Source organism: Typopeltis vanoorti, chromosome 12 (assembly GCF_054136105.1).
Source record: "Typopeltis vanoorti isolate ZY-2024b chromosome 12, IOZ_Tvanoo_1.0, whole genome shotgun sequence".
Classification (NCBI taxonomy): domain Eukaryota; kingdom Metazoa; phylum Arthropoda; class Arachnida; order Uropygi; family Thelyphonidae; genus Typopeltis; species Typopeltis vanoorti.
This window is the reverse complement of record NC_143560.1, coordinates 39,239,820-39,383,998: the sequence shown is the minus strand read 5'-3', so window position 1 is coordinate 39,383,998 and position 144,179 is coordinate 39,239,820. Positions and strand designations below refer to the sequence as shown.

The 144,179-nt window shown below is 35.6% G+C and overlaps 1 protein-coding gene across 1 annotated transcript; it reads left to right on the top strand.

The window, feature by feature from the left end:
• The first annotated feature begins 24,664 nt into the window (after positions 1 to 24,664).
• On the top strand, positions 24,665 to 127,303 carry LOC150100719 (uncharacterized). Its single transcript, XM_090401869.1, has 5 exons — positions 24,665 to 24,795; positions 75,768 to 75,829; positions 109,860 to 109,994; positions 121,035 to 121,139; positions 127,289 to 127,303. The coding sequence occupies exons 1-5, from the start codon at positions 24,681 to 24,683 to the stop codon at positions 127,301 to 127,303; spliced, it is 432 nt and encodes a 143-aa protein (XP_090257995.1). The 5' UTR covers positions 24,665 to 24,680.
• Positions 127,304 to 144,179: the final 16,876 nt, after the last annotated feature.

Genomic DNA, 144,179 nt, shown 5'->3' with positions numbered 1-144,179 from the left:
GGTATGGTCCTGGTTTTCCTGGTTTGGCCTCAGATCTCTGTTTGTGGTGCCACGAACATTGAACTCCGATAAGTATCTGAACATTCTGGAGAATGCAATGCTTCCTACTTTGTAGCGATTCTACGGAAATGACCATTGTTTCTTTCAGCAAGACAATGCGCCGTGATATAAGGTTGCTGCATGAACTGCGTAGTTAGTGGTCACGAATGTCATACACTTGACTGTCCTCCACAAAGCCCTGTTCTCTATCTTATTGATCATTTGTGGAACAAACTGGAGCGTCCAGTGAGGTCAAGCGACGTCCCCGCACAACAGTCCAGGACCTCATTAGATCCCTACAGGAAAAATGATCCAAAATCCCCATTGATCGCTATCGTACGCTTTAGGAACGTATGCCCCGTAGGATTGATATGCCCCTACATCTCTACGCCATGACTGTTTGTTCCTCACACTATGGTGTCTGTTGACTTTTTTCCAAGCAGTGTTCCAAGTTTCAGCCCCACATACGAGAGATCCCATGACCTATGAATACGACAGTGCAGTGTGCGGACAAGTGATTAGAATGAAGAAAGGAATCTCTTTATCTGTTTCTTGAAGAATGATGATTATAATAATAAAATATAACTATATAAAACTAATCTACCTGATTAGCTAATATATATAACTTCCTTCCAATAAAAGTTGTAAATCCATATTAGTACAGTGGGTGGACTAAGTTTTTTTTTTTTTTAATTCTTTTATCTTTTTATCTTTTACATAATCCAGAAACACTGCTCTAGAATCCAAACATGCAACTTTTCCAGCCACTTCAGGTTTCCGGGATTCATCAAGCTGTTCCGAATATATATATAATATAATATATATATATATATATATATATATATATATATATATGTGTGTGTGTGTGTGTGTGTGTGTGTGTGTGTGTGTGTGTGTGTGTGTGTGTGTGTGTGTGTGTGTTAAAGATGTCAAGCTATTTTAAACCTGGTTTTACTCCATTTCCCAAGTAAGCAAACAGACAAATAAGTCAAGTTTGCGCCTACACGTAATGCAAGTCTAGGCGACCCGCAAAGTAGTGCAAGTCTAGGCAACTCGTGGTAAAGGTGGAATAAGCTCTGATCACTATTCTTAATATTTACCGTTAATGCAAAGCCCATCTCCTTGAGGAGATTTATGATGCTATGCATTAAAGGCAACGGGACCACTACCCAGACCGGTTTCGACCTTTATTGAGGTCTCATCAGTGGGAGCCAGGCTTAGAAATACCAAGGTTAAGTAATACTGAGCTTATAAGTATTTTACAAAAACACGTTACCATAAGGTGCTTTGACCTTATTAAATAAAAAGCTCAGGATGAGACATAGATTTTTTTTAGATCTTTTTTTCATCCTGAGATTTTTATTTAATAAGGTCAAAGCACCTTATGGTAACTTGTTTTAGTAAAATACTTATAAGCTCTGTATTACTTAACCTTGGTATTTCTAAGCCTGGCTCCCACTGATGCGACCTCAATAAAAGTTGAAACCGGTCTGGGTAGTGGCCCCTTGCCTTTAATGCATAGCATCATACATCTCCTCAAGGAGATGTGCTTTGCATTAAGGGTAAATATCAAGAATAGTGATCAGAGCTTATTCCACCTTTACCACGAGTTACCTAAGACTTGCACTACTTTGCGGGTCACCCAGACATGCACTACTTGCAGGCGCAAACTTGACTTACTTGTCTGTTTGCTTACTATATATAATCTATTAAATTTTCTAATAGATACTTTTGGACTACCTAAATCCTATAGATCACTTCATGCTATAAACATTACAACAACTTACTATAAAGTTGGCATTTATGAAATGCACGTTCGCCAACTATCAGTGAAAAATTTGAGTAACGCTGCGATATTGTTCAATGTCGTTATTGAAGGTGATGCTTTGTAATTTGTCTTTGACTAGTATCGCGAGCCTTCAGGTAAATATGTATGTACTACACTTTTCCAATTACAACCAGATCTTTAGAGGACTCTCTTCCTACAATTCGCCTCGAATGGTGTTTGATGTTCATTCATTCTTGGAACAGCACAAGGTGACATTAAGAGACCATTCTGAAGGCCAGAGATATGTACGCTGACCTCGAATTGGTAATATGACGGTAATGTAAAAGCGACAGCATGTCTGTCCTTTGTTTTTGGCGTTATTTCGAAATCACATTTCAACGTTTTTGGACTGCAGGTATTAGAACAATCAAATGAATGATAATAAGTTTCACACCAAAAGTATAATTCGTACCGGATGTAATTAAGTGCTTCCTGCTGAAGTTAAAAAGAAGTTGTTTCGTTCATGCTGTGATGTGATGTGACAATGCGTTCGTGTGTGGTATTCTCAGTTATTCAGAAATGGGCCTCATCCTCTGAGAAACTACATTTACACTGTAGACAGTTAGCCATATTTTGAAGAAGAAAAAAAAATCGTGTTGCCAAAGCAGACGAAGTTTACATTTTCGTTTTTCTTAGGCAGAGTTTCTTTATAACAATGTATCGCAACAAGAGCGAACGCCTAAATCTGAACGAGATTTTCCATGAAATTTTATCTCTGTCGATTATCGCCGGATATCCAGGAGGTTCACTGGGATATATTCTAGTGTACTTGCAGAGTGTATACACACTACTATTTTTTAGTTAATTTTCTACTATTAGTTAACTGAAAGATATGAATTGTTGGTTACACAGCGGTACTGCTCAGTTAGAATTTTCAACAACAGATAATTTCGTTGGTTTCAGTATTCATTTCAGTAAACGATCGGTTCCTCTTGGACGTACAAAAAAGAAATGAAATGTTTACTAAATATTGTGTTGCATTATAGAATCCTTCATCTATGGCGTCTTTATCTGTCACTTTACACAGAATGCAAATGCTCCAATAACTAGTTCCTGTTAATTGTGCATGTGAGTAAATTTTTAAATCTTATGTGCAACTTTATTGTTTCTTTGAATTTTTAATTGTGTTTGGTCTAATATCGCAAGTCGATAGAACGTCTTTTCGTATTTATAATTAAACTGATCATATGGGTACGTTGTTTTTCTTTTTTTTTTTCATGGAACTATTACAGATGTTTACCTTTTATATCAAGCTAAATGAGTGACCCTTTCAACAATGTTTTAGAAATAGTTCCGCGTTCCTGTTTTTTTTTTCGTTAGTACGCTTATAATGTCGCACTGAAGGCTGATTATAAACCTGTTAGTATGACGTTCCTATTTTAAAATGGTGGGTCAAGGAGATACACGATCTGTGTTCCGAAATGAACTTTCTCTCTTATACCTGGGGGACAAAGGAACCACACGTACGAACTTGTGTATAAAGGTCTATTGCAAGTCCTCTACACGTGCTGTTGAGTTGATACTTGAGGTCAAACCTTAGCTGAAGAGTGTATTGCTCTTTTATTGTATGGCGTGGTGCACTCATACCAAATAACGGTCTTGAACTGGAGTTGTAGCCATTGGTGTCCTCCTTATCCTTCTACTTTAGAGAAGCTTTCAGTGCTCTGAATTTCTGCACACAGAAATTTTGACTCACCAAGTCATCAGGACGCCTTTGTTTTTGACTAGCCAGCCTTCATCATTCAAGGATAATTAGGCATTATTTGTTGAGAAAGTCATTTTTATCTCTCAGTTGAAAACGAAATGTTTACAATACTAACGAAGGGCTAAACTCTAGATGATGCGAAGTCCTTACAATGTTTATATTAATAAGATAACGTCCATAACCGAGTATCTACTAATCTTAGAATGAAAATTATTTTTAGCAATACCTCAGAGGATATATTGTCTCTGTTTACGATATCTGTGAAGATTAATTTAGGATTCAACATAAAATTCCTAAATCTTATCTGTATAGAGACTCAAGATTCTTCATTACATGGAGGCTCAACAGTTAATTATCGATAATCAATATGGAATCCACGATTCTCGTTCTACAGCTGACCACCTAGCTAGTCTCATCAACTTTGGACCCAGGCCATGCAAAAATTTGGAGAAACCCATGTTATCGCCCTCAATATTTCAAATATATTTGATTGTGTCTCGCACCGAGGCCTCCTGAACAAGCTGCCATCTTATGGCCTCCCTCTTCCGTTCTGTGATTGGATTGACAGCTTCCTCACTAGTCGTTCATTGCCAGTAATGGCGGATGGCTTCGTCTCATCAGATTTCTCGATCAATACTGGGGTGCCCCAGGGTTCTGTGCTCTCACACCCGGTCTTCCTCCTTTACCCTAATGACCTTCTCGCTCTGACTTGCGTGGTTTCTTCGCCCTCTAAAACGCTTGGTGTTCTTTTCTGTTATCAGCATTGTTTCCCTTACTCTCAACTCCTAACACTTTGTCTTAGATCCGTCCAACCTCGGAATATTGTTCTCAGAGTTTGGGTGGAGCATCCAAGACCTCCCAAAGAATTCTTGATTATATTCAGAAGATGGTAACCTGCTTAATAGGTGACTCTTCCTTCACAGACTCCCTTCAGTCACTTTCCCACAGGCGCTCTGTTTCGGCGCTGTACCTTTTCTATAGTTACTTTCATGGATATCTCCTCCGAATTGGCCGCTACGATTCTCCACTTTCTTCTAGTCATGTAAGAATTAGAGTTCACTTGACAACACCCATACGCTCTCCAACTCCGAACAAACCAAACTAAACTTCTCACAATCTTCCTTCATTCCATCCACCTCTATTCATTGAAATAGTCTCCCATACAGTTTTTCCCGCCGAGTCCAACCTCTGGCACTTCAGGAAATATATCAATGGGCTATATTTCTCCTTAATCACTTACTCACACATGGTAGTGTAGTGTTACATGTCCCGCGACCTTTCATGTGTGGGGGTTATCATAAAAAAATATTCTGATATATTGTTTCCGACAATATTAAAAGTCACTAAAGGTCGCACACATGCGCCCTGAAGATGATATGTTTTTGCTCCTTCTATAAACTTATATTGTGCTTTCGAAGAGTACTCTACTGCAGAAACCCGATGAAATTGTACTATTGGAGAAAAACAATGGGTTGCTAGTTTTTCTTTTGTACTTCATTATAAGATTTAATGGAATAAATATAGCCCATATAAATAATTAAACATACGTTTAATCAATCCTAGGTCGAAATATACGATTGATTAAACAGTGGAACAACATTAAAATTGCAAAAGCACACACAAAATTGCACAAAACAATAAGTGGAAAAGATTAGACTGAAAGCCTAAAGCCCTATAGGGGGCGCCCTCTATGGGTGCTGTTGGCTAGTCTTAGGTGTGTTGGGCGGGAGGCTTAAGAATTAAAGTTTCCCAAATCTTGAAGTTTAATACAACCATATTTATTAATATTAGGTTGGTTTTTTAAATCTGCCACTGATTCTAAAAAAAATGCCTTCCAAATTTGCGTTTATTGTGGTAAAGCAATTGTAGTTTTCATTTGCATTTGATTCTGTGCAAGGTATCCAAGGCATGGTCAACTAGACCTAACTGGCCATACTATGACGATAGATGTATTTCTTATGTTCTTCTAAGCGGATGATAGCAAATCTCCCAGTTTTAAACATAATATAATAAGTGGCAGGAACAAGGAACTTTGTAACCAACAGGAACAGAGAGAGGAAGTATACGATCCTTGGGAGAGCGGACGAGGGCAGCTAGCTTCAGACGAGGTTTGAATACAGTACAGAGACTGTACGTTTTTAGAGTATGGCTATTTTTTCCGAGGAGCCCCGGACATACGGAACAATGATTGCAATACTATAGTCACCATGTTGAGAGGGGGTGTTAGGAGATGGAAGGAACAGTTAATTTGTTGACTTTTTTTTTGAAACTGTAGCTATTGGACGACAAGAAAAAATCTGGCGAATAAAGGATAGTTCAGCTGTATGTTCAGCCTAAGTATAACAAAGATTAGAAGCTCTATTAACAAGGGTTTTGATAACACCATATTGTTGAGAGGTAGGATGATGGGAAAGTTTATGAATGTATCTACCTGTCTGAGTGAGTTTTCTGTCAACTGAGAAAGAAAAGGTTCCATTGGGAAGACATGTAATTAGAGTATCTAGAAAAGGCAAGCTATTATTATTTTCTTTTTCTATAGCGAACTGGATTCTGGAGTGCTGTCTGTTGAGATGGAGGAGGAAGGAGTCTAATGTGTCTGAGCCATGTGGCCAAATAGAGATCACATCGTCAATGTATCTTAGCCAGATAGAAGGTTTGAGAACAGCAGTATCAAGAGCATGTTTTTCCAAATGCTTCATATAATAATTGGCTAGATGAGGGGGGGGGGAGAGAGAGAGAGTGGGAGAGGAGACCCATGGCTGTACCCTAATTGCATTTTTTCTTCTCTCCGAGTATCTATTTTGCGGAATGAAAAAAACTCGAGTTTCCGGGAGGGGAAAATCCTACTACCCGCGTATGAGACTGACTAAACTCACTTTCAGTTGATAAAGGTTCTTCGCTTCCAGTGGCGGCTCGTGACTTGAAATCGTGGGGTTGCTGCAACTTTCGAAATATGCATACACACTGTAAGTACAGCGTATACGTGTTTGGATAAAATATCAAAATTATGGTAAAAACTAAACATGAAAAATATTGACAGTTTAGTGTAATTCAAAATTACTTAAAAAATAAAATCCATTATCATAACCCCAATAATGTTCTAAAATAAAAACTATAACAAATGTTATGTCTTCAATTGTAATGTCCAAATATTTAAAGAGACGGAATAAACACGATAAGCACTACAAACCCTCTACTACTGGCGCAAACTGCATATAAACAACAGTGGAACTGCGCGACGGATAGTGCCGCATTACGCTAATAGCTCGCATCTCACTATGACATGCATATGTTTGCGCACGTAGCAATATGACACTGTGGTAAACACAGTGCTGCTAGCGTTCTTCGCCCTCCTACAAGATGGATTTATTATTTTTTGTACAAAATAAGAGAATTGTATAGGATTGTTGATGATAAAATTAAATATTACAAGCAAATATAAATAAATTAATAAATATATTTATTAACTGTCTTCCTGCTTCTCTTATTTATCTCCCTGATACTGTATAACCAGCATTTCTAAAATTTTCCTATAAAAAGCATACTCCGAACTCATGTATCGCTCAAATCAGTCAATAAAATAAAATAAAATAAATATAATAAATAAAATAAAGTAAATATAATGCGAATTATTGATAATTTAAACGTTATTTTAATTTTTAACTTAATTCTAATAGCTAAGCTGACTTGATTATTTGGTAAATATTAGTTATTATTTATATGAAATTTTTTGAGACTTTTGAGGAATAGGATTCCCTCAAGTGAATTGCCAGCCAAAAATGAGGTAAGTCTGATAGTAAGGTGCCTTGGACTTTAAATTGGCACCAGGATTGGCATATCTTCCGTTTCTGACGTTTCGGTAATATCACCAATGCTTGGATGTTTGGAAGAGGCTATGTATGGCACGTTGCCAAATCCATTAACCGTCCTAATGCGAAACATGAACAACAACAGGAGATAAGAATCGCTGCAGTAGAAATGAAATATATGAGAATAGCAGGTTATATAAAAAGTGAAATGAAGAAAGAACAAAACCAAACACCAATAATAAAGATTGCTTTTATAATTAGATACCTACAGCTAACTACTGCACTTTCTCCTAGCAGAAATGTCTCTATCTTTAAAAAATGACGTTTTCATTTTTTGCATGTTTTTATACTACATATTTCCTTCTATCGTGTGTTTTCTTTAGGTCTAATGAACTTTCCACGGTTTTAAATGATTCTTGTCATCAGACACGTCAGTTGTTTGTGTTTTCCATTAGAAATAAAAAGGAAAAATGTGTCAGTCAGTGATTTTGACAAGGTTAAACCAAGGCTTACGTATGATTAACCCTTGGGCTCCAGAACTAAATTATCAGTCAGTTTCAATAGTGAATGTCAAGTTGTATGAGAGAAAAAAACATGCAACATCTAAGTTGTTCTTAATTTATCAATTTTTTTCTGTGTACTAGAACAACAACAACAATAATAATATTGCAAAACCTCTAACACAATAGTGCCAGAGGGAATAGCTGAACTCCTTCAGCCTTAAAAAGAACCTTAGGGTTATGAAAATGGCAGCGCTGAGAAAGAATTACATTTGAATTCTGACTTCATTTGGTTTAACTTTTCGCAGTCCAATATATAATCTCCAATAACTAAGTAACATAATTGGCAGGGAAAAATAGGTGTAATAATTATTATTAGCGAGAAAGTAGTGAAAATGCAAAGAAGGAAAAACTTGAAAGTTTGTAAAATCTTTTTGTTTGCAAAAAAATGTTCTCTGAAAATTATTATTGTAAATTTCAGATGGGAAATCCATCAATAGCAGCTCTGTTATATGCATACAGTCAGCTTGACGGAGACTTAACAAAGCGACACTAATGGGTACCTAGTTGTTTTAAGCATATCACGAAGCGAAGTCAGCAGTTGACCAATGCAAAACACTTCCAATAATGATGGAGAAATACATGTCTCTGAAAAGCATTTTGATAAAGACGTCAACATTTTCACCATTCATTATTCTTTTTTCAACAATTTTATTATATTCGGTGTATTGTTTTTATGATATAATATTAGAATTCATGTCAAAAATTTCTTTTTAAACACCATATATATTATGTTATACGTGTGTCTTGTGCGAGTTCAAATCAACTCGGTGACCACTTCATTAGGAGGTTGTTCCCGTGACAATACGAAGTAGTCAATAATTTCAAGGGAACGAATTCTTGAGACAAATATTGAAAAAAAATTCTTAGTGCCCTGAATCCAATGTAGTGTGCTGACAGAAAGACAGATAAACAAAAAAGCAAAAAATATTAGTACAAATCTATAGATCGCTCATGTGTTATAGAAACATATTTCTCTGGGAGTAAGTTCTGATGTCCGTCTACCAATGCTTAACTGTACATGTCATACCTACTGATGCCTCATAGCACAATCAGCAAACGATCTAACATTGTCCTTTGGTTCACTGAATGAGACAATCTCCGTTGATGCAAGAGCTTCCTTAGTTCAGCCGATGTCAGCAATTCGTACGAATACTGTCTTGGACACGAAGAACCTTTATAAGGACTTTCAGTTTGAAGATGAATTATCCGGTCTTATACCGTGATGGAAGAGTTTTTTTTTCATCTCTTGTAAAAGACAAACAGGCCAGAAACACATTCTCAGTGAACATACACTGTTTGGAAAGAAGTCAACGGATACTATAGTGTGATGAACAAATAGCCATGGTGCCCACCTTAATAAGATGTGGGACCGACCTCCTTTCGCTGTGATGACTGCAACGATTCTACGCGACATACTCGCCACAAGCGCACGATAGCAATCAGTGGGAAGTTTGGACCATTCTTCCTGATGATGAAGTGCTGGTCTGTTGTGGAGTAGATCGAGATCAGGTTTTCTTGTTGAAAGAGACCATGGTCGATTCAGTAGAAACGCCACAAAATAGGAAGTATTGAATTGTTCAGAATGTTCAGATTCGAACACTACGAACAGAGTCCCGAGACTAAAAGGAACTACGGTCACCGAACGTGATCGTGGGGTGCTACGAAGGATAATATATAAAACCGCAATTCGTCGGCCGGCATGTGGAATGAGGAGTTCCGGGCATCGACTGGAACACGAATACAAATAGCCATGGTGCCCACCTTAATAAGATGTGGGACCGACCTCCTTTCGCTGTGATGACTGCAACGATTCTACGCGACATACTCGCCACAAGCGCACGATAGCAATCAGTGGGAAGTTTGGACCATTCTTCCTGATGATGAAGTGCTGGTCTGTTGTGGAGTAGATCGAGATCAGGTTTTCTTGTTGAAAGAGACCATGGTCGATTCAGTAGAAACGCCACAAAATAGGAAGTATTGAATTGTTCAGAATGTTCAGATTCGAACACTACGAACAGAGTCCCGAGACTAAAAGGAACTACGGTCACCGAACGTGATCGTGGGGTGCTACGAAGGATAATATATAAAACCGCAATTCGTCGGCCGGCATGTGGAATGAGGAGTTCCGGGCATCGACTGGAACACGAATCCGCACAAAAACGCCCAGAACTGAGGTTCACAGCATGGATTTCCATGCTGTGAACCTCATTCAGTGAGTGTGGTGAGTTGTGCACTGCAGGTAGCACTTGCAGTTGACTCCCTGCACTTCCATCTCAGTATGGTATCACTGATTATTGACCTGGGAAGGCCCATTTTGTTAACAATTTGCCGAATAGATAGGCATGCAAACTGCCATCCTATCACCACGTCTCTTTCAATCTGCGTCAGTTCCCTTTTCGCAACCATTTCATCCGGACACAGTCGCACTGACCTTGGGAGCATCGTATTCCTCCAATTTAGACCGGCTACAAGCACGTGACTCGTTACATGACACGATGCACGTTGTCCATGGGGTGTCCGTTGACTTCTTTCTAATCAGCGTATATATAATACACAGGCCTTATAGCTTTAGTTGTTTCGTCTGTAATCCTAAAAAATCAACAAACAACCAAACAACTCCATTGACAACGTCCGGTATTCTACGTGATAACTCTACTGTCAAATGTGTCCATTCATGCTGCGTATTTTTTTTTTTTTTAAACAGTTTAACAGTTTATTATCATTCCCATCACGTATACAATATATTTATATTATACAATTCAAGTTGTACAATTCAATGTACAGTATTATAGAATACAATTCAAGTATTACTATCATTCTGTTGGTAATTACACTTATTTTTGGCTATTATTTTGTCAGTTAATAAATGTTTCCTTATATACACACACACACACACACACACATATATATATATATATGTGTGTGTATATATATATATATATATATATATTTCGTAGTTGCTGATTTTAATGATAAAGTAAGTTAGTTTGTGTATTTATGTGTAACCAAGGACCGTAGCCATAGTGGTTACTAGAGAAATAATTAGCTCGAAACAGTCACTGCGAGTCCAGTGAACGCATCTATGAGGGCTCACCTTACACGGATTGATTTGATGTACATGTTAATATGTTAGTCTTCTAAGCGAATGAACTAATTAGTGTATTGGTACCTTAATTGGATATGAGATGTGAGTTATATTGATCCCTTATACTATAAATTTAAAGTAATTGTCAACATTATTTAGTCCCATCAGGTAGTCTCTCAATCTTTTTCTAAATGAATAAGCTGAGGTTATAGATTTGATTTCATTTGGGAGTTTATTGTAGCTGCTTGTCGGTAGGTATTCGAAAGATTTATGAAAAATTTCTTTGTTTGCCTTGTGTGCTACCAGCATGTTCCGGCCGCATCGTAATCCATAGTCTACAATTCAGTGTTTCCCAACGTTTTTGATGTTGCGGACCCCCTGTAGCGAATGTTAATTCGCCGCGGCCCTCATAAAATCCAAAATGGAAATTTTTTATATTTTACATATCATAAAGATGAAGTAATAAATTACAATTTTACAACACTAAATGTGTCGTTTATGGCAATGCAATACTGTTATAAATGGGGATATTCGGAAGAATATGAATGTATCAATCAGGCCAGGTGTGAACAACAAATGTGAGCAACATGATAAGATAAAGTTTAATGAAAATAAACTATCCCGCGGACTCCCTTTGAATTACTCGCGGATCCCCGGGGGTCCGCGGACCACAGTTTGGGAAACAGTGATCTACATTATATACCAAGAAACTTTCTTGGTATATAATGTATAATAGACCACCATAGAGATGTAGTTTCTGTAGTGGTAGAATATTATGCATGACAAACAGATCGTTGGTTAAATATGCGAAGTCAGTAGTGGTTATGGCTCTAATTATTCTGTTTTGTATTCTTATTAATGGCAGCAGATTGTTGTAATAATCTCCACCCCAACAGGTGATGCCATATTGCAGTGAGGAATTTGCCCAGGAATAGTACAAGCATCTTAAGAATGCTGCATTTACAAATTTTTTAACATACTAGTAACTAGTAACATTACTGTCTTAACGGGTGAAGCAAAAGCTTTTCATATTCCCGGCTATCTTAACAGAGACTGTGAGTAGAAAGAGTTTATGAGCTATATTGCTCGCCCTGATTGGGCTAGGAGATTAATCCTCAGTGAGGGGGTTTAGGATGGCTTTAGGTCTTTTGTGCTTAGAATAGTCCGTTGCATCATAGTCAGCGGCCAGTTGGATCAGTCTGTTAGGATGCACAGTTGCCTTTGAAAAGAATTTGGTTGCTATAGTCCGCATGAAGGTGTAAATATAGGGGACCTCCGTGTCGCGGTGCAGTTGGACAGTTCGGATGAACCATGGAGCGCCCAGGATCATTCTAAGACACTTGTTCTGAATGCGTTGTAATTTAATGATATTTGAGTTTGAAGTATGGCTCCAGGCCGGTGAGGCATAAGTGAGTATTGGAAACCATCAGTTTGTATATGAGAAGTTTGATTCTGGTGCTCAGTTTGCTGTTTCTGTTTATTAGCGGATAGAGCTGGGCTATGGTTTTGGATGTGTTTGCACAGAGAGTCTTGATATGGGAGTTGAAAGTCAGTTTACTGTCCATTACTACACCAAGGTACTTGATCTCTGTTTTCCACTGAATTTTTGTGTTAAAGAGGAGAATATCTTCTTTGGGAAGCACTGATCTTCTAGAGAATAAGACGGCTACACTCTTCTGAGGATTCACCTGGAGACGCCATTTGGCAAAATATTGCTCTATTTGCAGTAGGTTTTCTTGCAGTTTCTTGATGGCTAAGTGAGGCTTTAATGATCTGGCCAATATCGCTGTGTCATCAGCGTAAAGAGCTTTAATTGAAGATAATGGGTTGTGTGGTATATCATGCAGGTATAAGGAGAATAGGATTGGTGCTAGTAAGGACCCTTGTGGAACTCCAGCCAAGATGTGTTTCTGTGAGGACACTACTCCACTTAGTCTCACTTGCATGCGCCTATCGCAGAGGTACGTCTTGATGAGTTGAATGATTCCGATTGGGATACCGGATGATATAAGCTTGTATAGTAAACCATAATGCCAAACCTTGTCAAATGCACTGGCTAAGTCTAGGAAAACAGCCCCAGTGCATTGGCGCCAGTTAAAACCTGTGATGATATGTTCCACCAATCTGTGTATTTGTTGTGTGGTACTATGCAACTGTCTGAAACCAAACTGCTCCTTAGGCAGGATGTTTAACCGGAGTACAGAATCTTGAAGCCTAGTAAGAATTACCTTCTCAGCTATTTTTCCGAGATTAGAGATGAGACTGATTGGTCTGTAATTCTGTGGCAGAGTGGGATCCTTTCCAGGTTTATGAATTGGAACAATGTACGCCAATTTCCAGTAGGAAGGGAAATACTTGTAGTGAAGTATGGAGTTGATTATGTTTGCCAAATGAACAATAGCTTTGCGAGGTAGAAGTTTTATAACTTTGTTGGAGATGCCGTCGGGTCCAGGAGCCTTTTTATTTTTGAATTTCTGAATAATAGCATATATTTCAGCAGGTGAGGTGGGTGTGATTTGAGTAGAATGTGTGGGAGCAGACTTGAGTGAATATCTGACGTTACGGTGTCTCTTGTAGATATGACTAATGTCAAGGTGACCGTATGCGGGTTTGCATTGATTTTCAAGATGATTCGCTATTGCCTCAGCTTTATCAGCATCGGTGTGGATGAGACCTGAATCTGTTTGCAGAGGGGGAAGAGGTTTATTTTTGTTCTTGATCTTTCGGATAAGATTCCATACAGAGTGGCTGTCAGCGGAGATGGAGGTCAGTTTTTCTTCCCAGAGTTGAGTTCTATGAGCTGCGAGTGCATCTCTCACTGCAGAATTTAACCTATTTAAGATTCGTTTATCTTGTGGCGCCCTAGTGTTATGGTATCTTTTTCTAGCCTTATTTTTTTCCCTAATCAGATTCATAGTATCTTCAGGCAGGTGGTTGGACTTGTGGGTGGTTGCAGGGGTAGTAACTGCTGTATAGGCTGCTGTAATCTGTTCTGTTAGATTTTTGACAGCTATGTCAATTTCCTCTTTTGATTTAATGATGGGAACAGGTCCAATATATTTCGGGAGCATCTTGGAGAGCCTTTCCCAAGGAATAAATGAGTGAGGGGGTGGGGATAATTTTTCAAGATTTCCTAATTTTAACCGTATTGGATTATGATCTGATGATAAATCATTGATTGTTATTAAATTGTATTGGAGTCTGATGTGCTGCAGTATGGCTATGTCCAATACATCGGCCCTACCATAGGTGTAGGGCCGATGTATTGGGTGGGATCAACAGGGCCTATTACGTGAAGGTTGTTGAAATCAGCATAGTTCTGTAGTATCTGTCCATTCTTGTTAGTGGAGTGGCTATTCCAGGTAGAATGCTTGGCATTTAAATCACCTGCCACAATGGTAGGCTCTCCAGTGTCAAATGGCGTTCAAATCAGAAGGTAGTAGTGCTTTTTGTGGTGGATGGTATGCTGCAAAAATTTTTAATTTGCCTACTGAGCTCGTGAGAATCTCGATGCCAGTGATCTCAAGATTGGAGGTAGTAAGAATGTTTATGGAGTGATGAGAGATAAAATTTTTGATGAAAATTGCCGTACCTCCACCTCTGTGGGTTGATCTGTCAGTTCTATATGACTGATATCCATAGATTTTGGGATTGTCTGATGGTCTTAGATGCGTTTCATTTATTAGTAGAAGATCTGGCCGATGTCTGTGGGCAAAATTTTGGAGTTCTAGGATCTTATTTCTTAAGCCGTTTGCATTCCAGGCTATTATCTCTAGGGCTTCTGGTTTTAATTTTTTACCGTTCATTAGTGAGCGCTGAAATGATGACTTGAGTATCTTTTAGAAATCTGTTAGTAGAACTTTGTGAAGGATTAGATCTGCTGAAATCTAATAGCATATTTGCCAGGGACGCGGTAATGATAGCTCAAATTTGGGCGTGATGTTGACTGTTCTAGGGATGTCTGTTTAGGGCGGGTTACATCCACATATGTCCTGGACTACCAGCTTAGAGTCGTTTTTTGAGGGACCTCAGTTTTCAACAGATGGGCTTCTGAGTTTTTATTCTGTACTTTAGGAGGCTGTGAAGTAGCCGCAGATGTAGGCGAGCTTATGGAAGGAGAGAATGGTCCCTCTTCAGATTTCCTGTTACGTGGATTGTACAAACATCCTCTGTAGTTGAATGTGTGAGGATCGCCACAATTGGCACATTTAGCCGGGGTAGATTTTGATTTAGAACAGGTGTTGGTTGGGTGACCAACCCCACACTTCAAACATTTAAATTCGGCCCTACACATTTTCTGGGCATGCCCAAACTTTTGACATCTATGGCATTGCCCAGTAGAAGCTCTCTTCCTTAACGGTTTTACCAAGATTTTCAATCCACAGATGGTTGTCAAGTCATATATGTGTTTATAGGTTTGACTGATCTCGATCAGCACTAATGGCATTGGAGTCTTGTCCCTCCTGGTCATCCTGCTGACCTTGATTGGTGGTAAATCACTCGAGTGCAGGTCTGTGATGATTTCATCGGTGGAGACATCCTCAGGCACGCCTCTAATCACAACCTTGAAATTTTTTTCCGAACCGAGTGAGAAAGTATGGTACTGAATTCCTCTGGAATTTAGTTCTGTTGTTAACCTACGATAGTCTGTGACAGTTTTAGGGTGAATTTTTACACCATCTGTGATATTCTTTGCATTGTTATATGAGATGAGATCTTTAGGTTGTTCATTATGCTCTTTAGAGTCATCCATTTGTTCTTCTCACGCAGGATAATCGGGGGGATCTTTTCCCTTGCGGAGGTAGGTGAGTTTGGGGCAGAGCCATCTTCTTCCATGACATCTGTAATTGGTATTTCGGAGGTCGCAGTTTTGCGCTTTTTGCTTGCGCGAACCTCCTGAAAATCACTGTGGTCAGTACGGGAATGATCTTCAGCCGTTGTGGTTTTTTCAGTAGCGTTGTCTTGGAGTAGTTCAAGAAGTTGAACGTCGTCCGTAACAACTTCTTGGATTTCATGAACTACTACCTTACCTGGCCATTTTGTGTGTAGCAGATTTCCAATATGCTTGAAAATAGCCAGGAGCTGTTTGAAGGTGAGTTCCTCGTACGGCAGGTCTGTGGTTGGACCCACGTTTTGTTCTGGAGAACAGGACATGCTTTCCATTTCTATCTACCGTATTGTGATAATAGGTAGTTTCTAAAATAATAACTGATGCAATGAAACAATGGCGATGCTGATGGCAGTAAGCCTAGCGTATCGCCGTTGCTTCGAAAAAAGGTTAACTTACCTACTGAATTAGTTTTTATGAGCCTATTCAAGAACCAAACCGGTTGACTATACCAGTAGGACTATTCACTGTCAGTAAAAATATTTGTTGAGTTCATTAAATCACATTTTATATCAAATATCAGAATCGCGAATCAAATGTATGAGCACTAGGCAAAACGCCATTTTTTCCTTCAATTTTTTAACATAATATATTCTATTAATTATGAACCTAAACTTATTTGTTAAGAAAGTGGTGTGGGAGTTCCACTTCATATTGCTATCGATATGGAGGTCCAAATACTTGACTGATTTTTTTTTTTTTTTTTTTTTGATTCAGCTACAGTTACAATTTAGAATGTCACTACATTTGCTTTCATGCCATTTTATGGTTATATCGTGGTCTTGCTTATCTGTTAACGTGAAGTACATATATCTCGTTTTATCGGTATTAATGTTAAGTCCATTATTGCTAAACCATTTACTTAGTTTTAACATATCACTATTAATCCGGGTTTTTAGATTTTCAAGGGTTGTTTTGGTGTATATTAATATCGTGTCGTCAGCGAAGGATATCATTTTGCCAAAAAGTTTGTATTTAAATAAATCATTAATATATATTAAAAATAGGATGGGTCCTAGTACAGACTCTTGCTGGACTCCGTATTTTATTATTTTTGTTGCGCTATTGAATGTGCCGTAGCTGGTATATGGTTTTCTATTATTCAGATAAGATCTGAACCAGTCATTAGTAATTCCTCTGATGCGTATTTGGACATTTTCAGTAGCAATAGGTCATGATGAACACAGGCGAACGCCTTAGATATCAAGAAACACGGCGGCTGTGTGCATTCCTTTATTTATTCCACTACAGACCGTTTTATGAAACTCCAATAGGATCGAAATCACAACTACCATAGTTTGTAAAGTGGTTGTTCATTTTGTTAAGTGCATCGGTGATGTCATTGCCATCTGGGAATTCGCGTGTTTTGTGCTTTGTGTTACATATTATCATATTAACCAACCTGCATTCTTTACTTTATCATTATTACAAGAAAGAAATTTCGATAGAAGAAAATGTTCTTTTTGCCTGCTTTATTTTTTCCTTTTAGCGAAATTTTTATAGTTGTGTCCAAACATTAAATTATAGGGATTTTTCCTATGCTTATGATAGAGCTTCTCTTTTGTCTTTATCATATTTTTTAGTTCATCTGTTATCCAGTGTGTGAACATACTTTTTTTGTAATAACTCTTTCGTGATATTGCGATTTGCTGTCGGCATGTTTAATCATTTTGATTCATATAGCTGATTTATGTATAATATGTCGGTTTGAGGCAGTTGATGATGTTTTATATAGTTCTCAAATTTATTATAATTGGTGCCTCTTTCGAATTTTTTTATGACTATCTACACAGCTCATGTCAACGCTATTAGGTAAGGATAGTTTCAACAGTATCGAATGATGATCTGTTATTTTGCTAAAGTAGATTGCAGAGGATGCCTCATAAGCCATTCTGTTTCTTATGAATATGTGATCAACGCAACTTGCTGAGTTGTTCGCTTCTCTCGTATTGCCATCGATGTAAGCAAGAAACCCATGAGTAGATAATATATTTTTATATTCTTCAGTTTTACTATTACTCTTATAAAGGTCCAAATTTATATCCCCCACTAGTATGACGTTGTCGTGTTTTAAGGTTTTTAGGACATTATTTAGCTCTGACAGAGAAAGATATCGACTGGGCTATCGTGTGCACGGTATATAGCAAATATAATATATTCATTGCTGTGTCGTAGATCATTACAGTTTCAGCGCTTTGCATTTTTGATTCCAGTCTATGAAATTTATGAATATTTTTTCTAGCGTATACAATTAATCCACCTAAACGATTATAGTCGCGACAATCATAATACGCGTCGTAATCTGCGAGAGAATAACGATCAATCTCAAGTTGTTTGATCCATATTTCATTCACAGAAAAAAAGCTCTCATCGTTCTTGGATTCAGTTGTGTGTAAATCGCACGCATCGCTGACGTTTTGCAAGCTTATAAATTGGTCACTGAATATATTTTAAATGTATTTCAAAAATTAAAAAAAAACTTCATAAGATTAGCATTTCTTATTAAATGTATACTTTTAACTCAACGAGTATGTTTTTCGATACTTGAAAAACAATACTCGTAGAGTTAAAAATTAACAGTATTGTTTCACTGCTTATAATATACTCGTACAGTTTTTGTTCGTTTTTTTTTTTATAAATATGATTGAATGTAAGCATATGAAATCATACAAATATTGATAAGTAATGAAGATATTAAATGATAGTGTTCGGTTATAAATAAACAGCCTGTTCCTTTATCTCCTTGCGATTGCCGACCTATAAAAATGCTCCTGTCTTTCTATTTTTTTTTTTTCTTGTCTTTCAAATCACAGTTATTATTATTGATTTTCTTAGTGGTATCTGGTTCCATATCCTACCCTTTTATTTATTTATTTTCTCTCTGTATTATTCACGTTACTTCTCTTGCAATCGATATCGAGTTATATTTGGTTGTCGCCATTGGCTCTGATTCCTGTGGTTGGTCAATGTTTTAAACCTAAGGAATTGTTTGGAGTAAATGGCAGTCTACATTCAGACCGTCTCGTATATATTTCGCAGTGATTTGATCGAAGTGGACCTAATTCAATAATTCTTATAAAAAGTAATTATTGAATGAATAATTAGTAATAAATTAGTTGACTTCCTCCTATTTTGACATGGCACGTTTCTAATAGAGAATTCACTTCGCATATTTGTGTGTCCAAACGTACATATTTTACTCCAAATTGCGAACGAAAAATGTTTTCAGGAAAAAAAAAAAAAGACAATATTATAAATATTCTCTATAATTATCTAGTTCAAATGAATAAAGTGAAATTTAAGTTGATTCCGAAGTATAATAATGATTTGGCGTGTTATTAATTTTTTGCTACAGCGTTACGAAGAAGCAAAGAATTTTTATTTTTTATTATTATTTATTTTATTTTTTATTCTGATACAAATCGCAAAGAAAACTAAAGACCGTGAATGACCAGAAACTGCTCTCGACTTCTTGTAAAGATGTCAGATTAGTCCACATAAATAAATGTATTTATTTATTTCGAACTGTCTAGCATGTTATCTATTTATCAATGTTTGTTTGTTTGATAGTATCATTTAACATACGAGTAAATAAGGTGTGACACAATTTGATTACTCGTATATGGAAATATGACTTCTACATTACTTCAACCTTGGTATTACTGCTGGGTCTAGCTCCCACTGATGAGACCTCAATAAAGGTCGAAACCGGTCTGGGTAGTGACCCTTTCCATAATGTATAGCATTATACATACCCATAAGGATATGTGCTTTGCATTATGGGCTACCAAGGCAATTGATGTGAAGTCATTAGCTTCTATATACAAGCTGCGCAATCGTGAAATTACTTCAGGCGCAAACTTTGCTTACACTTAGATAAAGGATTAAACCACGAATTTATGATTCATATCAGTACTTGACTGACTATGGCTTCTGTGAGCGTGCGCGGAGGAGATTAACGTTTATCTCTTGAATAAATGCAAAACATGACGGAGAATACAAATCCTTAATTCTTGCAGTACGTTTTCAATTATAAAACTATGGATACTAATTATCTGAAATATCAATGAAACCTGTTGTTTGCTTTTCTTAGAATTTATCGATGAAAACAGTATAGTTGGAATTCTATCAATTAATCATTTAGTTTTAATTCTAAAATGATGCACACACGTGTGTGTGTGTGGATTGTTCCATAGGACACATTCCTTCATGTCTTTAGGGAGAACTTTCATTTTCATGCACACTTCGCAGCGATAGAAATATTGCACAAAATTGGATGGTAGATGGCGTTGTGCGTTGATGGTAGTAGTGTCGTAATGTACTGTAGTTGGAGGATTAAGTAGGGAAGAAAGTGATTGTGTGGAGTAGAGTACCTTCCCACGATTAGTTCTTGGCGGTGTCATGCAATAGTATAAATTTTTTGATGTTTTCTTTTGCATTTAGTATAATGTACATTATGGTTTCCTTATTTTTAAACGTTATTGTTACTCGAATGTCTTCTGACGACATCGGAGATAATTTCGATACGATATATTTCTGCTGTAATGAGTGTTCCGTGTTTTCGATTTCGCAGTACTATAATTAGAAATCATAATTTGAAATCTCTATTTTTTTAGTTGGATATAATTTGCATACAGGTTGGTCCCATTAGTTAACTTACACTTGAAATTAGCTTACACTTGAAATTGAAATTAGCACTTGAAAAAAAATTCACGTTAAAATTTATAATTCTCAGTTCATCTTTATTGATATTGCTAACAAGCATAGGATTAAAGACTGCTTAATATGAAAAAAAAAAACCGTTTTGGCATATTAATAAATGCAAAAAGATGATAATTTAACCTAATGACATTTATGAGGAATATTTAATCTATAAAATACTCATATCTTCCGGAATGCTGACCATCCCGTAAAAAAATGAAGTATTAAACATCTCGCAGAATCTAGTGATATTTATAGCAAGTTGAATTTTTTTTTCATTGCATTAGATTTTTATTGAATGAATTGAACTTTGACATTTTAATATAAATAAATCTGCATCACTGGTAATTTGCCGTTATTCTACTAGTATCTCTTTAATACTCAACAACGAGAAATTTGTTTGCGGAAGAAATACTTGCACTTTAACCCCTTACGTTGTACAGTATGACCATTGGGCTTATTTAAAGATCAATATTCGACATTCCTGGTTTTCGGTCAACTGTGTCAAGTTTTACTAAGGAAAGTTCTATTCGTGCATTTCTTCGTTTTTCGGAAGGTGATCACTAGTGAACTCCCCCCCCCCAACTTCTAATGTATAAATATTAATATATTTAATATATATATATTTGAATCACAGTACTCTCTACATCTTTGACATGTCATTTAAATTAAAGAAATATTTAAATCAGCAGTTATGTCAGAGAATATGCACCCGGGAATTTGAAACTTTTAATTCTTTAAAGTGCATATATTAAATGCCATAAATTCATTTATTATAAACATATTACAAAACTTTTATACATAGTTGATGCAGATTTTTTTTAACTACTTACACTCCGGGTTATGTTGTAGACATTTAGTAAATGAAAATAAATATTCCGTTTGCTAGTTTAAATGCAATTTTTATTCTGGTTATGTCATTAATCAAAAGAATATGTGAAATCTGAAAGTTCAAAACATACTACTTTGCGTCTGTACAAATATTAATATATTTTTAAATGATGTAAATTAATACACTGTATTACATTATTCGAGGTACAATGTTTTAATTTTATGCCCATTTTTTTTTTTTTTGTATATCTCAATACTTAAACCTAAACTTTATGAATTCATTCAAAGCATTGATAATAAAAGGATTATTAAAATAATTATTTAAAAAAAAAGAAGTGTATAATAAAAAATGATTTATAAAATTGATGGAAGGCATAGAAAATATTCACAAAATAGAAGGGACCGCGGTACATCAAGTTTGGAAATCTAGTGTATGTTGTTCCTCAGCAATTTATTTCAAATTACTGCTTTTTTTTTTTTTTTCATATCGTATAGGAGGTAAGGAATTATAAACTAAATATTACTGCTGTTGCTGTCCCGAGGAAAGTTTTTTATGTGGCGTTTCCTGATCATTTTGGGTAATTAGTATTCATCAGAAGTAGTGTGTTTTCTCCTTGATAAAAATACCTTTGGTGGGTATTCCCTATTTTAGCCAGATAATTATATCGAACTGCACGATTTTTTTTTTCTTCCAGAAGTAGAATAAGATGCTTTGGGATTTTAATAATTTGCACATTAAAATATAAAAAAATTAAAAAGAAAATCAAATGCATTCAAAACATATATCAAAGTTATATGTCTATGTGGAGAGTAGGATTCCAACACAATAATAATAATAATAATAATAATAATAATAATAATAATAATAATAAATTTGTCGGCCGTGAGAGTGAGGTGTGAGGTTCAATATTTGAAGGCGAAATATTGAGGGGGAAGAAAAATATTTTTTGTTTACATATAATCCACATATTCTTAGAAAATGAAAAAAATAATAAGTAAACTTATGAAGTAACTCCTAATGTATCAGAAAATATTACGGTGCATTGCTAGTCTCTCGCATTTCCATTTTTAAATAAAAGAAATTCTTTGGGTATAAATGTTCACTTCTTTGTGACTTTCTTCTATCATTTTGAAGCATACATCAAAATAATGAAAAACAATCATATTTTGAGATTTTTGAAAAACTTTTAAAGCCACTTTCAGTGATGCTTTGTTAAAATTTACACAATAATAATAAAGGTTTTTTTTTTCACATTATCAGTGAAGCAGTAATTTATAAAAAATAAATAAATAAATAAAAAGCCTCAGAATAATTAACCAAATGATTTATAAACTATTAGGATTTTCCCAGTATCTGAGACCCTGGCTCACCAAAATGCGGGACCTTCGGGAACTCTCGCTACATTCTCGAATCTTGAGGAACTGGTTTTCCTTTAAGATTGCTCTGATGTTGCTCAACCATCGCGCGCGCGCGCACACACAAAATTCTTTAGAACTATTTCCTCGGCTCGGCTTAGCCTGAGCAACGGATAGGAAACTTCCGTTTTAATGAGCATTTAATGTGCTGGTATCGCAATAGGATGGAAGGAATAATCGGAATATGAAGCATTCTTTCTAAGTATTTTGTTTTTAAATGGAAAGAAAAAAATATATTTAAAAACGCATTCTTTTATGCACGAGCATACTTGAGACCAGTGGCGCACCCTGAGGAGGGGCCAGGAACCCTTGTCCCTCCCAAAGAAAAAGGAAAAAACATTAGAAAAATTTCCAAAAATATTTTTTTAATTAAAATTCATTTTATTTTATTTATGTTGTGTCGGGTCTTCTATTTCTATACGAGCATACTCGAGACCAGTGGCACACCCAGAGGGGGCCAAAGGGCCCTGCCCCCCCCCCCCCAAAGAATAAGAAAAAAAAAACACTAGAAAATTTTCCAAAAATCTTTTCCTAATTAAAATTCATTTTATTTTATTTATATTGTGTCGGGTCTTCTATTTCTATACGAGCATACACGAGACCAGTGGCGCACCCAGAGAGGGGGGGCCAAAGGGCGCTGGCACCCCCAAAGAAAAAGGAAAAAAAAAAAAACAATAGAAAATTTTCCAAAAATCTTTTCCTAATTAAAATTCATTTTTTTATTTATGTTGTGTCGGGTCTTCTATTTCTATACGAGCATACTCGAGACCAGTGTCGCACCCGGGGGGGGGGGCTGTCCCCCCAAAGAAAAAGGGAAAAAAACACTAGAAAAATTTCCTAAAAATCTTTTCCTAATTAAAATTCATTTTTTTATTTATGTTGTGTCGTGTCTTCTATTTCTATACTACTTATGAATTAGCGATCATTGCAGATGCTCAGTCATAGGTCGTATGCAATACGTAGTGTGTATGTATTCTCAAATCGTCTACTCAATTCCCCCCCCCCCCCCCCCCAAGATTAAATCCTGAGTGCGCCACTGCTCGGGACATGTATAAAAAAATTAGGATGTGCTGAAAAATCGATTGGAGTATATCACACAAAATACTATATATACATTCGGTTGCAGTTTATGTACGGAAGCGACTTAAAACACAAAAAAAAAAAGAACTGACTGTTGTCTGAGGCTTGCCTCAAGACAGTGTAACGAGAGATCTCGAAAGGCTGATATAAGATGTAGCTGCTCGAATGTAAATTTAATTTTTGAAATATAGGCCCTTGTATAATTTTTATATTAATGTTGAGTATTCAGAAGCACTATCCAGTTTTCTGAAAATTAGAATTGTAAACAAACACACACACACACATGATTTCTTTGTATACACCAAAAAAAAAAAAAAACTGAGAGAAGATGCAAAGAACGATTGATTGTAAACACACACACACACACAAAATGATTTATTTTTGTATACACGAAAAAAAACTGAGCGAAGATGCAAAGAACGATTGCATCTTAAAAAACAAAGCAAAAAAAAAAAACGAAGAAAGAGAAAGTATTAGGACTACTCAACTTCGTTAAAGCAGCATAAAATGGACTTTCCCGTTTCTTCGTAAACTGTAATCACGGATATTCTTGAAAAAAAAAATGAATATAGACGACTACGCTCCCGAGAGGGCGCTGCTCGGTACATTGCATTTGGAACTGGAAATGGGGAAGTATATAAAGTGCACAACAGCGCGGTCGTCTGCTATTAAAATACGTTCTACGAAGAAACGGTTTAAGCGGTCGATGATCCTTTGCTTTCACGTTTAAAAGTTATGGCAATGCTGGTTATTCTGCCGGTTTTCATCTGTTTCGCATCAGTGGGAAAAGTGCTCAGCGAACGTCCGATAACTGTTTACGATGCTCTAGCTTTAGTTTATGAACTTTGTTGTAAGTACGCATTACGTTTTTATTTTATTTTATTTTTTTTTAAAATTAGATAACCTGAATTTTTCAGATAATAGAAAACATTAAAACGGTGTCTGATAATGTTTTATTTTGTATGTTTTTAATGTACTGGAGAACTCGTTATAATTCTTGAAATGTTATTTGTATTTAAAACTTATTCAAATTTAGATTAAATGTTTGTTTTACTCATTGTGGCATTGTTTTGTGCGTCTATTGAGTGTTAGCTAATGTGACTAATTAGAGCGTAATAAAATGGATATCAAGTGGGTTTTAATTTCATGTTTTGTAACTAAGAACATTAAGTAAGAGATGGTTGCTTCCCAACCGTTTCTCAAAGTGATGGAGAAATCCATTAATGACTAGTTCTGCTTTATCCTCAAGCTCATTACTTATATTCGACAATACAAATTCTTGTGAATAATAAACCACCGCGATCTCTTCGCCTAAGTTAATTTCTAGACGAATACTGTAGAAAAATTCCAGTACTTCAAGGAATTGAAATTTTCAGAAACGTTGAGAGTTGAAACATTGACACTCTCAGAGGCGTTCGGTCGTAGTTGTCACAAACTTTTTTGCGGCAGTTTTCCTATGTTTTTTTTTTTGTACAGGAAGATGTCAGTTTTCTTTGACCGTGCTATGAAGTACAGTGGTAGTAGGAGTGCTTTATCTTTTAGCACTGAAGATGGTTTATTGGGTCCATTCTTTTATGCCCACTATTGCAATCACAGTTCTTCTGATTATTGCACTCTGCATCCTTCTCACTGTTTTGGATAGTAAAAAGGATGGCCTCTAGAGTTAACTGCACGTTAACTTCCATTTGATTCTGTTGACCAATAAGGTTTTGTGCTAGCAAAGCCTAATTTTTAAAACTTAACTTTTTCCCTTGTCTTTTTTTTTTTTTTTTTTTTTTAAGTAACCTCCTCAAGTGCATCTGGAATCATATTGACCTCCCCCCCCCTTGTGATGTCATAATGACGGTTTTTTTTTTAAAACTCTCAGCATTATGCATCAATAAAATTCACCTTGTATAAGTTCGATACCCACCGACTTTGAATATTTTTCTTGATTTGGAATTGGCTTCTCCGTTGGAACCAAGAAAATATTTTCTCTTTGTTGCCGTTCTAATGTTTGCTGCAGTCGATCATAGCATGTTCTACCCTTGTTCAACTTTCTTTAATTGATCTTCTCTTTTCCTGAACCATTGACCCTATTTTTCCATATTCGAATGTGGCATGTTTATATAAAAAATAGTGAACAAACTTTCATGGATGTCTTGTAAGAAACTAACATGCTCGATTAAAGATCACAGAATTGTCTACATAATCTTCAAAATATTTTTGTGCTCAGTTACAAAAAATACAATAACCAACACACAAGAAAATTGTTTAAATCGGAGATCCTCAATAGTGCAGTCCAAGAATGGGAACGTTCCCTTGATTAGAAAAACCGAGTTCGAATTCTATTCTGAATATTTCATCCAGGATCCTTGGTTCTGGAAGAAATAAGGAGCATGTTAGCAAAGCTTATTTTCGGCAATGGCACAGTGAGTTGACAGTCATTAGTCTGTCATTCCTTAGGTAATGGCGATGTCTTTTTTTTTTCTTTGCGTGATGCAACAAATGTCTTACGCTGTAGATGAATTGTACCTTTTCAGGAAAAAACTAAGGAATCCAAGACCATTTATTCAGTAAAGTACACTTGAAAAAGAAAAAAAAAACTGAAATAAACCCAAAGAATTAATTAAATTACCCCGCTATTCTAAATGGCTTCAAGTTGCAATTACAGCCAAAGGTCGGTGGAATTGCTTTTCATATAGTCTGGAGAAAACTTGTCTCTGACGTAAACAGACGTAAATTCTGTACAGTGAGAACCTTGCATATTTGCAGGCGTCATTCGTTTGTATTTTACTACGACATCGATAACTGCAAGGACACAAAATAACGTCCTGCGGACATAATTAAGCTTTACTGATTCCAGTCATTCAACATCTCTACCGGTTTTTAAATTGGAATAAAAATTTTAAAATGTAGCCTTTGTCTTTACGATTTCTTCAAAAGTTATCATTATGTGCATTTAACCTACTCTCCAGTATACACAACTTCTAATTAAGATTGACCGGTTATATCTGACGTCAAATAAGTGATCATTGCGTGTTGTAAAGCTACGCCCTAAAATCTCACTTAATACGTTCATTAAATGTGTAACACGTAAAAAATATTTCTCTTAACACCTATTGCACACCACTGGTTACCAACAACGATTTGGAATGGCCCAATGACTTTCTTTTCTTTCTTTCTTTTTTTTTTTTTTTTTACTGTTTATCCAGCTGACGTCTAACTTTTTTTTTTTTTTTTAAATCATGAAGTCACTGCTGTGCTCAGTATTATTAAACGACTTATTCTTTTTAATACTTTGATATAATCAACAAAAATGTTCACTGTTACTGCCTAGCGGGTGAAAGCGAACATTTATAAGTTCAGAACATATATATAAACTTATTTTGCTATTAGCAGCACCACTCCATCAAACTTAAAAGCGTAAGTTAATGGGATCTTTCCAGATCCCAAGTCAGTGTTCTTGGCATAGATTGTGTATTTTATTGAAGCTTAATTTTTTAATTAAACATTAAGAAAGTTGAGGTAGTTATCCTCAAAATTACTGGACAAAACGGTGTTTCCTTTGACTCATTTTCAGTTGCTTTCCTCATCGCTACGGTCTAGAAGTAAATACAAATAATTTGTATTTACTTGTAATAAATAATTTGTAATATATATATAGATCTATAGATATAGATTTGATTTTTTTGTTAGAAGAAAATCTCCTGTATATCTTTCAGAGAGTTGACTTTCAAATTGTGATTGGAATTACGGTCGGGTTAATGGGTCCTTTCTAACTAGCCGGTCTCCACACACACACACAAAAAAAAACCTTTCGAGGTCAAGCACCTTATCTACGTGGTGTCAGGAAGAAATTCTTGACATGTATAGCAGTGTTTATTAATAGCGAAGGTGTTGCTTTGTGGCATACTAACATCACTTCGGAGACGAGTTTCCCAGAATTCTCGGACGAGACATGATATGAAACCAAAGTATGTTCGAACAATGGAAGAATCTGCGGTTAGACGAAAATCCCTTTTGTTGAAATGAATAGTTAAGTCTAAATGCACGTTGTGGTTCTAATAACCCGACAATCATATTCTTGAGCTTTACAAAACACTAAAATTTCAGTTAGATAATGATCTTATTAAAATTGGTGAGAGTTAAGTTTTTGAAACATAACTGTTAATTATTTCAATTGTAAAACTTTTTTAAAGAAAAGCTGAATATTATGAAATGTTTATCTACGATTTGGTGATGCAGAGATCTTTTATTGGTAAGAGTAATAAAGGAAATTATCTGGAAAACCATTTCCAATATCTGTCAGTTAAGGAAATTGCAATTATTTTGTAATTCAGAATATACAGGGTGTTCGGGATAAATTTGACAGTTTCGTAAGGAAAAAGAAAATCTTCTTTGTATCTATTAAATTTAATGAATTGACAAAAAAACATTACAGGCAGAGTTAATTACAATACTATCAACAAGATTTACTCAAAATAACCACCATTAGCATCGATCACAGCTTCAATTCTGCTTCGGAACCTCGAACAAGCTGATGCTACAGTCTCCCTGGGAAGGGCCGCAAAAACTGTTTTAATTTTATCCATTAACTGGGCTTTTGTATTACTGGAAGTGCGATTGGTGTCTTTTTCAACTGCGCCCCATACAAAATAATCCATGGGGTTAAGGTCTGGGGAGTTTGGAGGCCAAACATTTGGACTGGTGAAGTCGTAGAAATTTTCAGACAACCATTTTTGACTTTTCCCAGAGGTGTGGCAAGGGGCCGAATCCTGCTGCCATACATACGGCCTACCATTGGCTACCCTTGTTATCCAGGGCTTGACTACAGTTAGCAACTCCACGAACAAAGCCCGAATTCCAATGCCAGGGTTCTTCAACACCTGTTCCTGCAGATTTGCGAGGAATTCTGCTGTACGAACGCAATCAGATCGTCTGCTAGGGATCTTTCTTCTTGCTACATCCTCGTAGTCACCATTGCAAGTCTCTAGTTCATGCCTGATTGTTTTTACTGTATTCAGGGAGCATTGGGCAGCAGTCGTAATATCCTTATTTTGATGGCGGGCACGAATCATCATGATACAAGTTATTCTCTTCCATGATTCAGGTGGGTTCCAGCTATCCATCCTTTCTGACATCTTGTATATGAATGAAGAAGGGTCCAAACTTTTAAATGAAGAGAAGTGTGTGTTAATACATGTAACTTACGGAAAAATATAATTAATTATAAATATGTCAAATTTATCCCGAACACCCTGTAAGTGAGGAATCGGCTGATATTTATTATAATTTACAATATAAAGAAGGAAGAAAAAGTATTCACAGTAACCGAATGTAGATTGCGAAAAGAAATTATGGCAAAATAATTACCTTCTTAAATATTTTTACTAATTTAGTTATTTTTTGTCTGGAAATGGAAATTCTATAACATAGATGGAATCAAAATATACACCCGGTAGGTCTAGGGGGAAGTGGTTGGTCTTTGGTAGAGCAGATAAGGGATGCCAACTTTTTATATGGTTTGTAACAGGAAGTAAGGTCATCTACCATAAAATTCGTTGGAAGAAAACAAAAATAATTAATCGCAGCAAGTTTAAATACGAAAGATTATTCATAGAATCTTCAGCAGCCTCTAAAAAACGTTCCTAACCTCAACAAATTTGGGTGCATGAAACTACCCCAAATTTGGGAGACTTTCATTATGAGAACTTCAGCCCAACTGCCAAGACTACCAAATTAGCCTGCCAGAGGGCACCATTAGGACTTTAGGAACAATATTAGTTTCTTGCTTTCTTCCTCATTTGCTTTGTGTTAGTGCCTGCGTGCACATACCATATCTTTATGTTCCTGAAGATGGCAATGTGACGTTGCCGAAATATAGAAGTTATTCATTAAAGCTACCTTTAATTAATATACTTTATATGCGTTATTAATTCCGTAAACTAATCACCAGTTATGTCTGACCAACGTATAAGCCTTGCTACTAGAACTTATGAAATAAGGACAAGACCGGATACCTAATACGATTTATATTGTTTATTTAGTATCTGGGCAAGAATGAAAATGTAGATGCTCATTTTTAAGGTTTTTTTTTTTTTTCATATACTGTCGATAATTTTTCTTGGTTTGTAGACTGCAGAGTACCCATTCCACTAGAAATTTTGTAATGCACATCGCATTGAAATATTAAGTAGCTCTTCATTACAGTCAGTATAAATCATTATATGTATAAATCTTTGTTTTTTAAAGTATTTTGTCTATTTTTATTATTTCTATTCAATATAGCCTAATAATGCATCTCCGACCCCTGAAGAACTTTCGGTTCTTAAGGAGCCGGACAATCCTATGAGTTTTCACAATGTTAGTCTGCGCTTTTCTTGCAAAGAAATGCGCCCCACATTCTGGAAAGCTTATTAAAGAAGAGGAGAATAAACACCCCCTCCTTCCCTCCTCTCTAAATAAGACAGACAGACACACACACACACACACTTGGATTCGTCATGGATAAACACTATTAAGCGGTGCAACCGACATAATAATAAAGATAAAGTTAATAAATAAAGAAATAAAGATTGCTGCAAAAGTTTATACTTTATATATCCATATTTATATCCTGCTGTTGGTCTTAAGTTTTAAAAACTGTCAGCCTGTAAAGTGAAAGTACTCGACTCGAACATTTCGCAAGCGTATACGAACACAGCGTGAAATCCCTTTACACCTAGGTGTTAAAAATTTTGCGTTATTGCAATCTCTTACGAAATAACGGTAAACTTTAGTGTTACGATCGCATCCAGCGTTCCGACCAATCCCAACTCAGAAGTTTTTCTATCACTGTCCGAAAACTATTTTGTCAGACAGTGTTTTCTTTTGACAGGAATCGGGTGCAGGTGACCTACTGCGTATGTAATTACGGAGATAGGCGTATTTGTGTGTAAACTTAGAAATTCAGGTGTTGCCAAATGACAATATCCATCCGGATCGCTGATTTTTGCATAGCTTGTGGATGATATGAATGTAACCCAACAAATTTATACAAAGTAATTAATGCATATTAATAAAAATAGTTTTGCACTTTCTCGTATTTCGATCAGCAATTAAAAAAAAAATTGATCACGGAAAAATACAATTTTCACTTCAGAATATGGAGCACTATTAATGAAAAGTGCCGCATTTTTCATTAATAGTCATGAATTGTTTAAATTCGGTAAATAATTTAAAATTAAGTTTGAAATATAACTGATTTAACATTTTATTAATCTTCTGCTGATGAAGTTTTCGGATCTCAATATGTTACTTTTTGTTTCTAATAAATTAACGAAGAAGCTAACTGGGAACTCCGATTTAATTTTGGTTTTTTTTTTTTTTTTTGTTATTCACATAGTTCATTAACATCCTAGGTTTTCTGATTATATGATTTTTATTTCCAATGATTCTTTATTATTCCATGTCTTAACATTGGCCATATCAGGCTTGCATTCCACCATCTGTAAAATGCTTTTACTCGACACTCCAGTCTCAAAGGAAAGATTTTTTTTTATTTAACGTTAATTCTTTCCACTAGTTTATTTGACATGAAATTTGCTAACTTAAGAAAATCAACAAAACGTTTTTAGTTATTTTTATGGAACAAAAAAAATTTCTAACCCAAGATAATTTGACCAACAGATTCAGCAACTTATGAAAAACAATATTCGTAAACTCGGAATTCACAATAATTTCATTTTCTGTTGTGATTCTTTTGTAGGCATAAATATTTAATGCTTGTGATATCTGAAGTCCTTATTAAATCTGACAATAGTTAATAGGCCATAAGGTGAGCGTATTACCTGTCGAGTGAGGGTTCTCCAACTGTACTGTGTGCTTTGCGGGAAGTAAAACACGAGTGGTAAGTTTTCGTTTTGTGTCACGTCTGTATGAAATTAATCCATCTTCAAATAGAAAGTCCATGTCATAATTCCTCTCGCATTAGAACGCAGGTTTTCCAACTAAAAGGTACGTCGATTTTTCTTACTCTACTAGAGGTGCTATTTAAAGAATAATGTTTGGACTAAATATTTTCCCGATAGGTGACCAATCCTATAATAGAAAACTACTATTAGTTTTTGTTCTGTCAAGTTGTAGATGTCATGCAATATTATTACGTGACATCTATACGGAATCGAAGGACTCTTCGCGCGAAGCTACTCTACACTACACAATCCATCATTTTCACTTCAGTATTAACAGGCAATATTTTTCTTCCCTAATTTACTTGTTACCAGACAAAAAAACAAAGTTCTCAATAGGAAAAAAAAAAAAAAAGAATCAGGATAATTCACTTCGTTTGAAAAATCCCAGATAAAGATTCCTCTCGTCATGACAATAATCAAATCCAGGTCTTTTCCATTCAAAGAGCGCATGTCTGTCCCGTCATTCTTTCTCCTGCGCTAAGATGTCTTTTCCTTAGGTTTTGTTTTTTTCTTTGGTTCTTCGGTTTAAGTAATAAATTTCAAATTCTAAAATTAGCCCCCCCCCAAAAAAAAGGAAAAATTACAGGACCCGTTTTCAATCATAATTTTGTCTTCATGAAAATCTTTAAAAACTCTATTTTGACCATGTTATTTTTATATACATGATGATAAGCTCCTTATTAGATTCTAGACATTATATATACGCACTGTATTCGAAAAGATAATATCAAGCTATGTAACAAACAACAAGCACACTAGAACTATCTACCGGTTCGAATATTTATATTTTAGAATACCACAATTTTAGAATTAACTCAAATAATAATATAATAACACATAAACATAGCAAACATGACAATTTGGTGCAGTTATCATCACGACAATTTCTCGAGTTCCCGAAAATGATTTTTGATTTCTGTGAGAACTTTGTTAGGTCCATAGAGCTCTTTCTGCTCACCTAAGGTTTTTTTTTGTAGATATATAAATTCGCTTTTACTATTTTTAACACTTGTCAGACGTATAGGGCCCATAGCAAACTGGAAGAAAAATCACAATGTTGCAGTTATATGAACTTTTGGCGTCAGATCTTGAGTTGACCTCTCTTTATGATAGAATATTCGTCATCATGAATAAATAAAAGTAAACACTACCAAGTACTAAAAATAACGTGAATGAAAATACAGAAATAAACTAATATTAGTAACTAAAATCAATAACAGTATTCCTAATATAGTATCTCCGATATTAATATTTATTGACATTCGATTTCTGTCTGCTGTCTATTAATATTTAAAGTTGTTATCTTTCTGTTAGTCTAATATTAGACTAAGGAAGCTTGAAGATTTTCAAAGAGACAGACGAAACATATTGAATGCATTAAAAGAACTTGAAAGAGGTCACATCTCCATGTTTATTTGAAGCACGTATCATTCCGGTATAGTTGGAGTTCAGTATCGTTAACATGAGCACGTTTTGATGTAATAATGATATAAAATAAAACTTATCAAAAATTCTGCTTCCAATTTCTAATATTGGACTTAAGAAAAATTTGTTTCTAGGTTATTCAAATAATATACAGTATTGTTGCCAAACGTTGCGCTGTCTGATGTTAATAACATTTTGCAACAGCAGGGAAAGTTATTTGTTTAAAGAAAGAAAAGTATATCTACGATTGTATACTATTCTATCCTATCCTATTCCCTCAGCCATACGACTGGTGGGGGATAGCTATATGCTACCATACTAGGGAGATGATTATGAGCAAGGTGGTTGGCTTCCTTGCCGTAATATATTTTATGACTGTAGCCGTGTGTTCACGGGTCCGGTTTGCCTGCTTGCGGTATGAAAAACCCCAGATCAACTGCCGGAAAAAACCCTGCTGTCCACGCCCGGCTAACTTGACTATGGCTGAGGAAGATCCTTCAGCTCCTCACGTTTCCGACGGGAATCGAACCTAGGACACTCCTTTCCAGGTTCCGAAGCGCATAGCCACTAGGCTAACCGCGCGGAATCTTGTTTACTATAGACCAGGGGTTGCCAAAGTTATTTGCCCGTCGACCCCTTCAAGAGTTTCTTGACTTTTTATCGACCCCCTATATTTTACTATTATGTAATTATAATAGGACAAGCAAAAAAAGACGCTTATGTGAGTTTTTAGATTGTTTATTTTATAGTTACAGTGCTTATTGTATGTATAATATAGTATGTGTGTATATATATATATATATATATATATGAAGAGTTGAGCAGCGCTGGTAGTAATACCAGCGCTGCTCAACTCTTCAACATAGAGAAGTTTAGTTCGTGAATGAATAACGAATGAATTATAATATGTATGTTGATGAATTTTAGAACATTAAAGCTCACTTGTATATCGATGCGCAAAAATGAGACTGGGATCGAATACTTGTATCAGTAAATAAGAACCACACACGTGTTGCAATCTCGCTCCCACTGCGCCGGCCGGCAGGAACCACCAACATCCGTTTATTGGTAAATACGTCATTTTGGCCTACTCGATTGGCCTCAGTAACTATTTTCATGACCTTACTCCATCTTACAGGTCCTATTCATAGACCTGTAAGATGGAGGTACTGATCCCACGATTCACTCTTAATTGCGTTGTCATTACCTCCATGTCTTTTGTCATGGAGGTAATCCAAGTTAACCGAATTAAATATTACCCATACAATGATGTCTTATATTTTTCTGTCAACCCCTGAGCCCGAATCGACCCCTAACAATGTCATATCGACCCCTTTGGCGACCACTGCTATAGACAATGTCTATATATTACGATTTTCATCTCTGCCTCATTTTTCCTCCCCTCTCATGGCAATTGTATACATGCACGAGTAAAAAACAGAACTCTAGATTTTGGCAGAAGGGTATTATGTTACTGTATGTTCATCTTCTTTCTCTCCAACAAAATACTTTTATTGAAAGCGTATCGTTAACAAAGTGGAAAGAATGGTATGTCCCTCTTTAGAGAGAGAAAAAAAAAACTTTGGTTGGAATCCCGTGAAGGACCTTTATAATAGCTTTCAACCGAAAGTGAATTAACTAGTTTCTTTTTTTTGTTTACCAGAAACAAAGCAGACAAACTAGTCGGAGAAGACACCTAATTAACAGATATAATATACTGATCTCATAGCTTTAGGGCAATCAAAAAGAAAAAAACAATAACTGATTTAAAGAGGTAATTGATCAAGAAATGTAAGCCTGGACGTATATTTTTTTTCTTTGTTTCTATTAAATTGAGAATTATTGCTACTGCTTATTAACCGAAGAGTATAGATGAAAAGTTTGCCATCACAGCACAAAAATGTGTTTCCGCTGTTGTTAGATTTCAGTTTATGAGTTGGTTAGTAGGAGCAGGCGATAGCAAAGTTTTCTGCTAAACTGATTTTTCGGTTGGCAAACCAATTAAATTAGAGCCCACGCAGTTTACAAACAACACAGGGGGTTATCCAAAAACTAAGCCTACGCAGTTAAAGATTACCTACTTTTTAAAGTTTCGCCATAGGTTTGCAGTAACAGTTTTATTCTTTCGATGGTTCAAAATCTTTTTCTCGTTATTCATCTTTTAATCATTATCATAAACCTTCATAGGATGTATTTAATCGGTTTTTTAAAATGTGGAACGTGAACAAAATTAAAAATAAACACAAATAGAAGGAAATAAACATGATGAATTTAAAATAAAAGATGTAAGTCAAGAATTTGAAGACAAAAAACCAAATATGGCAATTAAAGCCGAAAAAAAAAGGGGAAAAAAAAATAGGAGATGAGAGCAAAAAAAAAAAAAAAAATGAACATGACATTGCTTCCTAGCATTTAACAAGGAAGCGGAACCCATTTCATCGTATAATTATCTTTCGAGCTGAACGGGATAAAAAGTTTAAGAGGAATTCTGCATATTAATTTAAAAGGTCGACTGCTTAAGATTTAGGATCAGCTATTCTAATTAAGTTTGCACGGTTCACATATATATATATATATATATATACACACACGTAAACGAAACTATTTCTCACTTTCATTCCTTATACTTTGATCCCTTCAGAATATTTTTTTTGAAATCTTAATTTGATCTCTCTCTATCCCTACCTACACAATTATATTTAGAAACACTGCACCACGCTGGTTGTGCGGAGACAAATGTTAGTCCTTCACGTATAATGGTAACTTATACTTGAACTGCTAACCTGTTTAGGAACAGCATTTTCGGTTTTTATTATAGTGGTTTAAAAAGTTTCGGCCCTTCTGCATTATCGTGTTGTGACGTTTGGCGTCGGTAGTTCGGACATTTTACTTTACAGAGGAAAACTAGAACTTAGATGGGGGGGGGTAACAATCAAAGTTCCATCACTGTGTTGAATCTTCCAGTGCTATAGGTCATGTAGAAACACAGAATGTCTTAAGGAATGATTGTATTGCTAAAAACATTAAGCATTTAATACCTATGTTTGTCATCTGCTGAAGATCGAAAAATCTTATTAAGAAAGGGCAAAGACTTCATCTACATAGGTACAAATACTTTGTACGTATGTAGATGGAGGGTCCGCGTGTTACTTAGATGCGACTTCTTGTTAGTACCACTCCCAACCGACCCGTCGCCTGGTCTGCCGCTGGGGAGGGATATATTTTTGACTGTAGAGGCGTATTGTTCACGGGCCGGTTTTGCCTGCTTGCGGGATGAAAAACGCCAGATAAACTGGCGGAAAAAACCCTACTGACCGCGCCCAAGACCGGCTAACTTGGCTATGCCTGAGGAAGATCCTCAAATTCCTCACGTCTACAACGGGAATCGAACCTGGGACACTCCTTCGGCAGGCATATGGTTGCGAAGCGCAAAGCCACTAGGCTAACCGCGCTGTCACAATGGATTCTCAATGCAAAGCAAAAATATTTATTTTTTGTTCTTCTTTATCGAGTCGAAATATGACCATCCAAAATTTATAAATATAAACTGAAGTCCAAAATTAATAAATGTGTTGTTCGCAAGAGTTACTTTTAAGTTAATTTAAATTTAACTGAACTTTTAATTGATATTTACATTAAACGTAGTCGCCATTACAAAGAGAACAGGAATTTTCAAACAAACACATTAATTCAGAGAAAAAAATTAATAATTCATATCCAGTGACCTTGCATCTCACTACTAAAATTGTTTTTCTTGGAAGATAGTTTAGTAGCTGTACAATAATTTAATTTATCTTACTATTATTTTGAGTTAAGGTCGAACTTATCATTCATGCTTAAGATGCGCTCACTCAAGCGTTGTGAAATATCCGTGGGAATTCACCACCCAGTTTACTCAATAACCAGAACCTGCTTTCCTTCACGCTCCCACTTCTTGCTCTGCCGAATGTCCGCTGGACTTCACTTTTCCTTCTGCGTAACATAAAAGGGGAAAGTGGAGGAATAATTCTTTTCATTTTCTTTCTTTCCATAATCAAGGCGTTCTACTTCGTTGGTCAGTTCTTTGAACTTGAATTTCTTAAATTCCAAATATCAGTGCAGCGTGTATTGTTATACGAAGTTCGTGTTGTTACAATTTGTTTTTCGTTTTTTCATTATATCTCAATGAATAAATATCGTGCTTCTTTCAGTGTCAGTCGCTATGTTTTAAATCATGCAAACTTGCATTGATATATTTTTGAACGGTGTAAAAATCAGGTTTGAATTATGCATTAAATACTGAATCTTTCTTTCATAATAGAGATAATGCACCAATGCAGCTTCATCGAATTTATTTTGTGACATTTATTTCATAATTTAAATAAGGAAACCAAATTAATTCCAACTTCATAACATCCATTTACTTAAAATTTGAATTTCCAGGAGAGAGAGAGAAACGAACCTAAAACGTCCACGATCTTTTGAGTGTCCTTGAATTCCGTAATCATAATTCTAGGATTAAGGTGGTTAACCTTATGCCTGTAAGTTTACTTTGTATGTATATTGCGTGTGTACTCCTGGCTGGTTTGCGAGGTGAAAAAAAATTCCGGGAGAAAAAACACTACCACTAATGAGATTGGCAAATTCACCTTCGATTGAAAAACTCTGACTTCGCGTCTTTGATGGGATTCCAACCGAAGCTACGGAGGCTCTAATTTGTTCGTTGGAAAGACGTGCTAAGAGTTTTGTCTCCTAGCTTCGGCGGTAATTCAAATCAAACCAAATGCAACTTCTGTGGCTAACTATTTTGGGGGTTTTAGAAACCCTTATGTCCTAATCCTTTTTAGAAGTATGTAATTCTTTGATATGCTTCTCAGTGATGGAAAACGAGCTTCCGGTCAGAGGAAACTAAATAGCCCATCGTTCACAAATTGACTTCACTGCTTATTCAAGTATCCAATTCGCAATACTTCTCTTGATACGTTATAATCGCGTACAGTTTAATTAACACTTTGAAATTAATGTGAAAACTGAGGTATCCGGAAAGTTCATCGAATGACAATTCGTCGAAAATGCAATTCATCGAAAAAACAGTTCACCGAAAATTTTAAATCGATCTATTTAGAACAAAAACTGAACCGCGCAGAGTGAGATAGCAATGCTACTTTAATAGGGAAAAATTATAGGACAATATGGTTTCTTATAGTATTTCTTGTCCGATAACTGTTTCATGTCTGTTCATGGGACTGATTTGCCTGCTAACGGAAGGAAACGCCAAGCCATCTCCGTATTATGCCTGCTAACTTACCTTTAGCTGAACAGGACTGATAAAAATTATGCGCGTCGTAAAAGGGATTCCAACTACCCAGGTCTTTCTATCTAAACTGCTTTGTTTATACCGACGGAACTACGCAGGCTCCATTATTATTATTGTTGCTAGTAGTAACATGCGACTTCAATACAGCAATTATTATGGGATGAATTTTACTCAGATTCGCTATTTGAAACTTTTACAAGAAAATGTCGAACCGTTCCAGTTTTCAGTTCAGCTATATTCGGGACGACAAAGGAATAATGTGTCCAAATTAAGTACTGTATTACAAAATCTCTCTGACTTAGCGGAATTAGTAGAAGTTGCCAGTACTAGAAGCTGTCTTCATGGTTCAGTTTTTGTTCTAAATGGATTACTTTTATCATAACATTATCGAAAATTAAAAATTTTCGGTGAATTGTTTTTTCGACGAATTGCATTTTCTGTGAATTTTCATGTAACCGAAAACTGAAATAACACTGAGTCGGAGCGGTAGACAAGCTTCTAAATACACTTTTTTTTTTACTTCTGTATAAAAATGAACGCAAAGAAACTAATATGCAAAAACACTTTTAAACCAGAGAAATATTCGAGAACTGTCTATTGATGCAGATCCATCGTAGATAATTTGACCTTCATATAATGAAGGTCAAATAATTAATAATGGGACCTTCATATGATATTGAAATAATATTATGTAATGTGACATCACCGAATTCCAGTTATTTAACCACGGTGCCTTCTTTTAGCTGCTTACTTTTCGCAGAAATCACACCACCCTGACTTCAGTTCCGAAGTCAGGGTGGTCATCATCATACGTATCAAGGATTTAGGCCTAGTATGGCCTGTTCCGGCCTTAGAAGTCATCGTTGAATCGTTTAAGAGGACGTCCTGGTTTTCTTTTAACTAATGGCTTGTACTTTAAGGCTTGTTTTGGTAATCTTTCTGTTTTCATTCTTCGAACGTGTTCCATCCATCTATGTTTATATTTTTTAATTTTTTCAATTACTGGTTCTTGGTTTAATTCTTTCATAATGTCTTCGTTTCTTTTGTGATCAAATAGGGTATACTTTGCAGTTTTTCTCATAAACTTCATTTCTGCTGTTGTTAATCTTTGTTTGTCTTTTTGTTTTATTGTCCAGATTTCGCTTCCATACATTAAGACCGGTAGGGCTAATGTATTGTATACTTTTAGCCTGGTTTGTTTTTGAACTAGGTTTGATTTAAATATAGAGTTAATTACTCCTGTTATTTTTAAATATTTTGCAATTTTTATGTTTATCTTTTTCATTTTCATAAGTGATCATACATCCTAGGTAGTTAAATGAATTCACCTGTTCTAAGATCTTGTTATCTAATACTATTTTAGTTCTTGCTGGATCTTGTCCTTTAAAGGCCATAGTTTTTGATTTTTCCGTTGATATTATCATACCATAATCTTTGGATATCTCATTTAGATTTAAAATAGCTTTCTGTAAGTTATCTTCAGAATTTGTAATTATTATTTGGTCGTTGGCAAAGAGGAGAGTGTTTAAGTTAACTGTAGGTGAAAGTTTAATTCCTTGATGTAAATTTTTACTCCATTTTATTATTATTTCATTTAAGTAGATATTAAAAAGAGTTGCTGAGAGGGGACATCCCTGTCGGACCCCTTGGTTTATCTCTTGTATATGATAGCTCATGATTTAATCTTATTTGTATTTGATTATTTTCATATATACTTGTGACAGCTTTTAGGATATTATTTGGTATTTGTCTTTCTTTTAATATGTTAAATAATATGCTTCTTTTAACTTTGTCAAATGCTTTTTCAAAATCAATAAATGCAATATGTGTTTCTAAATTATATTCTCTTCTTTTCTCTGTTATTAATTTTAGACAGAAGGCTGGGTCTATACATGATCGTCCTTTTCTAAATCCATTTTGTACCTCTAGAATAAAGTTTTCGGAATATTTCATTAGTTTGTTATTTAAGATTCTGCTGTATATTTTGTAACATGAATTTAGTATACTGATACCTCTATAGTTTTTAGGGTCATCTCTATTACCTTTCTTAAAGATAGGAATCACAATTGCTTTTTTCCATTCTATTGGGGGGGGGATACCAGTTGAGTAAATTTTATTTAAAAATAATAAGAGTCTTCCTTTGAATCTTGTTCCTGCATATTTATATAGTTCTGAACCTAGCTTATCTTCTCCAGGTGATTTTCCGTTTCTTGTTTCTTTCAGGCTGATTTCTAATTCTTCTTCAGTTATTTCCTTTTCATTTTCGTTAATTGTTTGCCAGTTGTCTTTTTTAAAATATTTGTCTGTCCACAGTTCTGTGTAGTAATTTAGAAATTCTTCTAATTTCAATTCAGTGTTTAATTTTATGTTTTCTTTGGTATCTGCATTTAGGTGTTTCAAAATCTTATATACATTGGGTCTTATTTTATATAAATCATGTTCTAAATTAGAAACAAATTTATTCCATGATTCTCTGTCTTTTTCTGACTTCTCTTTTAGCTATGGCTCTTATTCTTTTATATTCTATTTCATCTTCTAATCTTTTACTGCTTAACCATTTGTGATAGGCTTCTTTTTTCTTTTTGATTGTATCATCCCAGATCTTCAGTTTTTTCTTTTATTGAATTTTTTGGTCTTTCCTAAGCTTTCATTTGCTGCTGCATTTAGTATCCTTTTTATATTAAGCCATTCTATTTCTATTTCTTCATTTTGTTTTATTTTATCTAGATACTGGTTAATTCTTTGTTCATATAGCCATTGTACATTTGTGTCATTCAATAGTCTAGTTTTATAAACAAATGTCTCAATTTTTCTTTCTGTTCTTGTTACTTGTAGCCATTTAGGTGGTAATCTTAATTTTATTTTAACAAGGAAGTGGTCACTGCTTATTTCATATCCTCCGTGAACTCTAACATCTGGTGAAAATTTTGATGTCTTTTCATTTAATATGAAGTAATCTAATATTGATTTCCATCCTCTTGCTGCCCAAGTATATTTATGTATGTCTTTATGTTTATAGAAGGAATTCATTATTTTTAGGTTATTATAAACTACAAAGTCAATCAATTTTTTACCATATCTGTTTAGAGTGTGTTCTCCATATATTCCTATATTATTATTAATTTTCGTGTTTCCAATTCTAGCATTTAAGTCTCCTGCTAAAATTATGTAATCATTTTTATTTATTTTATTATATATGTTTTGTAGCTGATTATAAAAATCAATATTATCCTGTTCTCTTCCTTCTTCTGGGGCATATAAACCAATTATTGTTAAATAGCCTCTATCTATTTTTATTCTAGCTTCTGTTATTCTTTCATTCCATAATTTATAATGTTTTAACTGTTTTGAAAGGGAGTTATGAATCCAAATCATGACTCCTGCTTGTGCTCTTTGGTCTCTGTCGACTCCACTGTATATCGCGTTAAAATTTTCAGTTCTCATAGTTCCTTTTAATTTCTTTTTTGTTTTAATGATTACTGCTATTTTAAAATTTCTTTCATTTAATAACTGGTCTAATTCTATTTCTTTATATGCTATTCCTCTTACATTCCAGGGCCGTATTCAATGTCACACCACCCTAACTTCAGTTCCGAAGTCAGGGTGGTGTGACATAAATACGGAAATAGATATTATCTTATTAAATCAATTATAAAAGTGTATGAAAACTTGAATAGAAAGATCTACATTTTCACTTAAGGGGGGAAAAAGTCATTTTCATCGCTTGTGAATTCTGCTGTGTGACAACTTGTAGGATGTCCGTGGGATTGCAGCCACACCCCTAATTGTGAACAGAAGGAAAGTTTCAGACATGTCAACAAACATTGCCTAAGTCTATTTATTCTCAATTATCAAGGCTAAATTTAAACAGTGTGAAAGAAAAAGTAGTTAATGACGTCATACCTTCATATTAGTAAAGAAACGCTAATCATGGTAACTAGTAGTTGGTATTTAAACTTAGCGCGTGGAGATGTTGTAATTCCCTTTCGCTTTGTTAGTGATGGAAGCACTGCAGTCTGTTTCTAATTTGGTTTTCTTCTTTGAGAACTGTGCATGACTTTACACATCTTAATGTTATTGGTATTATCAATGTTTTTTGCTAACTTTAAAAAAAAAGTGAATATATTGCATTACTCATTCTCCTCATTCGCAACGCACACATAATTATTTCATGTTGCAATTGATTAAACTGGAAAGATGAGATCATGGGAGACAGTACATTTGAGGTCATCTTATTGAGGTAGAGGACAAAATAGATAGACAGTTGCTGTTATGAGCCTTTGGGTACAAAGGAAGATGCGCGTGTAGATAGCATCAGCCGCAGATTAACTCCATAAGCACAGGACGAGTAATTATTAAGAAGTGAGGGACAAACACCGTTTGTCTCTCACTTCTTAATAATTACTCGTGTTTTATTAGTGTAATTACACTAGTGCCCACAGTTCGATTGGATAGAGGAGATTATGGGGCATTTGATTAAATGCTGCATTCAGTCCTGTTGTGCGAACTGGAGCGGATGGGGGATGGATATGGGCTGCTGGAGTGATGGGGAATAGCTATTCGTAGCCATCAGAGATTGGTATGTGATGGGATGGAATAGGATAGGGCGGATGTCTGGCAGTTTTCCACGGTGATCTCTGCTAGTGCCGCTGATTTTTTTGTTTTGTTCTGCTTTCGATTTGCTGTTTTGTGTCGCATGAAAAACTCCGCCACTTTCATGAGACCTGTTATCTTACCTTCACAGAATGAGTGAAAAACCTTTATAATGGTTCTTCGCGTGCTTGACGGGATAAGTAAATAGACATTTCAACCATACCCCTCCTGTAGGATGGCTTTGGCTGAAATTATGACCGAAGCTACTATGGCTAGAGTTTACTATGTCTATTAAACGCTTGTTCTTTCGCCCATTTGATGGAATGATAAACTCGATGTTTTGGGAAGAAAAAAAACCTCTTCTACTTACATATGAGACTAGCTAACTCGCCTGCCGTTGAAAATCCCTTAAGAAGATTCTTCACTTGTTAGATAGGATTCGAACGTAGGTCTTTCCAGCCAAAGAGTCGACACTCTCTGAGCTACGATTATCATGCAGGATCATTTGAATATTGACAGAATGGTGGTTGCCTTTTCGTCGCAAAGGACTGTAGGGTAGTGGTGCACTTAGAGCTGGGAAATCTCGCGCAGTGTTGGTGTGGCTGCGCTTCGCTGAAATGGGCTAGAAAGTTGTGGTGATGTGCTGCTGTTGGAAAGATTGTGTGCTGAAGATCATGTGTCGAGGACACACCAGTGAATGATGGATGAGATTTTCTACCTCTTGGTATGTATATATTTATATTTCTTTCTTTCTTTTTTTTGTTGATAAAATGCATATCTAAGCATAATCCTGAACACTGCATCTCGATCTGGAGGTAGGCAACTAATGTGACAAATGTCTGAGATCTCCCTGTGAGGAAGGATTGCGGGATTTTAGTTTGCACGGTTTAGTTAATGAGCAGAGGAAGAAGGTAGCATGGATTATTGGTGTTTTATTGGTTGGATACGAGAGTTTCGATGCATGATGTGAGGGAGAGAGCAGAAGTCAACCATGGAGTTTGGGTGGAGTGTGGTTGGTAAGGATTGAGTTTTGTAGTTATATGGTCATGGATGAATTGAGAGAGTTGTGATTACATTGTTACTGAATGAGTTACCGAATGAGTACATGAGATGAGTTTGGGGTGAGGTGTGGATTGTTAAGATGAAGATTGGTATGAGTCTCCTGTAAAGGGCTTCGGACTCCATGAAAGTACTCGCATAATGATCATAACAAAATTAGTTGAAAAATATTCCTGGTGGTCAAAATGTCACAAACGTTGGTTACTTTAACTAGGGCACGAATTTTAAAATACAAAAATTAATTTTGTACTTAAATACTTATACTATTTTGCCTAAGTCAAGTTAAACATGAATAATTAATAATAATGATAAATAATTTGTGAATAAATAAAATCACGAACCAGGCAGCACTGAACTACTAGGCGGTTGCAAAGTCTTTCAAGAAGTTAAGAACTAAATACATTCGCGTCTCATTTTCGTGCCTGAGGAGCAACCACTGCATGCTGATTAATGCTGCACACCCTACAGAATCAAACTGAAGATGCAGGTAATTTTCATTAATTTGCTAGAACGCAGTCAGAAAGGCAACGCTTACGCACCCTTTTTCGTGTAATCTTTGTTCTTTTGGCTTTTATAAGAGTTTATTTTAGTTGAGGATGGTTTAGTTGATTTTATACGGAGGTTGCAGGATTTTTTCCTTTCCTCAAAGCATGCACGCAAACTTTTGAGTGTTCACTATTGCTAGACATATTTGACAAAGGATCAAAATCTGACCTTGGGCTTTGAAACGGGGATATAGAAAGCCATTTACTTTAAGAGAATTAAAGATTTGAAATTTAATATGATTGGGACAAGAAGATGAAATTAAGAGAACGTAGTGTAAAGTTTGAGAATACTACCAAAAGAGTCACTACAATAAGTAGGACGTTCACAAAGAGGCAGCTGTTCATTGTACAAAGCCACGAACAGACTATATCTCTGCTATTGTGTATAAATATGGTCACCTAGCTTTCGGAGAGAGACAGAGATGAAGATAATCTACAACATTAAGGAATAACTAAAGTAATCTTACTTTAGTTTTGGGTATGAAATGTTATGAGGGAAGATGTAATAGAATTTAGGGACGAATGCATCTTCATTTTTATGCTGCCTTTCAATTTAGAAATCCAGGGCCTGGGTTTCTGTAAGTATATGATAAAACAAAGCTCTGGGAGAATATAACTTGAGTTTGGTGGGTATAAAGAGAAGCAATGGCATGGGGAGAAGACAGAGAGAGCTGATAAACACCAAGTTGTATAAGGGTATGTGGGCAAGGGAGCGAGAAGTCAGCTTTGTGTATGGAGAACAGCGAGCAATAATTGGAATGTTATTGTCAGAATCTGTGAGTTCAGACTCAGAATGATATGTTTTTGCAGACAAAAACATTTAGGATAAACCTCTGACTTACTTTACACCATGGAGAACTAGAGTGATTATGATGATAGCGACTGATAACGGACAATTGACAGACAATAGGCATCTCTTGTGTTGCCTTAGTGATCTCTTAGAATTCTCAACCTAATGTAACTCCTTTTTGAATCCTGGGTGTAAAACATCATAATTTAGTTGTTTTTTTGTTTTAAGTTGCTCGAATTGCTTCTTAAAACATCTTTTCGAATATATTTTAAATATTCAGAGATGAGTAACTTCTTAATGGTACCCAGGAAGTAAACACTCGGCACTTAAGCAATGTTCACTAAAACATTGCTTAAGTACTTTTAAAGAGCCACTTCCTCATTATTTCACCACGTGACCAGTCTTTTTGTGTTTTGATATTTTTTTACTTTCATTTATCCTAAGTCATCCTATTATCTAAGAAATTATCGGAAGAAATATAGAATTGCGTACAGTCCTTAGCGATTAAAAATTTACAAACCTCTTGCTATATATTTTTAAAAATAGAATCATATATGTTTAACGTTGAACATTGAAATTACACTTTTTTTTTTCTTTTTTTTTTAAAGTCGGGACCGATTTTAACCTTCCCCTTGTTTAATGCAGTTCGTAAAATGCGCCAACGTGTATATTCGGTTTATTCATCCATCTGTCCTTATGCCAGCTATTCTCGGATTGTGGATTGGTTGGAATTTTTGAAATTCGATATTCCGGATTCTTACAAAAATTTGTCAAGCTACCTGGATTTCTGTTTCAATAAGATAACTTCAGGGAAAAAACATTTCGAAATAGGGCCAGAATGGAATTATTGTATAGCAATAATACAGGGTGTCCCAAAATTAACGCAAGATTTAAATTTAGCGCCATTTGTGCGGTAAAGTGTTGCCAACGAGAAAAAAAAAAGACAGCGTGACAGCTGACAGTTCAGGGTTATTAAAAATGACCACACACAGCGAAGAGAGTTCGTTGAATGAATTATGGAACAACAAGTGGAGGCTTATTTTTCGAACAAAATCATCTTCAGCGATGAGGCTCATTTTCATCTTGATGGCTTCGTTAATCGACAAAATTGTCGCATTCGGGGTTCAGAAAATCCACGAGTGATTGTTGAGAAACAAATGCATCCACAACGTGTCACTGTTTGGTGCGGATTTTGGGCTGGAGGCATCATCGGTCCATTCTTCTTCGAAAATGCGGCTGGTAAGGCAATAACAGTTAATGGTGCTCGCTATCGCGACATGATAATCCAGTTTTTTGTGCCTAAATTGCAAGATATGGATGTGGACGACATGTGGTTTCAACAAGACGGTGCCACATGCCATACAGCTCGAGAAACAATTCAATTACTACATGAGTCATTTCCTGGTTGTGGAATTTCCCGTTTTGGTGATCAGAATTGGCCGTCTCCAGATCATGTGACTTAACGCCGTTGGACTTTTTTCTTTGGGGTTTTTTGAAGTCTAAGGTTTATGCCAACAAGCCCACGACCACCCACGCCTTGAAGAGGAAATTGAGCACTGTATCAACGAAATTCAGCCACATTTATGCAAAACGGTCATGGAAAATTTCGACAAAAGAGTGCGTATGTGCCAGCAGAGCCGTGGAGGCCTTTTACCCGATATGCTATTCCATGCATAACCCTATACTGTATACTTTATGAATCAATAACAAATTACTAGTTTTAATTAAAAACCTGTGTTTTCTATCAAAATTACTACTTGCGTGAATTTTGGGACACCCTGTATGTTTCGAATTTCGCTGTTATTGTAGCTACTGAATTGTTAGTAAAAACAACGTTTGATATCCAGAGTAGGATACTGGGTTTATGGCATTGCGTATTATGACATCAAGATGCTTTTTTGTTTTCCCTCTCTCCAGAACTCGGGTTTTTCATCTCACAAAACAGGATCAGAAAAACACACAGTTTACACATATAAACTGTCCTCATAGCCATAGTTGCTTCAACCGTAATTCCAAAATATCGTAATAGCAACTAAGCACTGAACTGCATATTCTCGGTTTTTGCGGGTGATGATTCAGAATGATTGCATTTCCTACCTTGAGGGAAAATCCACCCTCTCAAGAAATTTGCTAAGACCATTACTTCCAGAAGTTAAAGGAAAAGTAAAAACTGTTAGTCAGCTTTATCTTTGGAGATTGTCGCGATAGATAAAAGTTGGTTTATGTTATGTCATCTAATATCATTATTAGCGTCATCTGCGGGAAATAATAATAAACAAAAAACGGACATTCCTTAAGAAACATCTATCTGACAGTCCATCATCATTAACCGATTTCACAATCTCTTTAATTTTATTTATTTATTGTTCTATGTGTTGTTTTATATTTGAGAACTGAATCTTTGGTGTTTATCTTTCTTGTTATTTGCTGTTTCCTTTTCAATGTCAGCAAAACCTTCAAAATAAGTATTGCATATCGTATGGTGGTAGTTGAAATATTTCAATTACAAGGAATTTATTGCGTGATTTCCTTCTACGATCAAATGTTACCATACAAGATACAAATATATAGGCACTGTATGATAACATATGATCAATCATTTTAGTTATTATGGCTTTTACCACACAATTTCCTTCTGAAATTTAATTATTAATGATATTTACAGAATCATTTATGGTATGGTTATTTATCTTCAAGTTTTCCCGTTTATCTTCTAAGTAAATTGAAGATAAAAGATCGTTACAGATATTTAAGAAACATAGTTTTGTTAAGGGTGAGTGTTTTGAAGTCAGCTACGGATAAAATCAAGAAAACAGGTGGTGTTCCTTAAATTGAATTATTGCATTTAATCTTATATTCGTATTATATATATGTATATAATGTAATCAGTTGCTTAATGAGGGAACGCTTTAAAATCAATTTTGTCCGGGTGAAAAGGATCTCTGTGGAAAACAAAATTTATATAAGAAATTAGATGTTGCTAAAGACACTGTGTATTGTCCAGTTTTGCGCTTTAAAATAGATGGTTAGATGATGTGACACTATACAGGAATTTCTACAAAAGAACTCCAGTATTTGAAATGCAAAATATTTATTGAAAAAAAATAAGGATGAGTTTGCAACAAATATTGTGATCGGTGTTTTGGAGAGTAGAAAGGATTTTTAGAGAATGGAGGATGTGCACTCCAACGTTTACGTAAAATTATTTTCTCACTCGTTAGACGTCCTGGAGAAGTTTTTCAACATTGCAAATATCTTTAAATTGGTTGTACTACCGCTTGATATATTTATCACGGTGGATGATTCCGATAAATTCGCCTAATGCAAATCACCGATTCAAATTTTGTGTTCCATACAAACTGAATTTTTTTTTCTTGAAGGTGACACCTACTTAATGGAAGGAGAAGTATACGGGATGCACATACAAAATTTGAGTAGTTGGACTATCTTTGGTAATGTCTATCAACTGGTTTGTTTAGGTTGGATTAGTGGAATCTCGCATTTTCTTTAATTTCATTAAAGAAAATGAAATTAAAGAAAATGCGATTCAAAGTGTGGTACGCGAAACCCCGAGGGTACGCGAAAGGTCTTCAGGAGGTACGTGGAAATTTTCGGCTATGCATCATTAACGTATGGAATCATTATTAAAAAAAAAGAGAATTATTTTAAACGTATATATTTCTCAGTAAATCATATATTGTGTGTATGAATTCTCCTACTCAAATTGCGAGTTACTATCGCTATGGCGTTCACCACCTGGCGATAGTAACTCGCTCCCTGCGGTAAACAACACGCCCTCCCAACAGCATCACTATACTGAAGATGAACAAGAGAAACAAGAAAAACAAGTAGTTTTATTGTATCACTGAATAAGGTACAGAGACATTTGCATTCTGTGTAATATATTTCTCAACAAATAGTGCAATTAGGGACAATTGAGATAAAAACGGCACTAACTAATGAATCAGATATCCCCTACAACAGAAACTGCTCTATAGACTCAAGCAAAACCGCATGTTGCCGGTGCAACAGCATATGGTTTTATTTCACACCACCCCGTCGTGAACGTGTTAAAAGTAAGCAATATATAGTGAATGTGTTTCAGATGTTATGGAATTCGGTTGAAGAGAATTAGCATTTAAACTAAACTGTTGGCCTGCCTTTGTCTTTGGTTCGCGCGATCTTTTGTTAATACCGCACTAATCATATGCACTTCTTCATAGCTGCTCTATCTCCACTGGCCTACCACTGCAGTCTATTTTGCGCTCTGCTTTTACTTCTCATTAATCATTTGTGAAGGATTGTTCATTATGTATCTCAAGTCTTGTAAATTACTGGTAATTTTTGCTTGAAATAATGGGAAAGAAGATGAAGCTATTTAGTAGATGAATTTCACGATGAACACAAGGAAACTGTTCTCGATGCCAAAAGTAGCGATAGCGAATAGGAGCTTCTTGGTTACTCCATTTTCAGTTTTTTGGTGTAACCAAAATGGTGTAACAAAAAAGTTACACCATTTTCAGTTTTTTTCTGAAAACTTGAATTTCCGAAAATCCCCGCATATATCTCGCACCACGATTTTTAGCTTTGGGGAAAAAAGTGCGAGTTATATTCGAGTAAATACGGTAATTTTTTCAGCTTCCAAATTCTTAAGTATGGATCATTGGTTCAAGACTGGATTTATAAAACGCACAAAAGAGCAATATAGCAAGCATAAGTAGCTGTAAGCAACAAGAAAACGTTGATATTGTATCTGGATCAAATAAAATTAATAAAGGTGTATCGTCTGACATCTCTAGAGAACCAACTAGGAAGAAGATGAAAAATCTTCGTAAGTATGATATGAATTACTTGAAATGTGGATTTTCATGGACAGGTAATGAAGAGGAACATATTCCAAATTTTGTTCTATTAAATATAAATCATTTTTTTAAGGAACATATTAATTCAAATAAAATAGACATTTACAATGAAATATACTTTATTTATTTATTATTATTTTGGTAAGGGAGCTACTTGGTAATAATGAAAATTAAGAAGGGGTACGGGAATATCTGAAGTTTGAGAAACACTGCAGTAGATGATTTTCCATAATTATTACATGATGCATCTGCAATATGCGGGGAAGACAATTAGCATTGAATATTCTCAAATCACCACATCTGCAAACACGGATGTTTCTCTTTTCTGGTCATTAACCGTATGTAGGACACAAACGAACAGCACTGGAGACAAGACACTTCCTTGTCGTAGTCCATTTTAACTCTGAATTACCAAATTTAGTCTTCACACAGCTTTTAGGCTTAACAGTCATATTCTTTATTATGACTATTTCTTTTTTTATTTGCTTATCTTTTCCAAACTTTCCCAGACTTTTTTCGTTGAATCCAATCAAAGGTTTTTTTTTTCAAAATCAAGAAATGGCATAAACAGGTTTTTTCAAATTTCCGGTTTATTTCCATCATTTCTCTTACAGCAAAAAAATCAAACCAACAGTTGATTGCCCTTTTCTAAAACCGTTTGGTTTTAGTGCTCTTTTCTTAGACCTTTCTCTCTTTTATTCTTACTCATTTTCTTAGTACATAAATATGTTTAAATTAATATGTATTCCCCATTTACCTTCCTTCCATGAATGTCGTCTAGATGGATGGATCTGAAAATAAAATTCATCCATTTTCATTCTCAATAATTGTTAGAATAGGAAACGCCTTTGTTTTTAGATTCACACTCATACTTGAGTATTTCAAAGTTTGTGCTTTCACTACTTCGTTCCTTTCAACTGTGTCCTATAAACTATTTCGGTTTACAAATAGCTGTGTCCTATAAACTATTTCGCTATAAACAAACCTCTGAAGTCCCAACCTGGGGTAGGCACACTCATAAAAAGACAATTTAACTAATTTCCATTTAGCACTTGTCATACGCACGCGATCCTACTATACACATCATGCCATTTCGTAAATCACTAATCACAACTTTAAGTAGTTCGCCAAGTCTTTATGTCAAATTTCTGAATCATGCAGTGTTCTGTTTGCTTTCTCCTGTTCTACAAGTAATCCTACTAAAATTAGTAAACACCTCTCACAGCTTGATTGTCTTAATTATACAACTTCTCTACTTATCACCAAACTCTCCAATTCACAATCTCGCCTAGGTATTTATCTGTCATATCATATTTTCCAAAACAGAAATTCAAATAGTTATCAATAATCTTGAAACATGCGAACTATTTCAGTACTTAAGTAGCGTGGGTAACGACAGTTTCCTTAAGTTGGAATGACTTGGTTCGAATTCCGCTTGTCAGGGTGAATTTGCTTCACCCTGACAAGCTAAAAAAAAACTGATGTTAACATTTCCAGGAAACCGGATCAGGATTTTTCAGCGCTAAAATTAGGTTGATAAGAAGCTTAGTTGGTCATGACTCAATGGATCTAATACCCAAAAGAAGATGAAATCCTAAGAACAGCATGGATTTTTTAATTAGACTCTTTAACTAAGAAGCAGCGTATAATTTAAAACAAATGTTGAAGGTTCAGAAAAAATGTCAAAATTTAGTTCTTTGATTTAGAGAATGTGTACATTTTCAAATAACTACTTTTGCTCTTATTAATAATATAACCAGATGTACTTGGCCACGATCTCTTAAGCTTGGCTTTCGTAACCATAAATTTAGGATAAACTGGTTAGCTTATGCCTAAATATATATTTTTGTGTTTTTCTGGCCGAGTTGGTTCGTTGTAGGATAAACTCGAGTTTCGGGGAGGAAAACCCTTCTTCCATATCCGTGTGAGACCGGTTAACTTACCCTCAGTTAAACTCCTGAAGGTTTTTCGTGTCCCAAATGGAATTCGAACCTGGTCCAACCAAAGGTCTTTCATCGAAACCGACTTAACTTAATTGTATTCGCTGTTACGAAATGAATATGGAATAGCTTGGAATTCCTTACGTTTCGCCTAGGAATGATGACTTCATTATGTTCCTGGCAGAAATGATTTCCGGCCCGAAAACTTAATAGTAATGAATGGTTTCCGGGCGGAAAACGTTTACATTCCAAATTGCTGTTGTTAATCAAAGTGTTGTTTGTTAATAGGGTCCGAAATATTTTTTGCTTAATTTCAGTATTATATTGTTATAAATGCATAAGTCATGTTTACTAATAGAAGATTGAGAAAGTTTAGCTGAAAAATCTTATGCAATGGGTTATAATTGTTAATTAGAGTAAAATAAATATAGCGAACTGAAGTAATATGACGATAAAACTCAACCGGTTGACAATGACCAATTAGTCACCTTCGTCAAACACCCACAGTCATGATGAAACCACACCTCTGCAAGCTACGGTGTCAGAAAAATGACTAATGTTTTCTTAAATTGAAATTTGTCTTTAGTATCAGTATGCAGTAGACAATTTCTTTTGTAATAGCCACACGTTTTATCAGTTTCCTGAGAAATTGTCTGGAAATATTTTGGTATTTACTGCTTCGTATTGCTGGTCATTCCGAGCTGTTTATAACGGTTCTTCTGACCTTTGACACGAGTGATAAGCTGAAATGGATATGAAATGGGATTCCCGATAAAGTGCAAAGGGAAAACTCTTCCCTTCATGGTAATGAAGAGAACACGAAGTTTAGAACAATACAAATTATGAAAAGCACACCCAAGGAAATTGAAAAACTTATAGAGCACACGAGTACTATATAGGTTTCCGTATAAAATATTTTACCACTATATAATCCAGAAACTTTAGAGACCAGACGTGGCACTTTTTTTATTCTTTCACGCCACTTCAGCCCCTTCCAAAAGAAGGGTAGTGGTCTCTTTCATTTAGGTGGTTGATAAAATCTTCTACCATACTGCGACTTAATCATTTGACATCCTTTCATGTACTTCATACCCATTTTTATCACTTACTTTTTCTTTGAACTAACTTTCAAGCTGAAATTCTGGATTCGTGTGCGTGTGAGAGAGATATATAGAGAGAGTGTATTCTGTTTTGCGGGATGAAAAACCAGAGTTTAAGGTTTTTCGAAACCATTCCATGAGGTTCCAAAGATGAGTGTAGGAAACAAAAGATCTATTGCTTCTACAATAATTAAGTGTGTAACTACTATTTGCGAAATCTATATTAGTAATCGCCAATTGAACGAGACGATTGAGGAGTGAAGAAGTTGGCTGATAATGGACTTGATCATTATTGTACAAAGGGTTACTTTTGCATAATAATTGGATAGTATATAAATTTGTTTCAACTTTTTTTTTTTTTGGCAGAGAAAAAAAAAGGAATCAGCTAATTTTAATCAAGGGAAGGAATACAAGAAAATAGAGTAAATTTTGCAAATAAAACAGAAAATAAATCTTCTAACGTTAGCCTTTTCATTCGCGCTAGAAAATATTCGGTACTCTTTCATCCCTATTTTATTATTTTTTTTTTTTTGAAATCGATTGCAGTTGGCCTCCACTCTTCACCACCTCCAAGGCTGAGTGCATCCTTCGACATGTTGGATGAGAGATGATATTCTGAAACTCCCAAAGGTAGGAGGCGTATTAGTGCCCAAGTTTCTTAAAATTTTTCTGCTTTTTCATTAAAGAAAAGTCGCTGGAAACACACCAGCAATGTACGTACACATACCGGCCAGTGAATTAGAAACTTTTTATTTAATACCGTGTTGGAACTCCTTTAGCCCAAATTACAGCACTTATGTGTGGTGGCACATAGGTTCCACATGGTGTCTGATTGCATCTACATCTTCAACATACCAGGCGTTCACCAGAGTCTTCCAGCAGGCTCAGATTTGATGGAAGAGGACTTTGCTTCCGGATCTGTAAACATGTCTCATATATTCTCAGTGAACTTCAGATCTGGGCTTTGTAATGGCCAGGAAAGATGGCGGAAGTCGCTGTCATATTCGCTGAACCACTGCTGAACAATTCTTGCGTAGTGTCAGCAGCATTCCTATCCATGAAACAACCGTCACCCACTGGATAAAAACTCAGCATGGACTTGATCAGGAACAATGGTCAGTTATTCCTTGGAAGACATTCGACCGACCTTCCAGGAATATCAGGGTACCCTTTCCGTTCCAACAGAACATGCTCCACACCATCTCTTTGCCTTGTTATGTTTACAAGGCAAGCTGGGCTCATTGCTTCATGGGGTTCCTGCCAAACCCTCTGCCTACAGTCGGTATAAAACAAGGTGTACTGTGACTCGTCGGACTGCATGATATCGCCAGTCACGGTGTTCCTGACACCACTCTAGATGACCTTTCTGGTTCTTCGCAGATATCAATGGTTTCCGTTACGAGACAGTGCCAATACTATCAATTCCTTGTTATGGTTCAGCGGTCGGGAACAGCCTTCATTAAATGCTTTGGTCAGTTGCTAAACAGAAAGTTCTCTTTGTCTGTACAAGCCTTCTCAGTCGACGGCGATCTCGTTCCTGACACTGTCCTAGACCACAGTTAGAGCACTGCCTCTTAGACAAGCAAAGTGAGTTATTTTTCAACTATTAAAACAACTTGGATATCTCACCTTTAGAGAAACCAGTCATTAAATGCTTCGGTATATTGTTATTCACTGTTTTTAATGTGTTTATAACTGATGCATACCACACAAGCGTATTTTATTGTGAAAAAGGAAATGTAGTTTAAAAAAGTTATGAATAATATATATAAATGCAATCGTTTATTGTGTGATGTATGGCATCTCTCTGATGCACTAAAGTTCATACTGTATTGTGCGGCTGCTAACAATGTCTTCCTTAGATCAGTCTGTTTCGACGAAGCTCTTTTAGTTGGAAAGAGACCGGCTTCGATTCTCGTGTACGATCCGAAGAATCTTTATACTGGCTTTTCAGTTGAAAGTGATTTAGCCAGTCTCATAAAGAGATTGGAAGGATCTCCCCCCCCCCCCCCCCCCACACACACGCACACCTTCTCGAAACGTGGGTTTTTCACATCCAAAAAAAAACGAGCCAGGAGAAAACACGTAATTTACACACAAAAACATATATTTAGGCATTAGTTTAATTATGGTTATTAAAGTCAATCCAGGCATGTTGTTGGTCCATGGATTATTATTTGCAACATAGGCGACAGTGCTTTTTATATAAAATCGAAATGGAATCTCTCAGTATAGTAGCAGTAAATGATCTGAGGTAATGGAAACGATGTACGAGGTTACGCTTATAAAGGCTTAAGAAAGAACAAGGCAGTTAAGTCGTAAATAACAAATCCAGCCCATCCCAACATCTCCCAAAGGTTATCGCAGAAGTAGCCAACGCTATGAAAGTGGGGGGAATGATTGCATTTATGTCTTTCACCTGCGTGTTCTCGAACCACTGTCTGTTTCGTGCAAGGAGAAACTAGATATACTGGTAATAAAATTAAAAAAACCTTGCTGGCTGACTTGATCTTATCTAGAAAAGCTTAGAAAGTGAGTAGTCCACCATTCGTTTTTGAATAATAATTCTGTACTTGTTACATCATCTGTGCAGCTAGGCATATCTTTGCTTTCCAAATATCTTATTGTAGTATTAAGGACTAAATAAATAATTGGCTATGAAAGCAGTTAGATTGGTAATTTCTTATTACTCTTTGCAAAGAGAGCCTATTTCTCACGTGATTCTTAAATGTAGTATTCATTTTGAAATAAGGCCAATAGGAGGAACGCTATGCCTTTTTTCGTTTCTGCAGTTAATATCATTAAGACTAACTATTCTACACCTTTCTCCCTGTGGCTAACGAAATATCCAAAGGGAAAAAGGTGTGGAACACGAATCTTAGATTTTTACATCAGCGACCTGTTAAAAAATATAAAAACAAATATAGATGCTAAAATCAAGTTGCTCTTAAAAATGAGATCACAGTATAACCATTTTCTTCTCTTCTGCTTAGAGATTATAATGGTATCTTTAAGTTCCGGTGCATGGTTAGTTAACTCCAAGAAAATGGCTGTGGATATAACGACTTGGAATGTGTTGTTTGGTTTGGGAGCGCCTTATTACAATATAAAATTTCACCGACCTGTTCTACATTGTCTCGAGGGTTGTACGAACACTTCCTTCCAGCTGTTTTATGACAACAATTACGGGGTAGCAGACGCCCGTGGTATTTCACCATACGGTGCACATTTTCACACACAGAGAAATTAATTTCTAGATTTGGTAATCTAGCAATGATTATAAATTACCGTAAATTTGTTTCAAAAAAATATAAGAAACAAATCGATCAGCTCCGTAAACAATGGAAACAAATCCAACATTTTTCAAATGAAAGTAAAAATTGTTATTTAATTTAAAGAAATAGTTAATCGTCTCTCTCTCTCTCTCGAACTAGATAATTTTCGGTGTTTTGATGTTTTGTACGTTCTATAGCATAGCACAAGCATACTTTTACTGGACATCAGCAGAGACCGTATGGTCACTCCTCACCCCAGTGATGTCCGAAGTATCTCGGCTTCCTTCTGTCATTGCTCTGAAGGAGTCGTAAAGTTATACCGATCCTTTCTAGGACCCGTCCATTTGTTGGCCTTTCAGTATATGAGATCCTTAATAGTCTCTCGTAACATTATACTCAAAGCAGCTATCCATTGTTTTTATTAAATTTCTTTTGGTTCCGAGTTTCTTTCATAGGTAGTTGCTGAAAAAAATGCATCCAGAGAATCCTTAGTTTTGTTCTAATAATGTCTTTGAGGCTTTAGATAAATCTTTGAATACTGTACTAACCATTCATAATCTTCTTCTGAAGGCTTCGCATTAATAATGTATCCCAGATACCAAAATTTGCTTGTTTCAATTATCTCTCCATTAAGGTACACTTGTTTCTCAGGACTTTCCCTGTTCCTCTCATTAACTCTGTGAAGGAGTAGTTCTAGATCCTCTCTCTCTTGTTACCGAGGATTACTATACTATTGGCTTATCACAGATTGCTGATCCATCTGTCAGCTGTCCTAATTTCCATCTTCAGCGCCTACAGAACTACACATATGTCCTCAGCATAAATACCGAACAGGTAAGAAGGAAGCAGGCATCCCAAGCTCCTTTACCTACCTGAAACCATTCACTTAATCTAACACCTGTTCTTGCCATGGCTGCTTGCTTACTGTACAAATTGGCTATTATCCTGATAATATGTTTAGGAAAACCTATTACTTCCATTTTAGATTATGTTCATTACCTCCCATATAGACTCCATAAACTACTCTAAAACTTTTGAATACTCTATCCAACACATCAAAGGAAGTTTAAATTTCTGTACTTTACGATGATATGCCTAAGGCAAAGGATCTGATCTCTGCTGTCCTTGCTTTTCCTGTAACCTACTGGTTCCTTAGGCATCATATCAGCCACGACGTTTGCCTCAGTTAGAATAATCTTTCGTAGAATTTTGCTTGCAGGAGAGATTAAACTAATAGTTTTATACTTCTTGCAGTCTATATCTCCCGTCCTCTGCAACGATGTTATACTGACTTGTTCCATACTCCTGTCTTTCCTTATAATCAATCTATGAAACACTCTTATCCATCTCTCTTTTGTGGCGTTAATTATCGTTGACTGAATTCCACTTGCACCTGAGATGTTATTGTTAAATCCACGGCTGCTCTTTCAACTTCATGCCTAAATAACGGTACCACCAGTTTAAGATTCCCCTAGGTAGGGATCTCCTTCAACGTTTTCTCATCCTCTCCCTAATCTACAGTTCCTCTCAGTACTTTTCCCGCTTATTTTGATCTCTTTTTCTTCCATTATTTCTGCCCCATTCCCGTCTTGATAACATTCAATTTGGTCTTAATTTGTGCTTAAGTTTCTCGTAATAATAGTACCTCCTCATATGCAGGCTATCTCTTCACATTTCTTAAAACAATATTTATTCTTTTTCCTGTCTAATGTTTTCTGACTTCTCTGTAATCTGTTATATTTTTCAGACCATATGTCTCTTTGTTTCCTCTATCTTCCTCCACTTGATGCATATTATGAGAATATGAGTTTCTTGTACTTCTAATTGGAAGATCTTTCTTGGCTATATCCCGTCCTTAATTCCTCCCAGAGAAATCACGTATGTTTTCCTAATCCGTCTCCAAAAAACGTCAGAACAGTTTTGACGTTTTTTTTTGTGAACCCCTAGATATTATTCCAGTATCTATTCTAGTGGGATGGGACTCTCCTGGAAGGTTTCGGAGTCTCAGGTCTTATGGTTTGGTGCTATAGTCTGCTTTCTTGGACCAGTGTGTTATTAAATATGCTTATCTTTCACTGTCGCAGTGTCAGGATGTGATGTACCAGAAGCCCACGTACCTATCTATACTTGGATATCAGGAATCGATAGGTCAAGGTATCGAGTAATATCGGTGCATGCGCCACTTTTATTCAAAAAAGGATATTAAACGGAACATAGTATTTGAGAAATTTTAAGCCAGTTTTAAACCTAATTAAAAAGTAGTTTGAAAAGAGAGAAATCGATAAAAAAAAGGCGTGTTTTTCCTTCTTGGCCTCTTCCTCAGTATACTCCTCCATGTAGGTACATCGTTTAACCGATTTTGACCAATAAATGACGAAAGAGACACTTATGAACAATACGTCGTTCAATGGATTTCAGTCGAAGTTCTTTTAATATAAAGCTAAAGAATTGATGTGTAAGACATAAAATATGTCTGATCTCTTCGGGAATAGCACATTTGCTGTAAAAGCAGCTTTTGTCATAAAACAATAAAAGAACTGTTATCCAAAATTTTTGAGGAATGCTAATGGTCTGTTAGCTAAACACTTCGGATACATTAATGTTATTAAATTAAAAAAAAATTACTCTAATGACTGAGAGGGAGAGGTACGCTACTGATAATGACTTATCACAACATAACAGGTAAAATAATTAAATGTTTTAATCCAGTATTTCCCGTACATTAACTGAGACCTTCTCAAGGATAATGGTAACAAAGGCAAAATAAAATAGAATCAAACCACGAAATTTCAAACAAGTAGTCAAATATTTTGAATACTCCCTCTTAGTGAAGTCAGTGTGGCCCGCGTTTTTTTTATTTATTTATTTTTTATTTATTTTTTTAAGCAGTCTCACAGATGCTTAACAGTTTCTTACATCAAAATTCTGTAGACCATAAAGCTGATTTCTAAAATAACCTTTCACTTTTGAAGCGGACCACCATACATGAAGTAAGTCTTCTTACCGCATGTATGGTGTCGAGTGCATGGTTCTGCTTATCAACTTTGTCCACGTTTATTCGTAATTAATATAAATTGGTGTTCTCTTTAGCTTCGGATCTACCAGGATTGCCTATAAGGAAATTTACATTGGCAGTGCATTTCCTGTAATGGGTGGATAAGTAGGATTGCTAGCAGTTATTTTTTTTTTTTAGAATTTTATTTATTTTAAATTCAGTTTACATTTTTATAAAATTTTTCAAAATTATACAAAAGACATATAACCCAAGAAAGCTCATCAGCGCGTTAAGAAATGTATAATACACATAATCCAATAACTCAGTACACAATAGTGGTGAGTGATAAACATTAATAAAGAGGAAATAAAATACAGTGTTTTTCAAAATTATGTATATACACTATACGAGGGTGATCTGAAAAGTTCTCGGCCTAACTGAAAAAACGAATTTATAATTTCAAAATTATTTTTATTTTTCAACATAATCTCCCTTAATACTTTCATTGCCAAGCTGAAAATTGAAATTTCGTGTGGTGGCCAAATTTTTATTATTTTTTTATTTAGTTAGCGACGTCCACGCGATATCGCGTGATTGGCAATGAACATGTTAAGACTAATACATTTATTCCGGCGATGCTCCAGCGCCATTATCCCGTCCCCGTAGTGGTTCTCAGTAAGATCTGCAATCACCTCTTGATTTGAAGAAAAACGCTGACCAGCGAGGAAGAGTTTTAGTTTTGGGAAGAGATAGAAGTCAGAGGGAACCAAATCTGGGGAATAGGGTGGATTTTCCAAAAATTCATAGTGCAGATCCCTTAATTTTCCCATTGCCAAAACACCTTTGTGGACAGGTGCATTATCCTGATGAAAGATGATTTTTTTCTTCTTCAAACCGGTTCTTTTCTCACGAATTTTTTCGTCTAATCTGGTTAAAAGATCGGAATAATATTCACCGGTTATTGTTTTACCATTTTCAAGATAATTAATAAACAATATGCCTTTAGCATCCAAAAACACCAATGCCATGACCTTTCCTGCTGATGGAACCGACTTTATCTTCTTTGGCGCTGAACAACCGGCTTCTGTCCATTGTTTTGACTGCTGTTTGGATTCTGGTGTGTAATGGTGAATCCAAGTCTCAACCATAGTAATAAATCGACGCATGAAATCAGTTTTATCCTTGTTAAAACGCTGCAAGCACCGTTCAGAGATTTTCATGCGAGTGCGTTTTTGATCTTCTGTGAGCAAGCAGGCACCCATCTTGCGCAAAGCTTTTTCATTTGCAATTCTTCATGCGAAATATATCCTACACGTTCTTTTGAAATGCCTATAGTCTCAGCAATTTCACGCACTTTGACTCGCCGGTCATCCGATAACATATTGTGCACTTGATTAATGATTTCTGGTGTTGTTCCACTTTTTGGACGTCTTTCACGCGGATCATCAAGGCTGGTACGGTCACGTTTAAACTTTGCAGCCCATTTCATTATTTGTCGAAAACGAAGGAGAAGAATGCCCATAAACTTTTATGAACTCGAATGAATTTCTATTTTGCGTTAAACCTTCTTTTTCAAAGAATTTTATAACCGCACGATACTCAATTTTATCCATTTCAAGGATACTGACATCACGTTTGCTTCAGACAGCTGTATAAAACAAACTACTTGATAGAATGACTTTTAATTTCACATGGATGCTTATGACAGATGTACCAACATAGAAAAAAAAATATTGCCGATAGTGTTGCCATCTATGGTCGAGGGCGAGAACTTTTCAGACCACCCTCGTGGTCTGAAAAGTTCTCGTAAAAATTATGTATGAACAGTATGATTTTAATTTTCTTTATCACATTTTAAAGCTAAGAGAATTTTTTCAGAATTACATAAATTTAGTTTAAACGTTAAAGTGCCCACGAGCAGCATGAATATGTTTGCGTTTGCGACTGTAAACATCAAAGGGGGTGAGAGATTTGGAGGGAATTCAAAAGCACTTTCTCGGAGACCTATCCAGTGATCAGTAAATTCATTGTCAAGATAATCCTACAGTACTATATGATATTGTGAGGGTGCACCATCTTGTTGAATAAACACCAATGTATCTCTTGACATGTTCCTGATATTTGGTACAACATAACCTCTCAATATTTCACTATTAAATTTTCACTATTAATAGTACAATTGAATCGATAAGGTCCAGCAATTCTATGTTAAGAGATTTTCATCTGCACAGTGATCCCAGATTGACAAAATTACTTCATTGTGAAAAAAATTCTGTCCCTTGGCTTTAAAATGTGATAAAGAAAATTTAAAATGCTTGTTGTTCATGAAATATAATTTTTACCTGCGTATGCATAATTTTGAAACATTCTGCATATACACAATTTTGAACAGCCTACACATCAGTAATTTAACTGGCAGTAACTTATTTCTAAATGTATACATTTCTTTTAAACAAACTATCAATATTCTTATAGGAATTCAATCTCTGATCGCAAAGATTTTTGGGGTGAAATAAGTATAATGTTTCTGTATTTGCTTTTGGGGTTATGTATTTTCTGTCCACTTTTCTAGAGAATTCGGCTTTTGTCTGATTTGTACATTGTTCAGATTTTAAGAACAGTAGTATCCTATAGATGCAACTCTTATAGTCCTTATAAGGACTGGCTTAAAGGGGCGAAGCAATATTGCTTTTCATATTCCCCGTTGTCTGTAGAGGACAGTGTAAGGATAAGGTGTTATTGAGCTATAAAGCTCTGATCATGACAAAAGGTAACAGCAATAGCAGAGCCTCAGTTAGAACTTCATTGGCTACAGCATTGCCATCCATTACCCTCCAAGGGTACCAATTTTAGTCGCCTCGTACGACATGCATTAGCTACATTGGTGCTATTCTTATCCCGGCAACCACACGGGGATATAGATGCAACTGTCTAAGTGGAAAGATATTTAATGGAGTGTATTTGGAATTCATTATAGTGTCCCTGTTTACAGTTGGTTAATTAATTTATTCTCTAAAGAAATTAGAGGTATCACTGTGTGGTAAGTTCTGACAGTTTAGAATGCCATATTGTATAGCAGTTTGTATCAATGCGAAATATAATGTCTTAACATTATCACAGTTAAGAATCGTTTAAAAAGAAAATTCTAGATAGCGTAAATCTTACCCTGTTGCACTGAGTAAGATAATTGTAGTATTTGAGTATTTTTTTACATTTTTTTTCAGAAATTTCCCTAATGTAAGGAACTACTACTAGTTTAGCGTGGTCTCTGATCGATCCCTGTTAGTTTGCCTTAGTGTTTATTTAGGTTATTTCAGCAAATGGCCCTATCTATGCGCGCTAGTGTTTAAACTTATGTTAAACATCTGTTTAGAATGGTGGTTTGAGTTACGCAGAGAATGATAGGCGTTCAAGATATATCATCTTCCGCTTAAATCAAAAAAAAAAAAAAAAAAAGCTACCTTTGACTGCATCCAAAGGGCATAATTAAAATACGTTGTGTACCTTCTTGAAATTTCGTGTTCTTATTCAATTTTATTTTGTGCACATTTGTGATCATTATTCTTTAAAATGCCTTCGTTACTATAGGTGAAATATGTCACAGTATTATTCAACGCATCAATCGAGCCGTGGTACCTTGTTTACTGTCAAACTCTACGTTTACTTCTGAAATGAATCTCATCCAGCTAATTTTGATTGAGTTAGTGATCTATATGCTGCTCACTTATCAAAGTTCTAGACAGCTTTTTCTAGTTGACAACAGACCGAATAAGAAAACACAGAAAAGTGAACTTTTGCGTTTACGAGGATAAGAAATTTAAAATTCTTTGACCTGTGAAAGCATAAACATACAGTTACCTTTTTTATAAGAACAGAGAAGCTCAAAACTGTAGCATTAAGCATTCGCCTTGATGTCCTTGTCTGCCGTGTTGTCTGCTCCTCTCTTACAAACGAATCCAATTCTACCCAGCTTTAAACGAAGATAGCGTAGTTAATAACAGGATGGGAGTGCGAGTGTACTGGAGTATATAATTACGTAGTGCATCACTCCATTTCCTCTCTATCAACAACACAGACTGAGAAGTTTTATTATCTTCCGCTTATTCTTTTCAATTAGAAATTTAAAAAAAAAAAAAACTCAATGAGACATCTTTCGCGTTGAAGTGGTCTTGGTTTTCCTAACAAGTCAAGTGGGTGTGGATGTGTGTGTGCACACGCCTTTAAATAGGGCCAATTGTTAAGAGTAAGCTGTTTAAGAATGTAGCAGTGGATTCTAATGAATATATATAATCCATGTATGAGTTATTGCATGTAATATAGATAAATTTATATTTTTACTTTAAATTTTATCTTTTGATAAAAACCCAGTTTTTGGGATGGACGAGTTTTGAAGAGATGCGTATTTCATAATGGATTTGTCAGCTGTACATATGTATGATATCGAGTACGCGCTTGTTATAGGTTTCTACGCATGCTCTGAAAACTTCATGTCCCTGCTCATTCAATAAGACATGTCTCTTGAAACAAACAAAAAATATATATATCCAGAGAGAAATAACGTGGAAAGCAAAGTAGGACGGTGTGGTTTCTATTTTGTTCTTGTTTTCAGGTTATTTTTAAAAACTAAAATTTGGGAAAAAATTTCCAATTGGGAAAGTTTTTTTTTTCTTTTTTCCCCCCTTACTCAGATCGAACTCCCTACATCTTGTTTTATGACATTAGCTAGATTACGAATGCAAAGAGCACTTTATGATCCTCCAGCTATTCGAGCTTTCTGATTTATTAATTTTAATCTCGGTGGGTTGGCTATTTATAGATACATTAAAACTTGTCCACCGTTTCTATTTTAAGAGGGGGAAAAGGGAACGAACGGCACGTTACCTCAGGGAAATAAAGACCTGAACTACTGGAGAGAAGAAAAAAAAAAGGAAAAGTTCATGAAACACATTGCCTAAGGGGAAAGTCGTCTAAGCACGGACTGTTCTGTACCGTACGAAGGTCAACGGTATGAAGAGGAAAAAGACGAGATCCTTTTTTTTATGACAATGAAATATCAACATAAAACGACGTAACTGGTAGGACGCCACCACATCCTACATTGTGTAATATGTAATTGTTAAGTAAGGTGACCTAGAAAGCATGTTTGTGTGTGTGTGAAAGGGAGGGGCGCCGTCAGTTTCTATGTAGACAATACGTGTTTCACTGTGCTAAGTGATGTACATACACGATTGTCATTTCAGAATGCTGCTAATGCCACACTGTGTGTGTGTGTGTACACACACACACACACACTAACATACTACATAATAGATTTTTTTGCTCCTAAACAAGGAGCAAAAAAATCTATTATCTAAGAGCAAAAAAATAAAAAAAAATCAAGGAGCTAGGTTTGCACTGCCTTTAAGTACTAGAGCTAAAACGTGTGAAAAATTGTTTATCAGTTGAAAGAAATGTGAAATTCTCATCTAAACTCCAGTTGCAATTAGTCTTCGATGCACTAATTGTTTTTTAGCTTTTTTTTAAGTATTCATAGTAGTCCTTGTTACTATGGATAACTCACCTGCTGAAGATAAATCATCCGTAACTATTATTCTACGTATGCAGAACCTGTTGGAAACAAAAGCATTACGTCACCTGTTTTTACTCGTCAAAGGTATTTAATTTGTAGAGAGAAAGATAAGAGTACCGAAAGCCTTTTGAAATGTTAATGTAGTTCGAATAAAACATTTCCCTTCATTATTTGAATATGCATATTAATTTTCACATTTAATTTTCATATCTTTTACTTTTCAAACATATTGTTTCATGAAATGAAATGCTAATTTTAAACTAGACCCAGGAAGGGAAAAAGAAAAACTGACATATTTAAGAATACTAGGAAGATAATGCATTAAAAACCAGGGGGCTCGATGAAAGAGAGGCAGACAACGAAACTCTGGATCGAGATCGAAACAGGCCACCTAGCCTAGATGCCTGGAAAGAGGAGAAAGAAGAAATATTCTAGTAAGAAAGAATGACTAAGACACAGTTTCTATTTGTTGAGTACCCAAAAGTCTCAAATCTCTTAAATCGCGTTATTTCGTAATGTACTACCTTTTGAATTTCTGCATGAAGAATCTTTTATGAAAATATAAACCTCGGATTTAGTTTAGCTGACCGGAATAAAACTCCGCATGATTTCTCATATGCTCCTTATTTTAGATTGCACGATTCTTAACGACATTTGCTCTATTGGCTTAATTTCAGATGTAGTTTCCATCCATCCATGGGATTGTCGCTGTGCTGTAATGTTCTTGCTGAACAGATCATTCTTGGTACAAGCTAGGCACGTGTGTGTGAATGCCACAACCAGATAGTGACAATTTCCGTGATACGACACCAACAATCATCCCACACTCTGACTGTTTTCTCTTCTCCTACACACACGCGTGCGCGCGTTATTAGTATTTACCTGTTTGTTTTATTTTAGCTTGGCGCTAACACTCTCTGACTAATCGGCGATGTTCATGGATGATGGGGATATAGATATATGGGGATAGATATATATCTACTCTATATATATAAAAAGATAAGCCGAAATTTGAAACGTTTTTATGTCATGTTTTTTGTCTTACCGGCTTACCAGCCCGTAAGAACGCCGCCAGGGGGAGCGGAGCCTCTCGCAGGTGCCTCTTCTTTGTAGCAACGTTACTGGCACTCTAATGATGGACAGCCAAGAGAAAGACTTGTTTGATTCAGTTCCAGTCGCCGACTACAGGGCACTTTTTTTGTCGGACTTTTTCTCAAGTTAGTTGATTTCTGGCACAGGAAAATAGTTTTTCTCTCCGAAATTGGGGGATTTTAGTCCCTCATCTCAAAAATCTAATGTAAAATTCAATCTATTTCAGACAACAGTAAGGGTATTAAGGTTGTTATCATGAACTTGCGGCGGTTGTCTGCCGTACTCTCGTCCAGATGTTTCTAAAATTATCGATAGCAGTGGGTGAAGGCGCAACTTTCGGTGACGAATAAAGGTGTTGACCTGTTTCCCCTTCTAAAAGTTAGGGTTGAAAGAAAGTACAGAAAGAAGATAAAATGAAGATACGTAAATGAAAGTTCTTTATAGTGTAAAGGAATGAAGATAAAATATATTTTTGCGATATTTGATGTCTTTGCTTTTAATAGTTGTAAGTAAATTACTAATATTAACAATTTTATTTCCTCATAACATATTTTTTGTAATTAAAGTTATAATTTTATCGTTTTAATTATAAAATAAAAATTTAATGGATTATAAAAATATACATTTTAAAATTCGATTCCTAATTAAGATTTATAATCAAATTAATATACTACTTTCTAAGTTATTTGTACAATGTTGGAACAGTTTTTGATCGAGTTTTCTCTCGAAGTATTAAAATAAAATAAAAAAAAGATGTGGACATCTTTTTTTTTTTATGGAAAGGGGTATATATGTATGGAAAGGAGCATTTCATAATAGTAACATACTGTATACCACAAGCAGTTAATGCTGCTGGATTTAAGCCAAAATATTAATTTACTTGCGGCTCAAATTTACTTCCTTTTCTCAAGAAAATGAAAATCCTAAACTTTTTTACAATTTGAAAAAGTTTAGACTTTTCGAGCGCAGGTCGCTTCCCACGTTAGGTGGAGTGCGGGAAGGAGAATCCCACGGTTTGGTAATTTTTTGGCTCTAAATAACTAACCCAACGAATTCCGGTGCATAACTGGCCATTTGTATAAAAACATACAGATCAAGCCGGCCTGGTTGACCGAGTGGTCAGCGTATCTGCTTCCAGCCAACACACTGCAGGTTCGAATCCTGGTGTAGATTTTTATGATTGTCTTTAAGTGGAAGATGACTTTCATCGTCCCATGTGACACCACCACCCCGATTATTGGAGGCCTGAAATGGTTTGAAAAAGTTCTATGTTTGATCTCTCGGGCAGATTTTTCTGGTGTGTAAAAAAAATTAATAGAAAAAATCCTAAGACCACCCACCATACGAATGTGCTATAAGCTTACAAAACCTTTCGTGGGTGGGAGCCACATAAAAAAGAAAAGTATAGACATTCACAAGATCTAATTCGATAGGGGTCTAGGCACTCATCTAGAAAGACAACTGCTGCTTTTACAGCTATTAAACTGCCGTCTACTTTTGCCTTTTATTATATTATTTATATACAAGCAACACAAAGACATTACATGGAAAGTAACAGTCAAAGAACTGTAATACACTGGTTCTCTATATTCCCCTTTCATGGACTCCAACAACTCTTTTTTTTTTTTTCGTAGAAAATAGAATAGTCCAAGTAAGAGCGAATGCTGTTCAAGTCACAGAAACATTGCCCTCTTTATTTGTGGCCAAAGAGGTCACTGTATCAAGTAACCTCGTTTCGTGAACATAATAAGCTCTTTATGGTTTAATTTACATATGCTTTTTGGTGTTTGTATTGTCCCATTTACTACCTTCCTTGGCCATTGCAATTCAAAGTTGTGAACTTTAAATACATGTTAAAATATAAATCCATACTTTATCTGAAAGGATAAAGCAAAATTCCTTACAATACCATAACTGTCATTGTTATTAGGGGAGTATAAGGCAGCGCGATGACTGACACATCTACCATTTTCGTGAACTTTTTGGGCTAGATAACAAATATAAAATACATTATTATATAATTATAATGTTACACAATACTGAACTGTTTATTGTTTGTCACTAGTCTCTCCCATCCCCTAGAAATTTGTTTCGCTCAATTTTGTCACAAAATTTCCGATATTCCCTCATTCACTCAGGCATACGGGGGGGGGGTTGTTTCTCGTTGCCTTCCTTGCCGTACTATATCCTATGAATGTAGTCGTGTGTGTGTGTGTTCACGGGACCGGTTTGCCTGTTTTGAGGGATGAAAAACCCGAGTCACCGGGAGAAACAAAAACTCTCTACCTCCGTATCCGGTTAACTCACCTTTAGTCAAAAGAGACCAGATAAACGTTCCTCGCGTCACTGACGGGAATCGAATCGAACCCAGGTCTTTCCGACCAAAGAGCTACATCTATACCAACTGAGCTACGGAGGCTCAAGTCAATGCTGAGTTTGTAGAAATTTAGATCACGTTTTTCATGATTTCGTTCCGTTGATCTGATGTAAAATGATTTCTCTACCAGAGTTAAAGTATCATATCAACAAAATAACAATTATTTTGTTCAATACTCTGTTTACAAAAATTGATTAAAATAGGATCAGAAAAGTGAGCCATGAAGTACAGGAGTTCTTTGTGGTTTGGATTTACTTTGAATCAAATCCCATGAAAAGCCATTCCTGTTTCTGTTCAAGGAAACATCGCGTATGATCCAGGGCTGTAATGTTAACTTGTCCTAACTCACCTTACTTTAACAGATATTTATACATTATACTTCTTATACATTATTGAAGCCGATCTCCATAGTCTACTTCAGTCAGTTAGTGTGTGTTCTCTGGCTGTTTTATCTGTTTTGTAGTTTAAAAAAAAACGGTAAAAAGCGAGAGTGGGAGTGGTGGGCAGATCTGTATATTTCACTAGATGAAAAACTATAGATTCCAAGAGGAAATGCCCACCACTCCCACTCTCGTTTATTTAGAACTATTTCTTATTACTGAAGAATCGTTTATGATCGAATAAACTAATTGAGCTAGTGTTGCAGCGTGTTTGACAAATGATGAGTGCGTCTTTTGTTTTTTTTCACAGTGTTTTTCGTATTGTATTCTCTGTCATAATGAGAATATTATAATAAAATTCCCAGTTATAATAACTAGTTGCTTAACTGAAGAAGCATAGTATTGTACTCATTCTGAAGTACGTCAAAAAGGTTCGAGTCGTTTGTCGTAAGTGGAAATACACCTAACACGAAAGGAAATTGGGTTTTGCTCTTGTCAGATTGGGCCATCACCACCATTCTTGTATATATAGTAGTGACCTCAATTGAAAGGTAAAAAAAAAAAAAAGTCGGAGATTCGTTTATTACTTTCAAGGCCTTTTACCTTTAAAGGTCATTGTTCAGGGAGTGCTTTCACCTGTCTGTTGTCCGCGTATCTTTCTACTGCTTATGTTACGCCGTTTTGGTTAGACGATAATATTTCATTACATGTTACTCGAGGAAAGTATACTGCAGAGGGTATTGCCTTCCATGCGCCGAAGAAGTGTCTCAAGGCGAAATCGGAACTCCCTGTAGGGAAAAATCGTCAACTGCAGCTGATTCCATTGACTAAAACTAGTGAGCAGGATTTTTCACACAAAACAGTTGTGAAGTAATTCATTGTTGTGGAAACAAACGAAGAGAAAAATTAGGATTTTCTTTGAGGCAGCTCAAATAAACTAGAAATCAATATGAAATATAATTCACGTATCAATAAGATTGAAAAGCATTTTTATAAGTGTTATTTTAATGGCTAATATAGCCTACTTTCGTTTAGGAGTGCTCCTTTTTCTTGCAAGCATATTCTTCCTTCGTTGCATAAAGTGCTTGCTCGCGCGCGCGCACACGTCAGGTTTTTGATAAACCTCTTAAGATGATCACAAAAAAAAAAAAAAACTCTGAGGCAAAACAGATATCACAATAAAAGATGCCATCTCAGTTTTGCCGAAAGAACCGAGATAGTCGGTTCCTAATAAATTATGGCAACGTTGCTCGTTTTCTTTGATGCGGATTAGGACTATTTTGAATGAGGTTGAAGCTAAATGTTACGATACTAGTGTATTATGCCTGTGAAATGTGCGTTCTTTTCGGTTTACCTGTAAACTGAAAAAATACACTCTGCCTCTGTTATGAGACCAACTAACTCTTTACTAGAAGGGTCTGCTGCATCAGGAAATTCTTCCTCAAGGCCACAGACCAAACCCTACAGAATTATGTTTCAATATCTTCAAGATGCTGTTCATCAGAAATAGTTTTACAGCGTTGGGTGAACTGGTTTCTGAACCTGACAAGACACCATACCAAACGGCCCTGAGTGCCTTAAAAATTCTTAGCCAAACACAGCTTCCCCGTAGTGAAAAGCACCCTGACGGGGAAACATTTCAAAGCCATTGCAGATATAGAACTGAATGCAACACAACTGTTGCTCGCTATAACTTAGCAGGCGTTCAACAACAAATCATGGAACAATAGAAGAATCACTGCATACACTTAGGAAGGTTATTTTGAAGGAGATAGCAAAATATTTCTTGTATGTTCTTTAATTTCCCCAAATCTATATTTTTGATCAGCCTTGCAACCACTTGTTAAACAATTAAAAATAATCAATGAGAAACTTATCCAAATTTCAAACTGAATAACATTTTTAATGACAGTTATTATTTTTATTCCCTCGTTTTAAATTCTGTAATCGGGCTTTTCACTGTACAACTTGCATAATTGCATTGAGAAATGAAGACTAAACTAGTACGTTGGACGTACTTTGTTTTTATTCTTCATTAGTTATTCCTCTCTTGACCTACTTAACATTTCAGTCTTTCACTTTATTACCGTAATCATTACATGGACACGAATGAAAGGTGTTTAAGAACTGTAATAGCTCTTCAATTATGTAATCTAATACAATTTAAAACATTTTATTATTTTATACAATGGGTATTGTTTGAGTAAAAAACAAAGGGGGGTGTTGGAGATCTTTCGAATGTGATGGAAAAGTTTCGCGCATCATCTGTGTGTAGGAAAATTTGGGAGAGAATTTTTGTTTCCATTTGAACTTATGTTGAATCATTTCGTAACTCAGATGTTATCGATAATATATTTCCCAATAATCGATAACTCAGATGTTATCGATTATTTGGAAAGACCTAGGACTTTTCACCTGAAGGTGAGTTTAGTCGGTTTTCATGCGGTGGATTTCATTCCGCTAAACCTGTTGGAAGAACTACACAATTAACAAATATTAATGCACCGGATTCATAGTTTTAGTTGTTTAGGGTCTAATTCCGAACTGATTCATTCGCTTTGAAATATATCTTTGAATGGATTGAATGAACGATACTGAAAGACAAGCTCTATTACATAAGATGAAACAATGCACTGTATGCAAATGTGCAACAGTTTCATCAAACCACCACTCTCGCAGACCTGTTTTCAATGCATGCGTTCTCCAAGTCTTTGTTCAGTGAAACATTGGGGTTAGCAATGGACATACACATAGTATTATTGGGGATTGTGTATGATAGCATGACGCTGTTTCTGAGGTGAAATCAGTGCGAGTGGAGTGAAATGTATCAGTAGGTCACTGTACAAACGAACTTAAAATATCCGAGCACTGAACTGACGGGGTTCACATCAGGTTAGAAAACCGTCAATTGGGTTAAGTCAACAGCTTTGCTAGTGAAGGTGTTGCTCACCCGTGCGATGGCTATCGTAAGTGTAAGTGATGACGCCGTATAAGTTCGTTGCAGGTCACAGACACGGGCGGCTGCTACAATAAAAGTAGGCCAATCGAATTCTACAGGGAGAAACAGAAAAAGAGAGAGAGAGTGTGTGTGTGTGTGTTCGCCATTCAAGCTATTCGATAGAACATGTTCATAAGACACGCATCATTGACCCATGGGGTTGGTGATCGATGTTTTTCGAAAGCCAGTCCATGCATTTATAAAATGGTTTAGCTGTAGTAAGATTTCGTTAGTTTCGTGGCGAACCGCGATTTTAAATTCCGATTTTAAAATGCTTGTTTAGACACACGAAATTCAAGCACTTCTACTTTGGAAAGTCAGCGAATTTTTTTTTTTTTTTTTCCCTCCAGAAAATGTCATTTAGCATCAGTGAAATGTACCAGTTTACTGTGCATCCAAGATATTATTTATTTATTAAATAGTCATTAAAATAAACAATAACTCATTCATTCAAATATAGGATGATCAAGGGCTGTCAAATATTTGACTCGCTGGTTCTCAAACTTTCGTGTGTGTGTAACCTCAACCTCTCAGTATGCATCTAAGTGGTTTCTTATATATTGTGTTAATAAATGTTATAAACTCTCATGAGAACCCCAGTGGTCAGCGGAACCCACATTGAACCTAGTGGGGGAAAACGGGGAGTTGGCATGTGAAATACAGAGGAAAGATCTTCTTTTTCATTTAAAAATAACTCAGACCTGTCTGAAATGTATCTGAAACATTGATCTTGAGAATGGCGATAGTCATCTGCCCACCGTTATGAAAATAATCATCCCGTTATCTTCTGAAAGGGCTTTCTTACTGTCTTGATCTTCTTGTGATTTAAAACGTATAAAAATATCACGAGTCCTTCGTCTGATAAACGAATATATCTTCTAGAATGTTTAAAAGCTGTGATTTCGCAATTCTGTGGGTATCCTCGCTAAATTTACTTCATTTTTGGGTCTTTTTAAAACAAAACCAATGACGCAATCTTTTAGAAAGAATGAAAATAATCTCAAAGGTTGGCCGCACATCTGGAACGAACTGGTAACTTTCCTTATCGTGGACGATACTGTATACGGAAAAAAGAAATGGCCGTTTCACTTTCCTTAAATCAATGATTCCTGGATAGTATGTCTTTTGGAAGAAAAAAAAAAAAGTCATTTTCCTTTCATAAGGAAAACGTGGAGTACCTTACAGTATTACGTTAAGCACAGTGCCCAAAGCGTGATCGTCCCTAATGTTCGAAATTTATTACATCTCTGTATTTTTGGCTCAATCATGATCTCTTTCTCCTCGTAACTATTGGAGGAGGGAAATAAAGAGGGCTTTAATCCCCTTCGTTTGTTGAGAAATGCAATTTTGGTACGCATTATGCTACATATAAAACGTTTTATGTGGATAATCCTTACACATACGTGCCCCTACACCCACCGCACTGATTTGCTAGAGGCTTCGCGGTCTCTCTCTCTCTCTGTCTGTCTGTCTGTGTGATAAGTTATTTTATTCCTCTTAGCAGCTAGAAATTCGCGGACGAATAAATCCTCTTATCTTCAGCAATTTGTTTTTCTGTTTCACATGATTCGAGCAGTGAACTTCCACCAATATATTAATGATTTTAGATTATGCATTTTGAAATTCAAAAACGGAATAATAAAGATTCTCAGATATGTTCAAATAGCCATAATTGGGGTCCTTTAAATGGCCAATGAAATTCTTTTGACTATTATAGTAACCTTTCAGACCGCTAAGAAACAAGTTAGAACATATACATACAACATAAGATTTAATGATTGTGAAATTGCATTCACAGGGAGCGGTGAACATCCCAAGGAAAATTATTAAAATCGCTGGCGCCCAAGAGTAACTCTACTGCATGCATCAGTCGAGTAAGGGAGTTACGCCCATCACTGGAAGGGAATAAAAAAATATTTTTTTGGTCTTCATATAAAGGATTAATTATTGTCCTATTTAAAAATGAATAAATAAATGTTCTCTCATAATTTGTCCTTAATATTAAATATAAAGTTTCTTCAATATCGGTTTTTCACTCTTCAGATGTTTCATAAGTTTACATAAGCAAGATGAATTAACAGGTGTTCATCTCTTATTAACAATTCTTATAAAGTAAAAACGTAAATTTCTGTGGTTTATAAGTTCTGTGGGAAGTTTTCGATATTGAAACCATCACATCATGATGTGAATAAAGAGCTTAATAAATAAAATAAAATAAAAATAGCAATTAAAACCCGACACGTTTCGTAACTCGTCACTTACATCATCAGGGGTACTGATAAAGAAAAGGCTTCTTTAAATTTCTTCTAAAACAGTCACGATCAATATATGACATTTATGTTTGTTGCCAAACTACTTGATGGCCTGTGATAGTTGTGTGGAATGCCATGCCTAATTTATGATGTCTTCTTTTTTTTTTTCGACGTCTTTTACATGTTCAGACATGCGGATCTCCTTGACCTTCTTGTGGCTACGTTTCTTGGCAAAAAATCTCAAAATTCTTACATCCACCAAAACCTCCACATCACCCCCCCATGAAAAACCCAGGTGTTTATGAGAGTCATTGCTCTTGTGGTATTTGTTATTTATGCTAGACACGAAGATCGAGAGAAATAAGACATCGGAACAAAAAAGAAGACAACATAAAATCAGGCTTGGCATTCCACACAACTACCACAGGCCATCAAGTAGTTTGACAACAAACAAAAAATGCGTATAGTGATCGTTTTACAAGAAAGTTTAAAAAATACGTCTAAAGAGCTTATGATCCCTACACAATGTAATAAAAATCAAGGCTTAATTTTACATAAAGTATGGTCTGCTTTCATCAAAAACTTAACTGCCACGGACTTAGGGATACGACACGCGTTCTGTCACTATCAGAACGTGATAGTAACAACAATCAGCAGCGTTCCAACACACATACAGTAATGAATTTAACGTTTTTTATTCTGGTTTCTCATTTTTATGTAACAATTGTGAAGTTATCATAACATCTAATATGTGTAATTAATAGTATATTCATTGTGTGAAACCCTGATGATGTAGGCCTAACAACTTTCCGGATTTTAATTGCTTATTATTATTATTATTATTAAACTCTTTATTTACATCATAATGTGGTCTCAATACCGAAAGCTTTCCACAAAATTCTTAGAGTAATACTACTGTGCTAATTTACACGTGAAATTTTATTTGAATAAATTTCAGATGATTGCTCTATTTTCCCATATACGAATCCCAGAAACATAACTAGTTTATAGCTTCACTGTACTGCAGCTGTGTTCGTGTCAGTAAAGTACTATACTACGCAAGCATTTTTGTGTACAACATGCTATCGCTTCCGTTTACCTCTCAGATAAGGTTAATAGAGAATACTAAATAATATTGCTGTCATCTTCTGTTCATTGGACATCCACAGATGCCGTATGGTCGCTTCGATGCTCGGTGATGTGCCACACCAGTTCTCGCCATGTAGTCCTATAGAGTATATTAAAACAACGTTGCTTATGTAAATATTGCTGTAGAGTATATTAACAGTGTTGTTTATTTATGTATTCTGCTATTTATCAAGCTATTTTTACATTTGCAGCTTCTGATGATGTCTTCAGGGAACGAAACTTGGAGTGTGTGAATTCTTACATGGGTGCTGAGGTAATTCTTTTTTTTTTCTTTTTCGCAGTAATTATATTCAAGAAATACCTTTCCTGTAGTCTGTTTTACTTTGGAACAGAGATGCTGTTAAATTTATAGGTTTAAATTTATTTATTTATTAAGTAAGATAAGTAAAAAGCTTGCTTTAACAATGTTAATAATGCCCACTTCAAAAGAAGGATAAAATATTCACGTGTGTAAACTTATAGATACTGGGCTTATAATATGATGTGTGCAGTATAAATCTTTAAAAAGAAGTTTCGAAAGTGATCAAGAGGCGAAGGATCTTGCGCCCCCGAGCGGCATGAGTTGTCTTAATATTGTAATACATAAAACGGTGCTATTTCGGAAATTTTCATATCATTTTATTAGTGAGTTTGATTAAATAGTTCATTGACTGCGGCACAGTTTTTGATTATTCATTCCCGAGACGAGCAGTCGAACTCTGGAATACTTACAGAATCTCATGGTCGAAGTCCTGTAATCCATAACTGCGCTACTGATTGGCTGTCGAAATCATTACTGTTGAAGAGAGACATTTAAAAGTCGATGTAAAGTACCTACTTTGAGTTATAATAATAATAACTTCATTTGCTGGATGAAATTCAATAAAATTTGATATTTAGTATCTGACCAAAAAAAAAAATTATCGAGTTATCCAAATTCTGGCTTCAATTTGATCGTTTTAAACTGCTTTTACATATGTTTTTAATGATATTCTGGACAATTAGTTAAAACCAAGATAGACTTTTTTTTTTTTTTCATTTTATTCCTTTGTGTTTTGCAAATGGTTCAATTAAAACAAAAATTAGAAATAGCTCCATGAATTTTTGTACGGATTCCAAATACCAAATTTTAATGAAAATCCAGTCAGACTTCCGGAAGCTAACGTTGATGACCGACTTATTGGAATCAGCATTTTGCAAAACACACTTTTAAGGCCTCGAATACAAATTTCAGTAATTCCAATAAAGTTTCGATAAACATTACCGAATTGATATTTTCTGTAAATTTTCAATCATTTTTAATCCAAAAGTTCGAACAGATCGTGGAAATAAATAGTGATGTTATTTGTTTTCGGGTTTTTCAATTTGCCATCTTCAGCATCAAAGTGAAACTTCTGCTTTTGGGTAGTTATCGATCTTTTATCTTCCCCCATTGACTTATTTCCTCGAGCTTTTTTCAGCTGAAATTAAGAAATGCTGTTCTATCACGGAAAACATGTCATTATATAGTTGTTCGTTATTTGATGGCCGCCACCTCGAGGGGTACTGTTGTATTTCTGTTTCGTTGCCGTTCGAGGTAGTGTGCTTTGACAAGGATATTTTTTTATTTTATTTCGAAAGCGAATTATGATGAGGGTGGGGTTCTTGAGAAGGATATTCTGTCCCTCAGGTGGAGGGGAGGGGGAGTCAGAAAATGATATTCTGACCCTCAGCTGGCTCAATATTTTAGACTTACTTCATTACTTTGTATGCTATTTTGAAAGCAGAAAGTTGCAGAGCTTTGATTTTTTATCCGTTCTTTTTTTTTTTCTATGCAACTTCTTAAATCTCTACGTTATTGTCATACCCTACTATTTTTTGATTCAAAATCATCTTACATTCGCTATTCATGGTTACACACGATTTTTCTACGTTATCCTGGAAGAAAAAAAACCACCGTTAATACAGTTTCTTAAACTCTAGATGAAAATTGGAAGGAGTGGAACTCCTATATATTTCGAATTCGAGAAACAAATGTTAGAAGTATTAGAAATTCTGGAGTCTCGGTAGCATGAACAGAATTATTTAGTATTGTAGCAAGTCAATCTTGGTACAATACTAAATAATTGTGTTATTGGTCCATCGGCTTTATTTCACAGAAATTCTGAGGACGCAGCCCGAAAAATATTAAGCATTATAGGTTTTAAATTTCTGGAGTTTTAATTTTATTTAAATGTAATAATTTTTTTCGATTTAAATAAATAGAAAAATCTTTCGATTCCATTAATTAGAATTAATGGAAAAAATGCACCATTTTGAATATAGAGAAACTCTCCCCCCCCAAAAAAGCATTCTCTTCTTTATCTCCTCCAGACTTTAGGTTATGTCGTTCAATAGTTGTGTCTTAAGACCTGCCCATAATCTTCCTACAGCCAAAATGAAGGACTTGGATGAAAATGTAAAGGAGGAGGAGGAGGAAGTAGAATTCCTCAGCATCGCATTATTCAGCTGATTTCGACAATATATTCCTTAACTGTTTGATCTTTGTTAAAAAAAAAAATGTGACATATCATAAAAAATCACGTGTAAAAAGAAAGCCAGGTAATGAGAAAGCCAATGGATGCATTTTAGAAGCGGCTACGGCATTGGGAGAATAGTTGTTGAGAATGTAGATTCCCTCTCTGAAATTTAAGGAATACCATAACTTCCGCACAGTGAAAATTATTTAATTATAAATATTTCATCCTAAGTATCTTAGGACATCATCATTATTCCGAATCTCATTAAACGTGCGTAACGTGTTACAGAAGTAAAATAATAATAATAATAATTATTATTATTATTATTAGTTTTTTTTTACTTCTGTAACACGTAATTATTATAATTATTAAACAATATAATGTCAATCAAGAAGCGCTTCTAGATTGTAGCCACTTCCTACTTCTATAAAAATAATAGTAACGGCGCATTGCAAAAATAGGGGATGCGAAAATCTTACATTCCGCACTTAGGTGAAGGGAACCATTTTGGAGATGGAGACTTGGTGGTGCGAAGAAATACTGCCTACACTACGTGAGTGTCTAATCCATTATGTGCTGCTCCGGTTTGCTGGATGGTTAACGTACTCGTTCTCCAACTAACAGGCTGTGGGTTCAAATCCTGCTATGGGCATGGCTGTTTGTGAATGTCTTAGGTGAGGATGCATTTCCTTTATATTGTGAGACCTCGTTCCCGTTTTTGTTATGGCGGTAGAATTATTCCTATAGTGCCCTGATCAAGACCACAGCTCCAAGATCCATCTCCGAGAAATTCTTGGAATTATGTTGTAGTAAATAACACTGTAAGTAATCATCTTCACCTTCCTTGGAGAACATGTCTCGTTTTCCCCACTCGAAAAACAATGGATGTATTTGTGTGAAATTGTTGTGTGCGTGTCAGAGTTGAAAATCTCGTAGGTGTTCACGAAGTGAGTTTTTATTTTATTATTTTTTTTTTTATTCTCATTGCGTGGCTTTACAAATGTCACATCTTTAAGTCCCGTAAAATCGAAGAAATAAAGTTTAATCGGTTACTATGCTAGACTGTAGTATGCCCTTCCATCAAGAAACTACAACGAGGATTACCAGACTAGCTTGAGAACATTTGGAATGTATGGAGTTATTAGTTTGCTTACTGCATTACAGAACTTTTTTTCCCGCAGTTTCTGGACTGCTAAGTTTATATAAATTATGCTTTCACAGTTTGGATGTAAACAATACATGCTTTGACTTTTTATTGTTCAGAACTACTTTAAACTAAAAACGATGTGTAATTTCTTTTCCTCATTGGTGAATCTCTACTGCATCCAAGCTTTGGAAAGCAAGTGATATACACCTTTAAAAAGTACACGGTCACGGAGTTGTGCGAATGGAAGTAGGCAGTACATTTCATTCTACTTCAGTTAACACAACGGTGTAATATTAAAACTGTTCCATAGCTCGGGAATGTACTCGAAATGCAGAAATAATAAGTATAATATATTTATATATTTAGTTTATATACGCTATTTATTTCTTATCAAATTCATTTATTTATTTATTACGTTATATTTCCATTTTCGATGAACCTTTAAAATTTTGAGTCCTCTTTAGTTTTCGTAGGGATTTCCGAAGCGCTTTTATTGAATCGCTAGCGTCTGAGTAGCATGGGCGCTAAGGTGACGCGACATTTGTCTATCAGTAAGAAAGACCTGGGTTCGAATCCCGTCTAAGACGCCAACAACCCTTTATAAGGACATTATAGTTGAAGTAGAGCTAGCTAGTTTCATACGAAGTTGAACGATTTTATTCCAAAAAGTGGGATTTTTCAATCCCCAAACATGCAAACTAGCGACAAGAACGCACGCATTCCAAGATAGTACACTGGTCTCATAATTTTAGTTGCTTCGGCTGTAAATCTAACTGGAGGAGGAAAAATAAAATAAAATTGTGTATATTTAGCCTCTTCTGGTATGTGGAGGATTTTTCTCTTTTTTTTTTTTTTTTTTTTCCATCGATTTTTTCACGACCTGGCATAGGCACTCAAGCGTTGCAATATGCCAGGTCGTGAAAACTTGAATCTTTCGGTAGCGTGTAAAAAAAAATAAAAATGAAGGGTGAATGGCCAGCAGTTTCATTAAGATGCACATATGTGTATTTGCTTTAGTTTACAAAGACCTCTTTCAACAAATAACGTAGGAAGTAGACAGGGGAAAATCGCATCAATAATGTTATATTACGCATATTATACAATCATGCATAAATGCAACGTATTGTTCGGATTGTTCTTTCTTTTTTCTCGATATTTTATTTATTTTTTTTTTTATCACTTGACATATTTTCGAAAATGGAGTCAATCGCCAAGCAGTAACCTTGGTGGATCAGATGACGTCGAGAGGCAGGTACTGTTCTGCAGTTAACACTACAACAATGCACAAAAGTTAAAAATGCAAAATTGCTTCAGAACCAAAATGGTGCACGAGACGGCCTCAGGTGAGAACGTGCATAAACAAGACGTAGTATGAAGATCACGGAATTGATTTTTTTTTTTTTTTTGTGTGCGTGCTGTATAGGTCACAAGGAATGTATAGTTCCTTGTGACCTATGCGAATTTTAAATTTAATAGTTTAAAAATTAGTAAGTACGTAAATAAATTTAGCGAAATAAGTACGTTAGCAGTAATATTTTCCTGAACTGGTTTCAAATATTATTATTATTATTATTATACGGGCTATATTATTATTACTATTATATATTATAGTTTTAATAATTATAAGAAATGTAAAATTAAGACAAGCTAGTCAGAGAATATAGAAATGCGACGTCCAGTATCGGTGCACGCAAGACCTCCCTAAGGATTCTTGATGATATTCAGAAGAGGGCAATCCACATTACAGATGACCCTTCCCTAACAGACTCCCTTCAGTCACTTTCACATAGGCGCACCCTGTTTCTGCTCTGTGACTTTTCTACAGGTACTTTCATGGGCATTGCTTCTCTGAATTGGTCATTACCATTCTTCCAGTTTCTTCTAACCATGTAAGAGCAGCCACTGGTTGCACTTACATGGTTAGAAGCAGCCAGTGGCTAACACCCATATTCTGTCCAACTCCAAACACACCGAACTAACTTCTCATCAGTTTCTTTCAATTCTACCCACTGCTATTCTTTGGAGCGGTCTTTTCCATACTATTTTTCCAACTGAGTACAATCGCCCATGTCTCTTTAAGAGACATATCAACAGGCTGCATTTCTCTTTAATCGCTTGCCCACATATCAATAATAAGCTAATGTTATAGGAACTATACCATTAATGTTAATGGCATAGTTTTATGTGTGGGGATCGTCATAAAAATAATTCTAAAAAAAATTAAGAGGGTTTGATGAAACCAGTAATAGTGTCTTGGATTACAATTAGCATAATATAGATGACGTCCAGAGAGATCTTATGATATTCAGTTAAAAGCAGATTTGATAACCTTAATTACTTTGAAAAAAAAAAAAAAAACGTCGTGGCTTAGTCGATAGCTACAAATGTTTTGGATTCAAATCCCCTCAACCCTAGAACTTATAGGGATGTTGAAAGGTTTTTTATATTTTTGTATTTACACTAGACTCGTGTGTTTACATAGCAAGCCAACTAGAGAACATACGTAATTATCAGGGGGGGGGAGAAATTGCGAAGTCATTAGCTTCTTTCTTATTTACATAAGAAAATTGTCATTTGTTGCTAAAGTTTCTTTATATATAAATACTTTAAAATACTATAAAAGTTATTTACAAGATGTAAATATCTCCTATCTTCCTTGAAAAAAATAAACTGTAAAAACAAGGCAAAAGCATGTTGCTGTAATAAGTCTTCGGTGTGTTTCATGTGAAACTTGCTACACAGTACTATAGAACAACATTTATACTTAAATTTAAAATGATATAAATACAATACTTGCTTGAAGTACGCTGAATACTAACTCAGTGAATACCTGCATATCCTGTTCAAGGTTTGTTTAATTTAAATAATAGTTATTTAAAATTAAACATTTACTAATTACTAAGCATTTCTTTAAATATTTAGTAATTTCTCTGATTGTTACAAGGTACTCAGTGTTCCAATAGATGGCGACACCGAATATATCAACTATTTTCGAGATGTTTGTTCCATCAATAAGCATTTATAGAAATTGTTGCAATTAATTTTTAAGCGTTTAAATGAGTCTTAACTATTCAGGAAATAATCTTAATTTGAGTTTTCTTCGGGGGAAAAAAAAAGAGTCATTTTATATTAAAGTAAGCATTACTTAGATTAGTTTTATATTAGAAAAGTGGTTTATGTATTATTTAAAGAATGCAAGAACTGAAAAAAAGACATTTAAAGTTATCGTATTCGTTCACTGGTTATATCACTTGACATATAATGTGGAATAAAGGTCATCGTTGGATTGCCTACTGTATAGTTAATCTTTACAGTGTAATAAAAATGTCATACACATTTAACAGAGGATAATAAAATTCCTAATTATCCTTTAAAACTTTTGATTCTGCTTTATTTGTGTACAGATTTTAAACATAAGGAATGTTTCTACATTGTAATTAATTCCAAGGATATCGGGCGATTAAGAATTACATTATTAAAAATTATTACGAAACCAATAAAAACTTTGTTACTCTCTAATTATGCTAACACGCTGTTTCAGACATCTGTTTAAAATACGAATTAGTGAAATATTTAAGTTTGACTTTCCTTTTCAAAAGAATAAATTTAATAAACGAAACTATGCTGTCCGAAGAACCCACAACAATCTCAATTGTTACGTAATTTATGGAAGGTCATCTAAAAAGAACTTCGGGATTTCATAACCTATATGCATTTATAGAATTTGACCTACAACAGTGGGGGCTTTGTGTTCAATGCATAATAACTCGTTTCGTTTGACATAATTGCTAGCGGAGGTGTTGCAGTGAAAGTTAAGAGATGCAGTCGGAGTTCACGTGAATGCACCAGTGCGTTTTCTAGTTCATGGAGTTCTAAAGTCAGATTTACTACGTATAATTAATTTTAGGAATATGTTTAGTGTCTGATTTAAATTTATGGCTTTTGTAAGCATAGCGCCTTTTTTATTTACAAAAATCATACGTTTTTTTAGACATCATATGCAATATATATTTTATTATTATTTTTTTTTTTTTAAATATAAACCCACCCACACGTAATGTTGTAAAGCAACTCTTAAAGTAAATACCAAAAAAAAAAAAATTACGAGGCATCATAAGTATTTGTTTAACTAAGTAAGAAGATATCAGCAGCACTTCGTTGCTATCCGTTTGTCTTTTACTCGCGACTTTGCGCCCATTACTAACGACATAATCTATTTCTTAGGTAATATTACCTAACATATTTCCTAAACTACATATTGGATAATCCCCAGCTCATGGAGGGAGTAGTTTGCACATTTTCAAGATGTCAAGGTAACTGGTTCCTAAACGTGAGACTGAAAGTTGTGATGAAATCAGTTTGCAAAACGCATCGTATAGCGAAGTGTAGTCTAGTTTCAAGTAATTTATAATTGTATCGTCTGCGAATGTAGCTGTTCGTGGTTCATGTGAAGTTCGCTTAATTTATTTGTCTTTAAATAAAGCTTTCTGCTATGAATGGAAATGGTTAATTATATGGTTCCCTTTTATATAAACACTCAAAGTGGTATATATTTAGGAAGCTCTTTCCGTTATTTGTAAAATTCACTTTCCTTACTGCAAATAAATTCACTGTACGAATTTTTGATTCTTGTTTTGTATATTGTGACAATCTCTTCTTTAAAATATTGTTATTGTGTTATTTTATTACTGTTACTATTGCATTACACCTCCAAGGATTCGAGGGAGGGTATTCTACTCTACTGCACACAGTTCACCGTCTCCACTACATACTTAATTCACCAACCACACACACACAACGCTATCTACTTCTGTTAAAGAAGAAAAGCTGTAAAATTAATGTACTAAAAAATGCTATTAGTCATTAATGCTATTTTTCTTTCCACCTCCGATATTTTCTCATTGGAAATTTAAATATGAACATGGCATAAAAGCGACTCCAGAGTAGGTTAAAAGGATGGAGCGACGTTCGCCCTTTGGTTGGAAAAGGCCCCGAATTCGGTTCTCGTCACTAATATGAGGAATATTTCTCTGAAATAAAACTGCTGTTTCGACTGAAGGTCACTTAGTCAGTCTTATACGGAGGTGAAGGATCTTCTTCTCCGGTAACTCAAGTTTTCATTCTGCAAATAGGCAAATCCTCTCTCTCTCTCTCTCTCTCTCTCTCTCTCTCTGAGAGCATACAGTGAAATTCAGTCAAGAATATTGATCGTGTCATAGACGACTTACGTGCCAGGATAAAGGAAGGAATGATGTATGAAGTTGTTTGTGGTAGAAAGATGAGAACTTGATCTAGAGGTTAAAATGTCGGAAACTCTGATTTAAGTATCGTAAAATATGAGAAGCTTGGACAGAAATGTGACTGGCAAGTGAACCAGAGCTAAAGGTCGACCTAAGAACTGCGCGTTGAGACCAGAAATCTCCCTAACCCCCACACACCCATGTAACATTTAACTAATCATGGCAAGTCTGATTATTGTCAAATTAATACACTGTTCTATTAAACTTAAGAAGTATAGCAAACATGCAGTTCTGGATGGTGCAAGTATTCACACAATTTTGTAACAGAGGGAGACACAAAACTTTAAGTTCACTGCCTTGTAACAGTAATGTAGAGATGACCTCATTTATTTTAGAGTGCAAGTATCCATTCATTGCGGAATGAGTATTTATTCACGAATCCTTCGCCTGCAGAAAGACATAGTATGAATTCCTAGGTCTAAACTTTTTCATTGGGAATAGAAACAACTACGCATTTTTTTTTTTCAGTCATGTGCGAGAGCTTCCTTACATTTGTAGCAAGGGAAAGACTTCTCGGGAAAAAAATACTTAAGGTACCATCTTATATTTGTCTTTATGTTGTTGAAGATACGAGAATAATACCGTCAGAAAAGTTTGCATTAATCTGAAAGATAAACTTAGTAATGTGTAGTCATTGTAGCATGCATTCTTCGAGGTTCGTGAATGGTTTCTGAGGAGGAAATAAATGACAGAATGTGGTTTTTAGGTGATTTATGATAGAAATGAAGAGATTTTAGAGAATTAAGACTTGTGCAAACGAAGTCTTGTAATTATGAAACTAACTGGATAATGTGAAATGGGATGTACAGAGAAAAGAAATCACCATCATCGTATAGATATTTCACTTAAATATGTTAAGGAAGTAACGTGTGCAGGCAAAAAAAATTAAAGACCTTGAGCATACAGAAGGGACTGAAAAGATGGCTTAGTGGTCGATTCAAATGATGTGGATAGTGAAAAATGTTCTGAAAAAGAGAGAGAGAGATCATAAATACATGCAGATAGTGAGACTGGAAAGAAGGCAAGTGTATAGATTGTAGAAACAGAGAACAAGCTAACTAAATGCCTAGACGCATTGATTCACTGTGTGACTGTTTGGAATAAGTTTTTAAAGAAAAGATGAATAGTATTATAAGGAGGAGGATAAAAATTTTTTTTTAAAAAATCTGCTAACGCCTTTTATTACCTAACGGGAGTAAACGAAGTCATTTAGCCCTAATTACTTAGCTAGCTGACTTTCAGTGATTTTAATTGGCATCCGGGAAAGAGGAATACGGCAAACAACTACTGCCACTCGTGGACTCCTAACACTATATTGCTGGAACAGTGAGTCCTATGTTCAATTTTCTTCAGTTTACTTGATGAAAAACTCGAGTTTCAGGAAGAAAAACTCCGTCTGCCCGTGGTAGAGATTGAATAACTTGAAAACCGATCGAAGAAAGGCTTAGAAAAAAAAATTTTCTAGTTGGCGACTAGACTCGACCTTAGAACGGCCTTTCTTCTGGCAGCGCTACAGATGCAAATGCCATTTCCACAGGGCTAAACAGACCTCAAGGAGGAAATTTTATACTTAAATGTTGGTTTGGCAGTGGGTATTTGAAGGGAAAAAATACATTTGGAGATATGAGGCTATGTATAAAATGCAGAAGTCAGTAAACGCGGATGCAGTGTGTTTCAGAAAGATGATTTTGTTAGTGAAGACAAAGACTGTCTTAAACAGGGTGGCATTAGATAGTTCTATCTGAGTCACAGCTCTTCTAGAGGGGAAAAATATTTAGTTAGGAACTATTTAAACCTGCTAGAAAATGATAAAACCCTAGTGGGAAACCCAATGTTCGTTTTAGTTTGGAGCATTCACTCATGACAGAATTATTAATAAACAGTACAGGAGATTTTAGCAGTGGTCAGCATAGTTTGTCCAAAATTATAGCGTGATAGACTATGGGCAGATATTGTATTTAAGGGATAAAGCGATACAGAGAAAAGTACTGCTAGTAACAACGAATAAATGATGTTAATTATGGATAGAGAGATCATTCGCCCTTTGATCAAGAAGCTAGGACCTCTCTACCTGTGAGGAGAAGCAGCAGTAGGGAGATATCAGAAATTGATCGGAGACTTTTTGGCATGAAGCAGGGATAGGTTTGCTGTTTTAGATCCCCGAATACACATGGGAAGTGAAGGACAAAATATATGTGTGGATTAACCCGATGAGCACAAAATAAGTGTCTTATGTGAGGTTTCAATTATACAGACAGACTGGACTCGAGTTATCCATGGAAAATAAAGTAAATATTTAGAATTCCTGAAGGATAATTATCTTTGGGAGAATTAAGATAAATGGATGATAGGTTGGACTGGATTGGATTGTTTGGAGGTATCTCCCCCCCCCAGAAGCAGCAACTAAGCTATGATACCAGATTATGCTAATTTGGTCTATTTTTCTGGCTGTTTTGCGAAATTTAGATTCGATGATAACAGAGGTAGTAGCCATTTGATTTCCAGCTGCGTGAAACCATTCATTCAGTCCTGAACTTGGAAATGGTGGGTCCAGAGGGAAGATTCCTTCCCTCTGGAGATTCCTTCCTTCCTTCAAGAAATTAGAACAAAATATTTTTAATTTGTTGTTAAGTAACAAAAATCCATGTTTTTTCGCATTACTGTATAATGAAAATTCGAACATTTTATAAATAAATCCTCTTATACCTTTTCACTGTCCTATCCCCCCCCCCCAAAAAAAGCACTCTTTTAGTCTTAATTTTTTCGGCGGTTGACTGAATTCCCTCGACAGGTCATTTTCCTAATCTTAAATAAAATAAATCGTCGAACGCTTTTCTTATTTCCCAAAGGGAATGTCCTAACTTTTAGAAATCGGCGAACAGGTAGTATCTACCCTTAGCTGCCAGTGAAAGCTGAGTCCTTAGCTATCGATGATTTTAGAAGCATCGGGGTAAGAATATGGCAGAACCTGCCACCAGCTGTGATTCTAAACCATAATATTATTCGTATTGCTGTCTGAAATTGTGACTTCGGTCTATTTTTTGAGATGCTGGGTTAAAAACCAGACTTTGCGGGAAGAAAATCTCTATTTGCACCAGATATAGATTGATTTGGGAACCAGATGGGGGAAAATTTTGAAAAAGCTTCTCTGTATGCTTGTGATACGATGATTTGCTGAGTGTACGATTAAAAACAAGTTTCTTCGAGAGAAAATTTTGCTTGCCTGCATCAAAAATCAATTAATTCTGGTATATGATTCAAAAAGGGCTATAAATATATGATTCAAAAAGGGCTATAAATATTCCCTTTGGTCAGTGACTAGAATCGAACCTATAAAGCCTTTGTTCTGTGGACTTAGAGTCATGAAAGTTACCAAGTATATCCAAGTATATGAAAGTAAAACTTAAAACCAAGTATATCCAAGTAAAATGAAGTATATGAAAAATGCAAGTAAATTGTTAATAAAATAAGAAATTTCTAAATATATTATTCAATTAACTTCTTCCCCTCGCTCAATCGAACAAGAAACCCCTAGTCTTTGAAGTTTGAGTATTTGAAATCAAGCGCTATTAGAATGTACTTATCTCTAGCATTAGAAGGATAAAAACTACAGGGAGGATGAATACGATAGGGTGGATGCAATTAAGCAAGAGTTACAGAAAAATATTTTATGAAGGAGGTGTAAATAATGAGGATAATGAAGACTTAAGTAGTAGTTAATGAATGGACTGTTACCATGTGTTTTGAGGAAATCTTTCAATTCTTTAGTACATTCCCTCAGAATGCATAGTGACAGTCCATCCATTCCTGTTAAAGAGCCACAGACCCTTGCACTTAAACCACAACCCAACGCAACTTGTGCAGTTCCACTTCCACTGCGCAAGTAAGATTCTAAGAGAGCGAATGTCGAGTGTTTGGTGTTTCAGGAAAGATGGTTATGATTTTGGAGAATCTGATAAAGATACAGAACTTGGTGACACACGTCCTCTATTGAGGTCAGCATAAGCTTGTTGGTAAGTAGGTTGGGACGGGAGAAAGACCTTGTTTTATCGATTAATTTACATTTAATAAGAAGTCTCACTAAAGAGTTGAGAATTGCATATAAAGTGACATGGTCCAATTTTGCAAAGCCATTACTACACGACTGTTTTCTATTTAAATTAGTTAAAACGGAATTGAATAATAGATCAGTTTGAATGTGAGATGTGTTTATCTCATAGGTATCACTCAGTTATATGTGCAAGAAAACCGTCCCAAAAAGAGGGCGATAAATGGGATATTGTCCTTGGGTCACTATATTAGCATACATGTTAATGATATTGTGAATGGTTTGAGAGGTAATAATCATTCATTTGCGATGACGCAAGGGAGGATGAATGGTAGCTCGGGAGGGTGATGAAAGGTAAAAATGATGCATCTCTGCAAAAGAATTGGATAGAAATTGTGTGAAGCTAAGTGGATATACCAGTCTATTTAAAATTTAGAAATAGGAGCTGAAATGTAAAAAATGCATCGTGAAGATGGTAATAATCTGTGCTAATTATAAAACCATAAGTCTAGACTGGCTTTCATAACAATTTTAGGATAAGGTGGTTCGTCTTCCACCCATCCATCCCTTAGGACGGGTAGAATCCCCTAATTAGAGGTCACGACGAATTAATGCAGCAGGTACGTCACTCCTCTGCTGCATCCCATAAGTACTTTTTGGATGTAGATCTGTGTGTGTGTGTGTGTGTGTGTGTGTGTTCACGAGGCCGCTTTACCTGTTCTGAGGGACAAAAAAAAAAAAAAAAGACTAGTTTCCGGGAGAAAAAAACTACCTCCTAACTCACCATTTGATTGAAAATGGTCTTTTTTGATTGATATATATATATATATATCTATATATATATATATATATATATATATTTAGTTAGTTAGTTAGTTAGTTAGCTGGTCTTGGGTGCGGGCAGTAGGGTTTTTCCCGCCAGTTTATCTGGCGTTTTTCATCCTCCAAGCAAGCAAACCGGCCCCGTGAACATACACTTATACAGTCAAAAATATATCCCCAGCGGCAGACCAGGCGACAGGTCGGTTGGGAGTGGTACTAACAAGAAGTCGCATCTAAGTAACACGCGGACCCTGCAGAGGAAGCGGGAATAACGCGCAGTGAAAGAAGAAGATATATATTGTGTCTAAAACCTTTCCATCCTGTTATGAGGCTGGCTAACTTACCTTCATTTGAAAAGTCCAGCTAAAGGGCCGCATCCTAGATGGGATTTGAACCCAGATCTTGCTATCCAATCCAAATGGCATTGTCGAAACTGACTGACCTGCTGCGGCGACTCTTAGACTATGATAATACTGATCAAAACCAGAATTAATGCTTTGATTGTGTGAGGCGCGCACAAACACACTGACTGACACTTTATATTGGTATTCAGTTTGAGTTGGCTTCTCTTAACATCCACTTTTTGTTAGCTAGTTAGTTCAGAGAGAGAACTATTCTCCTTCTGCCTTATCTGTGGCATCTTATGTTAAGTGCAAACAAGTCCAAGAGTGAATTTCTTTTTCACAGGCATTTTCTCTTTGATCACCCCCCCACCCCACCCGACAATGCCATTCTTTAACTTTGCATGACAAAGGAGTTTATATTACTCATTGTATCTCTCACAAGGCTTACTATCTCAGGAGAAGCCACGATACTTTTTTTTTTTTGGAAATTGTAGGTTACAGGTTTCCATCTTTTTTTTCGATCTAGCTGTAGTCTGCATGTTCTGTAATAGATATTTCTGGATTGCAAGGTTTAACATTCATGTTTCCAAGAGGGCAGAAAACCTTACCATTTCCATACAAGACCAAATAATTCACTTTCAGTCGAAAAACCTTTAGTGAGCTTCCTATCTTAGAGTGGATTCCAAACGAAGGATAAATCCCGCATTGCGCTACTAATTTGTTCCTAGAGTAAAAAAAAAAAAAAAACTCTAGATATTATGTGTAGATTATAAGTTAAATAAAATAAAAGCCTTTGGAAAGAATCAGAACATATCTTTTTAGACATTCAAAATATAAATAGGGTTGCCTAGCGATTAATAATAAACCGAACTTAGAATAAGTTGGGTTTCCTGATATTCTGAAAGCCCCCATGGCTTTATATATCTTCAGCATTATTAAATATTTTTATTTAATAATGAGAGTCCCAAGTTTTAAACAATTATATAATCAACTTAATATTTCTGTTTTCATTATCATTTTAATCAGAATAATTTAGAATTTAATCTAAATAAAATATTTCGCAAAGACTATTGAGAATATAATCAGAATACTTGAGATATAATAATGAATAAATATCGAACGTAAAAATGTGCATGGAAAGTAAAATGCAATATTTTAACGTCAAAATTAATGTCGAGATGAGGATAACCACCGAAGTATATTCATTAGTAAAATTTATGCCCAAGATGTTAAAAATAGACCTCGGGGAATTAATATCAATTACTCATTGCAACATATAAACGACAAAGATTTGAATGATTTAAAAAAGCAGAAACTGGTCTCAGGTGGAAAAGATACTTCAACAGTGAATGGAAGAGTTAAACGGAAATTACTTCGAAGGCCAGACAGTGGAAATATCAGGCTAGGCTGGAAATTGCTAACAAAGAAAAGATTAAGAAAACGGGCTATTGTCTTTTGAAAATAACGTTGAACTGAAGGCCGACTTAGATAAATATTCTCCTGTTTCCTCTTTTATGCTTTTAGACAGAAGACTTATCTTTTGTGAGTCATCCTTTCAGTTGTAAGAAACTACTGATATAAAAGAGTGTGCAGATTGAAGAAGACTAATTCACAGTTAGATGAATGATATTTTGCAACTTTAACAGTTGTGGTTATTTTTGCATCTACCTTGTTATTTTTGCAAATATGTCAGCTGAGTAACCTAATGTCACTAAATGTATGTACTTTTCCTTTAGCCAAATGACTTTCTTCTTCAATAATAATTAGGTGTGAATATGAATAAATAATTCTGCCATTTGCAGTAATGATACAGGGAGTGAAAATTGCAACTCAAAATTAGCTTCAATTACTCTAAACGAAATATAACTTGGATCAACTAATGTGTATGAAGTGGAATAGCTGTTTGAACAGTATGTATGATATGTAGGCGTTTGCAGGAAGGGTCAAGGGGAGTGCCTTACGGCCAAGCCCCCTCTTCCTGGAATTTGAAAATATTATAATTACCTTCATTATACGGTAAATATATAGCAGGTTGTCCTCGCTATGTAGGAGTTAAAAGCGTTCTGTCTGGCGATTGACCTCCTCCTTTCCCTTAAAAATTTCTCTGAAATACTGTGGTCTGATGAGGGGAGAGAAAGATAACATAGTTCATGCATGAAGCAAAGAATTTAACTATGTCATTTATTTTATTTTGAAACATAACGATGAAACTTATGTTTCACTGGATCATTTTCTACACAGCTTTAGTTCATTGACTTCAGTAATGAGGATATATTCAACTTTATTGTCAACATTTACTCATCTAATTTTATTAGCGTAACAAAACGAGCAAGTTTTTTGTATTTAGGATAAAACAAGAGAGTAAAGAGTAGAAGCGATAATAAATTTTGAAAATGGAACGTGTATTAAACGTACTTTCTCCTATTATATATATAGTAAATTGTGACTTACTCTGCTAGCGTATTCTATTACTTTAAACGCCTATTACTCTAATTAGACAAACCAACCAGAAAATACTTGCAATTAACGGATGAGATATATTTTGCGAGATAGGTTAGTGTATGGTGTAGTGGCCTCTAGCGATGAGTCCGGGAACTGCTTGGACATTCCACTGAAGAAAATAATTATGTTAAAAAAAATATATTTTATTAGACATTTGAAAATCTCCCATGAATTATTTAAAAATTGTTCTTATACTTTAAACTAATACTGTTATATATGCGAAGCCTTTTCTTATACTACAGGAGTCCTTCAAATGATAATGAAAAGAAACATTGTCATTAATGTTCATATACAGTGCTTGGAAAGAAGTCAACGGACACCCCCATGGGCAAAGTACATCATGCCATGTAATGAGTCACGTGTTTGTAGCTGGTATAAATTGAAAAAAAATATGATGCTCCCAAGTCAGTGCAACTGTATCCGGGAGAAATAGCTGCGAGAAGGGAACTGACGGAGTTTGAAAGAGGCATTGTGATAGGATGCCATGTTGCAGGCTTATCTGTTCGGCAAATTGTTGACAAATCGGGCCATTCCAGTTCGACAGTCAGTGATACCATACTGAGATGGAATCACAGGGAGTCAATTGCAAGTGCTGCCCGTAGTGGACGACCCACCACACTTACCGTAAAAACCGCCATTAGTCGTCCGATACGTTGAATGCGAAGAACGTCCGGGCATTGACTGAAACACGAATCTGCACAAAAACGAATCACGCTACACCCTCGGCCGAGCAGATAGAGCAGTGTGGGTGTGGCGGATGCCCTGTGAACATCTCAGCGTTCGTAACCCCAACTACGAAATTCGGAGGTGGCGGTGTGACGGATGGCCTTGTTTTTCCTGGTTTGGGTCTCGGACGTCTGTTTGTGGTGCCACGAATACTGAACCCCGAGAGATATCTGAACATTCTGGACAATACAATGCTTCCTACGTTTATAGCGTTTCTACGGAACTGACCATTATCTTTTTCAGCAAGGCAATGCACCATGCCATAAGACTGCTGCTGCTCTAACTGCGTAGTTTGTGTACATGAACGTCACCACACTAGACTAATCTCTACAGAGCTCTGATTTCAAAAAGACCTACTGAACGTATGTGAAATGAACTGGAGCGTCGGGTGAGGTCAAGGAACATCCTCCCCCACATCAGTTTAGGGCCTCATTACATGCCTACAGGATGAATAGTCCAAAATTCCCATTGATCGGTATCGTACGCTTGTGAAAAGTATTCCTTGTAGGATTGCTGTAGTCATCACAGCAAAAGAAGGTCCTACATCTTATTAAGTTGCTCAGACATGACCTTCCCTTAGTAACCCGTGCTGTTCATTGCAAAGGAGAGATTCACTGTCAAGCCATTTCTGAATGTGATCCCTAACCAACTTTTCAAAAATTTTCACGACTGCTTCCGAAATACTGATAGGTCGATAGTTGGATACATTTAATCTTTGTACCACTCTTATGCAGTGGAATTAGCACGCATTCTTTCCATTCCTGTGTAATCTTCCCTGTTCTGAGACTCATTCTATAATCTGCTCAAAGGAATAATCACCTCAGCTAAACACTTAGCATTCGTGCTGATATCTCATTAGTCCCTATTGCCGAATTCTTATTCAGTTCGTGCAAAAGTTCTAGTACCTCCTCCTCATATACCTGGGTTCCTTCTTCCAGTGAAGAGGTAGCAACAGTAAGCAGTGTTGTATACAGTAGGTTGATAGCTTTTATCAAAATGGGCAATCATTAGTTGAACAATCTCATCACCCGCATACCATCTGCATTCAGTAGAGTTATTCTTTCATATTCATTTTTGCTTTTACTTGGAGCATAACGATAGAATTCTTTGGAGTTTTCTTTAGCTTGCAGAGCCAGTTTCTTTTCGCACCACAGTTGACTCTTCTGGCCTACTCCTTGTAATTTTTATAACTGACAACAACCTTATGCACATGGTATTCCTTACACATCTTTTTCCTACGAATCTTTTGCGTAATAAGATTACACATGTATTTCACTCCTACCCTGTTTATTCTTCGAACTCTAGGAACACATTCCGATAATGCATCCTTTAAGTATTTTTCAACGATTCCTACGCACTGTCGAATATATGTCTCATGTATGTTATGAGAATTAAAAAAAAAAAAAAAAAAACAGTAGACACATCGATTCAATCCAGATTCTCAAGTATTCGGTAATCCCAAGGTTATTTTTTCAAGTGAGTTAAATCAATACTTTTGTTGTTTTGTTTTTTATTTTTTCAACTGAAAAAAAATAAAATTCGACCAACTACAATCTTGTTCTACATATTTTTGCGAACTCGAAGCAGACAAATCTTTTGGCCATTTTTTTTTTAGTTTTTTGTATAATAATGGTCCATTATTGTACACCAAAAAAATCGAATGGATGGACCATCAAATTTGATTTTTTTTTTGAAATCAAGCTTCAGTTCGTGGCTGTGACGGATATTAACGTGCCTTTCATACCTAACTTATTACGCAACTTTTACTTGAAGTAAGCCAGACTTAATCTCCAAGGATTTGTTTGGGAATTAGTGGGATAGGCATACTGTAGCAAAGATAATGCAAATCGTTCTAAGTTTATGAATTTATTTTATTAATTTAATTTTTTTTGCGAGAAATCGTACACTCAAGGGGGGAAATGATTAAAGTTTATCAGCTTCCCTTCCGCCTTAGATGCATCTCTAGAGCCAGGAACTCAAGCAAAATTAAGACTTTCAGTTTCACGAGAACTGAAACAAGGCCACTGTGAGCCTCTAATAATTATTGATATTTTAGTTTATTCAGTCAATCTTTTACAAAGTTAAATATTTATTTAACATTTACAGATTCATTACTTGAATCCATATATGTCAATGAATTCGCGAAGGTGGATGTTTTTTCTGGAATATATTCATGTTCGCAGAAGATATGATCATACGCAACATGGGACGGGGTAGGGGAATTTTCAAGCAGACAAAGCTGCACATTTCGGTTTACAAAACGAAACATCCATAAATAAGAACGTATACAAATACTTACGTTAACACGACTATATCGAAATAAGCATATTTCGATATAGTCGAAATAGCACCTCCTATTTCGAAATGAAACATACTAATATATATGTGTGTGTGTGTGTGTGTGTGTGTGTGTGTGTGTGTGTGTGTGTGTGTGTGTGTGTGTGTTCTTATTCCACATCTTTTATACTACGATAAAAGATTAACGGATACTTTCTAGCTTCGCTGTGCACTATTATCAATGGAGCGCGAAAGGAAAACTTTCGGATTTTGAAAGTGGTGTTATAGGATACCATATCAATGACCTATCTGTTTGTAACACTGATAAAGGCCATCATCTCCCAAAATCAACATTAACAGCTGATGGAAATGTGACAATCCCACCTCAGGTGAGAAACGCCCAAAAATATAAGACCTAACTCGAATGGTCGAAAGGGTGGTACAGAAAGCTCTGAAGTCTAATGTGCAAACAATTATTCCAAGAGTCTTTCTTCTGGATTTAGGCCTTTATATAGTATAGGACACTATATAAAGGACCACTATATGGAGCAGTATCAGACTACATACGTACCATGCAGCTTGCGGTAATAAAACCTTTCCAATCGGATAGGAAAGTACCAATGTGACAGATGCCTTAGGAACTTGTGCTCGAGTGCATCATCCAAAATAAAGTTTGGTTTTCACAGGTGTAATGGTCTTGAGCTGTTCCACCTGATATGGACATCCTGGATGTAGCACTTCACACAAAATTATTTCTCATAAGAAAGAATCGTTTTCTTCAAGTATTACGTATGACATTCTTCACAAGATGAGCTTTCCATTTCTAAACATACCACAATCATTCCCTCCTCAGCATCCAAAAACTAGGATTTTTCTTTCGCTCAAGGCGTTACTTGACCTCTGAACAACTATTAACCTTATACAAATCATCTGCCCGTCCATCTATCGAATATTGCTCTCACACTTGGGATGGTGCCAGTACCGTCGACAGGGTGTAGCATAGAGGCATCCTGCTTCATGGCGCGGCTTAATAAGGGCGCTCGTTCAGCCGTATCGTGTTAGATGCCATTGCTACGCTAACAATTCCTCTTAGCGTAGCAAGTGCGGAAAGAAGTTTTTCCAGGCTTAAACTGATTAAAAATTATTTGCGAACAGCAATGACCCAAGAAAGATTGGTTGGTCTATCAACTACATGGATAGAGGCGGACATAGCTTATAATTTTAATTTAGAAGAGCTTATAAATAAACAGTTTTATTCTGCGATATCCCCGGTGTAGAGCAAACATTTAATTACTATTATGTAATCGCTTTGCATTAATGTTTCTCTTGTAATAAAAACAAAATAGCAATTGGAGATTTTCTTATATTTGTCTTATAATCCAGCAGGGAAGATATTTAATTGTTTGCCTCAGGGTGCGATCTAATCTAGCGATGACCCTGGATGGTGTCCATGTGTGAGCGTACTAAATCCACTGAAACGCATGCAGCTGTCGCCCCCCCCCTTCACAGTTCATAAACTCACAGAACAAGTTTCTTTTCCTTCTCTTTCATTCCTTGTACTGCTGTATTCTGGAACGCTCTCCTTATGTTTCCCAAGAAATAAATATAGATCTTCAAATCGAACACGAACAAGTTTCTATTTTCCCAACTCTCCACCCATCCACGATAGTGCTTTAGTACTATAAGTTGACTAACGAACTCATTCGTGTATGGGATCAACTTAAAAAAAGGAAAAAAAAAGTCCATTTGAGATCAACTACGTGACAAGCTCACAGTGATAGCAACCGAAATCACTCGCTTGAAATACCATGTAAATTTCATGTGTTCATAATCATTTATAAAGCTCTTTGTGAATCAGTCATTCGGCATGAAATAACCATCTGCAGTTGAACATTCAAATTGCAACTCGTTCACATTAAAAGAATACTGTGTTAAAAATCTTCTGTGGAGGCTTCTTTGGAGAAACTATCTTTGACACAATTAAAAAATGGTTTTTTGAGAACAGTAATGTGGCATTGGCAAACTGCCGAACAATTAGAGATCTCACCCATTAAAAATAACTATGGGAAAAATACCTTGCATATTTATTTTACTCCTCAAAAAACATCCTAACATTAGAAAACAAAATCTGGTATTAACACTGCGGAGATCGCGGTAGAAAAAATTGCAGCGTAGCTCGCGTGTATCTGAGAGACACATTCATTACTAGTCTGTGCTAAAATGCGATAAAACTTTAAAAAAAAACTGTAAATATAATATATGATGGTTTATTTATTTTCCGTTACAATCTAGAAATTAATGAACAAAGAAAAAACAACTAAACCAATACTATACTGACATCGGAGTTCGCGGTATCTCTCAGATACAATTTACTATGAATATCCCACCTTTACATAACACGTGTTAAACAAAAACTGACTGCATAAAGTGTGGAATATCACTCGTAATATGCATGCGCAGCTATTCATGACCTCCAAGCTATACACTGGATATGTGTAAGAATATTTATATTAAACATTTGTTTGTATCTGGCAGATCAACACTAAAATGATTAGCAAATACCAAACAAATAATATAAAACTCTTGCAATGCAGATTAAAAAAAAAGGGGGGGGGGACAGGTTGGCCGAGTGGATAGCATATCCACTCTCCACCCAAAAGACTGCGGGTTCGAATCCCGCCGTGGGCATGGATGTTTGATTGTCTGTGAAAATAGTGGTGGTGGTCGGCGGTAGATGGCGTTGGTGTAGATAATGAGTTGTAGAGTAGGTGCCCTCCCTCGATGAGTCTTTGGATTCTCTGGAGGTGTTATGTAATAATAATAAACATTGATTTCATAGCCTTCGTTGCTCTGGTGGTAACTTCAACAAATTCATCCCTTCCCCCCGTCTGCGTAATCAAGACAAATAAACCGATTGTATATAAACTTGCAAATGTTAATTAGTAATTGTTCTGGATGTGATGTTTCTACTGATAACCTTCGAAGCTTAGCGGGGTAAATCCATCAATAAACATATCTGATGACGTTAAGTTGAAGTGTTATTTAAATAAAGAAAAAAAAATAGATAGTATATACTACACTACTTACTAATATCTATAAATACCCCACTTGCTATTAATATTAATAACAAAATGAAATTAAAATATAATCTAATTAATAATAACCATTGTTGCCAATATCTGAAATAAATGCTAAATGAATAAATATATTGTATTTGAAAATATTAGTTATGTGATTTACAAATTTGACATTTCGAATAAAAACTATGATGCAGTTATATTTAATATATAACAAATTCTATGTGATATATCATTCTAATGCTTAAGAACTAAAACTGATTTTTAAATGAGGACAACGTTAGTGAAATTGTAGTGCCGTGAACTGTCATGAACATCCATTTTTTGGTCCCTTCCTTTTAATATCGATTTTATTCTGTTTTATTTTCTTTAACCAAATAAATATCAGAAAACGGTAGTTGTCTGTTCTACTACTGTAGATAACTTCTTGAGCGGAAACCGATTTTTTTAAAAGTTGGGATTAAAAAGAGTTCCACCGACTACTTTGGGAATAAAAGGCGATGGAGTTATTTATTTACAAATAATAGCACCTGCAATAAATAAAAAATAAATAAATAAAAAATCGTTGGTATTTTTAATGTATTTTGTAATAGTTGATATCAGCTGACATTTATCGCACAAATGAAACGGTGTGTGCAGGTTAATTCTTTCGTTAAGAAAATGTCATATTACTCGCTGAAGTGGTCGCATCCTAAAACAAACGTCAGTATATCTAAAAGTTTGTCTATTTGGTTGAGCCTTTCCAGAAACAAGCAAATTAAAGTTTGCCTCAAAACTAAAAACAATCTGAAAATGCAAAATGGTATTTGGATAAAATATGACAAACGAAGTGCGCCCTACATTTGTCTAAAATATTGTATTTTTGGTATTGTACTTTTATCAGTGCTATTTTTAAGGATTTCTGGTGCATTTTCTATAGATATTAAAGTCAATATTCCGATCACTTTGGTTATCTGTAAACATATTCATGGTTAAACATCTTTTGATGGATCGCAATGCGCTGGAGACACGACATAGCCCTAGTTAATGATAAAGCAGGAAAAAGACGTAATAACACTTTGAGTAACGTAATAAAAGTTAAAATCTTAGCGCCTACTGTAGCGACATATATAATAAGATGGCAAAATTGATGTTGAGATGTTTTCTATATATTTAATATTTATGTATATTTCATATTATCCTCTAGCGTCGGAATTTGGAGGTTGTTCCTTAGTATTTTCTTATTGTTAAACCATTAAAAAAAGTGATTTTTAACTATTACAAATTCAATTTTCGTCCATTTTGCGCTCAGTTTTGAAACGTTGAGTAACTGCAATCTCCTTACTGAAAGTATAGTACAAATATGGTTCCTTCATGTCTCAGACAACTTTTTTTTGTTTACTAGTCTTACATAATCAAGCAAACATAATTTCCTACCATTCAGATCCGGTACTATTGGAAGGACTTTTTACATCATTTAAGTTTGTTTATTACCGTCATTTCAAAACATAAATGAAAAAAGTTTAAGTACTTTTTGCTTAGTCAATGACGAGTATAATTTTTGTTTTGCTACCACTGACGAGAACAATGAGGAAGATGGCCATTAAATATACTGCGCAGACGAAAAGCGAAAGACGATTGGGTTACCGTGACAAGGTCTTGTTTCTCCAGAGCACTATTGGGTTAATAAAGGAGGTCACTTGGCTAAAGGTCAGGGATTCTTGACTGATGAGGTAACGCATTTCAGAAGATTAAAGAACATATTGTGGATATAGACAGGTTCACGAAGTAATCACGGTACGCCCATCACTTAATGGATGTATTATTTAAATGTTATTTAGAATTGTTGAGAGAAAAAATTCCCCGTACTGGGGATGGGGGGGGGGGGGAGAGAAGAAAGAAAACAAACCGTTCTGAATCAGTAGACCGTACGATTTTTTTTTTTTTTTTGTACGAAAAACTGCACATTTGCTTTGGATTTAATATTGATTCCAAAGCAATTATGATGTGTATACGTCTATCGGTTTTTCGTTAAATCATCAGAAATAGCATTCATAAAGGCCATACAAAACAGCAAATAAACATGATTTAACAATAATACCCTCTCCTACACAACCATGTGCACATTACGATTTTTAAATCAGTGTCAGCTGAAAATGTATCCCACAGTTAGCACATATACGATTTCCAAGAAAGAACATTAGTGTTTTAAATGCAACTATTTATTGAAAAATTAAGACAGCAGTAAAGACAATTTTTCAGTTGGTACGAAAAAGTTCAGTATACGCTTTCATGTTTAGCTTAGCATACATCCAACCTGTAACTGAACCTTACCATATGCACGCCAGCGTTTCTTGGGGAAACTGCAGCAACAGAACAGATTTTTATGTACACCTTTACCTCACTCACAGAAAAAGAAAATCTAAGATTGATCGACTAATTACGAGGTAGCCACCTTTGATTCCTTTCTTTCCAGTTACCTATTTTTTTTTTTTATTTGAATACATTAATACTATTACTACTTAATACATTTTGTCATCAGGTGAATTGGTGAGTTCACTGTAAGTGCATGCGAGCCTGTCCCATTCTAATCGAAGAACAACCGCCTTTAGGTCACATAGTGATCCAGAGTTTAGTCTGAAAAATATTTGCATTTAAAATAATTGCTTCAGTAACTCAAGCTGAAAAACAACACAATATTTCCCATTCGGCGCAATTTCCGAAAGTTAGCCGGAGAGTTAAGCCTACTCCCTACTGAAATTAAAAGGCATTTATAGAATTATTTTATTTATGAAGTAGCATTGACAATAAAAGAAAATTAGTTCGGTCGTGTAGCCAATATTTCGTCACGCTAGCAGAGAAATATTTTCTTTCCTGTTGTAAGGAAAAATAATATTTCAAAGATTTTTTTGGTGTTAAATTTAGATGACTTAAATTTCTTGAGCTTGCCTAAACCTCTTCTATGTTTATTTGTATCAATATTGATTTTATGTTTCAAAATCTGTACTCTCACCATCTCAAACTTGCAGCTATAAATGTTATTTGTGTCCCGCTATTCTTTCTATTTTGACTATATGCTATAATTCCTCGATAGATCATGTACATTAGGAAAATCTACTATTAAAACTCGAAGTGAATCACGAAGACTGATTTCAGTTTGTTCCAGGCATTAAAACAAAATTATGTGCAGGTGAAACAAGTAACTGAGGAAGCACAGGATCTTGGGATTGTGGTGGAACGAAATTTGAAATTCAAGGACATATTGCAAAGGTAGCATACACAACTCAAGAGAATTGCTGCAATGGTAGTAATTTCATTGTATAAGGCCCTCAGCAGGCCACACCTGGATTATTGGGCTCAAATCTGGTTACCGGGATTCGGAAGCGATGAAAATACTTTGGAGAGGGTGCAGAGGCAGTTGAAAAAAATGATTTCAGGGATGTGGAATGTTAGCTATGAGGATAAATTGAAGTCCTGTAATTTTCAGAGTTCGGCTCTTAAAAGGCAAAGAGGCGATATGATCGAGACGCTTAAGCTGTTGAGAGGTGGCGTTTACCGGATGGATATGAAAGATTTTTCAGGTAGTGAACAGTTTGAACGTGGAGTGGTGGGTGAGTATGATGTGAATGCTAAGAGTGTAAGCAAGCTAAGCTTCTGTATATGTATGATGCAGGCTGGAGAAAGTTTCTGTTAAGTCTGTAGACTTTTGTAATATGTGTGTACTTCTTATATAATAATGTATGCAATTGTTTATGGTATAAACCTTTCACCCTCCCTCAGTGAGTCTTTGACTCCAAAAGAGTTAATGTAATAACTGTTAAGTTAGTTTACTTCTCTAACCAGTAAACAACCTGTCTGATTGTTGGAAGTTTTTTCGCTTGGTTATACTATAAATTAAAGATACCAAGAAATTATACACTTGGTTTCAGTGGCGGCTTGTACATAATCACTGCGAAACTGCAGCATCCCCAAGGAAAAAAACGAAAAAGTTAAATTTTGTTTGTGTTTGTAAATAATAAATGCTTACATTATATAAATGCAATACAACATGTTAAAGGTTACAGCTTATGTTTCGACATTGATTGAATAGTTAATTGGAATTGTTCGATTAACGCTTTAGATTACGAAACAAATGCACTGCGCTCTAACGCAGTGTCGAATTCACAAGTGAATCTGACACTGCTCATTGAGCAGTGTCGCTATAGATAAATTGTATGCTTGCGCGCGTTATTTCCGTGAGATAGGAAACTTTTCTTAGTGGTGTGTGTTCGTGGTTAGGGTGAAATATTTTTGGTAAATTTTATTTTATTGTTAAAATAACATTATTTATTTATTATAGATACAAGGCTGAATTATGACGAGTGTCACTGTTGAAAATAATTATATTTTCTCAATTATCGTTACATGGAAAAATATAAATTAAAAATAAAGGTTGTCCCACTTTTCATTAAAATTACAAATTTTAATGAAAAGGTTATTGAAATATTTTTCAAGGCAAAAATAGAATGGATTTTATTTTCAATAATATTTTTGATAAAGCAAATTTTTTTAATATGTAAATTTATTTATTAATAAATTGGTTACTGATTACGAAAAAATGAATTATTTTTCTTATTTTGTACATGCAGCACCTCCACTGCTTAGTTTAATCTTTATCCAAGTGTAAGCAAACAACGTTTGTGCCTGAAGTATTTTCAGATATACGAGTTGCCCCAGTCCTAAAAATACTTCAGGCACAAACTTTGTTTGTTATACTTGGATAAAGCGTTAAACCAAGTATATAATTTCTTGGTATCTTTAATTTATATTAGCCTGTCTGATTATATCACCATAGCTGAGGTCAAGTTCATTCACATGGAGTTCTAAAATTTCCTGCCTAGTACTTTATTTGTATGTGGTCGTTTGGGTGAATTACGGGGTTAAAACTCTTTTCGCCAAAGATTAACCAACTCTGGAATCAGCTTGTTAAAAAAAAAAAAAAATTATTAAAATAATAATACTCTTATTTTTATATTTTTTACTCTTATTTTTTTTACACTTAGTCATATGAGTTACCACGAAGCTATGCAGTTCTTTAAGATGGTTTAATTTTTTTTTAAAAAAATTAATAATTGAAATTTTGTAATGTACTAGTGGGATTTGAAGTGAATAATTTTTTAACATTTGTACTATTACTTATACTTGATTAACGTATTTAAATTCTGAAGTATACTTGCATCCACTGAATAAGTAGAGGCTTTCCAGAAAAAATACCGGTACTAAAACTGGTCAAACCAAATAAATGCATGCATTCATAATTTAATAACCTAAGAAAGTTCATTGTTCACTAGCAAAATTTTACGCCCACATGACCGCCTGTGCTATTCTAATCAGTACTTGTCAAGAAGGCACCACTGAAATATTTCCCAGCAGTGAAAATGGGGAGGGGCACGTAGTCTACCACTCTCCGTCTCTACCACCTAATCCACCAACTACAGCGAACCGCCGCTACCATCATCATCATATAACAATCACCATATAAAAATCCCTCTTCGCGACGAGAATCGAACTTAGGCCTTTTCTAATCAACATGCCTTCTTCTATAATAAGTTTAGTTTAATCAAGTGAAAAATAAACTTTCAATTGCCTTCTTCTAATTGCGCTACAGAGGCGCTTTTCTTTCCACACAAAACAATACAGTATTATTTATTTTTGATGCGTTAGGAAATTATGCTCTTCCATAGCCTGAGTGATGTTCAGTGGCGAATTCTCCATGCTTGCTGCACAAGCTCATTAATTGAGAAAGAAGTAATATTTATTTGTTAATAAATGCATGCATTTATAAGCATTCCATTTAGGCTTTTATTTTTGTAGACAATGTGCAAGCTAAAGACTCTGTATATAAAATATACAGAAGATGTCTTAAGCTTGCACGGCAATAATTGAGCTTTGCATTGTGTATCAAAGGCCATGCTTGCTCGTCTAGTCAAAGCTACCGTGGCTTGCTATGTTGTAGGAGCTTCCAGGTCCTCGCAGCAGCACTGTGATTTCATGCGTGTACATAGCCATTTCATGTCGTCTCACTCTGTTGCTTAAACAGGCCATACGCAGTCAAAGTAGCTCTAGCCAGTGAGCTTCAGCCAGCCTTTACAAGTGTGCATCTTGCTTGGAAAAATTAAGTTAGAACCAACTTTTTATGACGATGTTATTGACCAGTTCATAAAGAAGAACCGTAGGGTAGAATTTGTATTCAAGTAACTAAATTGAAAAAGATAGAATATCATTTGTGAAATAAATGTTGTATTTATATGATTAAATGTCCATACATTTCTAAATATATAGTTTTAAATGGTCAGTAATTCATTATTCTGCTAATCAGACTTCAATCACACCTCTCACTCCCTGAATGATAAGAGCAAGCGTGAATTTCAAGACCAGCATTCACCCCTGGTGTCGTTTAAAAAGATCCCGGTTTGAATTCTGTCTAGGATGCAAACCTTTATAAGGGCTTATCAGCCGAAGGTGAGTTAGCCTGTCTCATATGTGGGACTAGCAGGTGTTGCTTCAACCGCAATTCCAAGTAATCCATACCCATTTTATGAATAGTACTATGGATTATTAGGAAAAGAGCCCATTTCCTAATAATCCATAGGCTTTACTTTATACTTACTATTATAAGGCTTAAAAGAGAAAATTGGAGTCACTGGAAACCTTAGAGTGCATATGAAAAGAATGATAACACTGACAGACATCACATCATTATAACATTAGTTTTCATTTGTTTATGCAGCTTCACCCACAAAGTCGATCATACTATTTAATTCTCCTGCTACCACATTACTATCATCAATGCCATCTACTGCCTATCATCGCCAACAGTATATCTTTAGTGTGTAAATTGTGTGTGTTCTGAAGGCCGATTTGTCTGTGCTTGGGATGAAAAACCAGAGTTTCCGGGAGAACCCTGCTAATGAGATTAGCTAACTCATCTTCAATTGAAAAAAAAACTAAGGAATTTCCTCATAATGATGAGAAGCGAACCTAGGTCTTTTCCAATCAAAGGATACAACAAGATGTACAACTTTTATAAAAATTTAAAATCCTTTCGAAAGTCTATTTTTCACTTGGTTAGACTATAATAAATTTAGTTTAATCCTTTATCCAAGTGTGAGCAAACAAAGTTTGCACCTGAAAGTATCTTCAGGACTGGGGAAAGGTGGTACAACACCGGGCAACTTGTTGTAAAGGTGGAGCAAGCTAACATCACTCCTATCTCAGTATCTCCCATAATGCAAAACACATCTCCTTGTGGATATGTATAATGTTATGCATTAAGGGAAGGGCCACTACCCAGACTAGTTTTGACCTTTATTGAGTTTTCTCTTCAGTGGGAGCCAGTCCCAAGTGGAGATACCAGGCAGAAGCATGAGCAAGGTCATCTCTACCTATAGGAGTTGCCAAACAGTGTGCCACCTTTTTATTAAATTACTCTGGATTGCTCCACCTTTACAACAAGTTGCCCGGTGTTGTACCACCTTTCCCCAGTCCTGAAGATACTTTCAGGTGCAAACTTTGTTTGCTCACACTTGGATAAAGGATTAAACAAAATTTATTATAGTCTAACCAAGTGAAAAATAAACTTTCAACATCTTTCTCTAAATCCAGAGTAATTTAATAAAAAGGTGGCACACCGTTTGGCAACTCCTATAGGTAGAGATGACCTTGCTAATGCTTCTGCCTGGTATCTCCACTCGGGCCTGGCTCCCACTGAAGAGACCTCAATAAAGGTCAAAACTAGTCTGGGTAGTGGCCCTTCCCTTAATGCATAACATTATACATATCCACAAGGAGATGTGTTTTGCATTATGGGAGATCCTGAGATAGGAGTGATGTTAGCTTGCTCCACCTTTACAACAAGTTGCCCGGTGTTGTACCACCTTTCCTCAGTCCTGAAGATACTTTCAGGCGCAAACTTTGTTTGCTCACACTTGGATAAAGGATTAAACTAAATTTATTAAAATCCTTTCCTTGCAAACAACCAGAACTTCAGGAGGTGCTATACAAATAAATAAAATAAATCCTCCATCTTTTTATTCCATAAAGCAAATAAAACTCTTTTAGTCCTAATTTTTTTTTATGGAAATTGGTTTCTCCCTTTAGCCTCACCAGAAAGCTAAGTCCATTGCTATCAATGATTTTAAAGTATCAGTGCAAGAGCATGGCAGGTAACTGCTGTCATCTCTTGATCCTAAACCCTAGCAATTGAACTTGCCTGAAATCACTTTTTCTGAGATGTTGGGGTTAAAATTCCCACTTTCTGGGAGGCAAATAGTCTGCCTGCCTATGCCAGAGATTTGATCTAATATAAAATTGGTAGTAAAAATATATTTAACTAGCTAGCCTAGTTTCTTGAAACAACTCTAGTTTGCTTATTCAGGAAATAAATGAATTAAAACAAAAAGTTTAAGCTACAAGCAAGTAATGATCATAATGCCAAATATTAAAAAAAAAAAGCACTAATAGTGGAATGCATGCATATGCTACGTTGCAACTTGATTAGTGTTATTATGCGTACTGGCATCTACATGCATGCTTTGACTAGTGTTTTACCAGAAGTCCAGACTTGATGTTAGATCATGTTTTGTTGCGCTGTGTGGATTTCAGATAACTCTTTAAAAGCTCTAGAATCAAAACTGTAATCTGTTTAGATCAGTTCATTGCTATATTACTTTATGTATTTTAATTCTGTTACATGTGCCGTCAATCCTGATTTGTGTTTTCTTTTTTTCTCTACATCCTTAAAATGTCCCGACATGATTATCTCTTGATCTGCCTGCCTGTCTTACGTAACACAAACCACAGATACAGGCAATCTTGTGACAACCAGGTTTTTTTAAGTAACAGATGAGGAAGTTTTGAAGGCCTAATATAACTTGAAATCTTGTTGAATGGGAAGGAGGCAAGTTTAATCCCTTTTCAACATTGTAACTGATGGACCATATGTAGGAGAGAAGTACTGCTCCTTTATAATCTTGTTTTTCTTGTTTGTTTGGTAGAGAATACTAAGTCTCCAGCTCTTCAAAAAGAATATCAACAGGTTCCTTTTCTCTTGATCCTTGCCCACACGAGACTTGCATTTGCAAAACAATAATTAGTTATTATATCCAAAAAATGTAAAAATAGGTTGTTTTTTTTATTGTTGTGATATGACAGAGTTAATATACATTGTAAATGAATACAAATCTGATAGTAAAACAGTATACAGTATATATATTTTTTGACTAGCCATTTTTTGTAAACTTGGTATCCCCTTCTATTCAAGACACTTTTTTGCTTATCCAACATTGTATAAATCTCAAATCCACTGTCTTAGAATGCTGCTTTCACATTTTGAGTAGTACTCCAAAAACTTTCCTCAGAATACTCGATGCTATCCAGAAGAGGGCAAATCTGCTCATTAGACTCCCCACCCTCGACATACTCTGTCATAAACCAACTCCAGTCACTTGTTCACAGATGCTTTGTTTCTGCACTGTCTGTTTTTAATAAATATTTTCATTGACACTGCTCTACGAAACTGGTTACCAATACTCCTTCACTTTCCTCAAAACATGTAAAAACATGAGTAGCTGGAGTATCCATATACATAATCCTCAAACTAATGGAACAAAACTCATCAAGAAGCTGTTTCAAGAACATCTGTTCTTGAAACAGCTTCTCCATATTGCTTTCCCCAGTAACCACACTCTCCAACTGTTCAAGAAGCATATCAATATGCTCACACACAGCACCACTGTGTTAGGTTTTGTGACCTCTATTGTGTAGAGACCAAACTCTCTAAGACCACAATTCATATAATAGCTTGCTTTGAATACGTTTAACACATTGCATTCACCACTCACTCGGATTTTACTTATGCACCACTCATATGACCCATATACAGCTTTCAGGGATGAGCTCTCATCCTTCTACTGCCTATTATTTATTATTATGCAATACCCCCCCCCCCCTTTATCTATCTAAGAGACTTCTCGCTCCAACTTATGTGTTAATCATATCACTCCGCCTCCTGTCTGTCAAGCACTGCAGAGAACATTCCCTCTGTCTGTTTTTCATACTCAACATTGCAGTCTCAAAATAGTCTTTTACCTCTAGACTTTTTATTAGTCAGTGTACTTCACACTTTGTCATGAGTTATTTTCATAATTTTTTTTTGCAGTGTATCCCCAGAACTTGACTTATTAACAGCCAACATCTTCAGATTATTCATACCAGATTTGCATATCAAGCAAAACCAAATCAGTACAATATGCCTCATCCCATTTCCTCTAGCTAAACTGCATGATGGCAATGTTGACAAGACTAAGCTAACATTCCCTTTATCTGCTGCAAGCAACCACTGACCTATTTCAATCCTCTCATAGCAGAAGCACAAAAGGATTGGAATTTAGCATGATCTGCAAACAACTTACTCCTCTTAGACTCTGAACTATATGCTTGCAGAACAGAATCCTGTGATATGTTCTGCAAGCATATCACATATATAATCCTACTCTTTTTTCGAGACATTGCTCCACCATACTCAACTTGCCACCATCGCTGTATTCAGGCTACCAGTTGTCTGTCCCTTTCAATTTCAACAATAATTTGTTTTGAAGTTTTCTATCAAACATGTTTGAAAAATCACTGCATGAGCATCTGTGCCAATACAGTTGTCCAATGTCTAGTTGATAGTGAATATAGTTATCACCCTGTTATAAAATGCAACTAGGTTTATTGTAAGATCTTTTCTTAAGACAATATCTGGGTTAAGCCAGTTACTAAATAAGTTGGCCTCTCATATAGTAAACACTGCTATAAAAAACCCACTCAATATAACAGAGTACTGAAAAGTCCTAACTAGGTATAATGCATTAAAGCTAAAAGAAGTTTGCTACAGTAAACTATCCATCATAACAAATTATTCCTGTAGTCTTTATGAATCTTATGTAGTGCGGATGAAGTGTGCCTTGTTAGTAGGTCCAGAAGACCACCTAAAATCTTCTTAAGTTATATTTTAAGGAATCACTGAATATAGCCTTCATTATTATAAATGCTCATAACTTTTAAAGCACAGCAATCTACACTGCTGAACTAAAGATTGCTGATAATGGATAGAACTAGGAATAGTAAGTGCTGCACTTCATTTTGATTATCATCTGCTCCTGCACTGTATGCTACTTTAGTGATTCCTCTGTTCAGGAAGGAATTGATAATTTGATGAACTTCAGAAGATGGCACAGTACTATTGTCAGGGATGTTGGTTCATCCCTTTCTCTTATCAATTATTACTTGCTTTTATCAATTATTACAGCATTTTTCTTGTTAATGGCTTAATGACATTAAAAATGTTTTTATGTAAATGATAAAACATATTTCAATAAAAAGCCATTCCAAATGCATATTGCAAAAATCTATGCTTTAAAGTATATATCAATGTTCAAATCATTCATAGAATTTCAACAAGATTATGACATTTCATTGTTATTCTGTAACTAGTTACAAAACTATTTTTGTCATACTTATGATGACATATAAACTAAGACAAATATATTGAATATTTTAGGTGAAGAGAGCTATGTACAAATGTATGGTAGACAAAAAAAATGGTCTTCAGTCTATTGATGTGATGTGTGAAAGACTAACAAGTATTTCTGATTGGACAGCCAAATATAATTATCCCCCTCCTCAACTAACAAGTGTAAGTAGAAAACACCTAACTACTTAAAGAATATATGATACTTAATTCTAATGCTAAATTGAAATGCATGTCTCTATAATACTATTGATGTGAAGAACTTTTTTTTTATCCTGTTATGTACAGTATATAAAATTACAGAAAATTCCAGGTATATGAGTGACTGTTAAACATTTTGAACATTTTACTATTAAAACAAAATTAAACTTTCAATCAGAACCATGAATAGTGATTACAAAAATCATTCAGAAATAATTGTATTTTAGTTTCCATCCTTTTTTTTTTTTTTTTTTTGCTATTTCTAGTCTTTTTACTATTTCATATTAAGAATCAAAATATTATCAAAAACTAGTTATAGAAAGAAGTTATAATAATAAATAAAATCTTGGCTTCAAAAGATATGTATATAATCGATATGTTAATACTTCTATAAAGAAGTTTGAGTGGTGCAATACTGTGTTGTCCAAACCAGACCTCTCACAAATGAGTCTTAAGATTCCATGGGGGGGGGGGTGAATAGTAATAATGACAGATATTATTATTGTACAGTATATCCATATGTAATTAAACAATATTTTGTGTTATGTGTTATAATAGTTATGTTGATATTATATCATAATGTATAATTATAAATAAAAAATGAATGTACTCATTTTATGCTGAATTATAACACAAAATATTGTTTAATTACATATGGATGTATACTGTACAATAATATTTGTCAATATTTACTCCCATGGAGTCTTAAGACTCATTTGTGAGAGGTCTGATTTGGACAATATAGCATTGCACCACTCAAACTCCTTTACTGTCTGAAAATATTCATTCTCTTATTCACTACTCTCATATGCAACTTCCAGGAATGACACCCTGTCTGTCCTTTCTCTTGTTCTACCATATAAAAAATCACTCTAATTCTGATAAATACTTTTTACAGTCTGCATGTATCAATTATATCTCTCCCTCCCTTTTATCTATAAAATGCTGCAGATTGCATGCTCTTATTATATTCTGACAACCAACATTCCACAGTCCTGATATCATTTTTGTTATCCACCTTCATTCCCACTCAAATATTTTTTGTCCCCACTTCCAATCCCTATGACTGGATCTAAGCATGGTGGTCTAGATGTGTCTGATCAGGACCTTAATAATGAAACATTCATGGTCTTATCTCAGTTGGTCAACATCCTCAGTATTGCAGCAGTCCTCTGGCTTGCCCTTATAACCTTTGCAATGTGTATCATCATCCTGTGATTTGTTATCTCCTCCTCCACTTCCTTCAGCATAGTTCCCCCAGTCAATTTTAATTGTTATATTTTGGATGGGGAAGGAGTTGCTGAATGTAAGATTTCTGTAATATTATGAATTGTCTCTTCTGAGAAACTAATAACGTACTTTTGAAGTTTGAAATTGCGGTCCTGTGGTGTTCCAAAGGACTGTATTGCTATTTGTAGGTTAATAACATTAAGGATAATATAAGTGGGAGATAGCTAGTTTGCTAATTGGCTGACCTGGGGAGGACAACAATAAAGCTGACTAATGTAAAGGTTCTGCAAGATGATTTGAATCGACCTGATATTGTGGACAAAATATAATGATGCCATCTCAGTGAGGCAAACCTTACCAAAGGATTAAAAACTAATTTTTAATGCTTCCAATATTTTGTCTCAGTCACTGAGATATCTTCAGGGATTACAAATAACTCTTGTAACACATGCACGAAGCCAACACAATACTAAATGAAACATGTGGGTGACTCTAAAGTCCCATTTATGTTCTAAGAACACAAATTGTACATCTGCAATCAATACTATGGTCAGTCTGGCCTTGCAGACAGACAATGTATTGGATACAACCCACGTGATCTCCTGGAAGAAAACCATCATGCTCCACCATAGCAAATTTAAAAAGGAAAGACCATTTTTAGAATCTGCAGAGGCACTCAGAAATCAACTGAATTTAAATTAATGCGGATGTATAAAATTTCTCAAATTTTGGGAAACATCGTCAGATGTCCCACTTTACATCCTAGGTCACCTACAAACACCCACAGAAGGCACACCACCTAAATAGGACTTTAAAGTCACCCGACATGCTTCATTTAGTATTGTGTTGTCTTTGTATGTGTGTTACAAGAGTTATTTGTAATCCTTGAAGATGTCTCAGTGACTGAGATGAAATATTGAAAGCATTAAAATTAGTTTTTAATCCTTCTCTAGTGCTGTAAATATTCTATTAAACTAAAAACACGATGTCCTCCCAGCACTTAAGCCTCAACATTCTGACTCAGTGACAAAGTTTAAGATTATAAAGTTTGAGCAGAAAAGATGAAGATGCATGTTACAATGGTGCAAGAAATTGATGTGGCTGGGAATTGTAGGATGATACTGGACAGAGAGTTAAAGTTCAGGCAATCCTACATATTGTAATATGCAATTACCTTCTGAACAGTTCCTAACACTATATAACAGACAATATTACATTGCAACATACACTTTTACAATATGCAAAAGTGGACAACATATTCCAAAATATCATATGGATATTGAGAAATAAACTGAGAAGTAGGATTAAGGAAATTATTATCCCTCTTCATGTAAGACCACACTAGACTACTGTGTTCAAATTTCATTTCCTTGGTTTTACTGGGCTAAGAAAATGGTGATGAGGACAGAATGAAGATTTGTTAGTTGCAAAACTTTGACAAGCAGAAAAGAGGGAAGGGATACCATGCAGAAGACATTTTCAATACTCTTTTTTGTTGTTTTTATTTAATGAAATGAAAATAACACAGGGAATGAGTTATGGTTTAATGAACTCTGATATTTCATCTCTGTCAAAGGCATCATTGGGATGTAGTATAAAAATTATAATGTGCACAAGATTTCAAAATCCATACCAAGCTGATTATCCTTATCTTCTTCCCTAAAAATCAACTCCCTCCCTTTTCAGTTCCAGGTATATATAACATTCCTTGCTTGTAACTTGTCATATTACAGGCAGACTATGCCATGACATCATACACAGAATGAAATTGGGAAGCAAGAAAAATATATTCTTCACTGCAGTAAATACAAACGTGACTTTTTTTTTTTTTTTTTGAATCAGCACCAAATTTTAAAAATCAACCACACATCAATAAATATGGTTATGTGTCCATAAGAGAACAGATACTTTGCAGATTAGGCTTTCTGCCTAATCTGCAAAGTCAATGTGCCTATATACAGCACTAATATGCTGTATGTTTTGCTATGTTTTATTATTACTCCAAGAACCCATGGAGTCAAAGACTCATCCTATCATGTCTTAAACACACAAACTCCTTGCAGACACTACACTACACTCTCAAGCAAGGCATTCCAATCATTTACAACTCTGCATGAAAAAAACCTGCTTCTCATTCCCCTACTCATACAGTTTGACCTCTGGTTCTCCCACTATTTTCTGTAGAACTTCTCCAGCATTGATCCTATAACAACCCCCTTACTAACTGGTAGGTCTCTATCATATCTCCCCTCTTCCTCCTGTCCACCAGACTGCAAATTACATCTTCTCAATCTTTCCTCAACTCAACATTCCAGAGGTTAGAAACTACCTTTGTCAGTCTCCTTTGGACCCTTTCCAACATCTCTGTCCTTCTGAATACCAGGTGACAAAATCTGGGCACAATAGTCCATGTGTGGCCTAATTAAAGCCTTACACAACAGAACAAGAATCTCCCTACTTCTACAAGTTAGTGTCCTCCGCATCATTCCCAGAAGCCTTTGTGTTGTCTTCACAATTTTGGTTATGTTTCCCATAAATTTCAGATCCTTATCCACTATCACCCCCAGATCTCTCATTTCCTCCACCTCCGACAATATATCATCACCAAGCATAAATTCTGCATCCCATCTTTGTTTTCCAAATTTTAAAACCTTACATTTTGCAACATTGAACTCACATTTCCATGCCTAATCACTCAATTTATTCGAGTCTTCTTGTAAGGCCAAAAATCTTCTCTACTCTTCATGATTCATCTCAACTTTGCATCATCGGCAAACAACTGAATATCTCCATCTAAATCTTACCGATATCATTAATATACAAGTTAAACAGTAATGGCCCTAAAACAGATCCCTGAGGCACTCCACTAGTGACTATCCTTTTCCTGGATATTGCTCCCCCCCCCCATACACAACTTGTTGATACCTATCAGATAGCCAGTCTCCAATTCAATGCACTAATCTAATATCCAACCCCATCTGCTCTAGTTTGACTGTCAACTTATCATGAGGTAATCTATCAAAAGCCTTTGCGAAATCCAAGTATATTACTGTGTATCCTTCTCCTCTATCCAAGGAAGCAGTCACTTTATTGTAATAAGTGAGTAGATTACTAAATTTAGCAAATTTAGTAATCTACCCTCCCTTTAGCAAATCCATGCTGTCCATCAAAGATAATACCATTGTTGTCAACCCAATTCTGGATCCTAGTTCTCACAAGCTTTTCCAACAACTTAACCACAACACCTGACACAGATAGGCCTATAGTTTGATGCTCAAGTTCGATCCCCTCCTTTATGAAGTGGCTCAATCTTACCCTCCTTCCACTCCTTAGGAACTTGACCCAGTTCAAGACTTGTATTAAAAAAATATGTCAAGGCAGGTGTTAACTCCTTGGCACATTCCTTCAGAATACATGGTGATATATTATCAACTCCCACAGCCTTATTAACATCTAGTTTGCTCAACTCCCCATACCTCTTGCTCACTTACAGTCAGTCTCTCTTCCCCAACATCAACTGCTCTCAATCTCTCCATGAAGTCACATTCACAAGATTGAAAGACCTTTATGAACTGCTCATTAAGTATCTCCACCACACATCCCACAACAGCTGTCTTTATACCATTTTCTCCAATCAATGTCATCCTTCCATAATCATTCTTTCTTTTACTGGCTACATATCGAAAGAACTCCTTAGGATTCTTTTTGGCTTCATTAGCTAACTGGTGTTCATACCTCACTTTAGCTACCCTCACCAATCAAGTCACCCACCTTGCCTGGTCTTTGTAAACCTCATGGAATTGGTTATTTCCACTTCTCTTATGCTGCAAAAGGTGTAGGGGGGGGCTTGAAAAGCCCCCCCCCCCCAACACCTTTCGTGTGTGGGCTTGATATATATAATGTATATCACTTGTGCTTTGTTTTTTGTGTTGCTTGGGGGCATGTTACAATTCTTATATTGTATCCTCAGGCATTATTCATAAATTAGTGTTTCTTTACGGATGCCAGGAGTATAAGAAATAAGGGAAACAAAATTGTTGCACTGATGGAGTTGATTCACCCAAAAGTTGTAGGGATAAGTAATATGTGACTGGAAGAGGATTAATATCCCAACAGGAACAGAGGTGGATGGGGTATGATTTTATACTTAGCTGGAAACTATATTCTTGCTTTTATCCTTTATCCAAGCATGGGCATGTGGAGTAACTTCATGATATGCCACTTGTATATGCAGGCATACAACTTCACATCAAATTGTCTTAGTATTGTTGAAACATCCCACTTAACTGACTGTTCCAATTATGATGGTTTGTTAACTTATTTTTACCTCTTTCAATTCTGTTCTTCGTTAGTTGTTGATTGATGCTCATTTTGAATATAAGGAAATTTATATTATACTGCACCACCCTATATTCAGATTAGTCCAAATAATATAGAAGAATCAATCAACTATATTTATATTATCACTTGATTTCCAGGCCGAGGTTGTTAATAGCATTTAAGGCTTCCGCAAAGGTCCGATTAATTTTATGAGCGGTGCAATGAAAGAAAATCAGGCAAGCACCAAGTTTAATTCAACAAAAGAAAACATTTAATGTGGAATGGTACAACATAAACATACAAGTATAACTATCTGCAAAAAGTTATCCAATTAAAATTTACAAGAATACATATTCAGATATTAGTAACTTCTAAGTTAGGTTTGTGGATTGTGACTAATGTTGACATTTCTTAATTCTAAAGCTTTAGTATTTCTTTTACATAGTTCTCTCTATCCAATTGGATGAATCATATCATAAATATATTAGCTCAGTTTAAAGTATTCAGAATAATTACAATCCATTAACTATCAAACATTCATTTCCCAGTTCTTTATGCTCAGTCAATCAAGTTGAGATTAGTTCTTAAAAGTTTAAGCTTCCAAATGTTACAATAACTAATCTTATGACAGGCTACACTATATTCTTTCTCAGTCAGCTAACACTTAATAGAACAACATAACACTTATTGTATCGAGGGGAAAGTACTTCAGTACATCTAACATCCGACTATTGATTGACATAACACCACAGCTAAGGTCAAAATATATCCGACAGAATTAACTGATATTGCTTCACAAGTCGTAGAAAGGCCAACTCTTACTGGGTTACTGCTTCTAAGCATCGAATTCGCATAGGCACATTTGCATTTCTTGTTTGATTTTTACTTTATGGTAACACATTTTAAAAGAAATCTTCCAGTATAATAACTGAATTATAGACACAGAAATACACAAGTCTTGATGCACTTGGTTTAACTTATTTACTGACTCCTTATTTTCTTCTATTCTATGTATTGACTTCAGTTCTAGGGAATTATTTAAGTATCAGAACTCCTATAGAAGTAATTCCAAATGTCTATCAATTCCTTTTCCTTTCCTAGACAATTTTCGGCATATCAACTCCCCTTCTGCCACTCACTACCGATCTCTATGCTGTCTCCAGGGCTTCTTTTTTTACTTTTTCTTTCCAATCAACTACATTCTCCTTTTCCTGCCAAAATCCGGTTTTAACCCGTTCAGCTTATATCAACTGGCTTTTCTCTTTATACACAGTAGCTCATGCTCTCAGCACGAGCTAACTAAAACAAACTCCATTTCTCTGTCAGTAGCCAATCAAATCCCATCAGTAGAATTTCATAAAATTACCTTTACTTATAGAAATAACAAAAAATATATCTCACGGTTCACATAAGGTACATTTAAATTTATATATACACAGTTTCTTATAATAAATTTTACAGAATAAAGTAAGTAAAATGAATATCATTTTTATATAGTCTTTTTATTACTATTACATATTCTAAGATTATATAATTAATTTATAACAAACAAAACTCAAAGCATTTATATGAATAATATATTACAAGCAAAAGACTAACAACAAATAATATTTACAAGTCTTGCTTATGACATGGTGGATTATGTTAATTATGAATGAAGTATTATAATATATAAAATATCTTCATTCACAATTTAACAGTATCTTATAATGTATTACACACTTCCTTTCAGATGTGAAGGAATATGTTTTAATGAACAAGGGAAGGGAGTGATGTCGTTGATGAACAGCAGAAGATAAAGGTCTGCAAGGAGAAAAATAGTGGAAGTAGTTTTGAATCAGTATGGTGTAAGATGGACAGGATAAAACATTTAACTGGTTGTTATAGGCCATCTAGGAATATGAAGGATGTTCACAATGGACAGGTGATAAGAAGTATATAAGAAAATTGGCTTAGCATATAAAGAAAAGAGTGATCATTGTTGGGTGATTTTAATTATATAGGCTAAAATGAAGATATGGTATTTGGGAACAAAGAAAATGAATTTTTCAGGGACAAATACTTCAGGTAGTATGTAACAGAGTATGCAAGGATCAAGAACCTTGAATTTCATCATTCGTCAGAGGATGTTATTGTAGATGGGATGTTGAATCTTCTTCCAGTTGGTGAATGACCATGAGCTAATCACTTGAGTGAAGGCCATAAATATGAGGACTTGGCTTCTGTGAGGAAAGGATTATATGTAGAAATATAAGGCCAGTGATTATGAAAAGCTCAGTAGAGCTGTAGCATGTCATGAGGAATTGGGTGGAAGGAAGATCAGTGCTGCCAGGTTGCTGGTCAACTATTTAATAGCAGCAGTATCTGAATATAACGATCAGGAGGTCAAATAATGTAAGTATAAAATGGATGAATAAAGATATTAAGCATGAATCCTGGAAGAAGAATAAAGCATTATGAATGCAGCATAAAAGGAAGGGTAATAATCACATGGAGGACAAAAAATGCAAGCCAGGAAGGCAAGGTTGGGCAGAAATTAGTCAAAAAAGCCAAGAAAAATCCCATTCTTCAGCCAGTACAAAAAAAAAAAAAAACAATGATTATGATAGGATGATGTTAATTGGTGAAAAAAATGGAATGCTAACCACTGCAAAGGATATATAGTCAAGATATTTAATGAATAATTCAAAGTATTTCATCCCAGTATAACATCATGCAGAGCTGAAGTATAAAGGAATGGAGGGGCTAATGGTGAGCAGGAAGAAGGTATATAAGAAATTAAGCAAACTTGTAATGTTAGTAAGATGGTAAAACTTCATGACATATCACCATATGTTTTAAAGGTGTGCTAATGAATTCATAGCAGCATTGACACTCTTGTTTAACAAGTCTTGCAATGAGAAGAGTGCCAAAGATGTGGAAGGAGGGAAAAATTTACAGGGCACAGCAAGACAGGTTTCAAATTGTAGTCCATTCTGTGTGTGTCTGGAGTTGGTATTAGAGTGTTTTTGTGAAAGCTAGTATCCAAATTCGATTGTTGATAATAAGAATTTCTGTGATAGTTGCATGGGTTTAAATCTTAAATAGATTGTGTTTTAGCAATCTGCTTATGCGTTATAAAGGTAGCAGATGCACTGGAGAAGGAAGATGGGTAGTATATTTAGATTTTGCAAAGGCCTTTGATAGATTACATAAGTTTGTAATTAAACTGAAATGGATGGGGATTAAATAACAGATTAATACATCGGATAAGAGATTGGATGTCTGAATAGGTATCGGCACTGTGTATGGGAACAGTATCCTAATAGTCTCTAGTGGTATGCTGTATGGGTCTGTTTTGGGGACCATTGCTATTTAACTTGTATCTTAATGATGCTGGGAGAGGTTCAAATAGGGATATGCAACTGTTTGCAGATAATGAAAAAACTGGGAGAATTATGAGGAGTAGAGTATATGCTGTGGCTTTATGAGAGAATATGAATAAACTATGCAAGCAGAGTTACTAGTTCAGTGTGGTGAGGTGTAACGTTTTAAAATTGTTTACAAAATATCCTCACCAGTTTACAACTAGTGGGGATATTTTGCACCTGCTGGATTTTTATTTATTTGTTATTTAAATGTTATTTATAAACATGGATTTCTGTAGTACATGTTATTTATAAACTTATAGTACAAAATGTACTATAGGTTTACGAATAACCTTTCATGGGTGGGAGCAACATAAAAAGAAAATAATAAAATAAAACAAAATGCAAGACAGTGTTCAGACCAGTTTTAACTTATGGATCTGAGAGCAGAATCAGAAATAAAACACTTGATCAAAGACTAGAGACTACAGATGTGAGAGTTCTGAGAAAGATTAGGGGAGTGAAAAAATGGCATCAGTGATAGTATCGTATTAAAAATGAGGATATTAGAAAAGATCTTGCTATTGTTAGCATTCATTAATGTGTTAGCAGAGCTAATCTCAGATGGTATGGTCACCTAAACAGATCGGAGAGGAAAGATTAGTAAAACAAATATGCTTTGCCAGGCTGGCAGGAAAAAGATCCAAAGAAAGACCAAGATGGAGATAGATTGATACAGTAAAAAGTGCCGTAGAAGACAGGTAAGACCCATTAATGCTGGTGTCATGACAGATAATAACATTCATTTGAAGAAAAATTGTTGATCAGAAGTTAGTGATGGTGTAACTTTTTTCATGTAGTACTATCATAATATCCTGTTCACCCTTTATGGGTAATATCAAGAATTTGATTATAATGATATTATTGGATTAATGCAGAAGAAAGTGTTCAAAGAATGGGGTATCGTTAATGATAAGGAATGGCATATTGTTCTATCCCAACTCTGGAAGCTGTAAAATGAGGATATAGATATAAGTAGAGAATTGAAGAGCAGGTTATTTGCATGAAGAGTAATCGATGTACAGTATGCATTGCCTGAGAGTATGGAAGCGGTGAATGAGTTTAATGCATAGATTGATGAGCTGTGTGTGTGTGTGTGAGAGAGAGAGAAACAGTGGAGCCTCCGCTTGATGAGTCTTGACTCCATGAAGGTCTGATGATAGTAACAAAGGACCACCTCTGGAATTTGAGTGCAGTTATCAAGGATATGAGGACTAAAATTTTTTACTTGGTGAGTGAACAAGTGAGATGGGTTAACTGAGTTAGTTGTACGTGCACTGTCAGGGAATGAGTTTACAAATGACAGATGTTGTGTTAGTAAATGGTTAGTGTGGGCTTCCTACAATAAAGTATAAAATATCTACAAAATGGCCAGATAATGATGATAATAAATATATACATATGTGATCCTCTCTGAAGTAATTTGTATAATTATATTTTATTTATATTTTCAAATTAATAAATAGTTTTTATTATTTTTTACCTTGCATCATTGAGTATAGATTCCACAAAAAATGATGCTTTGACATCTGAACATGTACCAGTTATTTGGTTTTCATATATTAAATGAGTAAATGATTTATTTTACTCAATATACTCAATACTCAATATGTATTTCTGTATATATGCAGTAGTATCTCAAGTCTGAATGATCACATGCTGTCACCTGAGTTGGTAATGTGATCACCTTAGGAGGTCACCAGTTTGCATGCTGTCCTCTGGAAGAGTCGAGTGGGTTTCTAATTTTATGGCCAAGCAATATATATAACTTCTATTGATTTCTAACAAAAGAATTTGTTCTAAGTACAGGACCATAGTTAGAAAATAGGTAACAATAGAAAAAAGTATCCTATTGGATCAAACATTTTGGTATAAAGTTACAATATGAAATATATTACTGTTGTTGTGAAAAATTGATTTCATTATAACAAAAGATTCTTATCTGTATTTCATATCCCTAATTAAATATCCAAGCTTCCATGATCTTAAATTTTGTGCCACTAATGTGTGTCTGATGCAAAACAAATCAACGATGTCTTTATATTAGGTGATAAGGCTTGAGGCTCTGGGAAAAATGGCTTGTGTTTTAGGAGAAGTCCAACAACCACTGACCATGTGGCAAGCAGCATTTGGTGTAAGTATATTTCTAAAGGTATGCCTATATAAGATCTTTTGGATAGTCTTGAGAACTATTTCTTGCATCCAATCTCTGTTAAAATATTGCATAATATAAAGGAATGACAGGGAAAGAATCAGTATAACATGAGACATACTTTTTTTTTTTGGCTTTCATGAAATAGTCTATTTTATGCCATATAAAAATTAATGACATTTGATATTTTTCTGATAATTTCATACTTTTTCATGAATTGTGAAACTACTCATACTACCAAATCCCAGGTAAATAAGTTAAATGGTAGTATCAGCAGTTAGGTTTTCTAATTCCTTCATTCTGGACTTTTTTTTTTTCTTTTTCAAATAAAAGATATTATCATATATTATTGCTTCCTTTAGATCAGCTCTTCCCAAACTGTGGGCCTGGCCCCCTTGGGGGCCATTAGTTTTGTTGATTAGGGGGTGAAATAATGAAAACAACTTTAAAATGTTTTAAGACTAAGTAGATATTTTTTTTATCTTAAAAGAAACGTATTTAATTTTTATTTTTTTTGTTATTTTTTATATTTTAATGGAAAAATTAACACATTGGTGTTGGTTCACAAATTTTGCTTCCTGTGTATTTCAGCACTTAATGAATATTAGTAAATATATGCTTATTCATATGTTTAATTTCAAAGGTATTGATAAGAAGCACAGAAAAAAAAAAAAGCTTACAAACGCAAAATCTTGCGCTCATTTAAAATGGCAAAGTTTTTTGTGCTTTAAATTAATGTTTCATTGCTAGCATACACAGGTGCAGTGATGCACATGAAAGAAATACGCTTGGTGTGTATGTTTTGTATTGAATATAAATACAATAACCTCCCCAGTTTTTCTGGAGGTTTTCATTCTGCAAGCACACAAACCGGCCCTGTGAACACACAGGATACAGCCATAGGACATAGCACGACAAGGAAGGCAACAGGAAACCACCTTGATCATAGTCACTTCCCTAGTACGGTAGCATAGCTGCCCCTACCATCCGTAAGGATGAAAAGAAAATCATTCCATTCCATAAATACAATAAATATTATAATAATGTATGCCTGTATTAGGATTTTTTTTTCCCGATTGGGTGGGCATGAAATCTTAATTTTTCCAAAGAGGGCCTTGACATAAGTTTAGGAAGCACTGCTTTAGGTGACCCTTAATTATCTCCCATGCCCTAACATCCTTACCCTGCAGTGCTTTATGCCATGGCACAGAGTTAAGCTTCTTCCTAAGCTTGTCATAATCACCAGCCTTTTATTTCCACATAAACCCCTTCTTGACAGAATATCCTCATGTTGTAGAATCTCACAAGTCAAGACTGCATGATCACTTTTGCCAATTGGAGGCAATGTGACCACCTTGGTTATGGATAGCTCTTCTGATCCTACAAACCAGGTTCAATACCTTCACACATTGTACTCTCCTCCATTGCATGCTGCCTCAAGTAATTATCTCTCAATAACTGCAAATTCAAATTACCACAATGTGGTCTTTGCCACCACCACTGTTCTACCACACACACACACAGGCACCATACTGACAAATCATATTAAAATAATAAAAATACAAGTTTTACTTGCAAACTAAATAGCTCAGTCAGTGATGCACCTGTTTAAAACAAAACTACAATAAGTTAACCTAATATTATCCACTAAAATATGAAAAAGTTACTTATTTTTCAGGAGCGCTAAATCAACGCTACACACACAATATGCCACCTAACAGCGTTCTCCAATCTTCAGTCATATTGTTTCATTATCATAGTCTACTTTGTCTTACCAGTGTCTTCTTTGCAGTGATGGAAGTAGATACTGTAGATTATAGATTTCCAAACTGTATGATTAGGAAGAAACAATATGAACACTCTGTCAAACATTTTGTTGATGTTGTTTATTCATTAACTAAATGCATTATTAATACCATATATTAAACTTAAGATCAACACTGCTGTTTTTCCTATAGTCTTTCTTCATTTTTGTGAGATGTCAGATATTAAAGTGAGATAGCTAAGTTAGATAAAGGAAATAGCTACATAATATTACTGGCCTTTGCAAAGGCAAAGGCCTGTAATATAATGGTGCAGCCCAGTGGGATACTGGGAATTTCCTGGTTGGCTGGCATGCAAATAAGCATTGGTTTTTTTTTACAAAAAAAACTTATTCAAGAGTCAATTTTTATTAATATAATCATAAAATAAAAATGCTATTAATAAAGAGCAAATGCAGCAGAATACATATATGACAATTCAGATGTTATGTGCAGTGCACTATTATTCAACTGAATATCAGCTGTTCGCCTATTCAGCATTCACTTGTTTACTTCATGAGTGACTAGATGTATTAAAAATACAAACTTATTTAATGCTGACCGTTCACAAACATCTTACATTATAGCCTACCAGTTTTGCCAGCAAACTGTCTAGCTTTTTCAAGGCGTTTATGGAAAGACATAAATACTAGTAAATGCAAATTGAAAGGAAAAAACGTTGTCAACAAACTAGTAGCTAAGGTTACATGTTCGCCTGACAGAGACTGAAAGGACTTATTGTTCTTATTCATTATCACACGTGCGTATTTGTTGTAAACGTGTAATGTGATTACTGGCTAGCTGTAGTTCAGATGGATTTAGAGAGAGGATCAGGTTTTTCCACAAACTGTTTAGGATTGCACCCTGATTTCTGTTGAGGTTTCCGCTGGTTATTAACACTATTGTAGCTTCCTTGAATAAACAATGTCTGTAGCCGTCATCCAGATATGGCATGGAGCTATTTTGCCACTGTATTGTGTGGTTAGACGTACAGAAATGATGTGCTAAGCCAAAAGAGATACTTCTTTTGTGATTTACATCACCAACATGTTCTTTTTGTCTGATTTCTAAACTCCGTGAAGTCTCTGTCACGCGAACGTGTAACCTTAGCTTCTAGTTTGTAGCTAAGGTTACACGTTCTTTAACTTTAGCTACAACGTTTTTATGTTCCTTTCAATATGCATTTACTAGTATTTATGTCTTTCTGTAAACGCCTTGAAAAAGCTAGACAGTTTGCTGGCAAAACTAGCCAGCAAAAACATCTTACATTATAGCCAGTTAAAACTAAGCTATAATGTAAGATGTTTGTAAATGGTCAGTATTAAATAAGTTTGTATTTTTAATTATCATACAACCAAATATGTTTAGTTTAAACAATTTTGACTAGATGTAGCAGTTAAATAATAGTAATAACTATTTTTATATGCCAGTTGTATAGTATGTTATATAATATATTGTGTTATTTTTTAATAACATAATAATATTCATATTTACAAATTTAGGGACACAAAACACATGTTGAAATGATTATTTTACTTATTAATAAAATAACAATTGACGTTTCGATCCCTGTATTGAGTCATCATCAGAAAAATACATATGTAACTATGTATTTTTTTGATGATGAAACGAGTTTACTGAAACAAGCTACATGTTCTTGCACTCTACAAAGGTAAATTGAATCTACACTAATTGATCTTTTACTTAGTCCGACCTCTAGTGGTAAAAAAACGCAATAAACCATGCTAAAGTCCTCCCATACTAAACCAGGCATACAAGATCATCAACCATACATTTATAAAAAAATGTATGAAATGCTCAAGAAAAGATTTCAAGGATGCCATTGCCATACCTTATGTTAGAATCAATCAGAAAATATAGACAGAACACTACACAAATACAACATTAAAACCACTTTCAAATCCCTGACAAAATTAAGACACCTACTCAGTTCTTCCAAAAGATCCTCTTCCACACCTAGCCCACCCAGGGGTTTACAAAATATAATGCATATGTAACTTACCATACATAGGGGAAACAGGGCAAACCATCCCAATTAGGAAGGATGAACACAAACGGCACATTAAATACCTCCATTTTGGTAAAACCGCTCTTTCAGACCACACACTCCAGACATACCACAGAATTGATCGGAAAGGTACCAAGTCCCTGCACCACACCAAAACCTGGTTCGAGAGGAAATTTAAAGAAGCATGTGAAATGCTCAAACTCAATCCTAACCTGAACAAAAATGATGGTCTAACCATTCCAAGAATGTGGAGGACCCATTTGCAACCATTATAGCAACCAGAACAAGCCAAAGAAAAATCTCAATACAAGAAGACTAGGTGAAGTGTTTTTTTTTTAACATTCAATAGTAACCTGAACTGTACGAGTCCAGAAGAAAATCTTGGTATGGGAGGACTTTAGTAGGGTTTATTGCAGGGTTTTTTTTTTTACCACTAGAGGTCAGACTAAGTAAAAGATCAATTAGATTCAATTTACCTTTGTAGAGTGCAAAAAGTGCAAAAGCATGTAGCTTGTTTTCATATACACATGTATTTTTCTGATGATGACCTCAATACAGGGGTCAAAACGTCAATTGTTATTTTGTTAATAAGTAAAATAATCATTTCAACGTGTGTTTTGTGTCCCAAAATTTTTAAATATAAATGCTGATCACCATGTAACCTTAAAAGGAGTCAGCATATTCATATGTCAAACAGGAAAGTGCAAGGTGGTTGGAAGAAGTTAAAAATGATATTACATTTTTTTGTTACAGCTGATTTTACAGAATAAAAAATATGATGCTACAAGACAAATCAAAAGAATGTAAGAATCTAACAGTTGTATGTTGGCAGATCCCTTCACAAACCCATGATACTTCAATTATGAATATAATCAACCAGTCTTCCCTCTCTGTCATTGTCACTGAATGCAAATGTCCTTGCATCTTCATTATCTAAATATTTGGCCAAATTCAATATATTTTATAAAAGTGTATTAGATGGCTCAAAGTACAAGTAAGGAAATATCAGAAATTTAAGATATTTTGAATAGGATTGTTTTGTAGCATAAAAATTTGTTAAGTAGCAAATGAAATTTTAGAAATCAAAAACATTGACATGTTTGCTGAAATAGATTTTAAAGATATAAATGGATAAGAATTTAATAAAATTCCTAGATTCCAAAAATATCTAGTCCTCCCATCCCTAAATGTTGAGAGGACTAGATTTTTCACATGGAGAGTGGCAAATTAATGGAATAGGGCATCAGTCAATTGTGAGTGCTTTGTCTTAATAGGCTCAAGGAGGAGCACAATAGATATTGTGTGGATAGTTTGGGTCTCCCACGATGAGTCTTTGGACTCCGTGGAGGTACTCATACAATAATAATACAGAAATATCATGTTAACCATGCTAATGTTATATTAAAAAGACAAAATAAATAATGATGCTCTTAATGAATTAGCATCAGAAAGAATTTAAAAACAATTTATAACATAAAATAGCGATTCTTGGCCCATTCTCAAGTAATCTCCCATGCTGATTTTAGTTGCAGTCTGCTGCTAGATACCACATGGAAATCTCTTATATATAAATTGGAGAAGATGGATACAAAACTGACATGGATAAGTTACTAAGGATTTTAAAGGAAAGATGCAGAGAATTTTCATTATACATGACAGGAGCAAAGAGAACAAAGGGAGTAAACCTGTGATAAATAGATGTGAAGACTAAATTTTTGCTTGGAGAGTAGTGGACTAATGGAATAGGTTGCTGGAAGTGGTTGTGAGTGCAAACTGTCAGAGAATCGCTTTAAGAAGAGATAAGATAAACAGTGTGTGAATAATGGTTATGTAGAACTTACACTGAATGTTTTGATGCCATAGTGATGCCCAGATAATAATAGTAATAGATATATTCAGGGCTTTTTTGGAATGTATGCAACAGTATGGCATATAGCATCTTTACATTGGGACATTTTGACTTAAGGATACTAGGTAAATGTGTAATTTTTTACACATTTATCTAGTACACCAAATAAAGAGTACCAGCACCTATTGTCTTACAAAATAAACACTAGATATATCCATTATGGAGCAATATTCAAAAGAAGTGACTATCACTACCATAACCATTAAAGGTGGAACTAGCCAAATCCAGAAAGTACAACAGTTAAATTACCATAGCCTCTCCTTGTTCAGTATTAAGTTCAGCCCTCAGTGTTCTGTTAATAATCACTGTGAATTTTCAAATTTAACCATTTTTGAGATTTTAAGATATGTTATACCTAAATCTCATGTATTATATTTTATTTCAGTATATTTATTCTTTCACTTTCTAGATGCTATTAGCATAATAACTCAAATTGAATTAAACTGGAATTAGACACATGCTATCCATACAACACTAACATAGCTGTATAGTGCTAGTAAACTTTTCTCTCTTTAAATTTTAATTTGGTATTTTCTTAAAACTTACAGAACTGATTATTTATAATACTAAAGATTAACTATATGTGGATGTATTGATTTTTTTTTTTTTTTTTTTTAACAGAAATGTTTTCCTCTTACAAAATACAGCAAGTTTACTGTTAGACCAAGGTAAGATGATATCAACAATAAATATTTCTTTACCATACTCTAGTGATATGTTGCTTTCAACTTATGATATATTTAAGCAAATTACATGCCCCCCCCCCCCCCTCCCATGGAACCAAAATCATCATCTTGCATAATTTGTGCTCATCAGCAGACGTCACCTTGCAGATTTAAAAAAAAATATATATATATATATATATATATATATATATCATAACATTCTAATTAATCTCCTAATTTGAGTTGTGAAGACTTCTCCCTCACCCTCTTCTTTTGATTAGTATGTTAGTGTACATGAAATAAGAAATTACATTTTTGTTAATAAAGTGGAGTTTATGTGAGGCAGTAAAAAAAAAAAAAGTACTGATATTAGAAGAGTCCTTGTTTTGTGTGTACATCTTTACTAACATCAGTTTTTAAGTTTCTGCTACTGAAATTTGCTGTTTTTTGTATGATTGGCGATTTTTTAGTACAAATTTATTGTCTCTGTTTATATCTAACTGTGCTTGCATTCATTAAATCGCTAGGTTGCGCGCAGTGATACAAAATGCGCGGCAGCAATTAGAGCACCTGCAAAACTCTTTCCAGAGTGCCTCGGCTAACAGAAATAAACAAGGAAAAATAAGGAAAGGAAAAATAAGTGTAAGAGTGGGAGAGTTTCTGAAATTAAAGAGTTTTGTATGGTGACTCGTTATTAAGAGGAGTGATAGATGGAAGTTTAACTAAATCGTACTTACCGGGTGTGAAGTTTAAGGATGTAAGTGAGAGTATTAGAGCGCAAAAACAGAGGGTGAAAGAATTGATAGTTGTAGCAGGTACGAATGAATTGAAAGGAGATAAATTTTTTATGAGAGAGGACTTCAAAGTATTGTTAAAGATAGCGAAAGAAAAGAGCGACAGACTTAGGATGGTGAGTCTGTTGCCGTGGTATGACAGAGAGGAGTTTAGGAGGGCCATAATCGCAAATGACTTTATGCAGACGGTATGGTGTGGAATTCGTGGACGTGTGGAATGAGCTTGATGGGCAAAAGGATTTATACAAGATGGATGGCCTGCATTTGAATGGATTTGGCTTGCGGAGACTGGAAAAAGTGTTGCTGAATGAAGTGAAAATGGATGTGCAGAACCACGGAAATTAGAACTACCAAGGAGAGGGGGGAGTGGATATGCGGACATCAGTGAGACAGCTGAGTGTAAGAATGTATATAATGTACCCGAGCCAGTACTAAGGACAAGAAATCGGAATGGGATAGTTAGAATAACGCATCAAGATAGGGATGGGACAAAGGGACCTTTGCATTTCATGTATACCAATGCCAGGAGTATTAGGAACAAGAAGGAAGAATTTTTGGCCTTTATTGGCTCTTCCTGGCCACAGGTTATTGGCATTAGTGAAACATGGCTGACAGAAGATGATATAGTTAGTGGGATAGAATGTGTAGGTTATAGTGTGTTTAGGAGGGATAGAGAGAATAAAATGGGGGAGGGAGTATTATTGATAATAGCTGATGAACTGCAGCCAAGGAGAATTGAAGTTGTATCGCAGGATAGTGAAAATAGCTCATTTGAGGGTATTTGGTGTGAGATTGAGACTGGCAGAACAAAATATACAGTTGGGTGTTGCTATAAACCAGGTGATGGAATAGATGGTGGAAATAGTATGCATAAACAAATTGGGGGATTTCAACTATGGTAACATTGATTGGAAAGAGGAAAGGACACATGTGAGGAAGGAAATGGATTTTATTCAATTATTAAGGGATAACTATCTGAGACAGCATGTAATTGAAAATACTAGGGATAACTATCTGAGACAGCATGTAATTGAAAATACTAGGGATAACTATCTGAGACAGCATGTAATTGAAAATACTAGGGATAACTATCTGAGACAGCATGTAATTGAAAATACTAGGGGTAACTATCTGAGACAGCATGTAATTGAAAATACTAGGGGTAACTATCTGAGACAGCATGTAATTGAAAATACTAGGGGTAACTATCTGAGACAGCAAGACAAAATACTAGGGGTAACTATCTGAGAGTGCTTGACCTGGTAATAGCATCTGAGAATTTGACTGTAATGAATATGACCATGTTGCCACCTATTGGTGAGAGTGATCATAAGGTCTTGACCTGGGAGGTGGCTAAAGGTGTGGAATTTTCGATTAAGACAGCATATATGTGGAATTACCATGCTGGCAAGTATGACAAGCTTAGAAGATTGCTTGGATCAGTGCCATGGCATGTACAACTGCAAGGAATGGTTGTCGATAAAGCATGGGAAGTGGTCAAGGAGCATTTACAGGCGGTTATGGCTGATTGTATACCTAGGGTCCGAATAGTAAAACAAGTAGGGGTTAAATGGATGAATAACACCATTAAGCTTAAGCTGCAAAAAAAGAAACAACTGTGGAGGGAATTTCAAGAAAAAGGTGACCTGCAGGCACACGAACGGTATAAAGTGCAGGCCAGAAGGGTAATGAGTGTGGTAAAAAAAGCAAAAGCAGATTATGAAAGGAAACTAGCCATGCAAGCTAAAGAGAATCCCAAACAGTTCTTTCAATATGCTGTGCAAGCTGTACATGGCAAAATGATTTTAAGGAATGACGATGGTAAGGAGGTCACTGAATCAGTCGATATAGTGGAATTACTGAGCGAGCACTTTGCAAGAGTATATCATCCAGGTGGTGACATTGAAAAAATGAAGGAACCATTAGTTTATACAGGAATTGTGATGAATGAAGTGGAGGTGAATAGTCTATTACAGAACCTTAATGTGAATACATCTGTGGGATTGGATGGTATACCGGCACGGGTCTTACGTGAAGCAGCTAAAGAATTATCAGTGCCCTTGACCATGTTGTTTAATCTGAGTCTCGGGTCTGGTTTAGTCCCGAAGGCATGGAAAGAGGGGAAAATAGTTCCACTGCATAAAGGAGGATCCAAGACTACTGTTGCAAATTACCGACCGATCAGCATATCAGGAGTTGTTGTCAAGGTCTTGAAGAAAGTAGTCAAGGGAAAAATACAGGAATGGATTGATGAAAATGAGATACTGTACGGGGGACAGCATGGCTTTGTGAAAGGTAGATCATGCCTCAGTAACTTGCTCAAGTTTTATAACACAGTGACGGCTGAACTGGATAAGGGTAATGGGTTTACAGCGATACTGCTGGACCTGGCTAAGGCATTTGACAGGATACCACATGGAATTCTAATCCGTAAACTACAACATATGGGAATGGATATAGGGTTGGTGAGATTGATAGGTGGGTGGTTGATGGAGAGATATCAGAGAGTAGTTTATTCAGGAGTAGAGTCCAAAAGATGGCCTGTGACTAGTGGTGTGCTGCAGGGTTGGTTCTGTTCTTGGACCACTGCTGTTTAATTTGTTCATTAACAATATAGGGAAGGATCTAAGAGGAACAGTTCATTTGTTCGCTGATGATGCAAAGTTGGGGAGGGCAATAGTAAATGCAGAAGATGTCAAAATCTTGCAGGACAACTTGGATAGATTGGAGTTCTGGGCTAAGGAGAATGGATGTCAATTTAATGTGACAAAATGTAAGATTATGCATTTTGGGGTGAAAAGATAAGCAGCAGTATACCACATTGGTGGAACTGTACTTCAGGAGATTGATGAGTCCAGAGACTTGGGAGTATTGGTGAATAGGGAGATGAAGTTTAGGGGACACATTGCAAAAGTGGCTAAATCAGCTCATCGACTCACTTGGTTGTTGAAAAATACTTTGACGAGCAGAGACAAGCAAGTTATTGTACCTCTGTGCCAAACCTTGATAAGACCTCCATCTTGACTACTGTGCCTAGATCTGGGTGCCAGGGTTTCTTCTTGATGGGGAGGAGGTGGAGAGGATCCAGAGGTGAGTGACCCAGATGATAGCAGGTCTATGGAATGAACCTTATGAGAACAGGTTGAAGATTTGTGGGTTGCAGAAATTAGTTGATAAGCAGAAAAGGGGAGATATGATTGAGACATACAAATTGCTAAAGGGTTTCTATAGGATTAATTCAGAGGATATTTTTGAGATCAGGACTGGTGGTGGGATAACTAGAGGACACCTATGGAAGCTGGGAAAGAGTGGTTAGCAAGGGTGTTAGAGCTGAGTTCTTTACTTTTAGAGTGGTAAATGAGTGGAATAAGCTGCCAGAGCCTGTTGTGGGTGCTATGACAGTGAATGAGTTCAAGGCAAGGTATGGTAGATACTGTGAGAATGTCGTATAGTTGTGTGGATATGATGTTTAGGGCCTCCCTCGATGAGTCTAAAGACTCCCTAGAGTCGCCCGTAATAATAATTACTGGCAACTGCCAAATTTAACATGTTCTCACCCAGCCCACCACCATTTAAAAATTACATTATTCATACTACACTATGCATGTGCCATGTACGTATCCCTAGGTTAAAAATGTGGCATGTGAGGAATGAGAATGCATGCATGAAATGTAGGCAGTGGAAAGTGATTGGTGTCTATGGATTTGATTCTGGGAAGTTTGGCAGAGGGATATGTTTTGTCTGATGGCTGTGAATGTCGAGTGGAAGCAGTATGTGTAGAAAGAGAGAAACAAAGCTGCTGAGAAAGGAGATGGAAGGCATGAAGACTGAGTAGAGGAGATTGAATGAAGAGATTAAGAGACTAGAGAGCAAGGAAAAGAAGGAAATAGAATGGGAGAAACAGGGAAAGAGGAAATCTGAGAAAGTTGAGAGATTATGGGAGTAAGGAACAGAGATGAGAGGGAGGAAGGAAATAAAAGGGGAGAGAAATGATAGACTGCAGAGAGAGGTAGCAGAGTCGGAGATACCAGTGAGAGAAGAATGAATCAAGCTGTTCGGAGTGCCATGCATGGAGATTTGATGATTTGGGGTGTGCAGAGTAGAGTGCAAGAGAAAATTTGCTTGCCAGGAGAAATGATAGAGAGTGTGATGATGGTGCTGAAGCAAGGCGAAAATGTAGAGGAGATGATAGTGATGCTTGGCATGAATGACTTCAGAGGCAGCATGAATTTATAGCAAGAGATTTGAGGTTGATGTTAGGATAGTGCAACAGAAATCTGTCAGAGAGAAGAGAGTGTGTTGCCTCAGTATGATAATGCAAAGTGGAGGAGAAAAGCATCAATAATGAATGAGATAAGTGGATGTACATTTGAGGATCAAAGGGAGCTGTATGCAAGGATTACATTTGAACACAGAAGGATGCAGGCATTTGGAGAGACTTATTTTCTGGGAAGGTGAGTATATTATGGTAAGAAAACCAGAATTTCAAGGGTAGAATGTAGCAGGAATGGCCTCATGTGGGGACAGTAGCTAGAGAAATAAGAGGATGCATACTATATTGCAGAGCTAAGTGGAGCATGCAGGAAGTAACAAATACTGGTTTTTCTGTATGTAAATACCAGACATTATGAATAAAGGGAATGACTTTGTAGCACTGAGTGACTCAGTCTCTCAGTGAAACTTGGTTAACTGTGAGAGATATTCTGACAGGGATAGAAATCGAAAGGTAAACGTAGTGAATTGTTACTTATGGTAAGAGATGAATTGTGTCCTCTGAGGTAGTGAATTGGGATGGAAATGATGCTAATGCCTTTGAGAGTATGTGGTACAAGATAAAAATTTATAGGACAAGATATTAAGTGCAATGAGGCTAACGATCAGAAATATAGGTGATGAGCAGGAAATGTTTAGGCAGATCAGTTTGACAAGCACAGAGTGAGTGATCATTATGGGGAGACTTCAACTATAGGAATATAAACTGGGCAGAGGACACAGCATACAGTTCTAAGGAAATTGAATTAGTGGACTTTTTAAGTAATAACTGTCTTAGGCAGCGTGTTGTGGAGGGAACATAACAATCAAGAGTTTTGGGCTTAATCCGAGGATCTGACTGAGATTTTATACTTTCTCCCATCTGGTGAGAGTGACCATGTAGTTCTGACTTGGAGAATAAATAGGCATGTAGAAGTATTAAGACAGAAGAAATTTATGTGCAATTATAAGATAACTATAATCAACTTAGAAACCAGTTTGGAGTAGTACAAAGATTTTTGAAGGAAGAAAAGTAAGTAGTGCATGGGAGATACTTAAGAAGAAATTTTTGACAGCAGTGGCATATTGTATACCTCAAGTGAAGATAAAGCAATTTGGAGTCAAATGGATGACTAGAGAAATTAAACAGGACTTGCAAAAGAGATTATGGAAGGTATATGAAGAGAGAGAGAGGTAGAGAACAGTTGCATGAAGAATATAAGGCTCAGGCTAGGAATGTGACTAGTGTAGCAAGGAAAGAAAAATTAGAATATAAGAGGAGATTAGCACTGCAATCCAAGGATAATCCCCAAGTTATTATTTTTTTTTTTTTGTTATGTAGCCAGTAGGAGAAAATGACTGTGGGTGCAATAGCGCACTCAGGATTTAATCTTGGAGGGGGACCCAAGTTGAGTAGACAATTTGAGAATACACACTACGCGTTGCATATTATCTATGACTGAGCATCTGCAATGATCACTAATTCATAAGTAGTATAGAAGACACAACACAACATAAATGAAAAAATGAATTTTAATTAGAAAAAGATTTTTGGAAATTTTTCTAGTGATTTTTTTTCTTTTGGGGGGCAGGGTCCCTTGCCGGGTGCATTACTGTGTGGATATATCACCTTGCTGGATGGAGATGGGACCCAGATGACACAGTTATTTATTAATCACTTTATTAGAGTGTTCCATCCTGGTAAGGAAGACTTTATTCCTAGAGGAATAAAGAGAGGCATAGCATAAGAAATGAATGAAGAGGATGTATTATGAATGCTAGATGTCAGTAAGGCAACTGCTTAATTGGGAAATATGGAATTTTGCCATGCAATATTAAGTGAATGTTCTGTGTGAACTGACTACGTCATTAACCTGTTGTTTAACCAAGGTCTTGCAATAGGGCAAGTTCTTGGAGAGTAAAAAAAGGTAAGATAGTATTGCATAAGAGTGATGGTAGAATGGAGGTAGCAAACTATAAGCCAGTTTGTATTTGTTTTAATAATATAGTTGCCTTTTATAACAAAAGTAACAAAAGCAGTGGATGATAGTAAAGCATACACTGTCATTTTTATTTTATTTTATTATAATCATTATTATTATTTATTTTTTTTTTTTGCAAAGGCATTGGACAGGGTGCCACATGACAAGTTGCTATTAAGTTGCAACATTTGAATTTGGATATCAGGTTATTGGATTGGTAACTGGATTTCTGATAGATATCAGAGTTGTATATGTGGGAGCAGTACCAGGGAATAGGAAGTTACAAGTGGAGTTCCACATGGTTCAGTATTGGGACCATTCAATGTTTATGTCAGTGATATTGTCACTGAACTACAAAGAAATAGATATTCAGTTGTTGCAAATGATATGGAGCAAGCATGAGAGGTTTATTAGTAATAGTGCTGATGTTTTGGCTCTTCAGTTTATCCATACCAATTCATTTGTGCACAAATGAATGGGTATGTCAGTTTAATGCAAATAAAGGTAAGGTTTGACAATTTATGATCCACAGATGGAATGCTTCAGACTCACTTGGTAGGGTTATACTGAAAGAAGTGGAGGAAGCAAGAGATCTTGGGATTATAGATAGAAATTTGAAGTTTAGAAGATATATTGCAAAGCTTGTGAAGACAACTCAGAGTTACTGCAATACTGAGGAGGACATTTACCACGAGAAATAAAATGGTGGTGGTCCCATTTTATAAACCTTTAATCATATCTGGATTTGTGTTCAGATCTAGTAACTGAGATTGGAAGGAGGTGAAATAAACCTAGGGGAGAGAGTGCAAAGAGACGGACAACAAAAATTGATATCAAGACTGTACAATGTTGGTTATGAGGATGGATTGAAGGCAGGAACACTATGGAGTTTGGCAGATATGATTGAAACATTTAAGCTGTTGAAAGGTTATTATTGGATTGACGCTGGGGAAATTTTTTGTATGATAAAACAGACAAATGGAACGTGCACAAACTTTTATTTTCACGTGCTTGGTATAATCTGAATGAAAACAGGAATTACACTAAAACCTTTTAAGTAACTTACTGTATTTATTTTTTTCATGGCAGAAATGTGTTGGAAAGAGTAGAAAATTAGTGTGCAGATGTTTAAATAGTTTATTTATGCATACCATATTTCACGTAATTTCCATCCTTTTGAATAACATCCAGAAACAAATGCAATATTTCTGCAGTTTGTAGGATCAACATGTCAGCAATAACTCTGCTTTCATCTACAAATGGTATCCTTCCAGGAACCAAAAAGTGAGTCTTGAAGGTGAAGATCTAGCAATATGGTGGGGCTGGCCTAGATGATTTCCATTGCCTGGTGCAGTAATGCTACGTTAACTACTGCAGACCTGAAGAAAGCATATTTCTTTGGTTTCTGGTTTTCACCTAATCATTGACCACTATTAATGTACCTTAGGTTTTCAACTTTTCATTGATGAAGTTTGGGCTATTTTTTTCCAGTTACAAGCATTAAAATATATGTAGATATGCATATATAACATGCAGCTTATTTCTTTCAGTTATAAATGTCTGCACACATTCATTTGTGGGCAGTCATTTGATTTGTAACTGAAAACAGGATCAATTATATTTCCTTTTTTTTTTTTTTTTATTCAGTTTGATCCTTGGCTGTAGAAATTCCATCTTTATTTGATATCCTAGGTACTTCTTTTCTAAATAACTTAGGGAATTGAAACAACGTAGATACGAATATAAATTAAATAATACTTTAATAGATATTTCCGATATTTCAGCAATGTCTCATTGCCATTTTCTAAAGGAACTTTAAAAAATTAACGAAGCTATTCGTACCCTCGAAGAGGAACTTTCGTGCACTTTGAATCAAGAACTGTGGACAATTTTACATGACGTCTCGTGTACCTCCGCAGACAAAGAGTTTGAAAAGATACGAAGCCGACAGATGAAGAAATTCGACAAATTAATAAAAAAGAATTCCACCGTCAATCCAGAACTTGCTACCAACACCGTAATCAACCTTTCTTCAGTCACCCTGAAGCCTGAAGCTCTCAACGTGCTTTCACGTGGCCACAATTTCGCCATTGCTCCCAAAAAAATACCAAGTGAGGAAATCATGATCCAGATTGAAAGAGGAATCCGCCACCTTCCACATCAAATCGCCAACAGTGTAAGACTGGATGTAGCTTGTGTCCTTTCCATAGCAAAACCACCCAAAACCAATATATCCAACAAGGAATTTGAAGCCCTACAGGAATTGAGAAATAATAAAGAATTAGTTATCACCAAAGCGGATAAAGGAAATGCAACTGTAGTACTTAACCAAAAGGACTACAAAGGTAAGCTGAATGCTCTCCTATTAGATCGGGCTACTTACCTCCCTATCAATTACAATCCCACCAACTCACAAATTAGAAAACTTCACAGCCTCCTTAAGAAAGTTACTTCTTGGCCTGTAGAAGTTACCAACAGATTAAAACCGTTTAACTCTATACCCCCCCGTATTTACGGACTCCCAAAAATACATAAAGAAAATGTGCCATTACGTCCCATAGTGGATGGCATTGATTCCCCCACATACAAATTAGCTAAATATTTGGCCAAAGAGCTCACACACTATACTGGCAACACACCATCACACATAAAAAACTCAGCCCACTTCAAAGCCAGCATAGAAAACCTTACACTCCAACATAGTGACATAATGGTCAGCTTCGACGTCTCCTCCTTATTCACCAATGTCCCACTCAAGGAAACTTTAGAGCTAATCTAAGCTAAATTTTCTCCCGATATCTCAGCCCTATTTCAGTTCACAATGAACTCAGGCTATTTCGTTTGGCAGGGAAAATTCTACAAACAAATAGAGGGGACAGCCATGGGCTCACCACTCTCCCCACCCTTAGCCAATTTCTTTATGGAGACCTTTGAGGAAAAAGCCTTAGCCTCTGCCCCACAAAAACCAACCATATGGCTTCGCTACGTTGATGATTTTGTTCGCTATTTGGCCACATGGCTCTGAAACACTCCTCTCCTTCCTCACACACTTAAACAACCAACATGCCAGAATCAAGTTCACCCTGGAAAAAGAGGAAAACAACTGCCTCCCCTTCCTAGACACACTAGTCACCCGCCAGCCTGATGGAACTTTGGTTTTCTCAGTTTACAGAAAACCCACCCATACAGGCAGATACATCCACCAACAATCTCACCCCCCCCCTCACAACAATATGGAGTGGTAAAAACACAATACAACAGGGCTAAAATAATCTGTTCTAACGACATAGCCCTTAACACTGAACTAAATCACATCCTAAACACTTTCTCAGCCAATGGCTACCCCCCCCCCCAAAAAAAAATCCAAAAAATATTAAAACCTACAAACCACAGCCCCCCTCCTCCCCCCCTCCACAAAAAAGATTACTCTAAATCCATCATCATTCCCTACATCCGAGGCACCTCGGAAAAAATTACCAAAATTCTAAAAAAACATGACCTCACCTCCTGTTACAGACCTTACAGAAAATTGGCATCCCTTATCCGCTCTACCAAAGACCAACCACTTCCCCTAGACCTACCTGGTGTATACCAGGTCCCTTGCAGCTGTAAACTGTCGTACTTTGGCCAAACAGGCAGGACAGCGAATATCAGAATTTCTGAACACAAGGACTACATCCGGTTTTACAAATATAGCCATTCTGGTCTGGCAGACCATGCTCTGGATACTCGCCACAGAATACGGTGGAAGAAAGCAAAAATAATACACCGGAGCAAATATAAATTTGAAAGATTATTTATGGAATCAGCCTCTGCCCTAAGAAACTCGCCAAACCTCAACAAATTTGGTTGTATGCGACTGCCCCAAATCTGGGAGGCATACATCAGCAGACCTTCAGCCCAACGGCCAAGAATGCCTACTTAGCCCACCAGAGGGCACCATCAGGACTTATAGGAGAAAGATAGCTTCATATCTTCATTTCCAGTTACTGTATTGTTAGGGCCTGTGTGCTCCTGCCTTTCTGTAAGTTCCTTTAGAAAATGGCAATGAGACATTGCCGAAATATCGGAAATATCTATTAAAGTATTATTTAAATTATATTCGTATCTACGTTGTTTCAATTCCCTAAGTTATTTAGAAATAACTTAGGGCATAACCAACGTATAAGCCTATCTACGAGAACCTAGGTACTTCATAAAGCATTAATGAATTTGGTAATAAATGATGGCAGTTTGTCAGTACAGTATATTATATTTGTTACATGAATGTCTTCAAAATTGGGCCCAATTAACTGACTCAGTATTGACAATGTCTTTCATTGGAAAAATCTGAGTCTGAATCCTGTCTAGGATGCAAAAAACCTTTATAAGGGATTGTTATATCGATGTTTTTCTACTTTTTATATCTTTATACTCAATTAGTTGCTTTACTTAAATCTATCCTTTTGCTTACTTAAAACCTTATTCAATCAAAATCCTACCGACTGCTCTATTGTTATATATTTACCTTTCATTATTTATTCTTTCTTCTCTTACTTTAATCTTATTTTTATATCTAGGATTGTTTCCTCTTCGGATACTGGCAAATTTATATTTTGCTGCGCCAGTCAGTATCCTATAGTAGAAAAGATCCTTACTCAGGGAGACAATACTAGATGCTTAACGTTCTTACACAATATCTTATTTAAACTGCCGTATAGATTCAGATTATTGCAGTCGTGATCTAAATCTATTATTATATTCACTCTCTAAATCCTTCCCGCCAAAATAGATTCTATTTTTATAAGTGGTAAGTTGGAATCGTAATCAGGCATGACTCAGTTTCAGGTAAATGACATGTTTATTGGAATATCTAACACACAATACAAACTCATACACTTAAATTAACACATTCAAACTAATTAAATATTACAAGGCAAGCTAAACACCGTAATTACAGATTGGGATATAAAGTAAATGATATTAAGTTAAGCAAATTCCCTTCAGTAGTATTACTCGAGAACAAAGCTAACAACCATTCAATGTTACTGAGATACTAAATTCTACTTTTCTTATCGCATCAAGTTAATCCTATCACATACAAAATTAGAAAAAGATCTCTTCTAAACAATTCTTCTTACTCACAAACGAGGTTAACTTTCTGATTAGAGACTGTTCACAGAGTTCCTTAGAATAAAGTTCTAAATTTCACAATCATAAACAATCTTCTTTCTTCTAATGAACATTCACACAAAATTAGAGCAATTACACCTTACCGACTTTTTCCACGTCGTTCGGCACCACGTGTTTGTCTGGATATTTCTTATTTATTTTTTGGCTGTCTATACGCCAACGTAGGGGTTACGCTATCTTCATTCTTTCTGCTGGAAACGGACTCAAAATCTTTGCGTTTCAGGAACAACTCGATGGGGCTTTTTAGCGACAGCTTGATTCTGCTAGGAGTGGAATTTTTACCTCCAGCTTTGCATAGAATCCAGCTTCATTTCTTTATGAAAGCTCGCTGCCCGACATTACAGACTTCACTCCCCCCGCGCGAAACTGCCCGCCAACTTCCGAACCACCAAACAGGAAAACGATACGACAGGAGATCAAGAAGATGCCCTATGTTCCAGGCCCAACCCCTTTTTATACTCCTATAGAGCGCCCTCTTTTTCAGCCCCCTTTTGCACACGATCCTTACTAATTTCACCCTTTGGCTTATCCTTCGTTTCTACGACGCTGATATACTCGGATTCATGGAATACATGGTTACGTGATTTTCCGAATAAGCTATATCCGCCAGCGTTATGCTGTACGCGTAAAGCTTTAGGCCTTCCAGGAATTAATACTTAACAGCTTTATGATGACACACAATAGATTTTACATAGCTTAAGTAAGGCTTAAATTTAATTCACATTATCCCTCTTTTTTAAGACATACAAAAATGAAATCTCAAATTAATCACAATAGCTTAAATATAAGGTGCTTAAATAAAGAATACAAATTTTTACATAAAGTGAGGAAGTTTCACTTTTAATTACAACTGATGTGCAGGTATTTCTCTATGTTTGCAATTTTTATATGTTAGATCCTAAATGAATGATTTCTTTCCAAGATTTCTTCATTTAGGATCTAACAGAGTGAAATAGTCTCATAGGGATGGCAGGATTTTCCTCCCAGAAACTTGTATTTTTTTACCCTGTAAAATATGCAAACCAGCCAAGAGACCATACAGTTAACAGACATCATATGCTGGCCTCAGTTTTAGTTGTGTTATATTTTTTTGTGTCGTCGGGTCTGTGCCATTGTTACGTTTCTACCCTTTTTTCTTTTATATTATTCTTTGCATGATTTACTTTCTTGTATATACCTTGGCTTCTATCTGCTATCTTTAACTTCATGTGTCCCTAAGTCATCTATCTTACTTGAATATGTGATCTTATCGCTTATCTAACAAACTTCTCAATTTTTGGGCCCACAGAAATACCTGTTCCCTATAAGCTATCCTTATTCACTCAGGCAAATTTATTTACTGCGCCAGCCTGGGCCTTAAGGGTAGAGTTAAACTCAGCCTGAGGATAGTTATAGGGTATCAGGTGCTACTAATATCATTTACTATAATTCAGAAGCCTTAGGTTTTCTAGTTTATTTGCAGTCGTGCCCCTTTTCTCTCTTAATTGGGATATCCCAGCGCACATATATGATCACAGGTTCGAAATTTTATGAAGGGTCAGTCAGCATAGTCAGAAATACAGGCATGAAAGGTATCAAACAATTTTAATGAATTCATTATTTAATATAATACAGGAACAAAACAATTATCAATACTAAGTTAAACTCTTACTTTCCTCACTCTCTCGTTCTTAAACATTGATTTCTAAATCTTTACAATTCAATTTTCTCAACTTATTTGACATTTTAGTTTACAACTCATTAGGCCAGCTAAGCATTTAGCACATTAATATTTTCCCTCGAGTGGATCACGACAAAATATCTAATAAACTAATAGTTCTTAAAGTTCAGTCCAAAGGTATAGAGCTATTCATATAAATTTCAATTCTTTTATCACATATTTGAAATACACTCTTTTCCATACTGTTAGTCAATTTCTCTAAAAGGGGCTAGAACATATGAAAGTACTTATCTACCCTGTTTTGGTTTCTCTCCATCCTTCCTTCTTTGTGAAGAATCTGGTATCTTGATTCTACTGCCATGTGGGATTCACGTGCTCTTCCCGAATCGGGCGCTGTTTCTTTGCTATGGATTTACGTCAACGCTTCTTCTCATTGACGGCCTATGTTCGATCTTGCTGTGGCGGTGCCATGCCAGAACTTCTCGAAGGTCAGCTCTTAAAAATAAGAACTGACCCACGATGAACACTTGTAGCACACAGTGAGAATACAGGAACAAACAAAACGGGGGTTTCTCTCCATGTTGAGGGTTTTATTCGCTCCCCAAGAGTGCCACCTTTCCGAGTTTGATTTCTCCGATTGGTCCCAGACTGGGTGACCTCACCGATCCTAATATGGGGCTTTCTAATTCCGGGAATACATGCATCATGATATTTTTTCAGATGTGACACCTGCGGGCACTTGCGCTCCTCTTGTAGCATTAGGGCGACCTTTGCCCATCTTGCCAAATAATTTACATTCTTTTACATGTAGAATATCACTAATAATTTCTCTTACAATTGCCCCTTTTTGTTGACTTTGTTACATTTGATATACAGATACATTAACTTCAATTCAAACAGTTCAAAATTTAATTTACAAGATGTTATTTCCTATAAAACCTGGTCACATTGTGCTAAATGATAAGTATGCTTTAATTTATGTTTACTGTTAGACTCTGGAAGGGTAACCTCATTTAGAGTGAGGTAGCCTGTTTCAGATCTAACAGTTGCTTTGGCTATAATTCCAAAGAACAAAAAAAAACTAGTAAGGATAGCCTCAATACATAGATCCTAGTAAGGATAACTAAGCAGACGTTATTACAGTTATGTATGACTGTACATGATATCATTTCTGATATTATTTAGAGTAAGGATATAAGAGTAATTTTTTTTTCAGCTAAATATATTGAAACCATAAAATTTTGAAAGTGATGGGAAACTTATGAAAATATAAACCCCAGCATTAGAATTCCTACTTAAAATATGGACTATGTCCAAAAGCTTGTATTTGTCTTCTATTAGTTAAATTTTTCACTGGCCTGTTTTGAACTATTTGGCTCTCCTCAGAAGCCAGGTGAAAACATTTGCATGGATAAAAACCTACATGATTATACCTGTATCTTAATACTGCACATACCACCATTGGATGAGACAAGCAAATTCATCCTTGTAACCAGACTTTTTAAGGGAACACATTTAAACATGATTACAAAATGGATAATGGTTAGCACATGTACAAAATATAGAATTTATTAGCTCTATATATTTCTTTCTTGCTACAAGGATATCAGGGAGAGACAAAGATTGATTTACAACATTCAAACAACTGACATCTGTCACGTAGTGCATGTATATTACTCATGTTAAGGAATGCTCCAATACCTTAACCACACACATAGTTACTGGCCTGGCCAGTAATTTGCTACTTCTATCTTGGAGCCTCCTTTATGTATTGGAACTGTTTAGCTCTCTTTCCACTCCCCTATCACTTTCCCAGAACTAAGAATCAAATTAAATAGCTTGGGCAGAGGAAGTGTGAATTCCCTTGCACATTCTCATAATACATGATCTGATCCCATCAACGTGTTCACAGTAAGCTTCAGCAACATTGTAAGCACACCCAATTCATCTACTGCTATACTTCTAAGCAGTGTCATATTATTATTATTACTATGTGACACCTCCAGGGAGTCCAAGGACTCATTGCAGGAGGGCACTCTACTTCACTAAATGCATCTCACCCTCTCCACTACTACTTAATTCTCCTACTACGACACTATCCATCAACAGCATCTACTGCTCATCACCAACAACAGTATTTTTTTGTCTGTAAAGCATGTGTTCTGTAGGCCAATTTTTCTGTATGTAGGATGAAAAATCAGAGTTTCCAGGAGGAAACACCCTGCTACCTCTGTATGAGATCAGTTAACTCACCTTCAATTGAAAAAGCCCATATAAGGATTCCCCTCATCATGATGAGAATTAAACCCAGGTATTTTCTAATCACACTGTGGAATATCTACCTGGATGGTACACACTTGCACTCAGTAACTTAAGTATTTCATTTGCTTCTGTTATCTTCCTACCATCGGCACTTCTTTACTTATCATACAGTGAAAGAACTCTTTAGAATTTCTTTTGGCCACATCAACTAGCTTCTCATAATCAACTTTGGCCTTCCTTATTATATATTGGGGGGGGGGGTCTGGAAAGTTCTGATAAACACCTAGAACAAAAATGTATTAAAGCAACTGATATAACCAGGAAAGAACATAAGTTACCTTCATAACTCTGCTACTAGTGTGTTCTTTCTTCTTGTGGTTATATCAGTTGCTTTAATATCATTTTTGTTCTAGGTGTTATCAGAACTTTCCAGACCCCCCTCGTAGGTTAGCTTTCTTGCTTGTGTAAAGTAAACTCTACCCATGCTTGGGTAAAGAAAACCAACAAATAAATG

Coding starts and splice junctions, on each gene's coding strand:
- LOC150100719 (XM_090401869.1), top strand. CDS start 24,681: ATGGCAATGCTGGTTATTCTGCCGGTTTTCATCTGTTTCGCATCAGTG. Junction 24,796..75,767: donor TTTAGTTTATGAACTTTGTT/GTAAGTACGCAT, acceptor TTACATTTGCAG/CTTCTGATGATGTCTTCAGG. Junction 75,830..109,859: donor ATTCTTACATGGGTGCTGAG/GTAATTCTTTTT, acceptor TGAATATTTTAG/GTGAAGAGAGCTATGTACAA.